Here is a 139,665-nt window from a genome sequence, read left to right on the forward strand (position 1 = left end):
TTTCTCAAGTTTTCCATTGTTTTTCCAAAAACTGAGTTATTCATTAGCTTGTAAAAGTTCTTTTCAAAGACGCTTTTCGCTTCTTTTCGGAATTCTGTGTTCATCCGGATGTACGGCTCCATCCACGCCTCTTGTTCAAACTCTAAGACCCTGTGCACTTTTTTGAGTTTCATTCCCTGTTTTAGATAAAACTGCAAGTTTCGGTAATGCACGACGTAATTGGTTTTGTCTTCAAGAGTTAAAACAAGCTTTTCGGTGTCTGGCGGGTGCAAATCAAGATTTTTTATTGTTTTGTTTTGGTAAGGCGAAAACATTTCTTTGTTTATTTTCTTTTTCTCTGGTGCTAATGGATAGCTGTTGTGGGCGTCATGCAGCTCTTTCGGGTATTCCAAGTCCACCTCTAAAATCCATCCAGCTTTTGCATACTCTTTTTTTGTCGTTATTTCTTTTTCTGTTGGCATAACCTTTTTCCATCTAAATCCACTTTTTGGAAGCGGCTTGCTCATTGCCCACCCGTAAAGGTTATTCGCATCGAGGTACGTTATGTATTTTTTTGGCTGGCTCGGGTCAAATCCCTCAACATAAGGGTTGTTCGCCTTTGCATACCTCTTGCTTACCATCGAAATCCCGCCTCTTATTCCCCTTTCGACAAAAAGATGCATTTCATAGTCTGTAAGTAACTCAAGCTCCACGCCTGTCTTTTTGAAGAGTGCGTCCCAAGAAAGGCCTGGCGTCGTGTAATAATTCGCGGGATCCAACCCGTACTTCTCAAGACCGAGTTTTCGGAAGCTTTCAAAGACGTCGGCTAACAGGGTCACGTCTGTCTTAACGTACAAATCGTGGTAGTCGCCCAGGGTCTGGCAGCCAAAGGTTTTCCACACTTTTTGCGCATGTTCATACTCTTTATCTGTTATGTGCTCGTCGTTAAGTTTGCTGTAAAACTTTTCTTTTTCTGGCAAACTTGTTTCTTTAAATCTTCCCCATGAGTCCATGTATTCGTAAGGATAGATTCCCTTTTTGCAAAGAAGTTCAAAACATTCTTCGCTTTCTTCAAATTCTAAGTTATCCTTTGTTATATTTAATGACTCCTTTGGTATCTCTTCTACAAGTTTTTCAAGCTTCCCAGGTAAAAAGTTCAAGCTGTCAATAAACCTTAAACCCCCCAGTGAAAATGTGATGTATTTTTCCATGTTGTTTGCGACACATTTTACCTCTTTCTGTGCCTCTTTTGAAATCTTTGACATTGCCTGCATTAAATGGTGTTCATCATAACCCCTCAGGTTGTGAAATGCAACTGGTATTTGAACCTTTTTCGGATCTATTCGCATCATAAAGTTACAAATGTTGTGTGCGGCTCCTCGAAACTTGCCTGTTATGTGGCAATGGTCTTTTACCACATCCTTGTAGTTCGGCTGGATAAGCGGCTTGTGGCACGCTAAGCAGTTTTTTTGGTTTTTCGCTGCTAATTTGTGTGTTTCTTTTTCAAGCTTTTTTAGCTTATAGTGGGTTTCGGTATCCAGGTTTTTTTCCTCTTTTTCCTTTCTGTAATAACATTTTTTGTGCATCTGCCCAAAGTAATTAAGCTCCTTTTTGTTTCCAATCCAAACTGGCAAAGAGTCCAAAAAGTTTTGTTTCATTAGCGTTTCTTCGCAAATGTGGCAATTGGTTGCATTTTTGAAGTTTACCCAGTCTTTTGCCGTCATCACAAGAGGTTTTGGCTTTGACAATTCATATCTTATTTTTCTTTCTTCACTTAAAAGACAGTTCAAAAATACTTCAACGGCGTTTTGTCCTCTGTACACAAATGTTTTTTCGTGTTCACCATCACTCCTTACAACTGTGTAAGCAAATCCGCATGCCTCGTGCTGTTCTGTTTTGTCTGTGTAACTCGGCTTCATGTCTTTCACTTCTTCACCAAGGTCTTTTCTTTTCTGGCGCTCCTCGGCCGTTTCGCGTTTACATCCTTGCATCTTTCTTAACAATGCCTCAAAGTCGGCGTAAATTACAAAAGGCGCTTTCATTTGTTTGTGGTAGTTTTTAAAAGAAATAGTGTTTTTCCCCTCTTCCGGCATTTCGATTCTTGTTGGCCTGCCGTTAACTCCATTGCAATATTTTTCGTGCTTTTCGAGCAAGTCTGCTCTTGTAAAACCGGTCAAGCACATCATGCAAAAGTGTTTTTTGTTGTGTGATTTAGTCTGATCGTAAAGCAGAGCGCATACTCTTTTTACAAAACAGTAGTGCTGAATTAATCCTGACTCAATTAACATAAGGTTTATACGGGAAATGCTATTTTCTTTTTTGCTTGTTCTGAGAGGTATCACACAGTCGTCTTCCCATCCAAACACATTTATTGCAAGGTTGTTGTTTTGCGCCTCAAGCCTGTCAATCTGCTTTAGAGGCGTTGGAAAATCGATTCCATTGTAGTTTATTCCGTCGTCAACTGGGTATCTGCTTGTTCTTTGCGGATTTTTCCCATCTCTTGGCGGAAATAATGCAGCTCTCAAAGCCCATTTCAAACATTCGTTATCCCTGTTTTGCACGTTAATAACTGCTTTTTTGTTTGCCAATTTTGGTGGTAAAGGCAGATAACTCCCCCCTCTCAATGGCTGATAACGCGCGACATTGATATACGCCATTTCTATTCTTTCAATTTTCCACCCCGAGCCCTTCTCTGACCAAGCCTCAATTTCTCCCTTTGCTTTTTCGATAAATCTGACAAACTCTTTTTCGATTTCTTCTTTGGTGTTTTTTGAAAACACGTGCGGTTCTCTTTCACTGAAATAGTGGTTCATGTGTTGCGTAACTCCGTCTCTTTGTATCGAAAATTTAACTTCAAGTCCAAAGCTTGCTTTTAAGCTTCGTAAGTCATCAATTTCGCTTTCCAAAAGATCATAAAACTTTTTTTTGTGTTTTTTTGCAAAAATTAAAAGATCTTTGTTGTTAGTGTCAGTTTCGGGTATGTTCATTTTCCATACTCTAAGCCATTCGTTAAAATCGGTGTGGGCGAGTGAAAAAGACAAATTTCTTTGGGGGTTTCTTTGAAATTCACGGAGGTTTTCCTCCATCATAGCTTGCAAAACTTCTGACGAATATCTTGCGGCAGCCATCTGTTGCATATACTTAAGAAAAATATTTGTTCAATTGAAAAATAAATCTAGCACACAGGTGGCGCTCTCTGTTGCTGCGGGCCGTTAGAGGTGCCGCCAACGCCTTTTTTGCAACTCGTTTCGCGAGAGGGGTAAGAAAGGCGTCTTGCGTTCCGCACACACATGTAAATTAGGAGTTGTGGACACAAATTGTGACAAGGAGCGAGGCGAGCCCGGGCGAGCCGAGCGAGTTGTCACAATTTGTGCCACAACTCCTAATTTACATGTGTGTTAAGCGCCTGTAAGCATACCTAATTTGCATAATGTTAACAACGATGGATGGAAGGATGGACGGATGGCTCAACTTCCCCCACTATACTCGTTCATTATGCATTCACGAGTAAAAATCCTGTTCTCCAAATTGTGATGAAGAAACTCTACAAAACTTTCACGGCGCCGAAAGATAAGTTAAATACACATTAAGGTGTCATTTGAGGTGATTTCATCAAGGTCGCGTGTTTGTGTCTCGGTCCATTTAGTATCATCATACAAAAATTACAATTTGAAACATTTTTGCGATTTATTCAAAATCAAACATACAGAATTTTTTATTCCTTTATATTTTATTTGCAGCACACCATAGCTTAAGATGTTGGTATTAGTTTTTCAACAGAAAATCTGACTGCGCGTAAAATTCAGGTTTTGCTGTTTTTGCGGTTTTCTGTTTATCGTTGCCATGGAAATATTGATTACCTTAAAAAACATATTAAATCAAACTTCAATCTTAAACCAATATATGGTGTAATTTTCATATCGATCCGAGTCAGGGAAGGTCGCTAAAAGGCCAACTGCAAATTGTAGGTATGGCCCAGAAAAAACCATGCGATTATTGCCGGCGAACAGACGATCAAAGGGGCCAGGAACTTGCGATTAAAGTACGGGAATGTGAGAGAACAGATGACTAATTTTAATAGATTGTTTGTCAAATGCGCAGAGATTCCTGGTAGTTGTAGTAAATTTCGTGCCAAATAACGTCTAAACAACGCCAATTGTGTGTTGCTTTGCTTGGGGGTTACCGGATTGCTTTAGAAAGGTCTAAAAATGCAAAGAAATTCTTAGGAAAGCTACCTCAGTCTATGCTGTCCGAAGGACGAAACATCGCAGGCTGTGATTGAGGCAGTGGTTTCTACCTTAATATTTCGCGGAATTTTCTAAATCTAAACGAACACCCGCGCTGGTAAAATTTCTCGACCAAATGTCGAATGAACTTGCGCGATCAAGTATAAAAATTGTGTACAATTTTACCACTTGAAAGAGTAACCAAAGGGAATATCGCTCTACATTGAATCGATGCCACAGTTCTATCGTATCTTGCCCAGTTACACTCTCGTTCAATAAGCACTTAATGACTGGCCCCAAGGGGAACAGTGAGATTTGTTTCCCAGAGACCCTTGATGTTCCCCGAGGCGAAACCGAGGGGAACATTGAGGTTCGAGGGGAAAGAAAACTCACTGTTTCTCAAGGCGCCAGTCACTAAATGTTTTGTTATACCCCTCAACTGAAAATAAAGCAACCTACAAACGAGAGTAAATCTAATGCGTACGAGTTTAATTATGAGTCAAGAATCGCAAATACACAGCTGTAACAAGCTATCAGAAAAAATGTAATGTAACAAGTGTCTGACAAGTGTAAAAATTGACAAAAAAACTGGCTTAAATAGCGTTTGTTGATCATAAAATATTTATCGAAACCTCACACTGTTAAAATGTACTTGACGTAGAAATACATACGAGTATGATACGAATTTTATCATAAGGGAAATATCGCAAGTGCACAGGTGTAACAATCTTCATGAAAAACGTAACAATGGTTTGAATTATTTTTGGTTATATTTTAAATTTTTATATCGAAACTTGATAAATTATAAAATGCACCCGAAGCACATTATTCACATTGCCATTTCTAAGACTTGTCTGGTGTGCGAAGTTTTGAACCACAGGAGACCCTGGAAGAGAGCTGTTTGGCAGCCGAGGAGAATTTGTCAGCGCATCAACTGCGTCCTGATACTGACTTGAGGACAGTTCGAGATGTTCATTGCTCATGCTATGAGTCGACAATGGATCCACTGGCATATCAAGTCCGCAAACAGCGCTCAGGGCATTGCAGATTTCACTCCTGATAGTTGACTCGGATTTATGCTCAGATACTCTCATAACGTTCGAGTGGTTCAACAACGATACAGCCGTTGCACGGATGCTGTGGTTTCTGTATTCCTGCGATAAATTGGCATTTTTTCTTAGCGTTTTCTAAAGAATGAATTAACAAGGCCTGCTGCATTTCAGAAGAATAAATTTGATAGAGACCACGTGTACCGCACAGTTCTATTTGAACTGTGGGATTTCCAGTGATGTTCCGCAGAGTATTTACTTCTATTGGAATGAACAATATTTTCGAAAAATATGGTAACCCTGCCTCAGACCCCCGTATATCTCGAAAACTATTACCTTATTCTTACAAATTTTCGCGCGTACTTAATTTTCGCAATTGTAAGAAATATGTTTAAAAAAATTAAATTTCGCGATTTTGTCTGTGTTTCATTATGAAGCAGTCGTCAAAGACTAAAGAACTACTGGAAATGTACAAAGGACTAGCTCAATGTGACAAAAGGAGGTTTTGGGCAATTTACAAAAACAAAAAAGTAATCAGAGGAAGGGTGCTAGTCAAAAACATAACGGAAAGATATTTTCAAAGGTAGATAGTGCAGTTCCAAACAAATTCTTTTGATATATAATTAGATCATGTACTTCTGATATAATATGGTATTAATTTTAGCGTGTTTAAATTTCGCGCAATGTTTTCTTAGCGCGTACTAAATTTCGCGTTTTTTTTTTAAATCGCGAAAATTAGTAAGAATAAGGTACTTCTCGCCTCCTGGATCCTACACCTTTCTGTCAGAGTGGAGAGATGGCTGTTCTTTTGCTGTTGTTGTTTCTTTTATACATACAACAACTTTTTTAACGATGGCTAAAAATTAAAAAAAAAAAATAAGTTCTGTTTTTTTTTAGCCGGCTGCAAAGGTTCGGTGTTAGTTTTTAATATTAAAAGTTACAACACCTGAAAGCTGAGTTTAAAGATTTTTCTAACATCTGCAGGAAAGCAAAAATTGATTGGCATTTAATGGGGTTTTAGTGAACGTTCTCTTAACGAGGTGGTCGCGCGGAGCTGGTCCAACGCCCTCGTCAACAGTGGGGTTATTATAGCTATACTGGCGAGTCTTCTCTAGTGAGATTTTGGTCTACATTAAAACAAGCACCTACACAGCCCCTTCAAATCACATTGCTTTCATTTTAAATGACATTTCTTGATTTTTGGCTACAAATACTTTTAAATGTTTCATAATACATCAATGTTTCAAGATGCTGTTTTGTAAACATGTCATTAACTTGGCATTCGAATTAAAAAAGAAGCCAAGATACTTTCTCTTGTTTTACCAGTTGCTAGTCTCCTTGCTTTGTGATTATAGATAAGGAAAAGTAATTTCACACTGTTCAGTCACTTTGCAGAAACACTGATTGCAATTCGTCATGAAGCTGTACGTTGTTTTTGCCTTGTTGGTCGGGGTGCTGATTAATGAAATCAACGGTGAGAAAAAAGTTACCCGACAATGTTGTACAGTAATATTCCTAAAAGGGCACCAAAAGGCATGGTAAAACTTCAGTTTTTCTAGGAAGTTTCCTCGTCATTTGGTTCTGGTCGCTTTTGAGAGTCGCTTAGAAATTATACCCTTTGCACACGCCCTACGTTTTATACATGAGCCTCTGGCTCGGACATTGAGGGAGACCTCGTCCCACGTATGGACAATAAAATTGCATTGTATTTTATTGCCCGCGGGGCCCGCGGCCGACTATAGACCTTTAGGAGAAATCGATTGTAAAAACAAGCACAGTGGATTCATTAAGTTAAGAGACCAACACAAAGTTTGGGTTTACCTCGGTAAAAGAACCTATGTTTTTTTTTTCTTTGTTTCGAGGTTTATTTTTCCTTCTTTATATTGGTTTGACATTCTTTGTTGTTGTTTTCGTTCTTTGTTTTACGTCGCCGGTGAGTTTCACAGGTTCTTACAGCGAGGATAAGCCCAAATTTTAGCAGCTAGTTTCATCGCACAAGGGCTCAAAATTAGACGCTTTACGTTGTGCTGGTTAACATGTTTTTGAGAAGTCTACGTAAGACCTCCCTCAATCTTCAATAATTAGAAAGGCTTCTTTCTAAAATGCTTTAGCTATCTATCTTGCTAGCGGTTATCATTGCGTGACTAATCTCATGATATCTTCGTTCTTAGCCTGTCGTGATATTTCAAGCCGTTGCGGACGATACGCAACTAAAAAGAAGTGTCAAACAAACTCGTTTATAAGAAAACGATGCCAAAAGAGTTGCGGTTTGTGTGGAGGTAAGAACATTTACTTCGTGAGAAACAATACATCGAGCAGATTTAGCAGATTAAAAGATAAAAACTTGAAAATACACTTTTTTAAGGAAGCCTAGTTTCTCCGTCTCGGCACTCAACTCCAGTTCCTGTAGCATGAAACAGCTAGGAGTATTGCTACTCGACCTGGAAAGAATGCTAGTCCATCGCAGGTTATTCCTCAGCACTGATATGTTGTCAGGCTGTCCCTACAGGTCACAAGTATTCATCTATATTTCTGGGTGGAGAGGGGTACTGTGAAAGTAAAGGGTCTTGTCCCAGACCAATAACAACATAACAACATTTACATTTTGATAAGGAGCATTATCTCAATTCAGTGTACCTCATTTTAAATAACCTTACCTAATTCAACCCTTCTCTTAAAAAAAGTTATCAAAAAAGTATTTAGCTAACTTTTGAAGCAGTCCACAGTCTTTGCTTTTTTCATGTTCTCGGGCGTGGAGTTCCATCATTTCGCTGCAGCAAACGCAAAAGCTCTGCCACCATCTTCAAGGATCGTACATTTCGGTTCGCGTTGGCTAATACAATTATAGTAATAAGAGATTTCAGGTAATCAGCAAACTGGTCGTGAAAAATGTTATCATTTGTAAGTACAATCTTTAAATCGATTCTCTGCAGGTCGTAAACTTTGCCTGAGAGCTTCAGTAGGAAAGACATTGTTTTAAAAATTATATTTTTGTGATCATGATCAATCTTTCCTTATTAATCTTTCCTGGAATTTTCAACTTACAAAATTTGAGATAACTTTTACCGCAAGCGTAAATTGTTGCCACCGTTCGCCAACAGTATTTGATTAACAAAAATGCTCATTGTTCATTCGTAGGACCCCAACCAACAGAACGGCCCCGTCCGCCTGTGAATACAGATGAACCTCCTCCCCCTCCTCCCCCAGGTAAAGTATGACGCTGGTTAAAAAAGCATCTGTTTAGTAATGTTAAAAAAGCTTTTGAACAACTTGATGTTTATTGTTATCGTTGCTTTCGTTGTCATTGTTTTTGTTGTAGACAAAGACATTGACATAGACATAGACAAAACTTTATTTAAACACGGTTAAAAAAACATCGGAATAAAGAGATAAAAAATCTAACAAAGTACTGTTTTACGTTATTTTTGTTGTTTCTAATCAATATCAATAAAATTTATTTTACCTCGGAGCTGACGGGGCTGACTAGGCCCCTAGCAAACATATGCTAATATGCCGAGAGAAAAAATAAATGCAAAATGTGTGTATATACAAAACGAAAAATAAATGAGTCACTGCTGCTGTTGGTGGTGCCTCCCTGTCCTAATTAACAATTAGACGGCGAGCTCGAGGTTTCTATCGGCTGATAGTTGGCGAGAGGCGAAGCCCCGAGCCAACTATCAAAAGCCGGTAGAAACCGAGAGCGAGCCGTCTAATTGTTTTAGCATAACCCAGTGGCTGATCTATTAAACACAAAATATCGCTAGAGTTTATTTTTTGAATGTTTTGTTGATAAAATTCCGCAAAAGAAAACTGAGCGCGCGCACCAAGAACCGTCTTACGATCGATAGACGGCACCTGTGTAACCAATCAGATCACGCGTTTGCCAATAGACGGCAGCCGGGTAGGCATGAATAGATTGTGCTAGTAAATTCAGGAAAAGTTGCTTCACAATATACCTAAAAGTTGCTCTAAAGTTGCTCAAATATCAGAGAAAAGTTGCCACCAAAATTCAGAAAAGTTGCTTGCTCCCTAGAGTCGTTTTGACGTGAGTTTTGCGTTTTCTAGAAATTGAAACGCTTGCAGGTGTTACTAAGACCTTCCCCAGCGTCTATGGCAACCTCAATGGGGTCAATGTCTGAATTATTTCCATTTTCCTCGTCTGAAATTTCATCTGATTGCGATGTCATAAGTGACTCGCACTTCAGCAAATACCAAGATGGCCGGCGGCAGGTTCTATGTTGCAGCGAATAAAACCTGTTTTAATAAAATCCTTCGAAATGAAACGACCTTTTATGGTTTGGATCGGTTCTTAAATCAATTTGTTGCTCAAAAGTTGCCAATGGAGAAGTATAAGTTGGCCCTTGCGAGGTTGGCTGGTACTACAAAAAGTTGCTCAAACAAGCCAAAAGTTGCTCAAAAGTTGCCGAGCACAATCTATTTATGCCTACAGCCGGGTTATGCTAATATGGATTAGTATACCTCTACTGGAAGAAAAGGCGAGTTTTCTCAAGCATGAGACCAAATGAAGTCTTGTATCTTAGGTTTCTCTGGTTAAATAACTGGTCGTTAAAGCTTTTGCAAATAATTATTTACATCGCCAAAATTTTCGCTTCACTCAGTTTTGCTTCTAGCTAACTAAACAACCTTAACTTTACGTTAAACCTCCTGGATTTCTAGCTTCAATCATGTTCTGTGATACCGTGGATAAAAATCAGTTCTTTGATCAGATCACTGTTTTTGTACAGGACAATGCGGCTCGAGACCCAACACTCGTATCGTTGGTGGTACCCAAGCTTCTCCCGGTAGCTGGCCCTGGCAAGCTATGTTGCGTACGCCAAGTGGATTTGGGTTCTGTGGTGGAACCCTAATTCATCCGCAGTGGGTACTAACAGCATCACACTGTGTACATAAAAAAGGCCCATCAAGCCTTAGAGTGCGGTGAGCAGTTACTTTCCTTACAGATTTTTCTTTTTTTACAAACGGCGATAATTACCCACGCTGGGAATTCAGAGAGGCAGCATTGAAACTGGCAAAACTTTGCTCACAGTGCTTTACGTTTTCGAATGTCGCCCTTCCCTTGTTCTTACTTTCAAATATCTTTGTTTTGTTGAAACACTTCATCACCCATAGCACGATGTTTACGTTGATTAGCCCGTACTTACTGTAAAACTTGATCGATGTTAGCCCAAACCATTTTATTTGTCAATTTAATAAAAAAAAATTACAGAATGGGAGCTCACAACAAAAGAGGAAACGACAGGAACGCTCAAGATTTTACCATCCAACGCATTATTATGCACGAGAGCTATAAGAGACCATTTCGCCTAAGCAATGACATTGCTTTGTTAAAGCTCAACAAGCCAGCTCAACTGAATAAGTACGTGGGACTTGCATGTCTCCCGGATGACTCAACACCAAGCTTGCCTATTGATAACATGGCCAAGAAATGCTGGATTACAGGTGAGAAGGTTCCGTTATACGTCTGACTAGCTCTGATTGCCTATTATTTTATTTCATCGATTTAGTTTTCACATTATTAGTGTCCCCAATTAACGCTATTACCGCGCTAGAACGTATGTGACACTATTATAAACTGACTGACTGACTGACTGACTGACTGACTGACTGACTGACTGACTGACTGACTGACTGACTGACTGACTGACTGACTTAGGAAAAGAGCATACGTTGGTTATAAAGTAAAAAGAAAGGAAAAAAAAATGGGGGGGGGGGGATTGTGGTTTGAACCCAGGAGTATCAGTAGTTCGTATAGTGTGATCGTCCGGGTGAGAGTAGTTCTGAGAAGAACTGTTGTTGGTTATGCTCCCTTGGTATTAGATACATAAGTATTTGAGCGTAAAATCAAAGAGCTTATTTAATACATAACAAAATAAACGTAATCACCAAAACATACCAGACTACTTTGGACAACTGGTACGGTGCCTAAGTTGCTTGTATCACTTATTATCAATACATATCCAATATGTTTGTTTTAATTGAATTAAAATTAAAATGCTTTCTTTGTGCATCGTGTTGTTGGCAGGGTGGGGAACTCTTTCCTCTGGCGGCTCATCTCCCAGGGTCCTCATGCAAGCATCAGTACCACTGGTATCCAAGCAACGCTGTCTGCGTGGATATCCAAGGCAGATTCACGACTCCATGCTGTGCGCTGGCTATGACCAGGGGGGAGTAGACTCCTGTCAAGGTGACAGTGGGGGTCCCCTGGTGTGTGAGTTTGGAGGGAGGTGGTATCTAGAAGGTGCCACAAGCTGGGGTCACGGGTGTGCGGCCCGCGGCAAGTACGGTGTTTACGCCAACATAAGATACCTGAAGTCATGGGTGAGCGGCAAGATGAGCAGATATTAAATCTTCTGCTACAATCCTGTGATAACCATGAGTTTAAGGATAATAAAATATTTTACCAAGCAATGAACCTGAGTAGTTTGATGGGATGATTGAGTACGATGTCAAACGCCCGTTCTCGTCCCAAGAGGCAGCGATTCTTTAAGTCAGCACCACCAATAAGACCTCTGCCGTGTTCGATTTGTTTTAAATATGCGCAAGTTATCAGGTTCGATTGTAAGACAACCAGTTTAAACGGAATTCCGTGAATCTTTGCCTTTCAAATAGGAACTAGCCATAGGTCTTTATTTTAGTACTGACGAAAAGAATTACGGTGTCGAGTTAGGCGAATTTTACTTTACATAAATAATTAAACACAACAACTTAACAATATGGCAGTTTTTATGCCTCGTATACCCACGTCTTCCCGGAAAATACATCGGGAAATCCCACGATGACTCAAACGCATGCGCGACTGTTTGCCACATTTCCTGGAGTAGCTTCTCCACGACATACGGCCTGCTTGCATTTTAGTTTTACCTTCTGCTTGCATTTTAGTTTTACCTTCTGCTCGTTTTAGCACCAGAGAAGACCAGCAGCATTAATTTCGTGTTGGGTCACTGGGTGGTTAATGTGACTATCACGCAGCGAAACTATTAAGACCAACTTTATCAAAGCAGTCAAGTCTCTTTACGAATGCTTTGCACAGAGGTGTTATGAAGCCCCTCTTAATTATATTTCTCAATTATATAAAGAAAAGAAACTTGACAACAAAGTTTCAATGCGAACGGCCAAAATGAACAAACCTCCACCATATAGCTAGAAGGATTTCAGTTGGTAGAACGCACACAGTCTATATAACGCCTGGAACTGTCTACATCTTTAACTAATTATAAACCGAAGCTCACCGGACGGATCGAGAAAGCGAGGTTAATTTTTATTTTAAATTAATTTTTATTTATCGATATTCAGAAAGGAACCTTTTCAAGCAGAGAGATCTAATACTGTACCATACAAACCAAAATGTTTACTTCGACTATGATGAGTGAACGTTACAAAGCTAAAAAATATTGAATTTTACACAGGTTTCAAATCAAGCGTCAGAGAAGCTGAGTTCCGTATAATACGGTCCCTAAAACTAACCAATCATGGTGCGCGTATAATAGCTGGAGCGCTCTAATTTGTTGATTGATTGTCACATGACAATGGCTAAATCTAAATGTTGTTCGGCGGCGACAATTAAAAATTTGCAACCCAATTTTATTGTTTGATTTAAAACACTATTGCTGGTGGTTGCTTCCATTAAATTTTGGTCTTGTTATACAGCTTCTTATACAGCTAAGCTTTTTAGTAATAAATAGATCCTGTTATGGGACAGACATAGTTGAAAGTTATAAGTGTGGCTGGATGCCAACAAAAATAGCGATTTTTATACTGCAACCATACCAACAAAAATGCTTAACTTAACCAAGATGAGTGAACATTAAAAATCAGTCAGAGAATTGCCTTAAATATTTAAATCTAATAAGGTTCAAATCTAAGTGTTTTTGGCTCGTTTGACTAGCAACCGTTTTTAAAGGGTTGTTTTGTGCCTTATTTTGATTGACTAACTTTCCCAATTCTGATTCTATAACTAATATCTCCCGCGGGGATTTAGACATGTTTGGCAATTAAGGATGTTCTTCAGTAAAACTATATTAGACGTTGTATTGATGAAGATATAAACCCCCCGAACTGACAAAGCTTTTTTGAACAAATATCTATTTAGCTATGTTTGGCAAAAGAAGCTTTTTTCAAATATGCCGAAATTCTAACATTTTCTAACGCACACGATTTCTGTCCAGTACCATCGATCTCAGACAGAAGTGATTCAACTTTTTTTGAACTAATATCTATACAGCTATGTTTAACATAAGAAAGCTTTAACAAATATGCCGAAATACCAAAACTTTCTAACTCACCGTCCAGTCCGGTAACAACGATCTTAGACAGATTTGACTTATGCCTGTCTTTCCTATCCAACTGTTATCATAAGGGGATACATGTATTTTACCAGTTGTTGAAAGTGATTTTTTCTTATTTATTTTGTTGCGTTTAACACTGGAAATAAAAGAGAAGACTGCTACAATCAGGTTTTGTCAGTGATTCGAATCACAAGAAGCCGCAGCTATGAATCTGTTTGTTCCCCTCACACTGCTCCTGATCGCTTTGCTAACTGATGTTAACGGTAAGAAAAACTTATTTTATTCCTTAATTAATTTGAGCCTTTATCTTTGATTTGTACTCCACTTTTAGAAATGCAATTGATAAAATAAACATTTTTTGGTTACAAATTGAATATAAAAGCTGTACTATTGGACGTGTAAATTTTGGGGGATACAGGAATTTTGGCTGGAACACAGTCCTAGTTTTAAATGACGATACTGCGAAATAATAAATAACCTCGAGTGATGAATCCGCCATCAGCAATGGCTAACTACAAACGTTCTTGCATGCCATGTGCCAAGATTTTCATATTGCTGAAAAAGGAAACGTACCCTGCTCGAGCAGTAACTATTCGGTATTAAGGGCTAGCTTACTCTTGCTCTTAAATTTAGTCAAATTAGGAATTTGAAAAGCGTGTTATTTCCATTAGTGACAGCGTTTTTACAGTCCAGACCGAAAATCAGAAAAGGTAATAATAAAACTACGTGGTTTTTGGCTTGTTGAAACTTTTATTTAAAAGGCATTTGTCTGATATGCAAACGTACACCTAGAACCTTTGTTCTTTGGCAAGAGCCGTTAAAATCTGAAAAACCTAACGGAAAAGGAGGGTGTTATTGCAGAGCCCACAGATTTAGTTGCAAGCTTCTACATATCACTAAGCTATCCGGCCCTACCCCCCCCCGGGGGGGGGGAAAAAGAAGCTATCAGGCTCGAGGTGGAATGTTTTGTGCAGGTGTAAAAGTCGTCCTTCTACAAATGTTTCGTGCTATATAAACTGACATAAACATGCTTATTATCACCAGCCACGTGCGAAGATAAGGTGATGCATTGTGAGTGGCATGCGTCAATTGGCCAATGTAAAGGCCCTCATCAATGGGATTACGTCACTGAAAACTGTAAAAAGAGCTGTGGTTTGTGTGGAGGTATGGAATTGGAAATTGTTTATAAATGATACCATTCTCGTCCCCATAGCCCTTTCTTTTCTCTTAGCCGGGTGGGCCTTGGCACGAGGAAAAAAAATTCGGGGGGCCAAGGTTTTCCTTCTTTTTTCTTCCTTTTTTTTTTTTCCCCCCCATCTTTTAAAAAATATTAGTTTTTTTTTTTTTTTTTTTTTTTTTTTACAAAAAAAAAAAAAAAAAAATTTAAATTTATTAAAAAACTAACCCCCCCCCCCCCCCCCCTTCCCCCCCCCACCCGGAGAAAAAAAAAAAAAAGAAAAAAAGGGAAAAAAAAAATGATACACCAAAAAAAAGCAATGACGAGTTCTTTTCCGTCCCTAACCTAATGCCCAAAGGCTCATGTGCCAGTTTTATGGTCTTAGAAAGCAAACTTCGTTACCGGCGAGCAAAACATATCTCTATTTTTGTATAAAGGCTTTCAATTCGTTATTTTGGGGGATGACAAAAAAGGAGCCATTAGCTTAAAAAACCTAGTGTTTAGTTTCAAGGGCCATTCGGTAAACAAGGCACTGAAAGTGCGAGAGACGTTACAGAAGCAAGTTGCAGACTATTAAAAACGTCAACTTTAAAAATACATTTTGAATAGGAACACTGTTAGAAAAACGTACTGAGTAGGAACAGACATATTTCAAACACTTCTCGATAAAGCATATTGGTTACATTTAAAAAATGGTTTTTATTACGTCTTCCAAAGAATTAATTGATAATTTTTTTTTTACTTTATTTGCTTAGGAGTTACAACCCGCCCGCCAACCACCGAAGGACCACGCCCACCTATCACAACAGCAAGACCCCGGCCTCCTATCACTACAGCAAGACCCCGGCCTCCGTCAGGTAAAGCAGTTTATGTTGTTTTATATGTGTGCTGTATGGTGGTTGTATCACTTGTATGGTCGGGAAATCAGTCATTAAAATTACACCGGATATATTTGCATTTATACAGCTCAGTCGCAAAAATGACTTTTTAACAGAAGGAAAGAAAATGTTCTAGAATAGGTATTCGTGGCAAGTGCAACGAAACAGAAAACATTTACATCAGTATGCCCTGTTTTTTTAGTAGTCTTCAACGATTTACATAGTTTTTTATGACATTATAGCCATAGGAAATATTTGCACAAAACAAATCTGATCCAGGCCGCAGTTGTTCAAAAGATGGATAACGCTATCTACCGGATAAATCACTATCCGGTGGATAGCGCAGTTTTGTGTGTTAACACTTATCCATTGGATAGCGATTTATCCGGTGGATAGTGTTATCCACTCTTTGAACAACTAAGCCCAGAACGATATTTTCATTAAGTCTAGTTCTCGAGTCATTTGTACCAAAAAAGCCTTTCGGCATTTTTTTTTTTGTTACTTGATTGAATTCCATAAACATGTTTATCTTTGCCACAAGAATGTGGCTGTGGTAATTGTTCAGTATTTTATTTCTTATTTGTGATTCCACTTTGAAATATAACGTTTTCTTTAGGTTCTTGTGGCGTAAGGCCGAGAACCCGTATAGTTGGTGGAACCCAGGCCTCTGTCGGTGATTGGCCCTGGCAGGCTATGTTGCGGCGTGGTCAAAAGGGTGGCTCATTCTGTGGTGGAACGTTAATTCATCCACAGTGGGTAGTGACAGCAGCACACTGTGTCGATAAATATAAAAATCGACCTTCTCATCTGGCTGTGAGGTAACAACGTAATCCATTATATATTTCAGTGCATACTTTGTTGGTCAACTCATAAATTGCACTATACCAAATTGATGGTGGTGTAGGTTTCAAGCAGAACGCTATGCCATCATCTAGTCCTTCTTTTGAACAGATTGTATATAAAATAGATAAAAATAAAAATGACCAATTTGAAAGATGATTAGACGTTGAAAATTCCGAATACTACCATTTAGCAATTAATAGGAATTTTCTTAATCCAAATTGGAAAGTGAGTAGTCCACACTCACCATTTTGTGGGAATCTGTCTGCACCTTTGATTTATCAATTTAAAAAAAAAATAAAATGCGTTTCTATTCACAAGATGTATTTCCTAGCGTACCACCACTTTTTGCTGACGTTAAAGAAAACTGATTTTATTTAGATTTCTAAAAGTTGCCTTTAGTGAAAGTGACATGCCGCAAGGCCTCAACTGAGCTTCTCTTACTTAAACACATTTGAACCTCACTGTGTTACTCACACACTAACATGTCCAGGGCGTTCGCAACATTTTTTAGCAAAACAGATCGTTCCATAGCTTTTCGGCGTAAAACTCCGCTTATAGCCCCCCCACCTCTCCGTTTTCTCCAGAGAATTAGATTTGTTCTAATAGAGTTGAAATATTGTATTTCCAAAACCAAAACCAAACCTTGGTTTTGCAATGATCTCTATTCTCGGACTCGCCTTCTTCCTAGTCTATTTTTTGGCTGTCAATCACGTTGTTCAAGAGATCACATGTTGTCCATTTTGGAAATTGATTGTATGGGATTTTGAACTAGAAATATAATAACGGTTGTCAGTAAAAGATGTTATAAACAACCACTAGTTTGCCTCAAATGTCAACAAAATGCTAGTAATTAAGGCTTGTTATTTCGTACCCTCTGCATAGGATGGGAGCTCACAAAAGGGCGGTTCCTAAAGAAAGTCATGCTCAAGATTTTGGCGTCGAAATAATCATCACACATGAAAGTTATAAAAAGCCATTTGGTGTAAGCCATGACATTGCGTTAGTAAAATTGGACAAACCAGCAATACTGAACCGTTATGTTGGAGTAGCATGCCTGCCAGATGGATCCACGCCAAGTCTACCGATTGATGATCTGAGCAAAAAGTGTTGGATAACAGGTAACGACGAATTGAACGGGCTTACAATCATACCACAGTCATTTAATCTGGTAGTTTCTAAACTTCATGTTACTTTCTACTGAGCTATTAACGGACTTACGCCACGCTATATTTTCGAATTTTTTCTGTAAATTCCAAATACAAAAAAATTAAATATTCTTAGAGAGAGAACCTTGTACGCTAAATTCGGAACATGTGATTTGCTTCCAAAGGTGTTTAGGTGTTACCAAATTATATCGAACGAATGCAGTTGATCTGTGTAGGGAACAATCCCGTGGAATATGGCGCATAACCTGTACACTTCTTCTCTTTTGCTTTCCTTATTATAAGAACTTGCTCCAGTTGGACGACAAATTCAATCATGCTCCGATTATTAATAAAAAAGGAAGGAAAGAAAATAGGAAAGGGCGAATTTTTAAGTGTTTGCATCGATGCAAAATTAAAAACATTTACATTATGATAATGCTAAAATCAAGCTTGTATTTCCTTTTTTGCAGGCTGGGGACGTTTGTCATCTGGAGGTGCTAGACCAGCTGTCCTCATGCAAGCCTCCGTGCCACTGGTCTCCAGGCAACGCTGTGAGCGCAGTTACCCAAACAGAATCCATGACTCTATGCTCTGCGCTGGCTTAGATCAGGGGGGTATAGACGCCTGTCAGGGTGATAGTGGGGGTCCCCTGGTTTGTGAGTTTGGTGGTAAGTGGTACGTGGAGGGTGCTACTAGCTGGGGCATTGGATGCGCTGACCCAAAGAAATTCGGCGTGTATGCCAAAGTGAGATATTTGGTAAACTGGGTGAATACAAACATGCAAAAGTTTTAATCCAGTTATCGTCGTATATTTCAAACTGAAATTGTAACGATAAGCAAATAAAAGTGGATATTTAAACCATATAAATGAACTCGTGTCAGTGTTATATGAAAAGAAAATAAGGGTAACATGGTTAAATTTTAGTCATCCCTGGAGACCCTGGTGCAACTTAGCAAGGCGAGATGACAATAGACTAGGGACATTTTCTCCTGTTGTTTCGTTTTGCCCGATTAAATAAACAACCCCTACATCTCTAAAGATAAAATTTAGTCCTTGAACGGGCGACATTTACAGTCCTTTAAACATGTTGGATCATTTATGTGAATAACAATTACACACCCGCCTTCGGCAGATTTTATTCAATATTTTTTGTGAATCTTGGCTTTAACTGATAGGAAGCTCCACATAGCAGACACGAATTCGTTTGCGATGAAATAAAAAGCTGACCGTTGTTATATACACAAACGCAAATACCTGATGGCACGTTTATGGGGATGAGAACGATAAGTAATGGCAAGGACGAAATAAGGATTTATAGCTGTTTACCAGTCACGCAGTATTGGTATTATATTGTTTCCATTCGATGCTTTTCATAAATGCCTAAAAAATCGTAACAACAGCACTGCACTGTACAAGCCCGTTTTATGCCTTTAGTAACACTGAATATGCGCTTTCTAAGCCAAAGTTTTGTTTCTGCAGTAAAGTGTTTTTCTGCAAATATTACACTTTTCACAGTCAGAACAGCTGAACTGTCGAGGTGTTTCTCGTCAAACTTGACAGTGAGAAAAGTTTGTTTTCTGTGCGATCACACAGCTGTCAAGCTGCAAAACTGTCATAATTTTTCGATTCTCAAGATCACATTTGACATTGCTGTCAAGCTGCAAAGCTGAGAATAGTTTGTTTTGTGTGTGATCACACAGCTGATAAGCTCTGCAAAGCTGTCATAAATTTCAATTCTCAAGATCACATTTGACATTGCTGTCAAGCCGCAAAGCCTACATTTGACATTGATGTTATGTGGAAAATGTCATATTTCACCGAATAACCTTCTCTTTACAACGTCACGGGCATAGTCAGAAATTGTTTTCTCAGTTGCAAAGACATTGTCATTATTTAAGTTTACAATGTTAGGTGATTTCTCTGGTGTTTGAAAAAGCGGGACCATAAAGTTCTTTTTTGTTTAAGCAATTTTCTTGGTTGAAATTAAATGTATAAGACTACGTAAAATCTGAAAAGCACAATGAAATTCTCGATCATTATTTCTTTGAAATGCTGAGTAAACGACTTTGCTAGCTCAGCCTTCATACATGGAATGTAGGAAGTGATTCAAAGGGAAAAGCCAAAATGAGGAGGAGGAGAAAGGGAAGGAGGAGGAGGTGGAGAATGAGGAAGAAGAGAAGGAAGAGGGGGTGGTGGTGGAAGTGGACGAGGAGGAGGTGGTAGTGGAGGAGGAGAAGGATGAGGATGAGAAAGAAGGGGAGGAGGTGGTGGTGGTGGAAGAGGAGACGAAGGAGTAGGAGTAGGAGTTGGAGGAGTAGGAGTAGGAGTAGGAGTAGATGGTGGAGAAGGAGGAGGATGAGGAGGAGGAGGAGGAAGAAGGGGAGGAGGTGGTGGTGGTGATGGTGGAGGAAGTGGTGGTGGAGGAGGAGTGGAGGAGGGAGAGGAGCGGGAGGAGGAGGGGGGAAGGTGTAGGGAGGGATGATGAGGGGGAGGTGGTGGTGGTGGAGGAGGAGGAGAAGGACGAGGATGAGAAAGAAGGGGGAGGAGGTGGTGGTCGTGGAAGAGGAGGAGAAGGAGTAGGAGTAGGAGTTGGAGGTGTAGGAGTTGGAGGAGTAGGAGTAGGAGTAGGAGTAAATGGTGGAGAAGAAGGAGGATGAGGAGGAGGAGGAGAAGGAGGAAGATGAGGATGAGGATGAAGGGGAGGAGGTGGTGGTGGTGATGGTGGAGGAAGTGGTGGTGGAGGAGGAATGGAGGAGGGAGAGGAGCGGGAGGAGGAGGGGGAAGGTGTAGGGAGGGATGATGAGGGGGAGGTGGTGGTGGAGGAGGAGGAGAAGGACGAGGATGAGAAAGAAGGGGAAGAGTTGGTGGTGGTAGTGGTGGTGGCGGTGGAGGAGGAGGAGGAGAATATTTATGACATTTTTGACCTTATCATACGTAATGTTAAAACTTCCTTTTGTACAGCCACAGAAAGTTATTACTATATAAACCAAAATACCAACATTTGTTACGAACTGTCCTGTGCAGACAGACAGAGTTGACTAAACATTTGTCTTCAATCCAACTGCTATCAAAACGTGATAGTTTTTTTTTTCAGGTGTTAAAGGTTTGTACTTATTTATTTCTTTGCGTTTAGCACTGGTGATAGAAAGAAGACCGCTTCAATCACGTTTTGTCGATACTAATCAGACAAAGCCACAGCTATGAATTTGCTTTTTCCCTTTACCCTGCTCTTGATCGCTTTAACAACTGGTGTGAACGGTAAGATCCACTTATTTTATTTCTAAATTTATTTGAGCCGTTATTTTTTTGACGGATTTCAGTTTTACCCTTCTTTTAGAAATGCCATTGATACCATATAAACCGTAAGAACTAAATTATAAAAACTGTGCTATTTCACGTGTTTTTCGTAAGTCTTGGCTTGAGAACAGTCCTATAAGATACCGAGTTATTTTACTTTGAGGGAAAGGCAATGGCTAACTCCAAACGCATGCCCGTGTGTTTAAAATAACGTTACTAAACTTGAGCCATACACTCGATTTCTATAAGCACAAAGGCAAGTTAAAACTTATGATTCAAATTGAGGTGTTTCACTATTGTGACGTTACCGTCAGTCAGACAATATTTGCGTATGTGCACTCCTGGCGCCTTTGTTCGTTGGGGAAAGACTTTGAAATTTTGTATTTATTATTTGTTTTTTGTTTAATTCTTTGGTTTGCCTAAAGTTAAAGGAATCAGTGATTGCAAAACACCGGTACTCAAACGACTGAGGAAATTTTCAAAAAACTCCCGAATTTATTGAGTCGGATATAAACAATACAGCTTAAGAAAAGCAAAGACGATTATTTTCCTGTCCATAACTCAGTTGGTGCACAGCCGTTCATTTTGATTCAACCTCATAAATATGTTTAACCCAAAGAGAAAGTGTGGCTGTTGTACATGCAAATTACTTTATTTCTTTTGCAAGGTGCTACTTTAAAATTTAATTATAACGAGTTTTTATTTTTTATTTTTTATCATCTCACAGCTCATGCATATACTGACACTACTTTAAAAACTTGCACTACAATTACGTACACTACTACAGTACACTTATTACCAATTATGCATTACTACGTTACATGGGAACCGAAACGTTTCGCTCACGTTCATCTGCAAACCGTTGCTCTTTCAATTTCCTCTTTCCACACTAATGAAAGGCAATATTTTTTAAAATTCATCACTTGCTGACGTTAAAGACTTGGCAAAAGCCATTAAAGTGGCGCCTTTTAACTAAAGCCTCGCTTTGGTGTTAACAGTGATAACAAACTTGGTAAAGAAAAAAGCAATGTTTGATGAAATTTTCCCTAACAGAAAATATCTAAAAACAGGTGCTGTCGATCGGTTACAGTAGAAAATAAAGTTTGAGATCGCAATTGGTGCTTAAAAATATTCTTGACCAGAACCAAAAACCTCAAAATAAAAACAAAGAAAAAAAAAAAGTTCCCCTAAGATTTTATTATAATTTTTTCTCCTTTTAGTAAGTTGTATATGGACGAGACGACGTCAAGAAATGTTACAAATTCCAAGTAACAAGTTGTCTTTCGCGATTTTAACAAATAAACAAATAATCTGACAAACCAAAGCAAATACGTGTAAGCCTTGAGCCCAAATTTACGGGTTTTTTAGGTTCTTGCAATTGTGGCGAAAGACAGAGAACTCGTCTCCCCATTGGTAATGAGGCCCGTCCTGGTGACTGGCCCTGGCACGCCATGTTGCGGACTAGCTCCAGTGGAATTGGTTTCTGTGGTGGAACTTTAATACATTCACAGTGGGTAGTGACATCATCGCACTGTGTGGATAGATTTAAAAATCATCCCTCCAGACTGACTGTGAGGTAAGTTATACTACATACAAAACATCATTTATTTGAATACTTACTTTCTTGGTCACAGATTTTCCCTCAGATAGCTTAACGTTACCCCGAAGATATGAAACATTTCAGAGTGCACGATGTACACCACCATTTATTCCTTTTAAGACGTTGGGGAATCTATCTGCCCCTTTCATCTATCAATTTACAAAATAACGTTGTTCTTTTATCTTACCAAAAATCTTTTCTATTCAACCTTTTCCACGCGACTGCCATAGGCAACCCAAGTGAATGACGAGGCGCAAGGCTCGACTGGGCGTTCCCCACTTTGTCCCAGTCCTTATGTCAATCACGTTGGTAAAGGGACCAAATATTGTCCAATATGGAAAATGATTGCATGGGATCTTGCATTATAAGTATAATAAAAGTTGTCAGTAGAAAAAAATTGAACAGTCATTAGTTTGCCAAGACGTTTATAATTGTAGACTTTGGTTTTGCCACAAAAACAAACTAAGCAATGCTAGCAATTAAGTTTTGTTATTTCGCACCTTTTACTAAAGATTGGGAGCTCACAAAAAGTTTGGGAAAGACAGACATGTTAAAGACTTCATCATCAAAGCAATCATCATGCATGAAAGTTACAACAAGCCAGCTCGTTTGAGCCATGACATCGCGTTAGTGAAATTAAACAAACCAGCCATACTGAATCGATATGTTGGAGGCCAGTTCCTAGGCCCATCGTCGCGGAACTCGTCGGGACGTGGTGAGCGAAAAAGTGAGGGAAAAAGTCGGTCGCGCCCGGAACGTCACCGAAAGAGAGTGACGAGAAACCGTGAAGGCGGGGAAAAAGCCGTACAGGAACTAGGCAAATGTTGGAGTAGCTTGCCTGCCAGATGAAGCGATCCATGCCAGATTTGCCGATCGATGATTGGAACACAAGATGTTATATTACAGGTAAAAATAGTTGTAGTTATTCCAGTATCATTAAGTCCTTCTGAATCTGGGAAGGTTTAGCGAGGAATATCTACGATTTTTTCCCTCGTGCTCGCTGATCACACAGCTTACAAAATATATTGATCAACAGTTGCTTGCTTTAGGTCCGGAAATGATATGTCCAGATCATTTTTTCAACCGAGGTGAGATTTACTGAAAACAATTATTCCATTTGCGCTTGTTGGATAAAAGATGAACACATCTTATTATGTTAACACCGCACACCGAAGGCGCGCTTATGAATAGTTGGTAAATAAAAACTAATATAGAATAGAATAGAATAGAATATAGAATAGACACTTTGTTAACTTATTAACTTAACCCATAATTTGGGGACACGAAATGAATACATTCTAAAATACAATTAAAATAACAAGTAACAATATAAAAAATTCTAATCCTAATAATACTTATCTACTAATCTAATAAAAACCGGTCTAATAGCATAGGAATTGAAAATGGTAATCGCTAAAAAGATAAAATGATAAGATTCTCTAATTATGATGTGCAGAGGGAACAGCAATTGCAGCCATGATCGAGCAGTAAGCTAATGTCACATTTACGTATCTTATTTTTAAAAATATTCAAAGTTTCTGCCGTTCTAACATCTGGGGATAACTTTCCCCATAAACTAAGCCCAAGGTAACGTAGAGAATGCTTGCTGTATATGTTACAGTGTTATAACTAAAAATGGAGAAGTCTGATTGACCTAATTTAGGAAAGGAAGGAAAGGAATTACTTTCTTTAAGTATTTGCGTCAACTTGGGGTCACTAAAATCAACCTCAAGATTAAAACAATAACCTTATTAAAACACTTATATCAAGTTAGAATTTTAATCACCCATGCTGGCTTATCTCCAGGCTGGGGACGTTTGCGTCCTGGGGGCTCTTCATCAACTGTCCTCAAGCAAGCCTTTGTGCGGCTGGTCTCCAAGAAACACTGTAAGCGCCGTTACCCAGGACAACTCCAGGACTCTATGCTGTGCGCTGACTTTGGTTACTGGAGTTCAGAGTTTTGTCAGGGTGATAGTGGGGGTCCCCTGGTTTGTGCGTTTGGTGACAAGTGGTACCTGGAAGGGGCATTTAGCTGGAGAAATGGCTGCGGAAAATTTGGTGTTTATTCCAAATTGAGATATTTCGTGAAATGGGCGAACGGAAACATGAAAAGGTTTTAAGCCAGTTATTGCCACATGTTTAAAAACTGCAACAGTGAGTAAATAAATAAAAGTTGATCTTGGAATCATGCCCATGAACCTCTGTAAATCATGCAAATCTCGGTAACTTTGCTAAACTTTAGTCATCCTCAAGGACCCTGGGAAGTTTACCAAAGCGAGACGCAGTAAACCAGGAAATGTTTTTAGTTAACACGGCCCCTCAGTGTGCGAGGTCACGACATTTATATAGTCCATAAAACATTTTGCGCAATTCCTGTGAATTACGACTGTTCCTATTTTTTTTAGGATTCTTAGTCAGAAAACTGATAGCATGTTCCTTAGATATCAACTACACCGTACCCGTGATGTATATTAGCTCATTGAACAATTTCTATTTTATTTGGCGGTTTATTTTTTAATAATAAATAATAATAATAATAATAATAATAATAATAATAATAATTTTTAATTTTTTTAAGGCCCAAATTAAAATTTAAATATAACCAAAAGCCCCTAAAAAAAAATAAAAAAAAAAAAAAAATAAAAAAAAAAAAAAAAAAAAAAAAAAAAAAAAAAATTTTTAAAAAAAAAATATTTATAAAAAAATAAATATAAAAAAAAAAAAAAAAAAAAAACATTTATCATTCAGTTACGCATTAGTAAACAGAGAATCGTTTAGTACAATTTTTATTTTACAGTTTAGCAAAGCTTTTACAGATGCCCTACAAAGAGAAATGTACTGTCCTCGCACGCTGAGTTTCCGGGGAGAAATGTCGTGGTTTAAATTTATCTTTGGTTTAAAAGTTTTCGATTTTTCTTTGTCTCATATTATTATCACAATCTGAAGCAAAGAAAAATAAATATTAATTTGGATTGAAAAATTTTAAACCACAACATAAACAATGTATTAGGAGAAATTCAACCAAACAATTTGCAAAGAAAAAAGCTAAATGAAAAATTGCGGCCTCGCCTCTCAACTATGAATACCCGAAATGTCAACTTTAAGAGAGGACCCTAAAGGGACAAATTGGAACAGGGTTTTGCTCGTTTCTTTCGCTGGGAAAATAAAATTATTAATGCACAATAGCTGGGAATTAGACACTTAGACTGGGAAAAATTTCGATAATGGGCTTAAAGTAGCTCACTTAATGAAACTGAAAAGAACATTTTGGTCTCCTTTTTCTGTTCAACAATTAAATTTTCTTCTTCATGCATAAGCGGATCTGGAAGCGTCAATAACACGCAAAGCTAGTGAATTTGTCAATATTCTTCTGTAAGGTGGTTGTTATGGTTTGTGCAGCGAAATAGATGTACTCGGAAAATTTTGTGGTCTCGATACCGGGAATGGCTTTTTGAGTAAAACTTGTGCCGGGAACTGGGATTTGGGCAAAAATCTGGGCTGGAAAAAGGAAATAGTAAAACTCTTTGGTCCCTCTAAAGAGTTTGAGAACAAATAACTCGGTCACCACAATCTCGTCAGTTTCGGTGAGCACTGACAGTTTCCCAGTAAACTAGAAAAAAGGGGGAAATTTTTTTCTATCCGTTGTTTACAATAGTGCCTTTATTTCTGCAAAAATTTAGGTAGCTGTTGTCAACACAGGTTGATGCAGCAGTTTTTCCCAAAAGCAGCTGATCTTTCAATGTGTTTCTTGTCGCATTATACATTGCTAACAGTGAAAGCAGTTTGTTTCCTGTATAATAACACAGCTGACAAGCTGCAAAGCTGTGATATCTTTCAATTCTTTAGCTACACTCAAAAATCCCGCATTTTAAATAACATCAATGCGTGCTTTACAGAAAAACTCTGTTCATGTTATGAATAAATGCAAACATGTGAAATACGTTTCATTTCATGTAATAACCTTCTTTTCACAATGTCGCGAGAATACTTAGAAATATTTCCTCAGTTGCAGAGTCATTGTCCTGCAATGGCTTTAAAGGTTTGTTCAACATTTTCACAATCTCAACTGATATCTCTCGTGTGAGAAAGCGGCACCATGAAGTTGATTGTTGCTCTTGCGGTTTTCGTGGTTGAGATTAACGGTAAGAAATTATGTAAAAGCAGAACGAGTAGCTTTCATGTACTGAGACAAGGAAAGTGATTGAGAGGACAAAGCCAAATTAGAGACCTTTTCCTGCGACTACGACAAAAACATTGGTCAGGTCTCTAAATGTGGAATTAACTTATTACTGTGGGTATTTTAGCATTTTTTTGTACTTATTTTCTAAGAATTTTTTTTGAGCAGACATGCATGTATAATCCAGTGTTTAAAACCAACTACGCTCTAAAGAGCGAGGCTTAACTTGCCAATAATGTGTTGAAAACACACTAGGAATTTGTGTCGTGTGAAAAAATTACAGCACTAAAAATAACCATTACCTTAAAAAAAATTAAAACGTAGCATTCTCGGAATGAATTACATATATGATACTTTTTTAACTGACATGTACATTATCAAACAGCTCTCTGCTACGACAGTTTTCCTTCGAATTCCTGCAAAGATTACGTCAATAGACCAGACAATCCTTGTGAAACAAATGATTTCATCAAATACAAATGTAAAAAGAGCTGTGGCTTATGTGGAGGTAAGAAAGAAGAAAACATTAGCTGAAATAAACCACTTTCCTCTCTACTTCCAGCTCAATTACTTTTTTTTTATCACGATTTGCCCCACTCCCTTCATCCGGTCGATAGAGAATAAAAATTGCATTCACATCACAAGGGAGCGGGATCACTTTCCTTCACAACTGCTTCATAAATATGATCATAAATTTGATCTCGCTATTAACTAGTGATTAGCAAGGGCTTGTGGCAGAAGTTGAAAAATTTACATGGGTTACCATTTTGATTTGTTATTGTTGGGCAGAAAGCATGCACCGAACATGAACTTCAAAAAACGATTTCAAAATTGTTAAATTGTGTTCACTTTCTTTCACTGCTAAGAATATTTCAAGTATTTTTTGACATATTGTCCTGTATATCTACTGACTTTTTGTGTATTATTTAGGTCCCAGGCCTCCTGTTACGCAAAAGCCGCCCGAGCCACCAAAGCCACCAAGACCACCCGTACCACCCCCACCCCCAGGTGAGTGTCAAACAACGAATCAGTATATTCAATTTCTCTTAAGCGTAAATAAACAGATCTCTCTTTTCGTGTGCTCAGGTCTTCCCCCCTTGGGAGACAAAAGATTCCATTCCGATTATGCCTCCACATAAAACCGATGTCTTGTCTCTGGTTTAAAGTTTGCTCGCAAATGACAGCATGCATATCTGTGGAGCCACGTCATCAATACGAAATATTTCAGTTCAATGTCTTGAGTAGACTTCTCTCAAGTTGAGGATGAGTTGATTGTTCTTTCTTTCTTTTTAAACTCAGGCTCGTGTGGCGTGAAGCCACAATCACGAATTGTCGGTGGTACCCAGGCCCGTCCCGGTGACTGGCCATGGCAGGCGATGCTGAGAAGTCCAAGGGGATCTAGTTTTTGTGGAGGAACCTTGATAGCTCCACAGTGGGTTCTTACTGCTTCACACTGTGTGTCTAGAAAGAGACCGAGGGACCTACGGGTGAGGTAAGTTGGGTCCCAACAAGACATTATCCAAGACTATACATAGTAAACTCTGAAGATGATTTCGCTCAGGTTGTCGAAACGTCAGTCACCAACAACAGTTCTTTTCAAAACTTCTCTCACCCGGACGATCACACTATATGAATAAAAGACTGTACAGTTATAAAGAAACGACTCAGTTAGTAAGAGATGAAAATCCTTTATGTAAAATCAACTTGCCGTATATCTAAACAAAATTTCAAACTTTTACAGAATGGGAGCCCATTACAGAAAAGGAAATGATGCGACGGCTCAAGACTTTGAGATTGAACGAATTATAATGCATTACAGTTACAAGAAACCATTTGGTATGAGTCACGACATCGCTCTGTTAAAACTCAGCAGCCCTGCACAGCTTAACAGTGCTGTGGGTCTCGCTTGCCTGCCAGATAAATCAGAAGATCTGCCAATAGACGATGAAAGCAAGAAATGCTGGATTACAGGTGGTTAAAAAACTGGGCGTTAAGCTTTCAATATACAGTTGAACCCCTATTAAGCGGCCACCCTCGGGGAAATGGCAACTGGCCGCTTAATAGAGGTTGGCCGCTTAATAGGGGTTTGTCAGAAATTAGCATAATGTCTCTTGAAAAGGTTACATTATTTCAATACAATAGAAGGTGAAAAGGAATAACGGAATCACAGGAAGACGACAATAAACCTGTGTTTGAATGATTTTATCGGCCGTCACGGTCTGAGCTTGTTGGAAATTAATTTAAATATCGTATATTACATTCTTATTGGCCGCTTAATAGAGGTAAAAACAATAGAAGAACGCTCATCGGTGGCCGCGGCCGCTTAATAGGGGTGGCCGCTTAAAAGGGGTTTTATCTACAGTATTATACTGACAATATTTTCGGGACTTTAGTAACTGGCCGCTTAATAGGGGTTCAACTGTAATAATATTATTAATAACATTATGATATTGAAATTCAATGGAAATCTGTTTCAGTGACACATTGTTTCTCCTAGTTGGAACACTCAAGTAAACCTAACATGTTCCTACCATTTGCGAATATGTGAAATTATTATTAGTATATTATTTTCAATGCTGGGTTACTCAATAATATGTTAAAGGCATAAAAATCTCTTATTTGGTGATTATTTCAAGGTTGGGGAACTCTGTCTTCGGGAGGCTCCTCAGCTAGTGAACTTATGCAAGCTGAAGTACCGCTGGTCTCTAAAGAGCGCTGCCTCAAAAGCTATCCCAGCAGGATTCACGACTCCATGTTGTGCGCAGGTCATGATGAGGGTGGTATAGACACGTGTCAGGGTGACAGTGGAGGACCCCTGGTGTGCAAATATGGTGGCAAATGGCACGTGGAAGGCGCTACAAGCTGGGGCTACAGATGTGCTTCCAAGGGTTACTTTGGTGTTTATGCCAATGTGAGATATCTGTTGGATTGGATTCATGAAAAGATGGCCTCGTACTAAAACTCCGTCTCAGCCAAGACAATAATCTTGTATTAACGTCAATGTCAGTAGAAAATAAATCTGTAACTGATGCATGAAATGACTGTCTGGTTAATATTGAATAGATGCAGCGTACCTGCGCAGATCTTCAATCCAGTCTCCACCACATGCATTTTTGGGACATATTCCCCTTCCATTTTTAATAAACTTGAACTCTTTAGGTAAAATTTAACTTCCGGCATTAAAAACAGCCTTAAACAGATAAAAATACAAATAGTCTTCATAATTTGCTGCCATCAATAAGTCTTGTAGGTCTGCAAATTCCCAAGGCAACTCGGAAATATTGTACCAGTTGTATTACTGTTGTCGCACAATATCTAACATAATACTCTTTTAAGTCTGACACTTATTTAAATAACTTCACTGGTTGATGGAATCCGAACCATAAAGTTCAAAGTTGTTGTCGTGGCGCCCATTTTTGTGGTTAAAATTAACGGTGCTCAGGCGAATCCGAAGCATTTGAAACATGATAAATGGGAAACAGCTCTATTTCCATTATGCTCAAACTTTTATCAAGTCCACGAACAGGAAGCCATTAGCCTCCAATTTCGATCACGTTTCAGCGTGAAATTTCGAGAATCAAGCAGTATCTATTAACATTGATCACGACATCAAAAAATAACTGCATGTCGAAGTTTCCTTCGAGCCACCTCATGGTATCTGTTTATTATTCTATGAACCTTTGCCTCTTTTCCAAGTAAGAACAAGAAACTTAATCAGTTTTGTAACCGTGCGGTTAATGTTTGACCACCTCTTTTAGTTCTTTGGCTAGAGAGGCACGGCACCGCACAGTAAATCAAAGTGGCTACGAGCCACTAAACTCGGAAAATAAATTAGGAAACAAAGAGGAAACTTTTACAAAGATTTGCCACACTGCAGTTAAATCCACTCTCGACACATAACACCCAAAACATTTGAGGTTTTTAAAAATTGTTGATGAGAGCACTCGGAAAATAAATTAGGAAACAAAGAGGAAACTTTTACAAAGATTTGCCACACTGCAGTTAAATCCACTCTCGACACATAACACCCAAAACATTTGAGGTTTTTAAAAATTGTTGATGAGAGCACTCGGAAAATAAATAAGGAGACAAAGAGGAAACTTTTACAAAGATTTGCCACACTGCAGTTAAATCCACTCTCGACACATAACACCCAAAACATTTCAGGTTTTTAAAGGTAAAAGCCTGTTCCGGCAAGTTTGTGGCCAAATATGGAACTTTTTTTTATTATAACGAACACAGAAATGCTTTGTTAACACTTTCGCTTTTATCCCGCTCCGAGAATATAATTTATCACGCGCAATGCGTGACGTGTCAAGTGTCAAATGTCACGTTGAATGTCAAGTTGCGTTCGGGCAACAAGTTTTTAGGAAAATTAAAGGCCCGGTTGCCCGAGAAAAAACTGCCGGACAATCCAGGAGAAAATTGAAGTGTAAGAAATTAATTTTATAAATTTGAGAAACGAAAAAAAAACTCCAAATAGCCCTCTTCTGATCGATGAATTGAAATCCACGACACTAAATCCATTTTCGTGTTGTCTTATAACCCAGACCTAACTTAATTACGCATGCAAATTTGTATGCCTTCGAAATTTTCGATATCTGGAAGCTTTGGAATGCATTTCTTGCTTCTTCTTGAATGAAATTAAATTCTAAGCAAAGTTTAATTTAAGTTTCTTTCATATTTCAATCTAAGTTCGGGAATATTGACTTTTTTTAAGTGAAGAGATTTACGCATCTGTCTGGGAATTATTTGTTTATTTATAGCTGCCCGAGAAAAAACCGCCGGAGAATCCAGGAAAAAATTGAAGTGTAGGACATTAATTTCATAAATTTGAGAAACTAAAAAAACTCCAAATAGCCCTCTTCTGATCGATGAAATCCACGACACCAAATCTGTTTGTGACATTTTTCGAACAGCTTTTAGCAAATTACGAAATATCAAAAGCGCATTTAATTTAAAGATCATACGTCCTGTGAGTTTTTTACAAACTTCAAAATCCAATATAGTAGAAGGTGGGTGGCTTACTTTTTTGGCCCAGACCATGAAGCGTTCATTCCGAATAGTTCGTGTAGTGCAGACTGTGGTGCATTCTTGCTCCGCCTGATCGATACCTCGTCGTCCAAACACATCTTGATGGCCGTGATAAATACATCGCCACTTTTAAGACTTTAAAACCCATTTGTTCACTTGAGCATTCTTGAGCACATTTTCTGATCGTTTGTGAGGTCTTCAAAAGTGTATTTTGAACAAAGGTGTAGCGAAAGGAACAAAATTTTAGCGTCGGACTCCACACGACAGACGCCATTTTCAGCTCCTGTTGTAAACATGTACTGCCGCCTTTGTTCCAACCCTCTCCCCCACATATATCAACAAGAGACAATGGCCCGACTTTGTGGACAAATCAAAACCTAGCAGGGGAGACAGGGGTAAACATGTTTAATTCACTTTTAATGCGGATTTAATGCATAACATTAATTGTTTAACGGGAATGGAGTGACATACAAACCCCCACTATACCTCATGATACCATGAGGTAAAAACTAAGCGAAAAATTGCATTTATCTGTCGTTTTACTCTCCAATCTTGAGGTCACTTCTCCGCTGATTATCGAAACTGAGCTATCTATAGCTTGCTCTGCTATAGGACAGGAATTTATAATTACAACAATGTTTATGGCAAAAGATAGTGATTTTGTGCAACCAATCAGCCAACCAAACGAAATAGGCTAAAACGCCATTGATACTAAAAAAAAGACCAGTAGATACGCATTGAAACTATAAGCATTAACTTATAGCATTTGCGTCATATTTTCAACAGCTCTCTGTAGAGACAAGTTCACCTTCTGCAAGGAATTCGTCAACTCTTTACTCGTCAACTTTATACTCCTTTTACTTGTAAAAGGCCTTTTTGACTATTTCTGCAAACAATTTGAGGAATTGCTGTTTACTTGAACCTTGCTTAATCCCGCAAGAGGTCATCCACACCGGGCATCCACACAGCAAAGCCCATTTAATAATCAAGCGATATCCCTCAGGCGACGCAAAACTTCCTGTGAACAATGAACGAAGATCTGTCGGTATCTTCTCTTTCTGTCTTTCGATATTCGCTTTATATACCCAGGTTGTCAAGTAACATCGTTCTCTTGCAGGAAGACGTGTAAGCTTGTTTTCTCGCTGCCGCTTGCTTTCAGTATTTTTTCCGCGCAGTCTTCAACTTCTTTGTGTCCAACGCCCTTTAACTCTTTTAACTGATCCTACGAAAAAAAACATATTGTCCTAACCTTTACAACTTTGAATAAAAAAACAAAATTAAGCCTTCACTTTCAGCGAAAACAAACATTGAAAACTTCCGAGAAGCAAATAAGAAAAATAAATAGAGAAGTTTCAAGTTCTTAGAAACCCCATACACAATGTACACAGAAAAGTGAGTGGCTTTTTATTAACCTTTCGATTCTAGGGTTTATAGCAACAGAAACATAAATTTATAAATGTTTGCCTAAGTGTTGTAGCAACATACCTCAACCTCTTTTCCACAACACCTTAAGAGAGTAAGCAAGCACTCGGATGTTTTAAATTTCAGTTGCTCATGAGCTGAAATGTAAAAAACAAATGTCAAACAAAACAATGTTAATAGAGATTTCCTATGCTTTACATATTTTAGATACAGTCGAACCTCTCCGTACGGACACCTCTCTAATACGGCCACCTCTATTACAGACATCCTCCGATGTCCCAATGCAACAAAATTCTCATATATTTTCTTTAGAAAAAACCTCTTTAATACGGACAACGGGACACTAAATCTCGGCCCCTGGGAGCAAATTCATATAAACTTAACCTCTTTATTACGGACACTCCGGTGATCAGGCGATGATATTTTGTGTTCGTAATGCAATTTTCTGTTTGTGGTTACAAAAACAACAACGTAACACTTTTTATTCATATTAATTAAACGTTCTCGGATTTGTGCTCAGTGTTAATTTTGTAGCTGCAGCATTGTGTTGCAAAACATTTCGAGTTACTAAATACTTTAAGCTGTCAATAAAGTCAGAAGTGACATTATAGTAGTGACCTCTATAATACGGACACCTCTATAAAACAGACACTTTGCTCTTTCCCCTTCGGTGTCCGTATTAGAGAGGTTCATCTGTATAACAGCTAGAGACCAACACCCGCCGTCTCTTCTACCATTGTCCTAAAAGTTTCGTCGTTTGTCTGTATTTACATTTTGTGACGTTATACTCTGAAAAAGTGTTTTGCAAGTATTTCTAGTCATAGTGTGACGTGTAGAGAACCCCAAGCGCAGTGCGTTCCCGCCAAAAGATGACGGGCGCACCGGAAGTCAAGTCCACTGTACATTCTTTCATAACAGTAACCTCGTTGTCATGACCACATTCTTGGTGAGCGAATTTGCGCGGAAGTCTAGTGACTAATTTAAAGTTCTTAAGTAAACACACCTTTAGTTGTTAAGTGAGCAGAAGAGTCCGTCACATTAACGAGCAGCTTCAAAAGACACTTTAGGATTGTTGAGCTGTGATTAGGAATCCTACAAAACAAATCACACGAGACAGGATGAGCACGAGTATACAACACAAGCTCCAAATGTAACAAGATGTGCGTGTAAATCAGTCTTGCTTCTTACTGCGCACGCTTGACAAATGCACTGCTGTCCAAAAGAAACGTGGCTGTCTGGAAACATTGCGTGTTAAACGATAGTAAATTAATTTTATTTAGAACGTATAACAATGTGCAAATTGCATGTTATTCAATGAAGCTACGATCGCGTTAGCCTCAAGATTATTTAACTATTACTTTAAGATACAAGGCGCGTTATGTTGTTCGTACCTCGGCCATGCGTGTAGCATTGTGGTGTTTAATGAGTCCAAAATGGATAGCCGTGTCTCTTCATCGGGGTAATCACTCACTTCCAAGTACGAGACTAGAACTCTTAAAAGCCGCTAGGAACATAAGAAAATAATGCACAAAAATAACTACACAAGAGTGATGCGCATGCGAATTGATTCAGCCGCCTCATACCGCTCACACCAATAACGGATTTTTACTTCACTTCCATTTTTATTTAATTGTGGAACTTTCTAAACCTGTATTCAAATGCGAACACTGCATCACCCGGGGATGTGAATAAACACTGCAGCGCACTCCCGTCGCCTCTAAATCAGATATTTCTTGCTGTCTCGTAAAATTTGACAAAATGGGGCGTTCATGATGAAGGGAAGCAGTATGTAAATTGCGGAGTTCTTCAATCAAATGCTGTCTTACATTACAGTGTACCTTAAAGTGACGCAGTATTGTTATTCCCATGTGTTCAATAAAATCTCTTAGATGTCTTGCATACGCCTGAAGGAAGAAAAAATAAGAAAATACAATTCGACTAACGCCTGGAAGAGGGCAACAAAACAAGGTTACGAGAAAAGGCAAGGTGTATAAGGCGCCTTGATTTAAACTAATTCTCGCACCCGATGAATTGTCGATGAACTGTTTTTGTAGACCTATTTCCATTTTACTAGAGTTTTTGTTCGGCCTATATAAAACAGTTAGCTCTTATAGTTTTGGCACACGGATGACAACTTTAAGGGCTTCACGACGAGTTTTCTCATAAGAGTCGCCCCATTCTTACACATTTTAATATTTTTAACTTCCATTTTAGGTACACTGTAAGGCTTTTAGCGACTTTTTAATTTTTACTTTTTACTAGGGCCTCTATTGATAACAGTTTTTATTGTAAAAGCTGATGGAGTCACCCTATTGAAATATAGGCTTACTACTTTCTCTTAAACGCTCAAGAAGGATAACTGTCATTTAGTTTTACAGTACAATATTAAAATAACTAACCCTTCTCATCGCAATTTTGCTTTCAAACTCCATAGATGAGAGAATAATCTGAAAAACACTGTCGCACTTGGTTGTCTGTTAAAAAAAAAACTCAAAATGTTACTGCAATGAGCACTGCAGGGGCACAGCCTACAGTAGAACATCAGAATATTCCCATTCAGAGACTGTACTACTGTCAGGAACCTGGAATACGTAAAATTCCGGTTATAAGCCCCCACCCCCGCTTATACGCCTCCCGGGTTATAGGCCCATCCACCTGGAAACAAAAAATACATCCGATAATAAGTCCCCCGGAAATAAGCCCCCCTCTGCCGGATGACAGTACTGAACAGGGCTAAATGTTGGTTGTGTTACTATGCGTTTTCAACTTAAAAACCTTTTCGATCAACACTCCCGTGGATCGTTTCGAAACGTTTTTTTTTTATTATTCCGCTTATACATGTAAGCCCTCCCGGATATAAGCCCCTCTGCTTATAAGCCCACCCAAAACCCCTTACGACGTTGTATAAGCCCAGGGCTTATAATCGGAATTTTACGGTGCACATGTCAAAGAGGACTTACTACTATTTCTTCCTATAAAGTTTTATCAATTTTTCCCCGATTTAGCATTTAAAAACGTAACACTACATGTCTATTGTAATTTTAGGAGAAACAGAGATATATAACTGCAGTTGAATTGGTGCGACTCTAAAAGTAGGCCAACATCGTTCTTGGAATGATCCAAAAGCAATTTAAGCGAATCAGTTGGCAATCAATCGCCAAGAAATGTACACCAGTTTGCTGAAAAGTCCTACAGCTGTAAAGAAATAGAGCAGCAAAAATAACATCGAATCTCACCTTCCTTCCAAACTTGGGTTTGGTTGGAGATGGCTCGACCACTGCCAGGATGCTCAGCAGGCAGGGATGAAGAACACTCACTAGGGAGGGGTCACTAGTGTACACGTGACGCTGTGCTGCCTGGCAAATGACGTTATAAATTATGCGTAAGTCAATAAGAAGTACCGGTAATAAGAATACATTTTGACATCATAAGTTATGTGAAAGTTGCAAAATAAAGAAATATATTTAAAAAAAGAAATTGATCACTCAGAGACCAATGCTAATTAGAAAAAAGAATTCGGAGTTTTTCCCAGATGGGAAACTATGACCCGCTTCCACAAACCATTTGGACACTATACCACTGAACTACAGGAGGCTCGTGGGAGCTAGGCCACATAACTAGGTTCCATGAACTCCATAAACCTATCACCTTCTGCAAACCGGTCGGACGTTCGATCATCGAATGATCTACCAAGTGCTGTGGAAGATAAACTCCTAAGAGCTAGGCTATAGACATTATCTTTTTTTCTTTTTAAATAAAAACAAACATCGTTGCCTGAATTTGTTGGCTTGCACTTAAGCAGCCTGCCAAGACAGTCAGTGTATGAGAGAGAGAAGGGTCCGTTTCGTAGTTGGCTTTGATTTCCAAATTCGTTTTGAGGCTCAATGTTTCAAAATTCAGTGTATGATGCAGTATGTACTGTCAAGAGTGTCCTAAATTTTTGTTAAGAATTTTCTTGCCAAAATTTAGTTCAACTTACGTTCAAGTTTTAACAAAAATAAAGTAAAGAAAAGCTACATGTAGATTTATACATGTAAGCATTATCATTTATACTAAGAAACTCTTGTTTTACAACATTCCTTTGCATGTAACTCGCACGCTCAAAATAAAGGTGGGAGAAAGGTTCTTTTAACTGATCACAGCCATATCCAAATATAACAATATCAATTGAATTAAAGTACAGATGACCTCAAAGAGAACATCAGCTCGTCCATACCACTGTAACTCTGCTGAATTCTAAAAAAGAAAATGAAATACAATAACATCAGAGAAAGTCATTTCAAAAACATCACAAAATCACAAAGAACTATCCTCAAGGTAAGATTTTAACAAGATCCAACATACCATATTATCAACAACATGTTTCAAACACTTAAAACCCAATGTTTTGCTCTCCATCTGTTTGTTAAAAAGAAAAGAAATTAAAAAAGCATTTTTTATCAGCCAGAACTTTCACAACAAGTGCCTAGTCATAATCATATCATTTAAAAACTTCATATTAAATACAACAAAACCACAGCTACACATGAGCAATGTTTCAATCTTATCATGACATCATTGTTAAGTTTGCCAAATGTAACAAAATAGTTAATCAATCTAATGCAAAAATATCAAATATTAATGTCCAACTAATCTAATATTTTTGCATTTATTATATGAACAATGATGTACAAGTAAAACGGAAGACTTGAAATTGCATATATATGAAAAGCCTTTGAACAGCATAGGTCTACAGCATGCTCAGTGAGACTGCAGTGTACCTCATAATCATCAATGAGAAGTAACAGAGGAGACATCAGTTTAGCAAAGTGCTCTCCAATATAAGGATGCTGTAAACAAGGACCATAATCAATGTGATTACATCTTTGCTTTTAATTTGTACTTACGTATACATGAAGATATGAAATATATAACAGTTTTTAGTTACTGGTCAGACACACAAACATCAGGAAACTGGATCATTCTGCGTTGCGTTGACCGATTTGTTGACCCTTTCGCCTCATTCATATGCCCTTCTTAATAAAAGAATATATTTATTATTATTGCATGCTTAACTGTAATAACAGCTATTGTTATATTCCGTGAAGTACAGCAAATTCTATCAAGTTACATACACTCAATGTACACAGTGAGACCTACACATAAGTCACAAGGAAAAGTGAGGTTTGAACCAAAGTGAAATTTACTTCAAACCGAAAACATGTTGCCCTAATAATCTCATTGATTACCTTAACTTGCATTGTACACCACACTAGCACATGGCAGGCAAGTGGGAATTTTTTCCAGGTATCTTTAAGGAGCTGTGGTCTTAAATAGTCAAGTACATGTCTGAACAATCCTAAAGGAAACACTCTGTTCATTGTCTGTCTGTCTTCAAAGTTTTCGTCTTTGGCTGACGCACCAGATTCCGCGTCAACACTGCCACAGAGCAGTTCACACACTGATGAACACTGGCAGTACGTGCAAATCAAAGAAAGTAATTCTGAAAGAACAGAAAAAAACAGAAAAATATTTCACAACATTGCACGCAAATCAGCAAATCAGTAAGAGCAGGGCAGAGTCAATTTTAACCTTGTATATGTTGCAGTATGTTTTAAACGAATTTCAGGTCATAATGATATATCATTTTATTTTACTTGTCCTAGAAATAATTACCAGAAACCTTCATTTTACACATAATTTATACAAGTATCTGGTAGTCCATTTCATAACTTTAACCTTCCTTCTGAACTACTCATAGCCAACATCTCTCAAATATGCATGTCTGCATGAAGTTCAAAGTTACCGGTATGTTAGTTATTATGATTGTTACATGTGTGATAAGCAAATGGTAATCAAATGACAAGTCATATCAAGACAATAATAAAACACATGATATTGTAAGCTAAGCACTTCCCCCAAGTACTGGAATACCAAAGAAAAATTTATAATGCAACATATAATACAAAAACCCAACACTTAAACGCTGATCATAACAACAGGTGCGGCTTATACATGGAACTTTACGGTAATTTAATGTCTGACTAATTTTTGAGCCAAATAATTTATGAGGATATATTCCTATTTATACCATACCATAGAAAATGCAGCAAATCAGAATTCAGGAAAGCTGTTGTATATTTGATGGTATTCAAGTCAACCTTCCCATTGTGCACTGTTATCTTTAATTCTCAACAAAATATACTAAGCGTCAGGGTTGGAAATAACGGCCGGTGATCTGAAATTACCAATCAAATTTACCAGCCAAAATTTAATAAATTTAAAAGATAAATATATATTAAAGTGGTCAAATCTTTATCATTTGCTCCTTCACAAAAGATCACCCATCAATCTGATTTTTCTTATTTCCAACCTTGAGCGTGTTTCTATGGCATGGTAAAACTTTCCCACTTATTCCATAGTATACCACTGAAAGTGTTGCATAACTAGTACCAGTATACATCAAGCACTTACCATGAGCTGAAGTCTTTGATGCTGTACTTGTCCATGGCCGTGACTCTGTATGTGCAGCACATAATGTCACCAGACAGCAGCTGACCTTTTTCATGACAAACCTCCTGCAGCTCTGTGGGTACATAGAAAGAGTAAGAAGTAAGTAAGAAAGTGACAGTAATTTACATGTGATTTATTGTAAGTTAGTGATAAACTTGGGGCCCTCAGTTTCAAATAATAAACAGACACAAATAAACAAACAGAATAAACATTGACTGTTCCAAGGGTAATAATAATGATGATGATGATGATGATGATAATGATGATGATTACTAATACAGTAAAAATAATTAATCTTTAAAACAATGAGGAAAAACCAACTTCACCTAATGGTGGTTTACAGATGGGTCCTCAAATAAAAAATAAAAAAATCCAAAGTCAACAGTTTATATTTTGTTACACCTTTTAAAATTACAAATTAATAAAATTCACTCACTGAATCTAAAGTCATTCTACATTCTGTTTCCAGTTGATTATCATCCTTAAACAATGTCGACAACAAAACTTGACAAATTTTCATAGTAGCACAAGCCTTTGTTTCATACTTCATCATCTCTTCTTTGTACCAACCTAAAAACATGATAACAATTATACCATGAATAATTATTGTGTTAAAAACTAAAAATGCAACTAATTTAATAATTGAAGGGCTCGCTGCAAAAAGGGCGGTAGTGATTTTGGCCGAAAACGAACATGGACAAAACGACTCCAAATTTCGCATGTGAGTTTGTTTACGTGTGCTAAACATTGTCCTGCATTTCATTTCGCTGGTCTTTCCTTCGTTTTCGAAAAATAACACATGCAAAAAGACAAGGTTTTTGCTTGCACGGCGTCTTTTGACTTTTCTTTTACAAACCTTTTGTTTCTCAAGACGATGAAGTCAGCTAAATTTTTAGGGTTACAGTCCTAGCCCTAACGCAAAAGGTAACCCCAAGGCCGTAGGGTCGGGATTAGAGTTTCAGATTAGGGTTACAGACTTAGCCCTAACGCAAAAGCCTAGCCCTAACACACACACACACACACACAACAAAACAAGTTTAACACTAACCCCAAGGGATTAGGGAGTTAAGCCGTTTCAAGTTAAGTTTAGGATCAGAGTCAGCCTCAACCTTTTATAGATCGCGCCTTTAATGCAGTAAGCTTTCACGCCAGTTTGCTTGCAGCTAGCTTTTTCTGCAGTCTGTTTGCACTTATCTAGTTTTTGTTGTTTCGGGCAAGACTATTTTACTCTGTTACCGTTAGCTGTAATTTGCCGAGGTGAAAGTGAAATAAAGACTGATTGCTGATTGAATACGCTTGCTCGTGTTGTCACATTATACTAGTTTTGCTTTCAGTTGAGTGCCGCCGGCTTGCTCTCACTTCTATCTCCACTCTTTACATCATCACACATCTACATAATCACGCGAAAACAAGATAAACTTATGAGGTTTTCGTTCGCACGAATCGATAGATTGATTGATGAATATTTAATGAGACACAGAAAATATTTTGCGAAGGGAAGGCGCCCTGGGGAACATATAAAGAATTTTTTAAAGTCTAAAACCAGGTCACTTCTCGGCAACTTTGTCGCGGCAGCACCCAAGGGGACACTGCGAAACTCACGCTGACATAGTTCCCGACAAGAGATCTGTGTTTTAGACTTTATTACCGCTTGGCTCCGACGGCCTTTGTCAAACAACTTTCTCTCTCGAGCGCTAAAGAGCACTATTGTACAAAACAAAGGCCGAACATCTCTCATTTCTTCGAGAAATGCTGTGGGACTTACGGGTTTTCAGACTTAATGATGTCCTTCAACCGCCAAGCGGACGCACTCGCTCGAACGAACCAGTAGTTTATTTCCCCAAGAAAGGTGCCATTTTTGTTCTCTGTTCTTGAGCCACTAACATGTGACTTAAGACGTCACAATAGAATAGCGAGTCCCAGTCCCTCGCTGCCACCGCCTGGGAGCAAATTAAATATGAGAAAACATGGCGGTCAGCAAAGTTGGTTTCTGAAAAGCTGTTTTTACATCCCGGACGACTGTAATAAAGTGCCTCGAGGCAAGATTTGGACACGCGATGCGTGGAAAAATGTCTAGTGCTGGATTACTGTGGACAATGTAAGTTAAAAATCTTTTTCTTTTTGCATACGTTATTTTTCGAAAACGAAGGAAAGAACAACGAAATGAAACACAGGACAGTGTTAAGCACACGTAAACAAATTTGCATGCGAAATTTGGAGCTGTTTCGATAATGTTCATTTCAAGAGAAAATCACTACCGCCCTTTTTGCACCGAGCCCTTCAATTGATTTACTGACTGATTAAATAGATAGTTAGTTAAAGGTTTGTCGCTAACTGTGTTTTTGATGTTATTTTTCCAAGACGTTTCGGCTATTGCTAAAGTCTTCATCAGTTAAAAAATCAAAGCTTTCACACGCGATTTAAAAAAAGGCAACACATTAGCGCGCACTTTAAAAATAATTAACTGGTCAATCAATTGGTTGATAACAGATTCTGTGAGGGGTATTAAATACAAGAAATTATTAAAAACTAGCAATGGTATATTGCAATTCCTGAGTTTTGATTGGTTAACAGGCAATGATATATGAGCTCATATACCATTGACCACAAATATGGTAGCCAATACGCGTCAACGAAAACAACTGAGGAGCTCAAATATTGCAATTCTTTGGGCGTTTTTAATAAGGCAATTATTCCACTTGCGCTTGTTGGATATGAGATCGTTATAGCCAACTCGGCGCTATGCACCTCGTTGCCTATCTACCATCTCATATCCAACGCACGCTTGTGGAATAATTGTTAAATATTGAATTTGGAAAGCTGGCATAGTTTTGTTTACTGATTGTATTAACAGGAGGAGCAATTCAACAAACAAAACAAGCAACTGCTCAAAGGCAATCACACTCAACTAACTTATCCCATACTATGCAACCTTAACTAATGCACATAGATCATACTGCTTTAAACTGAGATTTACTTTGTACTGTATGTAACTGACCCCCTTCATCAGAGATGGTTGGTTCTCCACACTGAACTAACTTCTCAATAACTGCAGCAATTTTCTCCTTGTCATGGGCATCATCATCTTGGCCATCACATGATTTCACATAACTCTGACTTTTTAACCAGTCACTGTACTTTTTATCCAATAGCAGCTCCAAATTACCCTGTAGATAGCAATATAACACAGCATATATTACATGTCCCAGAATAATGTAATGTTATCCAACATGGGGCTGATGGACCCTGGAATGTATGAAACTGCTGGCAAGAACTGCCTTTTAGAGCAAGACTCTTGTTCCATCGAATAGTACTGTGCAAAATGGGAATACAATTTATTGATTAGTTCCACACATGATGTGTACTTTTTGAGTGACCTATTTTGTTTTATAAAATTTAAACCTACTAGCAGGCCTGTAAACCTGAGAGCTCTTTCCAGCATAACTTCTTTCTTTCCTTGAACACATGCTTCCCCACAAGTTGAAGTGCCTTAGAGGTGTTTTTCTTTCTTAAGTCTAAGCAGACACAGCTTAATTGGTCATATAAGATATTGCATGGCTCAATATGTCATCCCCCCTTCTTCCCCCCCCCCCCAACCCCAAGGCAACCCCCAGAACAACCCCCAAGACAAGTCTGGCCCTTCGTGCCTGGGGGTGGGAAATGGTTGGAAGCAGTCTTGTCCTGAGAGTAAGGAAACTAATACATAAGACCTAACCCTTTCAGTGTGGGATTAGAAGGTTGCATGAGTATTATACTCAACTCATATGGCTAATTTTAAGGGTTCAAGGGGTGGGGAGGGGAGAGTCAGGGACAGACTCGACAGAGTTAAATGTCAGCACCTTGATCTCACTTGAGGAGGGGGTCCTAATGTTGGTCATGACGGATATGTATCAAAGTTACATCTCCCCGTGTTAAATGGCATAACCTGGCCTATATGTATAAGAAGAAGGTGGCACTAGAAATGTTTAAAGTGGTAACTATGGAACACAGACTATCTTCTTATTTTGAGGTTACCAAATCAAGCAGGAGGGGAAATTTGCTTAGAATGAGACAAATGAACACTGAATTTGGCAAACAATCTTTAATTTTTAGAGGGCCAGTAGTCTGGAACAGTCTAAATGAAAATATCAGAAAACCTGTAAATATAAATCAATTTAAAGCTGCCATAAAGAAATGTAAAGCGTTGGACAATGTAAGTTTTATTAAAGGAACATGTACTAACACAAATAAAAACTTAGAAGATTTTGTGTATTTTTAAACTCTATATTATATTTTTAATTTTATTATGCATGTGTATTTGTATTCTAGGTAATTTTTAAATAATCATGTTATGTATATTTCAGTAATGCAGGGATGTAATGCAGGGATCCATATTCCCAGTCGTCCGGTCGTCCGAGACGACTAAAAAATCGTATGGACGACCAAAAGATTGGACAACTTAAGTTTGACTTAATGAAAAAAAAAAAACAATTATTAAATTTTCTTATGAGTTACTTGCGTTCTGACCACTTGTCATCCATTCATAACTTTTCGAAAACAGAACATAATTTGCAACTTTCTGTCGCGATAAAATCATAATTTTGGCCGCCATCTTGGCTGATGCGGGTTTTCCATCAATGAAATCATTGCAGGCTCAATTTTCAAGCTCTCAACCGCTGATATTTTGTACTGCAGCTGCATTGGCGAATACACGAGGCGATCGCATCAGCTGATGTTTTGATCAAAATTTGCCGATATCTTGGTCTGGCGCCGCCAGCAAAGAAAAATCAAAGTCTCTTCGAGATATCGACGTTTTTGCATGAAGTATGAGTCGAAGGTTTATCCTGTGCATTGTTCTTCGAACTTATCATTACAGTTTCTTTGTAGTTTAGTTTTAATTAACAATTTCCTATCTTCGCGGAGGAAATGCAGCCATATAATTTTGTCAAAAATCAGGGAAAAATGGCTCGTCCGCGCCGGGTATTTATACACATATTCCTTAACATTACACAAATAAACAGTGCAAATTTCACCGAGATCTGAAAATTCTATACTTTAAAATTGCAAGGAACTTTCGAGGCAGTCGATTATGGCAGCGAAATTAGAAAATGAAACAGCAAAATATGCGTTCGACGCTTTGTTTTTGCGACGCCATATTTGAATTGTTATAGGTAGACCGCTGTTCAATGTGTAGGCCGTATCGTTATGATTGCTCCACGAAAAAGCACGGAAAAAAAATACGGATATTTCCGACTACTGTCAGAGAAAACATTGCGCATATAATTGCGGCGTAAACAAATCGTTAAACTCAAGCTGCGTTTTGTCTAGGCTCTGCGAGGGTCGGATATCAAGACCCAGGATTAAACAAAAGCCATATATACAGTGAATGCTTTCGAATTATATTTGAAGATGAAATACGAAAGAATTTTGCTGTCTTTGACTGAAATTCCACTCGAACTGCGTAGATACGATCGCATGTTGTAGAGCGGATTCATGCGATATTGCTGTCAACGCGAGGTCTCGTCCCTAACGACCTAGGCTGATGACGAAATAGAATGGCAAGCATGTAGCAACCAAATTTGGCCTAATTTTTAACCGCTCCTAAGCTAAAAGAAGCCCCCATCTCTTGCATTTGTTTTAACTTAAATAATATCTTTGAAAAGAGCGAGTTTTTTGGTATGGTTTATTTCTGACGTTTGTAATTTTTAAACGATGTAAGTGCTAGTGATTATTTATTCGTGTTTTAGTTACGCAATCCATTGTTTGTGCGACGCTTTTTATAGATCGCCTTTCAGACACACGTGCGTTGAGATAAGAAAGCTGACATGTCACTTTTAAAATTGTTATATAACGTTTGTAAATGTGACAAGTCACGTTTTTTCCACGAGATCGCAAGTGATCACCCACAGCGGAAAGTAATCCCTTGTGAAATTAAAAAAATCCCTTGAGAGTTTACAAATATGTGGTTCCAAATTTTGTCCACATAACCCCTATTCTACGTTTTTAGCTTGTAAACAAGCAAAAACGTCGAAAAAAGCAATGTTAACACTTCAGAAAAACAAACTAAATATGAATAAGAAGAGCAAAAGCGTTCTTTTCTTCCGTGGTTGTAGTCGAAGAGGCCCTGGCTTTCATTTGTGCCCGCATCATACGCTTCCGCAACATCACAAGCCGCTTGGGGGCGTGATGTTTTGTGAAATTTGTAAACCGGCAGCCAAGGTAGACAAGTAAAAAGTCTCATTAACAAATACTTGTGAATCAAACTTTATTAAGGTGGCTCAACTGGATTTTCAAGTGTTTGTTTAAGTGTTTGTTTAAAGTTTCATATCCACGTGCACGACTTGAGCAAAAAATTCATTTGTATTAAATAGGACGCTCGACTGCTTTCCGAACAATTTTCCGAAAAATTTTCCGAAAAATGCTTACATTGCTTAAAAAAATGTAACAGCATTTGTCGAGCTATTGATGTCAAGGGCCTCTGTCCAGAAAACGAAAGCTATTATTCTGCAGATATTGTCATTGCTATTCTCACCCCAAGGCAGATTAGCATGCTTCGGAAAATGTTTCGGAAAGCAATCGAGCGTCCTGTTTAATGCAAATGAATTTTTTTACTGGAGTGGTGCACGAAGATATGAAACTTGAAAACAATACCCGTGAATAATGAGGACACTCGCTTGTAAACATGAAATCTGCGAGAAAAAATCAGTACATTGGAGGCCCAATTTTACTGCCTTAAATGTTTTCAATAAGCTTGAAACTTGCAAGCTTTATCAATAGATGACAAACCTCGAGTTTGTCAAATTTTAAAAAAAATTCATCGAGCGGTTTTTGATTTATTATCACTGTTGAAGGCATAGACCAAATTATAAACAAAAATGGCAACAAGAGCACCTGAACGCACGCTAATCAAATTCTTTTTTCTCGCAATCGACCAAAGCAATCCCCACCACTGTTTTACACACGATTTTCAATGAAATCAAACAACTGTAAGATGAAATTGCAATTCACAGGCGCGTCGTTTTCTTTAGATATTACCCCATTTTCACGTTAGTATGTTTTTGACTGTTTTTATAGCCCCGAAAACTTCATCCCCAAATATTTCGAAAACGCTCTCACAGAATTTGTTCAAACTTTGCCAACATCGAGGCAGCTATGTGTGGTACAAGCTCCTTTGAGTGATGTTCGTAAAAATCTCCTGGTGCAGAGTAATACGAGCAAAAGTAAAAGACGTAATGACGTCATTTCGTCGCTATGGCAACTCCGATGTCAATATAAAACTGATCATAAAAAAATTTCATCTTTATCTAATACAACTGTGGTGATCGTTTTTCGATAGCATTGTTAATGGCGACGTAGTTAATTCTCAAACTTGAGCAGTGTTACCCCTAAAAAATCCAGTTGAGCCACCTTAAAACAGATTCGTTGTCTTGAAGATTTCATGTATACACAGTGTTACATACATGTGATAATAACAAAAAAGTCAACTTTTCATTTACTTGTTGTACAGTCGCCATTCTTCACTTTTGAACGGCAAGTAAAATTTTGCCAGGGCAAGTATGTCATCTTGCATACTTGCCCGGCTGACGACTTGGAGAAAAAACGAATATGGATCCCTGGTAATGTCATGAAATTTTAAAGATTATAAAGAACTGTATAAGTTATTTTCTATTTTTTATCTGTAATTAAGTTTAAAGGTCCACATCAGCCCTAGGCTGCCATCTTTATAGACCTTTGTTTTCAAATAAAGTATGTATGTATGTATGTATATGTGTGTTACTAAGGCTCCCCAGTGTGCTAACTTGTCTATCAGGAATGGCTTGCATGACATGCACTTTGTCTGTCAAGACCCGTATGGAAACCAGTTTAAGGGAGGGAGCATTTCATTTACAATTGAGAAAATATAGTAACAACCAAAATAACTGTGATTTTTACCTTTTTCAGTAGAGTTGTAACTTCTCTAAACTTATCTCCAGACAAAAACGTCCTCAAGATTTGAGAGAGCTCTTCTTGTATCGTGTCGTCCGCCATGTTGTCAACAGTAAGGCTTGGCCACTAAGCAGCTATCCCGTGTAGGGACCGGTAGGGAAAAATTGAAAGTCGTTTTCGAAAACCCGCTCTTCATGAGTATGACAAAGAAAATTTTACTCAGAAAAAACGGTAAAAAACAAATTCAGAATTTACATTTAATGTTTCTTCTAATAAAGTAAAAGAGATTTTTTATTAGTGAAGAACAAAACTCTGAAAATGTTCATCCCTGTGTCATCATCCATCACCTTACCCTCCCCTCCCCAATGATATTGAACTCGACCAGAAATCAAAGATGGCGGTAACGCTGGTGAAAGTTGCTGGCAAGTTAACCATCGGAGGTTTTGCTTTGTATGGTTTGTCAGAAGTACTAAGCTCACAAGATAACACGATCAAACAAATTTCAATGCTGGACAGTAAAACTCGTGAAAATATTCCCGTCAATTTACCAGAGGTGAGTTTTCAAGATATTTGCAGTCAATCTCGCCATAATTTGCTTGACTGGTTTGTCGCCCGAGATGACTGGTCTAACCTAAGCAGTGGAAAAATTAACATTATAAGTAAACTGTTTTATTGTCTTACTTTTTGAACGAAATTTAATTACTCAGTATACCTGCCAGCTCTCACGCCTTAGGCGTGAGTCTCACGCCTGCAAGTTAAAAACTTCGATCTCACACTAACTCACGCTTAAGCCTCGATCAAACGGTCATGATAGTTGTTGATAGTTCGCTGCTTCCAACTATCATTCACTATCATATTGACTATCATGTTTGCGATCAAACGCTTCATGATAGTTGACCCGCTCGCGCATTTCATTCTTGCTTTTCTCGTTCTCAACTCCACTATCACTCGGTGCAGAAATGTTTTCATGTTTTTTTCTTGTTTCCGATGCTTTCACGCCACCTCTTGCTTTTGGCAGTGATATTTTCAGTGCTTTCTCAACGCTGTTTTTACTCTTCTTCTTCCCACTTACTTTCTCGTTTTCAGTTTCACTATAGTCCAAATATTAATCTAAATTTCGGTTTTCTTCTTCGACGCACGATATAATTTCCTTTGCGGAAGCCATGAATCTTGGATTGAGCCCGTCTTTGACTGAACCACTGACCGATAAACTATCATCCCCGCGATCAAACGGTAAAAACTATCATCAACTATCATGTCGAATTTGAGCACGTCCAAACTGCATGATAGTTGATGATAGTTGATGATAGTGCATGATAGTTCGTGTTCAAACGCGCGTGATAGTTGGAACTCTCATCAACTATCATCAACTATCATGACCGTTTTACCGGGGCTTAACGAACCAATTTCTCACGCCTCAGGACGCCTAGTCAAAAAATGTGAGTTATTATGACCATAACCGACACACTTTTCAAAAATATGTTTACTCAAACCAATGTGAGAAAAGAAAACTCCATGTAAAATAGTTAAATGACGATACTTTCCCCCGAAATCTCAGAATGACAAGAAAAGCATTGGGTACGAGGTCGTGTTTAGCAAAATGCGTCCACGCACTGAGATCGCGATATGTTCGGAACGTCTTCAGAATACTTCGGACGTCTTCGGAAAACTTTGGAAATGGACGTATCGTCTTCGGAAATCCTGGCACTCTAAGGATAAAAATCTCACGCCTTTGACTCAAAGGCATGAGATTTTTTTCCCGAGAGTGGCAGGATTTTCAACGACATCTGAAGCATTCCGAAGATGTCCGAATTTTTTTCCGAAGACATTCCGAACATAACCCGATCCTAGTGCGTGGACCTTTGGAATGTGTATCGTTTATGGTTGTCATAAGAAATATGTTCGTAAGCGTGATTTGGCGTGAGATTGAACTTTTCAACTCGCAGGCGTGAGTTGCGTGAGAGTTGGCAGGTGTAACATAAGCTTGGCAAACTGTATGTTAAACAGTGAGGATGATAAACACTTAATGACTGGCCCTAAGGGTAACAGTGAGTTTTGTTTCCCAGAGGCCATCAATGTCACCTGCGGCAAAGCCAAGTGGAACATATTTTGAGGATCAAGGGGAAACAAAACTCATTGCTATTGATTTATTGAGTTTTGTTTTAGTGTGTCATGTGATATGGTTCCATCCAATAGAAAGCTGCATTTCATGTGAGGGATACAACAATTTACATTGTCACCTTGGCATTCCCTGTCACTACACAAACTGAATGCTTACCATATTGTAGACTGATAGCAGAAATCAAATGGTGTGGAGATTGTCTAGAATTCTTTCTAAAAATTCTGGATTATCTCCAGATGTACTCCTTTTCTACCGACAAGACTATTTAGCAAGCCAGAGACTTTCTTAGCTTTGACAAGAAATCAAGACTCTGTGACAGCATGACCAAAAATTTGTGACCAAAAACTGTTGCTACAACTGTCCAGCACCTCCTCTCACAATGATAGTGATCTGCCAAATGTCAGCAGGAGTTTCAAAAAAGACACCCAATGACTAGCAAAATAATGAGATAGTTTGAATAATCACACTTAGAAAATGCTTTTAACATTTGGAGAAAGAACCCAAAGAAAATGATGAAATGATGGATAGGTATTTACTCCCAAAATCAACTGACCAGCTGGAGGAGATGGAAAGTACCAACTGAATCATGCTACTAACCACAACTGACATTGTTAAGCCCGCCGATAAGCCAATTTTTTGTTGTAGAACAGAAGATGTTCTATCAGAGTCAACAAATCATCAGGCCCAACAAATCGTTTAGGTCCGCCACACACTAGCGGACAAGGCCCGACAAGACATTCTGAGATCTAGCACTGCCAGATATTGTCCAACAAGGCCCCATCTTGTCATAGACTTATCTGAATTCACCACCCACCAGCTGACAAGACAGTGAAGATATTGTCATGGCTGACGAAATAATTGGCTAGTGTGGGGTGGCCTTATTTCTCAAAAGGAAGCAGTAGAAATTTTCAACCATAAGTATTGTCAACAAAACTACCAAAACAAGTAATATACTCTTAGCCAAGCTCTGTATGTGCTGTAAATCTGTCATCAGGGTGGCTCCAAAAAATTTAAAAAAAAATGCCAACAACATAGAGGGGAAGTAAGGTTATGTTGGCCAGTAAACATCAAATTCTAGGTTCTCTGAGATGCTATTACCTTTCATCCTGGGAGCATTTGACAAGAAAATTAAGGGGACCAAAAAAAGAAAGGTTTTAAAGTTTCCTGATTTGGAGGAGGGGCATGGCACTCTTGGTCCTCCTCTTAAATCAACACGTGTAAATTATTACCTTACTGGGCAGAATGAATGAATGAATGAATGATGTGGGGTTGGGGGCGGTAATTATTAATAAGGTGTCACAATGCCATTGAGTGAAGGTGGAGGGAAGTAAAGGAGCACTCAACTCAGAAATTCAGAGATCTTCAGGTTATTTTTTTCTTTTCACAGATGCCAACTCGAACAAAAATAAAAAATTCCTGGAACAGTGGAGTACAGAGAGTATTCCTTGGACTGGAACAGGCACCACAGACTGCTTGGGAACTGGGCACAAGAGGAGCTTCCAATGCAAAAGATTTTATCAAAGAACAAATCAAATAAAGCTGGAATTCAATTTGACATGCGACATAAAATTGTTGAAACCATACAGATGTACTGAAGCTAAAGATCTGAACAATTTCTCATAGTTGTTTCACTGCGCCTTCATACAGTTGAGAAAATGTGTACTTCTACTAATAAAACTTTGATTACATTTTGGACAATATTTCCTTTTATTATCCATGAAAAATGTTACTAGAAACAATTTGTGAACAAGAACAAATCTTGATTGTTTGTTTATCATTGTATGCTGAATTACCTAAAAGAAATACAGGCAAAGGCAGAGTGCACGTGTAGACTCAGAGCTTTTGCTCAATAAATTGCCATTTCATGCCGTCTTCCATTTTTATATTATTTCTTTTTTTGATAATTCATCAATTTATTTATGGGCTCATCTTTAATGTAACAACTTGTGAAACTTGCCAGTGACATAAAACAAAGAACAACCCAGACAACAAAATAACCTCGAAACAATATAGAATAGGAAAACAATAGCTCCAAAAAAGCAAAGAAAAAAGTTTCTTATACCGAGGGAAACCCTAAATAAGTCTTTCTTTCCAATGACATTCAAAGAAGAGTGATTGGGTAAATTGAGCTCGAAATATGCTAGAAAATCCTTAGAATTGTAATTGAAAAACTCAGAGAAAAGCTTGTCTCAGTTTTACCTTGGCTACAAAATGGAAAGGATTACTAAAGGCACACTTAAGCTTCCATGTTGTAAATGCCATTTTGAAAAGTCTGGATCTAGTTTACTCGTCACTGACCGGAAAAATTAATGTCAAATTTTCTTAAAACAACTCCAGCAGAAGGCAGACGGTTCCTTCATATCCCTTCCTGTACTTGTTTTCGATTTCCTTCGCCTAAAGCTCCTTCTTTGTCGCACGCTGTTTCCGCTCTAAACGAACCCGTCACAGAAGGAAGGTCAAACTCGTAAGACTACACGAAATGTCGGGCCGGCCGAAAAGTCGTGGTAGCGTGCAATGAAGATCCCATAAAGCTGGGTTTTGTTAGCTCGTATACAGTGCAACCTGGATCTGATCTGGGGCGACATTTTTGCTCGGTTCAGTTTCGTATGTTTATATGGGTCAAAGTTTCAGTAGATATGTCATTATTGGTGAAACTGCCGGTCAGGTGGAAAGTTGCCGCTGGACAAGAAACTTTACCCTACATCACACACACAAAAAAGACAATGCTTCATTTTGACAACCACTTTGCATTCTAGATATGCTTAAGTAATACCGAAAAAGCTTGGGTAATCTATAAAAACGATCAGCAATGTTGAAAGCGTCGTGAGTGTGATAAATGATGAAAGATGTTAAGTTTTCAGCTCGGTGAATAAATGATAAAGATGAAATGATCATTTTCGTCACAAGCACTTCATCTTTAACACCGAGCTGAAAATTAACCGTATTTCCTTATTTATAACATTTTGAACATTGCTTATCGTACTCAATTGGTCAAAATATAATTACCGTAATGATTCGATTTAGCGTCCGGGGCGCTTATTTACTTTTGGCACCTTAAGGGAGGGCGCTTGTTCTAGACAGGGCGCTTATTCGGGAAAGGGCGGCTATTTATTTTTTTTGCGAAACAACCAAATGTTCAAAACAAAACTCTAATATATATAAAATATCTAACAATAACATAAACTGTAACATAAACAAATTTTTGAAAGTTCAGTTACTTTTACAAGAATTGTTCATTATAGCTGTAAATATATACATGTACGGTACGGTGAATGCTTATTTTTTTTGACGTCGATGACTTCAGTAGGGGGAGTAAGCGACATTAGGAGCGCTTTTTCGAATAGGGACGCGTATAAGAATGGGGGCGCTTATTAGAATGGGGGCGCTTATTAGAACAGAATGGGGGCGCTTATTGGAATGGGGGCGCTTATAAGAATGGGGGTGCTTATAAGAATGGGGGCGCTTATTAGAATGGGGGCGCTTATTAGAATTGGGGCGCTTATTAGAATGGGGGCGCTTATTGGAATGGGGGCGCTTATAAAAATGGGGGTGCTTATAAGAATGGGGGCGCTTATTAGAATGGGGGCGCTTATTAGAATTGGGGCGCTTATTAGAATGGGGGCGCTTATTAGAATTGGGGCGCTTGGGCGCTTATTGAAATAGGGGCGCTTATAAGAATGGGGGCGCTTACTAGAATGGGGGTGCTTATTAGAGTGGGGGCGCTTATTAGAATGGGGGGCGCTTATTAGAATGGGGGCGCTTATTAGAATGGGGGCGCTTATTGGAATAGGGGCGCTTATTGGAATAGGGGCGCTTATTAACAAAAACACATTCGAAGGGGGGGGCGCTTATTGGAAGGAGGGCGCTAAATCGAATCATTACGATAATTTGATTTGAGATTCGACAACGGTAAACTACTACATAAGGCTTATTTTTGAGAAAACTTTTAACCAAAAAACGTTGTTTGTGATTTGCATTTTTATAAACCAAAGTTAAGATGCTATTTTAAAAATTTCTAACATTCTTTTTATCATGTTGAAATTCATACAATCTCAAAGCCTTTGTAACATTAAGAAAGTCAGGGCTCCTGGAAAGTAGATTGGCAATACTGTCACAGTATTTCAAAGTCAGGAGTGCGTACTTGACCGTCTCACTACACCAACACTTATGTTTTTATACCAACATACACTTATCCTTGAATGACGTTAACGTACAAAGGCCACCATGGCGCATGCCAAGAGCGCGATAACACTGACCACTTGACCCATGGCTCTGCTGTTTGTTCCTGTGCTTTTGAGCAATGCCGCATTATTGCAGAGATCACCGCTACAACAGGACACTATACATTCAAAGCCTTTTCGTTTGCAGTACTTCTCGATATCTGCACATTGTGCTTCCGATATACAACCTTTGGAAAAACTTGAAATGGACATTCCCTCCTTGTGGTAGCTACTAATGGCAAGGAAACAGCGGTCTTGACCAAATACACAATGCTTCACAACCTTGACATGTGCACAGTCATCCCAGCTCTTGGTGCTGATACACTGATAGCATTTCAAGTCATGTCCTATAAAAATAATCAATATTGGTAATTTTCATTCTTGTTCATTCGATAATATCCTCATAAACAGAATCAGTTTTTTCTCAGTTCTGTTCATATCTTGAACAATAAAATCTTATTCTTTACCCAACGTAAAGCAAATGCTTTACGCGTGCTTTTCTTGCTGAACAGGTTAGATAACTAATATCGAGATGGCAATTAAAAAGAGACGACGCGACGTAAGACTAGCAGCCAAGTTCCAATTCTTTAGAAAAACAACATTGATGGTGCGTGGCAAGTTATATGAATTAGCTTTCGAATAAAAGTATGACTGAAATAGCTAGACTCGGAAATTCAACGATTCCCAAAACGCCTCAATCCAGTTACTAGGAGAATTTCTTTTTAATTAGGCCATCTTAATAAAATGTTTCGTTTCCCATCGCCCCGTCTCTTGTGATGGTGGGTCGGTCGGTCGGGCAAAAAAAAAAAGAATAAACACTTGAAGGGTTCTGGGTTCCAGAAAGGCCGGGCTGCTAACTAAGAAAGCCTGATTACAAAGTCAACTCGAAAACGTGGTCTTTTCGTTCGTTATTCCTTAACAGTCTTTAAATAACGTAGTATCGATGTTTATTAAAGACAAAGACATCACATCATACCAATTGTTGTTAATAAAACAAGATCGTGTGCTTGTAAATTGAAGTACTTGCCTCTTTGACTAGTGAATATGGATTTTTTTTTTACTTTTCGAAAAAAATGGGTCGGTCGGGCGATGGGAAACGAAACATTTTATTGGAATGGCCTTATATGACTTCTTACCTATTAAATTCTGCGCCAATATATCAAAGAAAACAAATCGTGTTTGCAGTGACTGTTTTTGTTGTATCTGACTTAGTAAATTGCATCACGGTTGTTTATCGCAAATTTTGGTGTTTACTACATCCGACGATTTAATTTCGCCACGGGTTGAAACGCCTTCAGCGATTGTTGACTGTTTTCGTGGCCTGCGAACGCAGACAGATTTTGAATAAGGCTTGCTTCATGTGTTAGCAAAACTCTAGAAAATGATTGCCTTTTGCGACAGAACTGAACGCCAGATCCTTCCAGCAAGAGCCCTGACTCAGTACTCTGGATATTACTTAGCTTAGCAGACAGAGAAAGGTATCCTATTGACTTACCAGTGGCGGTACAGAAAACAAAGGCAAAAACAAAAACTGTCTTCATAGACTTCAACATCTTGTTCGTCTTCTTTGTTAGTTGGTGGCGCAGTGTCGCCTTTGCATTTCCAGTGAATTGAATAATGGCGGGAAACTGGGTGCGCGGGGCTTGATGGTTCGACGGTGGAACGCCGAGAGAACGAAGTCCAATCAAGAAGGGAGGCCTGGGGACGCGACCAGGACGCGACAGAATCCGGCGGCGGTCGGCTGGGAAGTCTTACAAGTTGTCAAGCATTTTACCGCAAAACAATGAGTAAGTATTATCTTGTTCTAGTATCGAGTATTCATGCCACATATCACAGATTAACAGCCATTTCGCTCAGATGAAAATATGATTATGATACTCTAAAAAAGGTGGTCCTCGCGGTTTCAACTAGCCTCCCACGCAGTCGTTCTTAGAACGACTGCGTGGCAGGCTAGGTCTCAACTTGAGTGCCGAGAATTTCTTATTATCCAAGATTATTTGCGATGCAATGAAACACCCAAACAGCGTGGAACAGCCACGATGGGGTGTTGCAAGTGATTACGCAAGAATAGAACCCTGATAGAACCATACAACAAAGTATGATTGAATCTGCGCTTTAATGCCTCTTACGAAAGTGATATTGGAAAACCGCATAGAGCAACAGGGTGCTGGTGTGGGGAAGACTAGTTTCTGCTATCTTCACGCAAGCACAGTGTTAGAGCCCAAGCACCGTAAACTACTTCATGATTTCACTGGATGTAAATAAAAATTACTACAGTAGTTTTCTTGTTTCTATTTTTGACTTTTATTTTCAAGTTGCACAGTGTTTCGGCAGCTCCTTCACCAAGCGGGATTTTTATTCTGAAAACAAACAAAAAACATATAAAACGTCAGGATTTACAGAAAAATGGATTCAGAGTAGACTACAAGCATTCCCTCTAAGAAAAGAAATAAAGACCAAGAGCCGAGTGCAAGTAAACGGAAATAAGATCAAATGGTCAGCGGTTGGGAATGCTGCTATAACATCTGAAAGACGGATTGTCCACCATCTTCCTTCAGACAATGTTTGTTTTAAAAGGACAAGTCGTTATAATATCAGTAAAAAAAGATCTAACGTAATTCCAATCTTCCGATGTGCTGTTTCCTCTTTTGTCAATCGCTACCTGTGAAAGCACCCAGTGCAGCCAGTGTCTAAAAATACTAAAAGTAATTGACTACCACTGATCTTAAAGTAGGTGGATAAAAAGTCATTCGCCGGTGGAGGACTACGAAATTCACAGGATTGAATTTTTCATTAAAATCAAGTCAAGTTCTACCTAGCACAGTCCGCAGCTCTTCCTGCATTTTTGCTTGACAACGTCCATAGTCTTGCAATCGCCACGAGGAACGTGGTAATTACAATAGCGACCGGTATCCACGCAGTTCTCTAAATAAAAAACAAACATGATTATCACACAAATGCACAAAATATCATGGGATAAATACTGTAGAGAGCAAACGTTTGATTTTGTAAGCAAAATTTGACGAGTGTAACATTCTAAGAAAAAGATACTCTTTTTCTGTCGGAATGCCCTTTCCGAGTTAACTTGCATTGGTGTGCGATTTTATCTAAGAGGTTACTAAGAAATAAAATGAGAATTTCCTTCAAATGGCGCTGTTTTCTTCAAGTTTGGTTTTTGGACTGGACTGAAGGAGCGATGACGTCTTGATAAATGGGAATGGGAAAGAGAGTGTTCTATTATTTACAAGGCTCCAAGTATGGAGTCTTATGGCGCTGTCTAAACAAATAACGGGAAAGGAGGAATCATTGCAGATGTGAAAAAATAGAAGGTGTTGCATGGAAGTCATGGCTAGGGCTTTGCACAAGTTGCTCGGCAACTTTTTGGCAACTTTTCATATTTCGAGCAACTTTTTCCCCTTCGAGCAACTTTTTTCCTTTCGAGCAACTTGCTGCATTTTGAGGAATTTCTGGACCGAAGATCTCCGAAGATTATTCGAGTGTTGGTCAAAAGCAATACGAACGTTTCCGAAGATTTGCGAAGTTTGCCGAAGAATTTCGAAAAACAGGACGTCACAGATATCCGGCTTCACGATTTTTCTCAGTTAAAGAAATAATCCTTGTTATTTAACAACTGTTCCCCTTAATATGTTATTTAGATACTTCTTTTGCTGTAAAATTGCATAAAACTGCTTCGAAATCTTACCCTCAAGGAAAAAATAAGCATATATTTAGAGAAATTCTCTTGATTAAAACCAGCGTTTTTTATATTTTGGAGCAACTTTCGAGCAACTTTTATTATCGGAAGCAAATTTTTTGGATCTTTGGAGCAACTTTTGAGCAACTTTTCTAGAAATTACGGGCAACTTTTTGGGAAATCTCGAGCAACTTGTGGAAAGCCCTAGCCATGGCCTGTGCTATACAGTTTCAAATACACTTGTCAGGCAGTGGTGCAAAGAACATTCAGCGAAAATTACTTAAAAAATTGTACACTAACGAAAAATACGTTGTGATAAATATTCCTTACCCGGTGGGGGTGGGGGTGGATTTCCGCCACCTCCTCCATTACATTTGTACATCAAATTTGCTTGTTGAATGTCTATTTTACTCAAGTAGCTTCGGTTGCCGATCCTTGCCTGTTTTAGAATAGAAAGTTGGTATATTAAAGAATTAAATCATTCAAATGACGCATGTAAATATTAGATACTGCAGTCTCGTCAGCAATACGTTTCCATACGGAACCGAACCATTTTAAGTAATCCTGTTTTTTTTTGTTATCAATTGATTTATCATTTCCAATGCATCTTAAGCTGTTGAAAATTTTTTAAAAGTAAAATACCGTATTTACTCGGATAAGCGCCCCCCCTCCCCCCCCCCACCCCCGAATAAGCGCCGCCGCAAGAGGCGAATAGTGACAATCAAAAAACGTTATTTCAATTAATGTAAAGGATTAGATTCTTGGTGGCGTCGAAATTTTTAATAAGCGCCTCCCTCAAATAAGCGCCGCCCTCGAATAAGCGCAGCACCTGAGGCGCGAAAAATTAAATAAGCGCCGCGGCGCTTATTCGAGTAAATACGGTACAGAGAGTTCTTAAATGTATCAAGTGTTAGTCGATCAGTTCGTGGTACCAAAATCCCAGACGTCTATGAATTATATTGTTACTTTACAAAAAAGAAAAAAATACAAAGGCAAGGCAAAGATCAGTGATCGTACCCCTTGTTTTCTCGGCTGGATGGTATATCTGTTATTGCGGCTGAACTCTTTAGGTGCGTAGTGCATAATGCTGTCATAGTCGTATGGTGTTCCGAGGGAATCGATGGTTGACCGCGGATATTTATTGAAGTTGAACAATTGATCTGAAATGCAAAATAAGTTAGTTAGTTAAGTTAGTTAGTTAATGAGTTAGTTTTTAATGATTCTTAGTTTTTATTTCCATTTTTACAGCTTAGCTATTTTATTTGTTAGTATTTCCGTTTATCACTTATGTAAATTTTTTAAGTAAATTTCACTTTTTAATAATATTTTTACTGTAAAGCGCCATGAGCCATGGATATGGCGCTATATAAATCTTTTATTAATAAAGGTCTGTTAGTAAAAATTACTCATTCAATAAAAAAGGGAATTTGCATTACTGAGAACCCAAAGTTTTCTTGCATCCCAACAATAATAAATAATTTTTGACTCTAGAAACGTTTAACAAAATATATTGAAGCTGGTGCGGTGAAATTGCATTTTGCATTTTGCCATCCAATTCTGAAGAAAAATCTTTTTCCCTAATACAAGAAACGCTCGCTCGTACGCTAGTGACATGGCTACAGTACGAAAGGGGAAAAATATTTTACGAACGGTTTAAGCAAAATCGACTGATAAGGTTTTTTAGGGAAACTTGGGCTATGCCGGCTTGACTGCCCTTGTAAAGGTTTCTTTGAAAGCTAAACCAAAAAACATCCACCAGAAAAAGGGATGGTTACACAGTTACACATGGTTATTTCACATCTTTAATGACAACATTGAATTTATAAATTAAGGTCGCGCAGGACCCTTGCTCATTAATAAATTCATTAGCCAAATTTCCTGACGGGGTGCTATCTTGAAAAGCTTTAATTCGCTAAATTTTGAACATCGATTCCTCTAAAATTTATCAAGGATATTAAGGGATGATGGAATTACATCATGATTTTCTTTTTACTGAGAGATGACCGTTGACTGTGATGTTACAAGCTCCAAAAAGTTTAACTGCAGATAATGCGATTTTGTGTCCAAGTTTTCAGCTAGAACAGCACACCGGATTAAATGATTATAAAACCTAGTGATAAATCATAACCTCTTTTGTGTTCTGACAAGAACGAAATTTTCGATTTCAAAAACTGCTTGGAGTTTATGGCTTTAAAGAGAGTAGAAATGTGTAATCTAAACTTTGAAACGTGCCACCTTGATTTTGAGAAGGAAATTTCAAAATTCGCTCTTATCAGAACACAAAAGAATACACCAAGTTTGTGTTCCTCGAAGATCAACTCCTGAAAGTCTATATCGGCAGAGAAAACTTGGACACAAAATTGCAGGTTTTTAGGCTTCCGAAGACCTTCCGAGTCAATGTTTACAATAACGTGTGCTATATTCAAAGCTTTGAATATAATTATGATAATTCGCTTTGTCCCAGCGCACGAGACACAAAGCTAAGAACAATAGCGCGTAATTACTTGTACAAAGAACCGTAAGAAAATAATATTATGAATATTTCGTTTGTTTTCGGCTTCAGTCGTCGCAGTTCGTGCATACTCTTTAAATCATTACACACATAATGACTGCAAGGGTCCTGCGCGACCTTAATAACATTATAATTCTGATTATCGATGAAGAGGTTAAATTGGCGGGAATACTACTGAAAATGAAGTGTCACTCTCTTACTAGGTATGACGTTTTGCCTGTAAATGACGACGTAATCATCCCTGTCAGGTCGTGACTGCTCGTGATACAAACCAAGGGCGTGACCTACAAAGACACAGCAGACAGCTTGAAACATGCTGCAACTTTAAACTTCAAAGCCATTTCCCTTACTACATGGTCGTGATCGCGCTATATGATTTTTTTTCACCCACCAATCTCATGAGCTACAATTCCTGGAGTCCAGCAGCCCCTGGCCAAGTTAATGTTTTGCGGATTTCCTCTCTGGCCGATCCATGAAGAACATCTGCAACGGTTTAACGTAAGTAGCGATCATTATCAAGACAAAAAACTAGGAATTATAGGGTATAGAAAATTTTGTCGAACTCTCGGATATTGAAATCTGCGTTCGCACTAACGTTATAACAACATAACAAAATTTAAGAAATTCACCTTATGTCAAAATAATATTTTGTTAAATCGTGAATTTTTGCATTGAAGCAGATTCGGCTGTCTTTTGTTCAGCGATCCCTGAGTGTCGCAGCTTTACCTACCCTTGTCCCATTTGAAAATAAGCGTAACTTCTCTCATTCTGCCGTCGTTCTCTGAACTTGATGCATGTTTTTGAGGCCCACATGTTGATCCCTTTGCGGATGACGTCCATGGCGTGGGAATATCGTCCTGAAATCAAATGTGTTCAAACCTTTTAAGTTGAGATACTGATATTCAATACGAATACGGTTCGTGGATATTTTTATTTTTTTTTTAACTTTTTTATTTATTTTCATTTTTATTTTTTTTCTGTAGTTGCCTCTGTAGTTGGCTAAGGTTCAAGCTCCAGATAAAATTTCAAATCTTCTTTAACTTAACTTTATGCTCGTTTTAGAAACATAAAATGAGAATTAGACATAGTCGGTTCTTAAAGATATTGATTATGTGGTTGCTGTGAACTAAGTGGTAATATTTGGGGGAGGGGGATGGCCTTTGCCTCAGTATGAAAATTCAAAATGCGTGGATCGGCGTCCGAAACCAAAAATTCTAGCCTCTAAAGAGAAGGAGCGTAAGATCCTACTGGAGGTTTGCTGTGCTGAAAAGGTGGGTTGCTATCATTAAAAAATTTATTCATGAGAAGAAATCCAGTAGCACATTAGTGTTGTGTCCAAGATACTATACGCTAGTTACGACATACTTACTCAAACTATTGTGGATTGTGTAAACGAAAACCCCTCCTCGCCACAGTCCCCTTCTAGCTGAACCTCGGCTCAAGACTTGATCCACATCCCGCCCTGCCTCAGCTGCCGCTCGCTGCTCTGACGTCAGTAACATGTCACCTTCATACAAGTTTGGGTTGTTAACTCCAAGGTTCTCTGTTGAAGAATTACAAGTGTTGCTTACTTTTAGCCACGTTAAGGTAAATTTTTTTGTTCAAAAATTTCTACCCAGAAAAGTCTTCCATTTACAAAGAAATACGCACTAAAGCATTTTTTCAAACTGCAGGTGTAGAAAAGTTATTCTAGTTCCATGTAGCAAAGAACTGAACCATTTTACATGGTACAACGTATAGACAAAAGGCACTGTCTGTTGTTGATTCAAACTGGATTGATTCAAAGTACCGTAAAATTCGCAATAACGACTAAAAAACGAAAGGGTTAATTTGGGTAGGCGTTATTTATGGGAGAGGTATTATTACGGATATATCAGTAAATAAAATGCCTGTTTCATTTGGAGTTTTTAAGTTGCAAATGAGAAAACCATGTGTAAACTCGAAAAATGTAACTTATATTTTTCGTGAACATGTTAATAACAGCTCTACCATGTTAAAACTTTTGTTTGTATTCCCTGTTTGTATTATCACTTGACAACCTCGCCAATAGTTTGTAGTTTTTTTCAGTTTCTATTCGAAGGCTACTGACGAGTATTCGCAAGGGAGGTAGAGTTCACGTATAACTAGTATCGATTAAGTAAAACACTTTACAATAAAAATTTGCGATAAGACATTATTAACATTATTAACATTATATAATGTTTTTAGCGAATGTCTTATCGCAAATTTTTCGCTAAAGGAGGTAGAGTTATTGTATTATTTTTTTATTATTTTCTTGTTTTGTTTGATTGGGGGGAGGGAGGTCTCATTTTTGGGAGAAGCTTATAATTGATTTGTTTGGCATGTTTTTAATGCAGTAGATGATCTTTTTCACTACTGTCTCAATGAATTCTTTAAAAAAAGTTAAACGGAAGGAGGTTCCTTGGGCTCTTTGGGCTTAAGCCCCTCTTTTGTGATGAAAAATATGCAAGACAGGAATTGCCAAAAAATTTCCTCATCTTTTTTGAGCCAAAGAAGTACTTTAACAACCGGTATATACTAACCTTCTGGACTATGCATACGTGACAGACAAGGAGCCGCTAAGAACACAAGTATCAGAAGAAACTTCATCCTGATCCCCTTGTTGTGTTTTCCTTTTCGCGCTCGATTGTAGACCGTTCCACTAAGAAAGGAAACAGAACTGATCGTTATATTTTTAACTCCTTCTGCTTTTGTGATGTTTTTTTTGTTTCTTCAGCTGAAAAATGTTAAACACAGCTTTTTTTACTATTTCAATATTCCAATCTGTTGTGTTTTTGGAATTCTTCGATGTTATTAAATTCTATCTCAGTTGGAACCGCTGTTTCAATAAAACATAACATGACTCTTTTTGATATTCGTTAACTACTGCTAAGTCATATGGTATTACGAAACTGACACGTTTTTCAGAATTTCATTTTTCACATTTAACACTTAATGACTGGTTCCGAAGAGAACAGTTGATTTCAAACCCCGACGATGTCAAGGTTGAGATTCGAGGGAAACAAGATTATCTGGTTTCTCGAGCGACCAGTCATTAAATGATTTGTTATTTCCCTTGTATAGCACAACAAAAACATTTTAGAAGCTGCAACATGTAATGTCATGAACTTCTGGAAATGTGCGACTTTTGGGGGAAAACAGTTTTACTTTTAAATTTCATATGACATATCGAAGTAGCCACTGAGAACCTCGATAAACATTTGTAAAAACTGAAAGACTTGCTGCAACATTAATTTCTCGAGTAAGGGGGTTTTTGAAATAAGACTTTTTTGATGGTGAACATCTGCTGCGAAGATTTGTTTAATACTGTGCACACATACTTCAGTTTAGTTGTAATTTTCACTTTTGTTAGAATTGTTGTCAGTTAAGCAACTATGTCGAAGTCACGATTGCAAACGTGAAATATGCTCAATATTGCTCAAACTTTACCATCACAGTTTTTATATCTGAACTAACTTCAAAACTCTCAAAGGCTTCGGTTTTTTCAATATCCTTCTGAAAATCCATACAGTCAATTGTTATATTAGAAACCTCGAGCTCGCAATCTAATTTTTAATTTAAGGTTATTTGGCATTATTTAAAAACAAAACTTCAAATTTACGATTGCTAGTATAAAATGGAGAAACTTTCTTAAATTTCCGGTTTCGTCTGCCTTTGGAAGACATTTTACGCTCGTTGTGTCTCTTTCTAGACTACAGACAGAAGTATGAACGATTTGGATAAGGTCACAGAATGGAGGTGACAACCATTCTGTAAGGAAAACCTCACAAAAAGACTACGCACCTCATCAAGGAGTGGTAGCAATAACTTTATGCTAGAGCCAAGACAGCCGGCGATAAAAGTCTGGCTCATCCTTTTACCAAAATCAAACCGATCGATTAAAGTAATAAAAAAGTTATAAAAGGTGTTAGGCTCAACACTAAGATTTTTTAGACTAAACAACAGCACTTATCTTATTACAACAACAAAAAAAAAAACAGGAAGAGATCCTGTGAATTGTGTACTGTAAGAAGTTTTAGATTCGGCTTCTGGCTAATTAGTTGCGTAGTAAGCCCCCATTTAATGCACACCTGCAGGCGAGCACCACCGAGAAGCAAGAAATAATGATATTCACTTACCAAATAATATTAGCGGGTTTTTCTTCATGATTTGTCTTTTACTTGTGAGTCTCATGTTGTAATTCCAAAATGTACCCAGCAAAACCACTTTACGCCAAAGTTGTCATGAACATGTTAATAGCGATTCTAACCTCAGCCTCTGTGCTTGGTAATGGTTTCGTTCTCGCAGTTCTTGTTCGGTTTAAATCATTACGAACAGTTCCGAATATTCTTGTCGGCAATCTCGCTCTGGTGGATCTGTTAAACGCAGTCATGAACTTGCCGTTTCATATGATGTCTATTTCAGAGGTCAGTTGGTTCAGAGGAAAGACTTTAGCAATAATTGCAGTCCTAATTCACCGCGTCTTCATAACCCTGAACCTCACGTCAATGCTTGCCATGTTGGCAAATGTGTACTTGGGCATAGCGTTTGATTTTAAGTACTTAACATGGAAGACGACTAAGAAGGCTTTAGTCGGTGTTATTCTTATCTGGTTTATTAATTTCCTGGTGCTATTTTTGTTTGCAATCCCTTTACTCGACATTTACCTTCATGATGCTCATGTCAATGAATACAGAGCGGAGATATTTAAACAAGGAAAGAGTTTTGCTGCAGCGTTTGTGATATTATTTATTCTGTGTGGTGGAGTACTGGGATTCCTGACAACTCGCGCGATAAAGAAGAAGAAAAAGAAGGTATACATTGTCATATATTTTAATCACTTATATTTCATGTCAGGAAATTATATCGGTGAGCTATATGATTCATATATTAAAAAAACAGACTATGCAATGTATTTTTACAACAGTAGAATTTCGATTTTCGAACCTCCGAGGGAAGTGCCTTCCAAGGGAAACGAAAATTAGTTCGAGAAATCGAGAGTTTTGAGAAACCGTGGCTTTGAGAATTTGGGATTATACTGAATATTCGTGACGTAAATTTTGGTAGCTAATCGAAAAATGCCATACCGTATATCTAAGTTAATATTCAGGTTTTGCTTACTTCCTCGATAAAGCGCGTATGCAGATCTGATGGCCAAAGAAAGTTTCGAATTAATGCAAAAAGAGCTTTAGAGGATATTAAAAAATAACATTAATTGCAATAACATGATTACATATTAATTACATGGAATGCCAAACGTTAGATTCCAAGAAGAAAGAATTGCAAAAAAAAAATCATTTTCGACAGTCTTGGTTCTTTGTAAATGATTATTATTTTAGTATACCTATCTAAAGTATTTTTTAAACCTTTTTTACCCTTAAAATAGTTATTTTAAACTGAAGCAAATATCATGGCCATTATTATTTAGACGGAAATTCATTTTTTTTTTCATCGAAGCTAACTAAAGTCAGTCTGAAGATGTGAAAATTGGAAAGTGATTGATTCAGTTCTCAGTCAAAAACAGTTCCTCTCGCCTTCATTTCCTTTTTTCGCAGTCAGACTCAGTGAAAACCTTTTTGTGAAATAGCAGGCTGTTACTTTTCTTTTCGCGAACATTTCGAGAAGAAAGGAAATTTTCTTTGTAAAAACTGCGTAGGTGGACATTTAATTATCGCTGTAATGTGGATTAGGATCTTTGTAATGTACGTGGAATCAAATCCAAACTTGGATTCACCAAACAAACACAGTTTAAGTGGTGATTGGTTTCTTCTTTTACGGCCTGAAAAAATTTCCGTAATATGATGGGAGATGTGACAATGTTGTTCCTGAGCTACTCGTATACTATCAGCCGTTAGTATACGTGTTAGCGCGAGCCTGGTATGTATTCATGGGCCCGAAATTTTTATGACCTCCTCATAGAAACTTAGCTCATATTGTTAAATAATGAAAACGTTGTCATTTATTATTGCCATGTCGATGTATCAGTATCAAGTTATCCCGATTTATCAGAACATGAAGTCATACTGGGACCAACTTTAGCTATAATATTTTATCAAACGTTATCTTTTATTGCTCAGTTTTTTGTCTAACCACAGTTTTTTACTTTAAACTGTCACGACCAACGAGATACTATCTCTTCGCTTTTTCCTTTTTTTTTATCAGAGAGCAGAAATGAATTTACCTCCTCTTCAAGCCGAGGCTCGGCTGAAATGTGACATCAAAGCTATCACGACTATTGCCATCACCATAGCAACGTACTTCCTCTGTTATGTTCCTTCTATTGTTGTTGCTGTGGTCGGTCTGAAGCACGAAAACCAAGCGGAGCACTGGTTTGGTTTCACTGCCTGGTATTGCCTTTACATCTCAAGCACCGTGAACCCGATTATATACTATCTACGAACCAACCGGTTTCGTTCTGCTTTCAAGCAGTTTTTCAGAGATCCTCTTGGATCAAGCGACTTCAAAGAAAAGCCAAGCGGCCGTGGCACTGGGGTGAAACGAAAAGCTAACATTACTATCTCAAGAAAGAGGGATGGTATAAAAGCTAAAAGCGGCAAAACGCTTGAAGTTCAATTTGATGAAAACCAAAAACATTCAGGCGAAAAAAATAATGAAATGGTGATTTTAGCCATTAACAACCTAAGTACTCGGGATCCTTGCATTTCACTGCTTTCATTTATCTGGCGAAAATAGTGAATAAACGGGAAGCAACAAAACATAAAGCACAGAAGTCATGCGAACGAAAACGGGTGAGGACAAACGTGCGAGGGAATGAAAGAACTGCTCAAGGAATGTAGGCTCACAAATAAGCCCAAAGCACATATAGAGCAAATCTTCGTTCTTTTGAAATTACCGACTTAGTTATCAAGCTCAAGAGAAAAGATAACTTGTCAACAACGAAGACGAAAACAACAACACCAACAACAACAACCTTTATTCCCAGTCAGGTGTTAACTTTGTACCCACTCGGCGTGTTCCATTGGAAATATGCAAATCTGATTGGTTCTCTCATCGCTGTCTATCTGTGCTTGAAAGGAAAAATAGTCCTGGCTTAGTTTTTTGGACTCCGATCCTAGCGTCTACTAAAACAATCAGAATACTGATGAGCAGCAGTCACTCACTTCCTGAAAACTCGGTCTCGCAGTGTACAACTATGCTGAAATTGTTAATTAGCAAACAAAGCAATAAATAATGGTTGTATAACATGAAAATCACAAGGATAAAGACGATCCAGTAAACCAATCAAAACTTTAAGTAAGTATGCATGTGACTCGGCACTTGACATTTTGCACCGTTGGTTGTTGAACAAACTCGTTCCACTGAACTTTGGCGTGAGCTAGGCGACGATAAGATTTATAGGTGATGGCGGCTGCACGCCTTATCAGGACGCTCTACTTCTTCAACGTTTCTATCGTAATTCTCTTGCTCTAAAACAGAGAACAAAGAACAGTAACAACAGTAGTGCAACAATGCAATTGTAACTGTATAGTGTTTTAGATGTATTATGCGTTATCTAGATTTTAGTTTAGATTTTAAACAAGATTATAATTTAAGTATTTGTAGATCAGTGAAGAGCCACCTTGTGGAAATGCTACAAATAAACTTTTATCATCAACAACAACATCATCACAGATCTCTCAAATCTCGCGATTTTGCCGTGAGACTCACGGTGTTCACTTTAATCTCAAAATGACACTCAGAAATCTCATGGAAAACAGGGTCACAAGTCACTTGATTAGCACCTAGATCTAGTTATTTTTTGTCCGTCAGTTGATCAAGACAAAAAAATCTCCCGGTTTTTACTGAATTCTCCAGATTGTTTGACCTCAATCTCCAGATTTCAAGTGCTTTGAGGTTGGAGTAGCGAGTGGAAACAATGTAAGCTATAGGAAAAGAAAACCCTGCCATTTTACACTTAAAGTGGTAAAGTATTCCTAAAGAACTGCCTCATGAAGAATGCTGAAAATAGCATTTTAGACATAAGGCATAAGACGTAACTTTTTCAAGTGGTCATGCACTTAGCCGTCTTAGCTACATGAAGAGTTTACGGTGCAGCTAATTCGCAGGCATGCCACTGGAGCTTCTAGATGTCAAAATGTTAGGGGAAAGCATGCGCTTCTCTCGCGCGGTTTTGTGACCCGCGCGAAAAGCCGCGTTTCGCCGGCCTAGCGTGGGCCTGCCGCAGGCGAGGAAGAAAAGCTCTGATATCCAGGGGTATTGCCTTCGACGCTAGCAAGATTTAGCTCGATTTTGATTTACCAGCAGCTAGAAAACGTGTTTCAAAAATGCGGGGAATTTGTTGGTCTTTGGTCCCTAATAAATGGACATAAATTGGCTCGATGGTACGTGTGAAAAAAAAAAATCCCAAACGGAGCAAATCGAATAAGTCGTTTATATACGAGTGGGGTTTAACATGCATTGATTAAGAACATCGTGCATTCACATTATTAAACAACAAAAAAAGCTTCAAGCCCAGTCAGTTGTATGAACAGTAAACGACTTTTAGCCTATTCATTCTACGAATGTTTGTTTTCAGCGAGTGAAAATACCATTAAAAACCTTTGAATATTGACACCTAAAAGTACGTACTCAACGATCGTACTTTACTCTTTCGTCAGTACATATTCACTTAGTAATTGAAAATTACTTCATAACAAATATTTTATCTTTTGAAGATGCACTTCCGTCCATCTTTCGAAGTATAAAGTCACTATATTTGAAATGCAGTGTATTAGCGGGTTGAAACTTGTCTGAAGACCTTGTGTTTGCTTTCGGAAAGTGCGGTTCGCTGAGCGACTCTGTTGTTTCTTTGCTCTTTGCAGTAACTTTCTTGATATCATTGTCTGTAGTTTTCAGCTTAATAAACGGAAGTTTCACAGCATCACTAACAAACATGTCTCTGTACTTTTCTTTTTTCCTTTTCGAGGGTTTCGCATAAGGATCTCTGCATACAAGTGGCCTATATCTCTGGACGTCGATTTCTGGCAATTTGAAGTGAAAGTTCGCTTTGTTGTAAATGCCGTAATTATCGACCTCGTGTACTGTTGCCAAATTCTCCGCGAAGCAAACTTTTGCTTTGTTAAAATCCGGTTTGTTTCTGTTCTGAAAATACATTGAAGTTCGGCGATACTTTGACTTCATCGCCGTACCGTCTCGAGGCGTCCAGTTCAACAACGTTTGCGAAGTCATCCCGCCATTTTCTGTACAAGTTTGTTGTCAGTTCTTTGGATAGCAACCAACTTCACACTTGACAAATGGTCGTCTTTAGAGTCCTGTTTTGCGGAACCACGCACCATAAATGAAACACCACTACTTTATAACTTGCATCGTTCACTTTTAGACACTCAGCTCGCGCTCAAAAGAACAGGAATTTTAGTCACAGGTACAGCCAAAGCAGTTGCGAGTTGTGAGTGTATAAACTCTTCAAATCCTTTTTTCGCTTTATCACCTTGAACAATAGTGTTAAACATGGATCCTTTCACGTTTTCTCAAAGCAACGAAGCCTCTTGGGAAGGACCCAATTGTTTAGTTCTTTTTCACGAAACGAATTATAAACAACTGTTGTTATTTTTTATGTTTTTAGAGGTGATTGAATTTAAAAAGTCAACTGCGATGACTCTTGTTTGAAAAAATTCTTATGTGCTATTTATCGGGAAAGCTTGTTTTGCTTTCTATCAAAGTATTACGTGTGGAAAGCGGCAACTTAAACACGGATTTGATTATCCGACATTAATTACAAAATGCAAATATTCCTGACGCGACTGAAATACTTAACTTGTCTATCTTTTGTCAAAACAAAGCACTTCAGTTTTCTAAACGGAAGCCGTAAATCTCTTTAACAATAAAGTAATTAAAGTGTCCTTGACTAGAACTTGGTAATTTTAGCGTTATGTTTCGCAAACAATCCACAAAGTTAAAAGATTCCATCAACTAGCAGTGAGTTATTTATTTGAAAAGACAGCGGGATCACCAGGCCATTTGCCTTTTCAGTAACCTATTTTCAAGCTCAAACGTTTTAATTTCAATTTACAATGAAGAAGGCAATTGTATTTTCTAAAGAAGGATACAGCTGTATGCGTTAGAAAGGAATTGTTATAAACATCACGGAAATGTAGTAAATCGGTCAAAATTAAACCACGCTCACAACTAAAATCGTGCCGGTTTGCTCAAGCTGCCTGCTTGTTATTAGAATTGTAATTGGTCGTACTGGCAAGGCTATGACAACACAGTCGTGACGTATCATTGCATTTTAAATGGCTTCACTGTTCGAAATCTGACGCAAACACTCAAGAAAGTTGAAGAGAATAGAATTCAAATTGGATCGTAACCAAATTGGCTCATGCCCTAACTGTTACGTTAAACCTTTTTTATACTCTGACACTGACAGGTTTTCTGTGAGAAAGAAACCCGCATGAGATCTCAGCCGTTTTATAAGAAGGACTAACAGAGCTGCACTCTAGCAGAGCCTGGGTGCCATAGGCAACTTTTTTTTTTTTTTTCATTGGGTGACTTGTTGTATAACAGTGCAATCGCGAAAGCCTTTAAGAGCTGGGCAAGATTTCTTACAAAAGAGCCTTTAGGCACCCCGTAATAGGCCTTATGCATGATAACGTCATAAGTTCAAACTTCACCACCAAGCCTCTTTTTTACGCAAATTATTCGCAACTTTTCGCCACTTTCATGCATTTTTTACGTAGAAATTCTTTTCATCTTTGCTGCTTTGGGAATTCGTAGCCAGGTTGACGTAATCAAGCATAAGGGCTATTATTCTAAGAGCACAGCTTTGACTAAGCATAAACAGAGATGTCCTCTGATTGGTTAAATTTCAGTTGCCTTTGGAGGGGCCTGTTACTGACCCAACGTTGGGCGAGAGAAGGTGAAATTCAAATAAACAAAGACAAAACTAAAACTAAGCTAGTTTGAAGCAGGTAATTGCATGGCTGAAGTAGAATGTAGCTGGTATGTGATTCGGTTTTAGTAAACAGTGACGATACTTGATGTTTAACAGTTTTTCCCTTTATTTATGTAACAGGATACTGTTGTTTTATTTACAAAAGAATACAAAAGAATACAAAAGTGTCAACATAGTTCATATACACCAAACTAAGATAGCATTGAGAAATTCTACTTTGTCCGTCGAATTTCGTTCTCATTTATTTACAACTTTCTGCTACGAAGCGGCTTCATAGGCAAACCTAGAACAGGGAGAGTGAGGGCAAGGAGAGATAAAGAGGAAGCATGTGAAGCGATGGGATTATCTCCTCTCTCCCGCCTGTCCTTCTCTCCAATCTCCGCACGCTTTATCGCTCTAGCGGCACTTGCAAGGCAAGAGAGAATAGTAACAGGTATTTCAAATATTTTTTGCAACTGGCAATTATACAGACTTGTCTGATATATTTTTAAATATAGGAATTGAGTGTTGCCTGGAAGCTTCATTGCTTCGGTGTTATACAAATGAAGTTAATCCCCGGCGGAGGTTGCAGAATACCCCAGGGGTTTAGATCGTCCAACCACTTGGGTAAATCTTGGCCTCTTCTTCAGCTTCTCTTCTGAGCTCAGGAATTTTTGAGCATCGGGCGACCTGACAAAATTAAAAAAAAGGAAATTAAATTCGGAATAATAACAAAACTAGTGAGTCCCCTGCAAAGGCAGTTTCTTTTAACAAGAGATGATGCTAATGTCACTAACATTCAAATTTAAGCTTCGTAAGATCGAATGTAATGAGGCTGGCTATTAACGATTTTTTTAGTCACAAAATTCGCTTCAGGTTTTAAGCCCAACCGTGTTATCTTTTACTCTGACGTGATGAACAAACAAACAATTGAGCATTTGGAAAGGTTTTTTCACTTTTTCAGCCCACTACTCTTTTTAGCTAATAATTGGCCAAATCAAGTGAAACCGATCAAAAAATTGATGTCAAAAATTCACCGCGCATCACTGCAATTGTATGAACACTACTTACATTTTTACACGGCTGATAGCATCTGACATTTCTTTCGTCTTTTTATGATTATTCCCTAATGTCGCACTCAGCATGTTGTAGCCCTGCAACGAGAACATCTGCATTTTAAATTTCCTGAGAAAAGAAAAACTAAACTGGAAAAGTGAAGATCATAAAATATATGGAATGTGGGATTTTCAAGGTAGGCTGGGTGGTATAACCTTTGTCAGCCATTTCAATGCTTGTTCTGTTTTTCCTTGCTTGAGTCTGATGCTACCCAGCATCTGATATGAAGCAGCCGCCTGCTCACTGGGGTCGCCATACAGCTCTACTTTAGCTTCTGCCACTGACCTCTGAAGAGACACCGCATCCTCAAGACTGCCGTCACGGACTAACAGACGGCTTAGCTCATCCTGAGTGGAACAATTGGAAGGACACCAGCATTATTGGTATTATTACTCTAAAACAGAGTAGCCAATACCTGTAGTGCACCATTATTACAGCTGCAGTACCAGATCAATGTGTTTTCACGCGTTTTGTTGAGGCAAAATTCTAATATCAATCTGATTCTATATAAAGTCAGGAACATGTGCTTTATTGGTATCGAGGTAAACTTTCTTCTTTTATAACAGTCGCTCGTTAAATTACAAAATGCTTTACATTTTCTATTCAAAGCACTACCAAACTGACGTTATATCCTACTACAAGGCCAGCCCCAGATTTCAATCTACGATACAGAGGTGTCTATTTATCTACCATAACGTTAAAAACTAGTTGTACCTATCGGTAAGTGCCAACGAGCGAAATACTCATGTTTGTTCATAAGAACAGATATTGAATGGTTTTTGATAGAACTATATTTGAAATGACCAAAATATGGTAAATTGTATTTTATAGGAAAATCCATTACCTGACGAGGGAATTCCACGTTAAATTTCACGCGAAAAACCGATATCGGTTTTTCAAGTGAAATTTAACGTGGAATTCACGAGTCAGGTAATAGATTTTCCTTGAATCGCATAGCCTTTTTAGAGTAAAAAAGAAAACCAAATTTCTTTTTTTGTTTTGGCTGAATGTTGCAATTTTTAACGCGCGCTCAGGAAGCCATTCAAGAAATTCTTAAAAATCAAATCCCAAAATCAAAACTGCTAAGATGCTTTTTTAAAAATAATTTTCAGTAATCAGAGACAGTAATGCACGGGTCAGATTTCAGTCTCGCATGCGAAGTGTCATGTTCAGTTACGCAAAACTTGAAAAATGTGAACAGAAAACAAAACTTGAACGGTCAAGGATTATTTGGAGACAAAATTTTTATTCAAGTTAACATTACATTTGCCGTTTGAAGCAAAAAACTTTTGACTTTCTTGTGTGTATGACATGCAGTAATTTTAGTGAGCGTCGCTTTGTATTGAGGTTATTCCTACGCGGAGCGAAAATGCGTGCCAAATAAAATATAAACGGTATTTGATTCGGAATAAATCATCGGTCAAACAATTACAAAAACACAATCGAGACTAAAAGGAAGCATTTACCCGTCAGCATTCTCAAAAGTCAAGAAACTCTTTTTGAAGTCAACAGTCCGCTTTTGATTTTCATGTCTCTCTTCGATCGTAAATCAAAGGACTCCAAAGTCGAAAGATTATTTCATCGCTTTGAAGACCTTGATGTTCATTTTTTCGGCGGTCGAATATTCTGTAGGGTATTCTCTTTCGATTTATAATTCCCTAAAGGTGTATTTATCGGTAAAGGGATGAATGACCACATTGATAATTTTAACAGCGAGCCGCGTGGACGCCATTTTGGTCATTTGCTCTCTAGCAAGGAGTGAGAGACTGGGAACCAGTTGGGAAGAACAATACAACCCAAATATGGGGTTTACTTACACCCAAATATGGTAAAAAAAAAAGTCCCTTACGCAGAACTTAAGATTTTCTCTGCCTATACACTCATACGCACACGGCTCTATGATTCTGCCGCCTCAACAGCCTCGCCTCTTGGCTCGGCTGTCTCGTTGGCAACAATGACTGTACTTTTTCAGCCAGAAATATGTAACGAACCCAGTATACAGTTTTTTCATTCTATTTTTAATGGGTGGGATAATTTTTTATATTTTTAATAGCATATACTTAAGTGTATTTTAATTTTAGTCCTACGTTTTATACATGAGCCTCTGGCTCGGACATTGAAATTGTATTGTATTGTATTGTAACTAACAACTGTACTATATTGTGGCCCGCAAATCGCAGCGTCTAAATAAAAGAAATATCCGCTGCACAGGGTAAACGCACATTTGGCTCACTTCCTCCCTGCAAAAAGATACCCAACATGAAAAGGCATAGAAGTTAGATTACAACAAACGAGTACTAGCAAACAAACCTGAGCCTTGATAGTTGAGTTGTGATAAGGACCTCTGTGTTTCATGTACAAAGTAATGGCATCTTCAAGGTATTGCTTTGCTTTGTGTTGGTTGTCATCGTCATTCATGTAACCAGAAGCCACAACAAATGATGAATCTGCCACTTCCACTGAATCTTCTCCAAATCTGTCACACAATGCAGAAATATAGTTTTATTAAGGAATTTACCCAGAATTATCGCAGACATGATTCCTTGAACTGGTCATTTCCAAGCAATAAATAAATATACGAATGAAAACCGCGGGAACAATTTTATGAACCTGCAGACTACTTGGACGTTTTGTTTGCAGACATCTTTTACAAATAATATACCTTGCTTTACTGAGATCATGAGCTTGTAATAATAGCTTCGTAGCCCTTTCATGGCTGGATGCATCACCCTGGCTGCTTTCTGCGCGTGCAAGACATTGATAAATTGGAATCAGCTCTTTGCTGTCTTCTCCATAGTATTTCTGAGCAACTTCTAATGCCTGCAATGAAGAAAATGAAAATCAGTGAACTAGAAAAGAAGAAATTGGTCCGGGTAAGAAGGCAAATATTTAGAAATAGAGAAATCATTGTAAGATTTAGGGAGAACAGATAGTTACATGTCACGGTACATACAGAATGCCTTTCCATGATCTTTTGACTCTTGTGATGTTTTTACCTCATACAGCTTTGATGTATGGCGATTGACTTAGTTTTTAATAGGCTGTTCTTAATTTATAGTTACATTTTTTTTTTGATGATGTATGGCGATTGACTTAGTTTTTAATAGGCTGTTCTTAATTTATAGTTACATTTTTTTTGATGATGTATGGCGATTGACTTAGTTTTTAATAGGCTGTTCTTAATTTATAGTTACATTTTTCTTTTCATTTTACTATTTATTCATACCATATTTTTATATCTTAGTGCATTTTAAATACAACTGGAGTACTTGTCGTCATCACCTGTAAATCAACAATACGAATGATTACAAAGTACCTCTTGTTTAATACCTTTTCAAAAGACTCCAGAGCATATCCAGTTTTATGTGCTTTCAGGCTGACACGGCCAAGTGACATCAATATTTGAAGCCTTCTTTCTGGGTCCTGATGTTTGAATCCCAGTTCCTCTCTTTCTTTTGATACTAGTTCTGCTTTCTTTAAACTGTGCTCTGCTTTCTGAGTGCTGTGAAAAATGGAGAGACTTTCTTGAAATAAATTATTTAACAAGCTACATGTACTGTAAAATCAGAGGTCTGGGTGTTAAGAATGGGCACATCATTTATAACCATGCTGGGTTTTGCAGTGCAGGATTTACTTTAATAACAATCTCTTATATTTTACGTTGACAGCAGCTGTGAGTGCTACAGTTGGCATCTAGTTCATACAACTCTCCAAAACACTACAGTAGATTTGTACTTACTTTTTCATGGCAATGTGAGCCTGTCCCATAATGAGATAAATCAACTCCATGACAGGTAACACATCAGATTTATCATAAACCTGTCTTCCTTGCTGTTTGGCTGCATCTGCTGCAAGCAATACATCACGAGCGTTCCCAGCATGAAGTAGAGCTTGTTGAGCTAAACCTTAACAACATGTAAAAAAAATTAATAATCAATTAATTTCATGTACAGGTGCTGTATTATTTCATCATTTAAAACCAACACATGAAACTATTAATATCCTACTGCTGGGCAATCCTATAGAACCTTCTACCGGGAGAGTGCCGCAATGCAATTTCCCTAAGGAGTTTTAAAAAATTACCATGCGCTGGATGCAATTACCGGTAAAGACATTGATTTTTATAAGGCAACCTCTACTACAAGAATTTTTAGCATTTTTTATCTTTCTATCGCTAAAATATCTGTGTAATTTAAGTTTGGTATTTTTACCTTAGTTTTTACTTTATTTATACATGGCCCCATGATTGAGTGATTGATTGAATGATTAATTGAAGTACCTGAAAAAGCTATAAAAGCCCACTGTACCACCGTATGGCAAAGTTATCAATGACAATAGTCACAGTTGCATTACTTTGAAAAGTTTAATTTTACAGCTTTTAACAAAAGTCAGTGATGCAACTGACAACTGCAGTCAAAATTCACTGTTCAATAAACATTAACACTGCAGTTATTGTACCACCAATCAAGGTGTTATTTCAATAGCCACAGTACAACCTTACCTTGTGATGACCCAATATAAAGACCATCTTTTTAACAACCACTTTCCTTTGGTCGCAAAGAAAGCACAGTATGTTGGTACATCTTGAAAAAATTAGCCTAATTTTTTTACAATTATTTTATCCTAACAACCCTTGTTTAGTTCTGTGTTTTACCTTGGAAAACTATTAATACAAATGTATGCTATACATGTATGTCTACACCATTAATGTGCACATCCCTGTAAATTTTGGTAGCCCGTAAGTGGTCTTGAGAGGATTCTACTGTCAGGGCTGCAAATACGGTAACAGTCGGTCATCGGACATTGGCTGACCAAAATTTGCTCATGTCCGACGAAATGTCAAGTGTGGTCGGACATAATGTCCGGACAATTTTTCGATCGTAAATCATTTTAGGGCAACAATGAATAAAATTTAACCTTTTGTTTTTGGTAATGTTCGATCAAAATTTTGTTCTGTCCGACCAAGAAGGTGTCTTAGTAGGAAAAAACGTCCTTTCAAGTGAAAAAAAATATTTGCAGCCCTGTACTGTACATAATAAGAATGCATACTAATCATAACTTGCTTTGCTGTTACTCACCTCTTTGTTCAAGATATGCCTGTGACAGCTTGGAATAAGCTTTGGCCAGCTTCCAGTGATTATCTCCATACATGATTCTAGTCAATGCTACACAACGCACACGATCATACACAGCTCTCTCATCTCCCATACTGGCAAATTCCCGTGCTTGTCTTCTGTAGTTTTTTAACAATACCTCAGGTGGGGCTAAACCTGATTAAAGTGAACATATTACATAACCGATGTAAGTTTTAAGGATAAAAAAAGTTACATGGCTCTTCGGTGCCTGCGTTTTAATATGAATATCTATTTTCTACATCACTCCCATTGAGGCTTGCATCATAGTTTGTAGAGGAACTATGCTTGCATTTGTGACGAGATGGTGCAGACAAAATAACCTGCAATTATAATTGTAAACCAAAAAGGAGGGAACGAAGAAAAATTTGCTATGTTTCAGGCTGGCTATGTTTATTGGGTTTTCAGTGAAATTCGAACTCTGAAATTTAATCCTCAACCAACGGTTTATGCTTTTTGCTGCTGTCAATCATCTTAACGGACCTTTTGGGAAACAGACGTTCACTTCAACTGGGTCAAAAGGTCATGTCTCTTGATTGTGATTGGTAAATTTCGATCCATTTTGTTTGTTCATGTTTTTCATGGTTCATTAGCTGTCGCCATAATTATGATTGACGGCAGCGAAAAGCGCAATCATTAGTTGGATTTTCAAAGTTCACATTTCACTGAAAACCGCAATAAATCAGCCAAATCATGACAATTACAACAGAACCTTCAATTCGTCAAACAGCAGCTTCATGTAAAAACAAAAAACTACTTTTAACAGTTGTTGTTGTTTCACAAGAGATTTTTTTGTTTTTTGCAGGATATCATAACAATAATTTTTAAAAATAATTATAACAATCTTTATTCAGGGCACTCGCACCACAAATGTGGTATTCTGTGATTGGCTGCAACAAAAGTGCTGTCTTATAGCCCAGGGCTAGTTGAATGATTTGCTGTGTTAGCATGTTTTTATCAAGGGTTACCCAACAGACAAGCAACATTGGTTTTTTTTTCTGTTGACAAACCTCAGAAATGAGTGTGTAGCAGACAGTTCAAGAAGGAAAGTGAAGCAATTTTTTCTTTAGGTAACATGACAAAGAAAATCAAAGTGACCTATGTCAAAGTTTTTAAGTAATGTTTAATAAATGAGCAGCAGTGTTTTATCAAGTTTAAAACACGAGGCGCAGTCGAGTGTTTTAGACTTGATAAAACACGAACTGCTAAAAATCTTCTGATGTAGATCAACACATTCTTGCACTAATATTTAGATTTGGGGTTATTTTGGCCTAGAAAATTGGACGTAAAGTTTAGCCGTGCCTTTATCAGATATAAAGACACTCATTAAACATTAATTTCTTTTGTATTTTCTTTATGAATTATTAATGAGTTTTTTAAATGATAAATTATTTGCTGACATTAAAGTTATTAACATGCTCTTTGAAAGCATGACACACTAACCCCGAACATAATCTGCAGAGTTATCGCCATCTTCTCCATGATCAGATTCCTCTGAAGAGGAATATCTGTGGCGCACTGAAATTCCTATCTGTTTGGGACTGCTGTTTGATGCTGATGGAATATGTATAACCTCTGGAATGACATTTCTCTGTTGTCCTGTTCAAAACGTTAACAATTTATCACTGTTACCAATAAATTAGCTCACCTTACTTGTGCAGTGGCTGAAACTTTCAAGAGGCCACAATGGTTGAGCTCAAAACATTATGTTAAAACAGACATTATTACCTAAAACACAATAATTAATAAAAATGCAAAAAGTTATCCCCTCAATAAAATTTAGGTGTAAATCTGCAATCAAACGCGACATCTCAGGGTGAACAGAGAAAAAGTATGACAATATGTGTTGGGATCATGGTGCATGTCCAAAAAAGTTTTAAAGTGCTTCCAATTAAATAACAGAGGTGTTCATTCTCCCATTAGTGTTATCACCTGTTGTATTAGTCCCAGGGGGTACTGGGAATTTCAAATGATGGGGATGATCGAATGGGGGAAAAATTCAAGACCCAAAAAAATCCCGAGGGCTTACAACGTAACCCAAAAAAATCCCTTGATCAAAAATTAACCCCTCAAAAATCAATGTTCAGTAAAACACGTTTGTTTGTATGCGGAGCTCCACAGCGGCCCGAAGGGCCGCAGAGCGGAGCCCCATACCCATAGAAAATTCACAGAAATAGGAAAACCATGAACTTGAGTTTTCATGGTCATCATGGCTAGCGGCATGGCTCGCGGGCGCGTACGTACGGCGTACGTACGGTGTTGCGCACTTCAGAAATAGATAAACCCTCATCTATTTGTTACTGGGCATCCAAGTTATGGTCAATTGACAGCTGTCAATACAAGGTATCCGCTGACCAGTATCACGTGATCATATCGCGGGCTCAGGTGTATAACTCTTCGAGGTAACGCGTTTTTATAAAGTTTACCGCTTACCGAAAAATGGTTTTTTTATTGGATTGCGGGCTCATTAACTATCTTTTATGCCTACAGTCAGTGAATTCAGATATTTTAATAAAGGGCAAAGTAAATTACCGGGGAGCTCCGCTTTTAGGCTTGGCTAAATCTATTTATACTTTATTCGCAGAACTAAGCAGCCAAATTACAACCACAAATCTTTAGATTGTTTTAAATACCCCAAAACATCCTTACTTAAATCTAAAAAATATTTGCCAAATTTTCCTACCTTAAAAAATCCCAGAATCGAAAATTTCGAGCCCAAAATCCTGTCACTAGAAAACCCGAGTACCCCCCCCCCCCTTCCCCTGGGGTATTAGTTAATATGCGTGTTAATAAACCAATCAGATTCAAGAATCTTCAGTTGTTGCACAATTTTATAAGAATTCTTATAATTAATTTATGGGGAATAATATTTACAGTTTTTTTCCGAAAAATGTCATTGAAGCAAAAGAATAATTAAAACCACACCTGAATGATGGAGTTCTTCGCTGTCACTTGCAGTGTCGGTTCTGCTAAGACTCGCGTCGCTTTCTGTACGAACAGCAGCTGAAGGCACTACTAGTTCCATCTATAAATTTGATTGTCATACTTTGAAACGCATTTCATTCTTCACGAAACTTAAAGAGAAGATTGAGATTATCATAATGAACTTATAAGTGTTGAATCTCTGCTAAAATCTCTTCATAACACAGCGAACCTGCAGAAAAAAATGAAGCTAAAACTTTGCAACCTTTAGGGCAGGCTGACCAGCGCCATTTTCAATGTTTTCTGATCGCGCAATGCAAATCGGGAACGTGGCTTGTCGTCGTCATAGTAACTAACATCCGCCATTTTGACGAGCCAAGTCTGTGAAAGAGAAATCTCTAAACTTTGTTTGAAAATCCAGAGATATGCCTCAACCAGAGGAGCCCATTTATTGTTCACAACAAATCAATATTCCTCCAGAATTGCCAGACATTCTTAAACAGTTCACCAAAGCTGCCATTCGTACACAACCCAAGGATGTTTTGCAGTGGGCCTACGCGTAAGTTCATAAAATATTTGCTGTCTTGTTTTCTTACGTTTGTTACCGTTTATCTCAATTGTTGTTTTGACTTGTCATGATTTGGAATAATAAACTGAGAGAGGACGTTTAAAAACAGAAGAGATGATGCGTCTTCTTAAACTCTTGTCGTTAGAAACAGCGCATCTCGGCGATCTTGTGAGTCCTCATTATTTTTTGGTATCAGTTCATTCCACAAGCAGTCGAATTAAATATCGACCTCGGTATCACATTTTTTGCAACGATATGACCGTACACAACGAAGGATGTGGTAGATGGTAACAGTAATGAAGGAGTTATAAATCTCATCCAAGAGGGAGTAGCACAACTGCAGCTCACTTTTTGGTCACCATTTGAAAATGTGCTGCCTCAGAAAAGATACCCCTTACACCCCACACAAGGAGAAGAGAAGGCACCTCCCCTGGAACCCAATGAAATCCATTAGCACTCATTCTCAGAGAGAACTAATACTAATGGCTGGAATCGGGGGGGTGTCCACGATGGAATTACCTGTGAATTTTGATTGGCTGTGAATGCCCTGAGGGACTACCGGTACCTTGTTTTGCCTGTCATCAGAAATTTGAGAGTTGTAATCTGTCTGTCAGATGTCACATCACAAAGTGTTGTAAACATTGAAACATGTGCGTTAGACTTGCTTACAAGTCGAGCTCTGTAGCTTCTTCTTGTAGATGTGATTGAAGAGAAATCGGCGAATTACGGCCACCTCGCCACCAGGGAGACTCGCCACTAACCAACTCGCCACCAAGCAAAGACGCCCGCCACCAAGCCGAAGACGCCTCGCCACCAACGATTGACTAAGAAATAAATTAAGTAAAGAAGTCGAAGTGAACTAGCTTTTTAGTGACGATTATTTAAGTTAAGCATCTTATGGTCGATCGAGGAGAATGAAACTTCTAGCGAACACAATTTCAAAACTAGTCGAGGGAACTGAGCTATCTACCCTATCTACGACGAAACTTACTTTCGTAATTCGACAAACGTGAATTAGTTGGCTCTTCTAGGGCTAGCCGTCCTCTAACAAATAAAAAGCGTAAACCGTTGTTTGAGGATTTAATTTAAGAGTCCTAGAACAGCCACTTCACTTCGAGTCAACAGAAACTTGAATTATTTTGAAGTCGCTAGAACGGGAGTTTATCATTGGCAAGTTTTAAAACTAAACAGCCAATTTTCCTTCACTTATTTACCTTCGAGTCTATTGAGATAATATTTACTATAACAGCTAATTCTCCATGATCAATACTCGACCAATTTGGTTTCATTTTAGTATCGAAATCGTTGTTGGTGGCGAGGCGTCTTTGCTTGGTGGCGAGTTGGTTAGTGGCGAGTCTCCCTGGTGGCAATTATTTGCCGAAAATGCTCAGAGCAAATCGAAACGCTCGGCAAGAAAATTTTTACCGTAAGAGAGAATTTCTCCAAAACGCAAGTAGCCTGAGTATCAGGCTTTTCAACTTGGATAGCTCCATTTCACTGGCATTTGCGTAAAGTGCTAAATAACGAAACCGTCCGATGAACCCGAAGACATGACTGTAGGAGTGAAAAGATTCTTATTGAGGAGAAAAGCTTTATTCGATGCAAGCGAAAGCGCTATTCCAGTAGAAGAAGTTGTTAATGTCATATGCTGTAAATAGTCCAAAACATATGGAACTACTTTGAATTATGATCTTATGTCAAGCTCTTTCCCGATCCCGTAGGCACTATAACTGACACATCTTTTCCGCTGCAGTAAGCATGGATAACTTTTCGCTGATGTTCTCGGGCATCTTTGTAGTTTGCTTTCCGTAAGCCATACCTGATTGCCTTCTCAACTTAACATATGATGACATAATAAAGGAACAAGAACAGAAAAATTAACGAAGCTACCGGTATATTTTTTCATAACATGACAAGAAAGTCTACATGCAACTAACAGATAGCTGGTTTCATCTTTCACGCGTGATTGATCATTATCTTGCGAGGATCTGGTTTGATTGACGTGAACTTGACAATGCTGTTCTCTGATTGGTCAATTCTACTGGAGGAAAATTCCTCCGGTAATTTTGGCATGCTGCAAGTGATAAAAGTTGTTTGCACCGGGGTCTACTACCACCAAACCGGAAACAAGGAGCGAACGACTTTTAGAAAGTCTACATACATGTGCATGTTTGCGGTAGAGCTTTTCAGGTCCTGCTTGTGGGAAGTTTTAACAAACTTGCAGAGCAAGGGTTTCAACGTCGCTTTGAAAAGTGAACAGCGACTAGCATTGCACCACTTTTTTGAAGGAAACAATCCAATGCCAATTTTGCCGACCGGATTTGGCAAAAGTCTGATTTTCTAGCTGTTGGTGCAGATGATGGAGGTGAATAGCAAAAGACAAGGGATAACATTATAACATGCTATGCTAGCTTAATTGTCATTTTGCTGCTTCAAAGCAGGTTCGAAACAGCAGTAAAATATTCACTGAGATTGATCATGGATTTCAGTGGGTTTCTGGGCAGGAACCTTCTCTACTTCTCCCTGCGTGGCCTTCTCGCCCCTTTCAAGTTTGGCATGCCCAAAAATCACATGGGTGCCTGTTATATACGTATATGCAGGTGAGGGGAAGGGATACTCAAGTACGACTCCACCCTTTGCCAAGGTTCAAACCCTTACCCTTTCATATACGTACCATATCTTTTTTGACAGAAAAGGTAACCCTTTCATACACCTTCAGTAAAGAAATGGTACTCCTTTCACATAGCAACAGAAAGGATACTGCATCTTTTTTCTAAATTTTTACTTGCCCCTTGAAATACATGTACTTAGATGAATCAACCATTCGTGGGTCTGTTCAAGATATATTTTGTAAGGCCCTTTTAAATAACCTAAAGGACAGTTTGCCTTACCCATTTCAGTCTATAAATTATCCACTCTTGAAATTCCCATATTTTCCTGGAACCACACAAGTTGCCAATATTTGTTGAAATGTCCCTTTAGTTATAACCATACATTCTGACACTGATTTGGAATTGCAGGTATTTTGATGCACTGTCCAAAGGTGAAACACCCCCAGTTAAAGACCGCCTTGAATTTCAGTTGGGGCAGCCCATGGAAAAACCACTTACTCAAGGACTACTTGCAGTTCTACACAAACAGGTATTGTATTTTTATCCATTTTTATGTGCATGTTTATGTGACATCAAGTAAATAGGCTTATGAATTAAAATAAAAGATGTATATAGCACCATATATATACCGATGGCTCTGAGCGCTCATGGGACTTTACAATAAAATATGGTAGTATTAAAAATGGAATAATAGTATAATTATTTTACATTAAAAATTGACAACAGTGATTATAGTTTGTGTTCAACCTCTGAATATTTTGTTTATTTATTTAAAAAATGTTAAGATTAATTTAATATTTATTTTTCAGCTTGGTGGAAAGCCCATCATAGAGTTGTCATCTTTGGAAGAGAAATGGAAACATCTGTCACTTCCCAAAGGCACCTTGGATGAACTTTTGAGGTAAATAAACCGTGAGCACAGCAGTACAATGTGATTTGTGCATGTATTTTGAATTTTAATGAACAACATTATGCAAATGAAATAGTTTGTTGAACATGAAAATTGATACTATTACCAAGAGATTACATGTAATACCAATATAATTAGATTTTCTTTTGTACTTTGTTGCCTTATCCTACTACATAGATGCTTAAAGTGTGCACTCGGTGAACTTGGTGTGAGCTAAAGACTCAATTTTTTTTCTTAGGATGGGAAGTTTTGCTGAAGAACTCAAGTGGCTTCATTTCCTGGCTCTTGCTTGTAGTGCAATCAGTGAGGTAAACAAGTCCACTTTTGAACACTTGTAGTTCTGAAGGTTTTTTTTTGCTATCATTATCATTGTATGCAGCTTTATAGCCTTGCATTCCTTAGGGTGAATTAGATGCCTTGCACATGACTCAGGTTAGCAGGATGTTTTCTGCTTGAATCTCAGACTTCTGCCTACTGGGGGGTGAGTGAAATGAGTTACAAGGGACAAAGACTATGAATCAATCCATTCCAAATATAAAATGATAAAACTATAAAACAATGACTGTGGTTTAAAGTCAGAATTTTCTGGCCATAAATAAGGGGACAAGCCTGCAAAGATAATTTAAAAGAAAAGGAGACATAAATCAAAATAAAAAATTTGCTCAGGGAACGAAAAGTGGAGCTGATTGAGCTTGAGATCGTAGGCAGTGTCAAAAAATGCAAGTTTTTCTTACAATTTCCTGTGACAGGTTGTGTACAGTTTTGTCAAGTTGCCTTGACAACATCAACATCTTTAACTCTTCTCTCTTTTAGAATCTTACTTTGGCAATGAAGACAGTTTGTGAGATTTTGACAACTGATCTTGAAGGAGGCCCTGCACAGATTCCTTTCTCGCTATTCAAGGAACTGTACACATACCTGGCTGAGATTGATGGTGAAATACCCAAGGAACATGTCGACGCAGTCAATGAACATCTCAGCTATGATGTGTAAGTAGTGTTTGTTTGTTTGCACCACCTTATTTAGCACAGAGTAAGTCAATCATGTCAAAATGCCAGAAGCTAACTGGCATGGAGGCTATTGTCTCTCTCTGAACACCCGAGAAGAGATGTTTGTGTTTGCATTAAAGAGAGGCATCTCTTTAATAATAATAATAATAATAATAATATTTAATACTTATATTGCGTTTTTCTATAAAAATATTAAAAAAAAAATAAAAAAATTTTAAATAAAAAAAAAAAAAAAAAAAAAAAAAAAAAAAAAAAAAAAAAAAATAATAAATATATATAAAAAAAAAAAAAAAAAAAAAAAAAAAAAAAAAAAAAAAAAAAAAAAAAAAAAAAATAAAAAAAAAAAAAAAAATTTGATGGGGAAAAAAACACAACATAACTAGGTGCTCTGCCAAGTACAGCAAAAACAAAAACAATCATCCTCTTAATTACATTGACAAACCAATTATTTTAGGATTTGCTATTACATTTTATATTTTCTTTCAAGGGGAATTGTTTGCTATACTATTGATTCACCTCTATATATAATTCGTGTTTTGGTAGCTGTGAGCACATGGTGGCCGCTTTCATGTAGGAGCTAATGAATGAATGTGTGTCTAAATCATAGTTCGTATTAGACACAATGAAACCATCTATCCCTCTGTGTAAATAAATGTGCAGTATTTAAGTGTTTTTTGCTCTCTTTTTCAGGGAAAAGCAAGAAGGACAAGTTTCTCCTCGCAACTTTATGAGCGACAGTTGTCCACCACTGTCACCAAATGAAAACTCGTGAATCTAGAATATCCTACTGTTCATCGTAAACACATTAACCGGTTTTGTATGTTTCATGTACCATTCAAGAATTCTGTGATATACTTTATGCTGCAGGCCAGGCATCAACTGTACCTAATGTACATATGTTAGAAACAATGGCATAAGTTTTATTAACGTTACTGTCCAAAGTATTGTCGCTACAAAACATAATTTGTATGTATATAGTAAATTCACAGGCAGGCAGCTCTTCAGAATAAGTAGCGTGTTGATAACGCGGTAGTGATTGGCTCTTCTCGATAGAAACCTTGTTAATTGGAAGATTATAGAAAGCGATGGAACAACCTTGTACATATATATTTGTAATCAAGAAACAAATACAATATTTCTGAACTGTTACTGGCATCTGATGATTTATCAGCTTTAAATATGGGGACCTTGTTGGGGTTCCCCCCCCCCCCAACCCTGGGCGAAGCCATTTATTGGTGTTAATTGAGCGGGGCACTGTGACCATGGCATTTATTTAATAAAAACTGTGGCCGCTTGCTAAATATATGCTCTTTACTTCATCACGAGTCCATCTGTGAATAATAAGCTTTTCTCGCGTTCATACCTAGTGTGAGAAAGGAAAGAAGTCCTTATTCCGTTGACGGAAGACCTGCTTGCTGGCTGCTCGTGCGGGCTAGTGAACTATGTCCTGAAATACCCAGCAGCAAGGACTCTCCTCCTTTTCTGTTCCAGTCCTTGTTTAACGTCGTGCCAGCACGCCGCTACCCAAAGCCGGCTTTAGTTTTGTGACTGTTTTATATGAGCACATACACAGCTTCGTCACTTCTGACACAGTTCGCACTCTTACCGTTAGTGTGCTATACGGATAGAGAGGAACACTGATCGAAAACGTAGCCTGTATTAAAGCGCAGACAGTCAAAACCGCCACAGTATCGAAGATTCTGAAACGCAGGCTAGCGTACTTGCAGTGTTGCATGGATCTGAAATCAACGTGGCAGTGACGGATCTAGGGGAGGGGCCCCTGGCCCTCACATTATCTTTAGGCCAAACTAATGGCCGAGAAAAATTATTTTCGAGAGCGCTCCCTCCCCCTGATTTATACAGAATGTGGATGATCGGGCCCAACACTTACCTGAAGGTCTGGATCCGCCACTGCTCAGTGCATTTTTGCATGGCATATTGCAGTACGTATGTGGCCATCAATCCAGACAGCCCTTGGTCCGGACACGCAACTTTATTTATACACGGTTTGTGTTTAAAGCTAGAAGCTTGTGGGGCCGTGTATATGAAACAAATACTGAACAAATATAATATATTAAATAAACATAACATGATTAAAAATCCCAACTGGCAGGAGGCAGACCAGCTGGCTATTTACAAGCATGACCGAGGATTTTAACTCGGGACGACCGAGAACAAATCCAGATAGTGGTCAGAACGGGACTTGAACCCGGGACCTCCAGATTTCAAGTCCGGCGCTCTAACCACTCGGCCACGCTGCCTCCCTGCATTTTTCCGATAGGAAACAAAGTTTTAACAAAACCGAACCTTTCCAAAGATTTCTCGATCTGTTTGATGTCTGAATCTCGCTTGAAGGATTTCCTGCTGGTGGTGAAGTCGAGAATCAAATTATCTAATTTTCTTTACATTCCTGTATATCCGAACTGAGCACGCTAAAAGAGGTAATTTTTGGTAGAATTGATGTATAGGAAATATTCTTTCGACTAGTGCAAAAAATTTGATTGACCGCTTGAGTTTCCGTCCAAAGAAACGAATTAAAATTTCTACGTAATTTTCCTGACTAGGTCCGTGGTCGGGCACTGACAGCAATCAAATATAACTTCAAACTTTTGAAGGTGGCAAGCTAAATAATACTGGAAAAGAAAGAGTCTAACAAAATTAACACCTAAGGCATATTAAACTTCATTTTACAACAATAAAACTAAAACGAGAAGTTTTAATTCAAACTTTGCAAATCACGCTTATCAGTGTAATAAGCGCTATACTGTAGTTTATATTCACTGTACTTGTTGATAAGATGAAATGAAGCTCTCTTCCCTAAAATTTTTATTTCATTTTTCTGAATTTCACTAAAACATATTAAAAATGTGCAAGCTTCTTTAAATAAGATTTTGAACAATTGTTGCGTGAATTTTGCATGCTATCCGGACCAAGGACCGTCAAATCGAACCACCGTTTTCGATATTACAGAGTAATCGAGTAAGCACATCAGCTGTTGTCTTTTCACATGTTAGCTGGATGGCACGGTAACTTACAGGACAAATATCAGCTCACTGCTCTTCTTCTAAGCTGAGAAATACTCGTTCGCGTCTTTTTCGTCCGGACCCAGGGTCACAAACTGTACTGACAAACGAATAATGTCAACTAGATAATAAAAATTGTTTCCAGCTAACTAGCACCTCAAATATTGTAGTTGATAACATCTCCGTCAACAGTTTGCTGCTCATTTTTTTTTTTGCTCATTTCTAACTTTGCTTCGCAAACAGTGAGGATTCTGCGAAGTGCCACTTTTCTTTTCTCGCAATGCAACATCTGACTCGTCCCCAGTCGTCTTTTGAGTCCGTCTGAGTCGACTGCTGAACACGGAGGGAATTATCCTTCGTCTTGCAATTTTCGCATAAGAGACGACTGGGGACGAGTCAGATGCAACATCAGATTTTCGAGTAAAAATTGTAAATCCAAAAATTTTGTGGTGTCATCAACTTTCACCTCATAGAAATCTAAAGCATCACAGTAGACATTGTTTTCTTTAATATTTCGTGCTCAAGGAAGATCGCTAGACCGTGGACTAGACCACAAAGAAACGAGAAAAAAAGATTACTTGCCTTTTCGAAAAGTCCCGCCTGCACAGGAGAAGGGAGAACAGAAATTAGCCAATCAGCGCTTGACAAATATCCGGGAAAATCAATAAATGCCCAGAATGCCATGCGCGCCGAATTTCTTAGTCAATTTTCAAAATGGCTTCCGTAGAAGCTTTGTATGGCATAACATTCTTATTGTTTTTAACTCGTTTATCTTTAGCTTCAGTACCAAGTGAGCGTCATGTTAAATTCCAATATAAACACAGTTTTAAAGGACCACATCTAGTGAATAAAGATGGAGCAATTCCGTTTTGGAATCACGGAGGAAGTAAGTGACCATTGTTTTGTAAAGTGAATTCTTTTGCTTCACCAGTACACGTGTACAGAGTTTTTTTAAAATAGATTTTTTGGTTGATTTAACGAGTTTTTTTTATTTTTTGCTTTAGGTGCCATACCTAGCGATGATCAAATTAGATTGACTCCTTCAATGACAAATAAAAAAGGTTTGTTTCCTGCAGTTTTATTTTTACTGAAAGCAAGCGATCGGTTTTAGAGTTTAAAGCTTATAAATAAATGTAAGCTTCTAAACTGATACGTTTACAATTGCCACAGCTGCTTGCAAAGACGTTTAATTTTGATTGACTTATAGAGTGCTCTTGTCTTTCATGTTAAATCAGAAGTCTGTTATGGATGTTGACTTAAACTGTAATAACAATATTCCTATTTAATGGTCATAAACAAAGTTTTGAAATGTATTTAGAGTTGTAACGTATTTTTATCACTGGAGGTCACGGTGAAGGGGTTCGTTTTCCGGAAGAAAAATTCTCCATTTGTAGCTTACTATCGATCTCTATCTACATTGCTTTTAAAAGTTTAAATATAACTGTCTATAGATAAGGCAATTAACTTTAAATACAGCATTTTTGGGTTTACATCTGAGTGTAAGAACCCGGCTGTGAAATTTTTGCTTGTTTTGAAACTATTGTTTTCCTGCTCTATATTGTTTCTTACTTCTTTGTAGTCTTGGTCGTTCTTTGTTTTGCGCCACTAGAGAGTTACACCAAGGATGAGCCAAATTTTTACTTAAGGCAACAAGACTTTTTGTAAATTTTATTGTGTTGTTCCAGGAAATATCCATACCTTTCCTACAGAAGGTTTTTTGGTTTAAACCTTCACTCCCCTCTAGCTCAGTCCCATACTTCCTTTAAAAATTTTGTCTCTTGAGACCCCCCCCCACCCCTCAGAATTTCCAATGACAAGCCATGGGGTGGGTATGGATATTTTCAGGGACTTTAGAATGTATTTTACTATACTTTGAGTAAGAGATAAATACCAAGATCAAAGGTACCGTAAAGTTCCGTGTATAAGCCGCACCCGTAGATAAGCCGCACCCCCGATTTGGAAGCTCAAATTTTGGAAAAAAAAATATATACGGACCATAAAGTTTGAAGTTCAAGTGAAGTTCTATTGGTAACAAACAAGGGCAAACAAGCACGGTTTCGAAACACTGACACGGCGGTTGTTGCAATGTTTAATATAAATTAAGACCTACGAAAGCGAAATTTCACTTGTCATACCTCCCTTTTAGTTTGAGTTCACAATATCTTAAACTTGGATGCTCTCTTGATATAATTTTTTTCGAGATTATCGCTTCTAAACACTCCTGAATTCGTTCGAATCGTACGCGAATGATGAATGCTTTGAAATGTAGAGAGGAGTCTGGGCACTAAAAACAAACATGGCGGCACTCGGCGGCACTTTCTTCGGAAGAAACCACGTTTTTCTTTCAAGATTCTTGGAAACTGTTTCACGCAACAGGATAAAAACTTCATGCAGAAAATGAGTTTGTTAATCCAACAGATGCATTTGTTGTGAAGGTCAATAAAAAAGTGAAGCGGTCGGCCATTTGCCTTGTGAGTACTTGCGTTTATCTTGGTGCTTTCTCGCATGCGACGGAAAGACATGATTCGAAGTGACTGGCAGGCTTCACTGCAAACAGCTTTGCAGAGGAACTAAAAGGCAGTGAACAACAAAGTTTTAAGGTTGTTATATGTTTATTCAGTGACGTCTTGAGAAGTTTTTTTATGAATATTAATAAGCCTTTTAGAACTCCAACCAGAGATGTTTTCGTAGATAAGCCGCACCCCCGATTTTTGACTTGAATTTAGAGGGAAAAGGTGCGGCTTATACACGGAACTTTACGGTATATGGATTAATGCCAACATTTGAAGTATTTACAAGACTTATTTTAAGATTTTATTCACGAGATATCTTTGTGTAAAGACCTGGGACTGATGGACCCATCAGGAAGGAAGATCTTTATATATATATATTAGTTTCTGTTAGCTTTGTTTCCTTTCAATGTATTTCCACTGAAATGTCAAGGAAAGCGCTCTTTTTTAACTAAAAGTGTCCAGTTAAGATTCTTCAATTTTAAGATGAGAAATAATGTTAATTGCATTAGCCCAATTCATCTCATCATGCCCCTTAAAGGGGCTGTGTCACGGCTGAGAAAAAATTATTTTATTAAGTCTTGCCGAAAACTTGCTATGGAACTTACTTTTGAAAAGAAATTACATCTCTGGATCAAAATGACAAAACCATAGCTTCATTGCAACCAAATTTGTCTCCTAGACATTATAATTTGAAGTTACAAGCAAACGAGATTAACTTTGAAAACTGTTCAACCCAACAACATTTCAAAACCCCATATTGCAATCCGTTTCAATCTTTGTCACTTTTGGCCATCCGTACCTTCTCTTCAAGTTGTGTTATTGAAATGTTATTAAAATCAAATTTGCTGTGTTATTGAAATGGTCCTTCATTGTTTTAAGAAGTTATTTTTATATTTCGCCGAATTTGATGCTTATTTCCCAAGCCTAAATTTTGCTAAAATCTGTGACACAATCCCTTTAAGGCATGCTTTAAAACACCTGGCATGAAAGGTGATGTTGTCAGAACAGGAGAATAATCATACTCCTTCAAAGCCGGTTTGGTTGGTTAAGGAGTCAATGGATTTAAGATCTATTATAACAATCTAATAAGAGAACACGACAGAGACATAAGGCTTGCTCATACACAAACCTCCCCAGTTTCGGAGCACGCAAACGAAACGGGGCATATTCCTTTATGGAATCAAGTCAAGTTTATCGATCGTGACCCTCACCGTACACACGCAGGGTCAAAGAGGCTATGCAAATAAGACTTCATTCTAATAACATCAATAGAGATAGCGGAATTGAAATTCTTGAAGCATGGATACCTACGATCAGATAGCACAACAGCCGTTCAACTACAAAGCGGACCTCCGAGGGAACATCATCTGTTAGTCGGAATAATAATGAGGATCGAAATGCACCAATCACAGCGAACTAACGTGCATGAATAGCGACGCGTAAACAATCGATGAAGACTAGCAGTATTGCAGTCGAAACGTCTCGATCAACATCTCAAAGCGATTCTATCGTGAGACAAACGAATAAACGTTCATTACCTAACAATCTAATATCGATAATTTTGTTTCATCCTTAACATCCTGAGTTGTTCTGTGTTCCTGAGTATATTTTCTCTAACATTCAGAATTTTTAAAAAAAGTGATATTTCCTCTTATCAGGCTATGCATGGACAAAAAGTACATTTCCTCATGATTGGTGGGAAGTGGAAGTAGCCATTAAAGTGACTGGCAGAGGAAGGCTAGGCGGGGACGGTGTGGTAAGATACATGTATATGTTGTGGTTCAATTTCACCCTTGGTAGAATTTGGTATCTTCCTTTGTTTTATACTCATTATCATTTCCACACACCAAAACAAAGGGAAAATACCAAATTATGCCAAGGGTAAAATTGAACCGCAACATATACACTCTGTATATTGTTGCATATTACGGACATAGACCTGCAGCTTATTTGTCCAGGGGGTTCCTTTTGTTTTACACATATAGATTTTTCTTCAGTAACAGTGACTTATCAATTATACTAAGGTATTTTAGTCAGTTGTCAATAGCCCAAAGTTGCCTTGTTCAAAAGCCGATTAACACTAACCATGGTTAAAAGCTGTTGGGAGGGGGAGGAAAGGTTCAATTTCTCTTTCAAGTATAAAAGTGTTTAAATTGTTTATTTTTGTGACTCATCAGGCCATTTGGTATACAGAAACGGCAGGAGTAGAGGGCCCAGCATTTGGAAATAGTAACACATGGAAAGGTCTTGGTGTTTTCTGTGACTCATTTGATAATGATCAACAGGTAGGTAAATGTTGTTTATACCTGTGTAGTGGTCATGAACATAGCTTTATATCTCTTTGAGAAAGCTAGTTTACAGGCATAACACTTGAAACAGTTATGTTTAAAGAAGAGTGCCTATATTTAAACAGGGTTGCTCTTTCAGTAATTATAAATCACAAAATTACTGCTATCAATAGAGGCCCTATAAGAATGAAAACTACATTATTACATTACAATAAGGATAATATTTAAAACGACATTAAAACTAATTGAAAAAAAAACCTTAATTAAAAATTACAAGTTCATTTAATTTAAGTAACTATGTAGTCACATCATAGTATGAAAAATAGTAAGTGACCTTTTACCAAGGTCACTGCTGAGCATTTACTGTGGATTTTACATTATAATAAATTGTAATGAACCACTGTAATTAGTATTTAAAAAAACCCTTGATGTTTAAACAGTATTTAGTTCGACCTACAGGGTGATTGTCTGGGTGAGAGTAGTTCTGAAAAGAATAGTCTGTTGCTGCAGGTGACTCAGATTACAACAACCCTAGTCATCTAAAGAGTCGATGTCCTCAGTCAGTCAATCAATCTGTTGTAAAAGTTTATTGATTGTTATTTCTAATGATTTGTCTTCCATGTTGCCCTATATTTCTCAGTGTTCATGTTCACTGTACTAATTGAGCATCTTTTTTTTTTCAGGGAAACAACCCCTTTATTTCAGTTATGCTGAATGATGGAAATCAGATTTATGATCATAATAAGTATGTACAAATTCAAGTACTTTTTGTTTCCCTTTACCCAAATGAGCTTGTTTTACACTGTTGTTCTGTATTTTACGTAATAACTAAAGTTGCTGCTGCTTTGTCTCAATCTTACAATGTGTGTAAGTACTTTTTGTCAAGAATAATAGCCAGCAGCAGTCTGTCTGCATAGCTCCATTTTGATAATCTTTTTTTTTTTCAGAGATGGCCAAGATCTCCAGCGTGGTGGTTGCTTACGAGATTTCCGTAATCGGCCCAACCCAGTTAGACTGAAGATTCGCTATTATGAAAATGTGCTTACTGTAAGTAAAGCTCCTGTACTGATTATAGTTTATGACACAGACAAGTTTATCCTATATTGACTGTAATTTGTAATATAATATTAAATTTCATAACCCACTGATTTATTTCTGTGTGCTCTCATTGGACAAAACACATCATGACAGGTATCAGACAGTATAGCATGTCCAATTTAAAATCCATCATCCAGTTTTAAGAGGAGTGCTGAACAAGTCACCTTTTCTGGTCTAACTTTTTAATATCAACTTGCAGTTATTTCACCATGATTACTTTTTTCACTTTTCATGTTTTGCAATGAAACTAATAGCCGATTCCCTCTATAGGGCGCGCCTGCAGGGAATCACGGTAGTTGTATTCATCAAACCATGCGCGAGACTTAGCAATGTGCATCGTTGCTGAGTCTCGTGCATGGTTTGATGAATACAACTACCGTGATTCCCTGCAGGCGCTCGCTATAGAGGGAATCGGGTATTGGAGGGTAAAAACGCCTTTCTGGCTTGCTGGTATGTTGGTTAAAAAATGCCGTTGGCTGAAAGATTGTCCCCAGAATTTCACAGTTGCCCTCAAATCTTCACTTCTCGGCGGGCCAACTGTTCATTATTTTTCATCCACAGGCATTATCCTCCAATATAACAGCTGCCTATGTTTGTTTAGATGCAGCAGCAACAAATTTCTCTGACTCTTTCCAGCCTTGTAGTGCCATAGTAATCATTATGGACAATCCGTTGAGAATACACATACTTATTCAACTTTGATGCTGTTCATATCTAGTTATGGGTTCATATGGGTATGAGTACCAGATCTGAAGACTTTGAGCTTTGCACTCGACTGGAAAACATAAGCCTGAATAAAAATGGCTTCTTTGGTGTGTCGGCAGCGACAGGTGGCTTAGCAGGTCAGTAAACCAGTAGCACTGGAATCAAGTTGTTCAAAATGATAGCTATAGAGTTTGCCTGTTACCATCAACTGTGCATCCTACGAAGTATCATATAAGCTTATTGAAGACTGTAGGTGCTTGATTGGAATTTAGGTGATCAGTTAACCACAGTTTATAATAATTTGTTTATGTCTATGAATTCTCATGACAAGCAATATAAGGCATAGGAATATGGTATTCTCATGACAAGCAAAAATGGTTTATAGGAAATGGATTCTTTGAAGGAAAAGTGTGACTGAAATGATGCTGTGGTTTTGATTGGTAAAATAAGAAGTGGCAATTGCCATCACGTCTATAATAGTAACCTTGGGATCTAATAACTTTTTCAGGTACAATAATACTGTGGTTACAAACCTTGTTAAAATTTACAACGTTTTGTTTGTTTGCAGACGACCATGATGTAGTATCATTTATTACTCACTCTCTCACACCACCAAAGGACTCACAGGTAGGATTATTATCAGTAACTCTGGCTACTGCAACTAAGTACACCATCAAGTTTGACAGCAAGTTTACATGGCAGCTCATGTTTGTGTTTTATCACCCAGACCTGAGATGTTTACATGTATATCAGCAAAATTTGTATCAGCTACAGTAGCTATATGTTTTTGTTCTGATGTAATTTTACTTGCTACATTGACTCTGGAAAAAACAAACTCTTACAAAAAAGACTTAACGTTATTTCATAAAACTGCTCCCAAGTCCAGTTACTCACAGTTGATGCAATTGTCTTTGATTTCAGACTGAAACTGGAATGAGTGAAGAGGAACAAAAGAAACTTGCAGAGCAGTATGAAGAATATCAAAAGAAACTGGAGCAACAAAGAGAAGAGTAAGGACATATTATTTGAATTGCTGGTGTATATATGAGTATTGTTGGCTTGTTGGACAGTAGAGTTACTTTGTCATATCTTTACAGGTACAAGACTGCCCACCCTGATAAAGTAAAGACACCTGAAACAGAGGTACATGGAACAATGATTTAACTTAAGATATAATCAGGATTACATGTACAACTGAAAGTAAACTTTCACTGGATGTAAGACAGTTACATGTAAACTAGAAACTAAGAAACTAAGTCTCAGTGTTTGTAGTTGTAAACAGGAACTTTTGTACAGCTAACAGTATCCCCAGTACTCAATTACTGTGCGAATCCAAAAACCATGAACACTTTTGTTAGCCTTTGGAAGTGAAAGAAGAGAAAACAGTAGACAGATTATTTGCAAAACATAACTAATTGGCTCCATCACTGTTCATTTGTTTTTATTGCCAGCAATCTGAACTGTCATTAAATGGCTTTTTACAAACCTTTTGTGCTGTAAAACCCTTTTACTGTAGTTCTGTAAGTTGTGATGTCAACATATAAATTTCTGACTGGTTTTCACACATAATATCAATCCATCTGGTTAATCAGTCAATTGATCATTGTAAAAGGCAACTGTATTTTCCTTTATTTTTTGGCATTATACTAACTTTCAGATTTTTTTTTGTAGTACGAGAACGTGTATGAGCGAGATGTTCGTTTGGTTTATGAAGGACAGAATGCAATCCACCAGATGATTGGGTAAGGTTTCAATGAAAAAAGAAGCCAACGTTTTTACAGCCACAACATCACCCTGATTTACATGAAATACAAATTTATCTTGTCCAGCGCAGAAGTCTTTTCCATTCTACTGACTGACTCTTTTCTGCTCCAAAACATCATGCATGATCCACCTGTGTTTAAATATCGATTTCCTCACCTGGTTGAAATAGCTGTAAGAAAGAAACTTAGTTTGCACTGAGTTCTTAGCACATTCTCCCAATATGGTGGTGGAGTTTTTTTTTGTGTAGTTTTCTATCATATGTACTACATACATTTTAACTATATGAGATTTAGTAAGTAACAACAATTCTTGTCTAATATTTTATTTGGTTTATTTTCCTGTAGCAACCTTCACACCAAAGTTGGTGAATTAACAGTACAAGTGAATACATTGTACACACTGGTGACCTCAGATCACAATCAGATCAGCCAAGTGGTTAAACACGACCAAACAATCAACCGACAAGAAGTAAATACTTTGATCAACATGCAGCAACAGCTCACTTCAAAACTGCAGGAAATGAGGTAAGAACTACTTGCTGGAATTTCCTCACAATCTTTAAAATTGTGTTAAAAAAGGATGTATAAACCTTGTCTGTTGAAAGTTTATTCTCGAGGCATTGACGCAAAATGTGTGATCTCTTTTTTGACAGTAATTTATTGAATCAGAGAGGCAATATAGAGAAAAGAGATGTTGGCGACTCTGCTGGTGTAACGTCTAGACTCAGTGACATGCAGAATGCAATTGAATCTCTGACTCATTCAGTCAACAATGTGGCCACTAAACAACAAGTAAGAACAGAAATCATACGACTTTTTTTAGCTTCTTACACTCTTTCATTTTCTTCCAAAGAAAAATTGCTTTTAGCATGGTGTATTTCCCGTCAGCTATATCGTGTGGACTACAGGTCTAGGTCTAGACATGCGTTTTATCTCCCACCTGCTCCCCTTGCAGCTATCGCAAAAGTCACTCCTAAGACTGAGTAAACAAAAGAAAATAGTACAAACCAACACAACCTAGATCTTTTTCCTCGAACTAGTTGCACCTGCGACGCTATTTTCTTTGCAGTAAAAATGATCAGCTCGTGCTGTGTCGAAACATTAAATTGATTATTTACTGAAAGTTGATAAACACTGGTAAACTAGTAATAGTTCTCACTATAAAGCTGCCCCCGCCTTTTTATAATTTGTTTTACAGCAATAATCTAGGATTAGTGGAATCTTTTTGTGGCCTTTAAAATAAGGCTTCTTTTTTACTGTGCCATGTACGTCAAGACATTGTTTTGTCTTTTTGCTGCGGAATTTCTTGTTGTGTGACACCATTGCGTCCTAAAAATATTCACAAATTCAAGTCGAATATATTACCTAACGCGCGGAAATAACACCTAGCGGAAATAACACATAACACATTATTCGTGGTGACAACACGCAAGATTATTCCCGGGGTTATAACATTCACAATTAACTTACAATAATTGCCAGTTCAAAAAGCCTAAAAATTCCACGAGTGACAAAATATGGCACATTCAAAGATTCGAGAAGACAATTTTTGATCCTTGTTCAAACCACTTTTTGGATCAAATAATCTGACAGTTTTTGTTAGCGAAACGAATTACCCCCGAGAGCAAACCTTAACGCTCGAACCAGCTCTTGGAACACACGTAGCCAAGAACACGAAACCAATTGCTTGAAATCTTTTGACGTATTACTAACAACTGCTTCAAATATCACTTAACACAACCAAAGCAGAGAAACCACTCGAACAAATCTGTGAACACGCGAAAGCCAAATATCGGAGTAATCAACGTGCGAGAAATACCAAAACACGCATCAGTCTTTTAAATACCGTTCTAACCTAAGATAGGGATTTTCATTTACCGCTACCCCCCGTTATCGTGACGTCATAATACCCATAACTCCAAATCGATAATCTTCTGCTTATACGTCATCATTACCCAAAGATGCTTTGCGGCAAAACGTCATCATTACCCTAGATTCCTCGCGGCCTTTTTCGAGCAAATCGAGATTTTTTCTGGTATACATACCGTATATTTCGACTGTAAGTACATTCTCTATATATACGCGCAAGCTACAATGTATGCCTCCTCGGGCTTTCGCCTCTGGGCGAAAGCCCTGCGGGGGCAATTAACCACCGTAGTGAATTTGTAAAGCTGACGTTTTCGAGCGTTCACGCTTAGTTGGAGCAAATTTACGACTTTTTTAAACCTGGTATCAGTTGATGTCTTGAGCACAAGTATCTTTTAGTTTCAATCAAGACTAATTAATTCTTTACTTTTGACTTTGTTTTCAGATGATTGGAGGGCAGGAGAAAAAGGACTGTCCCCCACCCCCTCCGATGCCACAGTGTATAGGTCCCGGATATTTCGTGGTTTTAATCATAGCTCAATTAATAATGCTCATTGGTTACATTGGATACAAGAATCAAAAGGAGGCTGCTGCCAAGAAATTCTTTTAGGATTTTACGTTTAATGAACTTTGTACAAGCCAGTCTGTTTCTGTATCACAGAGACTTGTGGGATGTTTAGAATCAATTGAAATTATTGCGCCAGGGCTCTAAGTGCGCTTGAATTGGTCACTGCGCAGTTGACAATAAACCTGTTACACTACAGATTCATTTTAAAAGCTTTTGTACTGCGTGCACACAAAGCACAAAGTCCGCGGTCCTAAAGACTATTGAGCTGCGTTTACGCTATGCTTTGTTACAATACTTTTACTAAATAGAGAATTTAGCCGTTATATTGAAACGTGCCTTTTTCAAAGAAAAGATTGAACGTATTGTTAGCAAATCGTACCGAACCGAAATTAACAATATGTTATCATTTTATCAAGGTGTGGTCGTTCATGTATAAAAAAATGTTTTAGGAACAAAAATGAATGGGACTTGTTCAGTGTTCAAAGAAGAGCGTTGTCTATTTATCGGTCATTCGTATCAACCTCGCATCTTTTATTGGAATAGAGCTTTCAGAAAAAAAAAACATTTCTGAACCAGTAACTGTCTCGCACAAACTTATTCATTAAACCAGATGTTTACTGCTGGTTCCAGAGTCGACAAACCCAAGAAATTCTGTAATGCTATTCTTTGATATTAATGGGAAGGTCACCCACATTTTGAAATCGATTAGCAGAGAGGGAGCAGCAAGAGTTGTTCCTATTAGCTTCTAAAGCATTGTTATTCCAGCATAATCTCCGATATTTTATAGTTTCTTCACTGGTATTTTGTTTTTACCTTTAATTCCATGTCTCTCTTGACTCAATCTGTATTTTCGTCTAACATTGTGAAAATAAAGTTTAGAATTGAAGTTTGTTAGTGCATTCCGTATTGCATTTCTTTCACGTTCGACAACATTTTTATTAAATACCTCAAGATGGGAAGCGCGGTAAAGGCCCAATGGTTGGCGCGCGGGACTCCAGATCGAGCGGGTAGAGTTTAAGCCCCGGCCGGGGTCACTGCGTTGTGTTTTTGGGTGCGACGACTACTCTCGTAGGGTTAATCTCTACCCAGCTGTATAAATGGGTACCGACGAATTTAATGCTGGGGGCAACCCTGCGTTGACTAACATCCCATCCAGGGGAAACCACCGGGCCACTTGACCCAAACGCTGGACAAATGCTTTTTTAAAGCAGTTGCAATAGACTACCACTTCTTGTCACCAGTTCTTTCAAGTGAGTGCGAAAGGAACACAGAATTCACGAAGAATCGCGTGTGTGGAGAGATGCCGGTGTGGTGATTCTTGCAGCTCTTTTCGCAACCAAGATGCAGAGGAATATACCTTTGCGGTAAACATTTCTAATAAAGATCAGACTTCAGGCCATTGAATTGCTTTATGTATTTTATTGGCTTGCTAAAGTAAATGTACAATGTATTTTGAATAAAATGCATTAAAAAACATTTTGCCGTAGCGACAAGTAACATTAAAGCAGTGGCAAATCCAGTGCTGGAGCTCTGGGGAATCGAACCAAGCCTTTTCGGTGAAAAGCGAGGCCCGAAAGGTAAAACTGAGCATCTCCAATAAGGAATTGGAAATCTGGAGTCCACTGTAGCTAGAATTCTCTACTATACTATCCCCATGGCTAACAACAATTAAGCTGAAACGTAAAGGCTTCTTTTGTTAAGCGTCCCAATAATTATGACACTTTCAGTGATTAACCGACGGTGATGAAATTTACTTTTGCTACTAAGCTGAAATTTTTACTAACATTTTTAAAATAATCCCTGCCTACTGAAGTTATCAGTATACAACTATAATGAAAAAATATTTCTTCATCAAATTTTAAATTTCCTTGTGACACCAGTACATATACAATTTAAAAGTAATATTCTCCAATGCAATACCTGTTTCTGTAAAGTGCTTTTTCATTAGCTCATTAAAAAGTTCATGGAAAGCCTTCTTATCACTTTCACTACCACCAGCTATTATTGAATAAGAAGCAAAATGGTTATAGGCATGATCAAAAGAACTGATCGGGAAGCAATGTTCAAAACCTATACATTCTTCTGGGCTGTTAAATAAACGTCCTGAGAGAAGGTTGAACACTTTTTTCCACTCTTCGCGATGAGGAAAAACAAGAGAATTTTCGTTATCTAAATGATTAAGAAAATCGTTAAGGTGTTTTTGCCATGGTATGGATAAGTCTAATATTTTCCACATCATTCCAAATGAGCCATTTGGAACCAGTACCCGGTAGATCTCCTCCAGAGCTGTGCGGTTTGTGAACCAGTGGAAGCTTTGAGCAGCAATCACAACATCCACACTTGAATCAGGAAGTGCTATCAAAATTGAAACAGAGACATATGATTAATCAAAAAAATACCCATCATAGATGAGCTAGTGAAAGTGTAGCCCCTGTGAAAAAATTATAGAGAAAAACACACAAAAAAACAACAACAATAAAAACAAGGCCACTAACAAGGAGCAACATCACTGCTTAGACAAAAAATTATCCCCATGCACCTCACCCAACCCACCCATCACCCCACCCCACCAAAAGGCACAACTTTATGTCTTGAAAAAGAATTTAGCAGCTGATGTCAATTTGTGCTGATAATTTTTAGGAAATGAAAATAGGGAGGCAAGCATGGCCGAGTGGTTAAATGTTGTAATCTGGAGGTCCCCGGTTCAAGACCTCCCCTTGCCACTATCTGGATTTGTTTCTCGGTTGTCCTGAGTTCAAATCCTCGACCACGCTTTGTATATAGCCAACTGGTTTGCCTCCTGCCAGTTGGGATTTTTAACCTTGTTATGTTTTTTTAAAAAATATTTGTTTCCTCTGTTTCAGTGGCATGCCAGCCCTGTAAACTAGCTATCTTGTTGAGATATGAAGCTAAGTGCATGACCACTATAAACATATATTTATTTATTTTTTTATATGAATGGTGGAGATAAACAAGCATTGACATGCTCCTTACTGTGCGCCCACCAATAGGACATTTCCAAGTTTGATCCCTTTGCATCTGTTTTTCAAATGAGTCTACGTGTGAAACCATTTAAATAAAATGGAGTTTGATTTGCATGAAAATGGATCTGTAGGTAAAACACATTTTCATATGAATGGTTTTGCACGTAGACTCGTTTTGAAATAGAGGCAAAGGGAAACTCGGAAATGGCCTATTGTTTTGGTCTGTAAGTACTTGGTAATTGTTAGGCCCCTACCTTTTTTCCAACCAATATTAAGCCCGAAAATATGCCAAAAATCCCCCCCCCCCCCCACTTTCAAGAAAAGGTCAACTCTCACTCTGTGCTCCTCTTGAGGCCCTGTTAGGGTAAATTCCGACAGGCGACACGGCTCTGAAACGGCGCCATGAAGGAGCTGAAATGACGATGAATGACGAGATGCTACCGTGATATTACGACATCGACAAAGAAAAAAGCAAAATCGACAGCGACATTGGCACTTTTTTAAGCGACTTGTAGGCAAAAATAGCCTTTGCAGCTTTACCCTTTTGTGTTCCCATCTTGCAGTTTGTAAAGACCTCTCTTAGTTCCTTGCCCCCTGGTGGGGGATAGGGCCGGACATCAATGTTCGCCATCTGTCCCTATTCTTGGCCACAGCTGCTGCTGCAGCCCACGATGTTAGTCCCAGCTCAGCGCGTTAAAAAGACCATTCCACTTAAATTGAACGAATGCAATCTTATGCTCTGACAGTTCATTTTTAGGCTGCTTAAGTTAAGTAACTACATAACGATCAATCATCCTGAAAATACTTCACTCCATGTTCTCTTTGTACCCGCTCAGAATAAAGGAAAACATGTCTTAGCAACTACAGTTTTTCAAAATTTTCTGGGGGAGCATGCCCCCACACCCCCCTAGCAAGTTGTCTTATTCAGCGTCACACAAAAACGCTACACTGTCTCAAAACAGAGTCAAAATCTCACTCTGTGCCAACAAATTCAATTGAGAGATCCATGAATAGATAATATTTTGGAGACAGAATTACGAACACGCATTATTTTGTGTTATGCACTCCGAACTCAAACATTTCCAGTGGCTATGGACGAATTGAAATTCTGACAGCGACATGCGAACCGTTTGAAATTGCGATGTGAAAAGGTTTGAAATTCAGACGGGGGACATAAAGACCCCCCCCCCTAACAGGGCCTCCCTCTTCTCCCCCTACCGTCCAACATAAAGGGGAAGAAACGGCCCCTCTACCTTCTCTCCCCCCCCCCCCCCCCTCCTTTGAGCACCTTCTAATCAACAGCGTAGCTCAGTGGTTACGGCACCCGGAGTGTTGGAGGATTATGGGTTCTGCTACCGCAGGGACTCTAAATATTATTGCCTCTAAAGTCTCATGAAAAAAAAAAAACTACCCTGGGTGCCAGAGGCTTTTCATTCGCGGTTTCCGGTTTCGGTTAAGTCCTCTGGTGCACAGGGTGAATGAAAACAATTTTACTTACGTATTTGCTCGGCAGCGCATTGGATAATTTCCGTATCAGGTACCACCAGTTTAAATTGGTCGCACATGCTCTGCATAGGATCGCTCGCTATCACTCGAACATTCTTGCCCGTCAACACTTCTACCATTACTCGAGTGAATTTCCCCGTTCCACAACCGAGTTCCAAGATCGTGAATGGCCGATCTCTTGTACTGTTCGACGAGTCATTGTCCTTTACACCAAGTTTCTGTAACAGAAACTCCACTGCCTCTACAGCATATCCTGATCGAACATGCTCGTAGTTTGTAGCTGAAGCAAAAGCTCTTTGCGCGACAATAGAAACTGTTTCGCTCATAATGATTAGAGAGAGAGTCACGAGATCACCGAAACATTTCATTGCAGCTTACATGACGGTCACAGTGAAAAAGCATCGTTCCCAGTCTTTCTTACCGAGTTTGGCGTCGTTCAAGCTTCTCTTTCTTGAAATCTTCTTTGTTGGACAGGTTAAGTTTACTAATCCTGCTTCATCGAGCGCTGTGTCCTCGGATTTGTACCTCAGACGTAACTATAACCTTCATTATTGTTCTTTTTATGTTTTTATATTGCATTTTAGGAGGATGAGCAGTTCTCCCAAGCATAAATATGTCTTATGTCAAAGACAGTTTTGCTTACATCATGAAAAGCTGTTTGTTAGTTGAGCCTCTCTATGGGTATTTTCGAAGAAATCGAAGACGCGAAGATCACTGCGGCAAATCGAAGATCTCAAGATTGAAGCGAAGATCTGAAATTGACCAAAATTCGCGTGATCAAATTGAACACTCAGATATAAAACTGTCAAAGCTAGTAAACACCACAGAAAATATCTGCAATTCCTGATTTTTTAATTTGACCACATTTCACGAAAAAAAAACGAACGAATATAAAACGAAGATCTGCTTTAAAAAGAACGAAGATTTGCAAAAAAAATTGCGAAGAAAACGAAGACCGTGGGTACCCATAGAGAGGCTCTTAGTTAGTCTCTGTGACTTGTAGGCTCTGAAAGCTTCTTGTTTGCTGGGTTTTAGTGCATATGATCGACTTAAGCAAACTTATTTCACGAAGATATTTTGTCAGCGTTTCACGCCAGTACCAACTTTTGGCACCACTTTCGACTTAAATTGGAAAGTCGCTTTCAAATTTTACTTTCCATTTCAAAACATGACTCTCTAAAAACAGATTAATATTCGTGGTGAAAAAATGCGGTATATGATACCCAGACTTGCTTGAGTAATCTTTCACAGTATTCCACTTTTTAACACAAAGCCATACATATCAAGGTAAAACTTGCTTCCCACTAGACCAGATTAGGCTAGTATTTTGGTTATTTTTTTTTAAGTTTTTACTTAAGGAAAAAATGTTATGACAAGTGGTTGAGTGTTAGGGTCGAGCTCCCTTTATTTTCTCATCAGAGCTTCATTTGATCATACAAATGTCCCTGGCAAACAGCTTAGTAAGCTTCACAAAAAGGAGCTTTGCTGCGTAGCACTCGATAGTTTCAATAAGTGTTTAATAGACTGTGTTTTTGGAGTGCATGGAGAGTTTTAAAAACAAACGTTTCAGGGAAACCCCTTCATCAGTGTTGGAACGGTTGAGCTTAGTGTACGTTAAACGTCTTGACACGCAAAAAAGATTCTGTTTAGATGCTTTCATTTAATGTGTTAACATAAATATAATTAATGCCAATTTTTGAAATTCACAAAATAACAATATGTAACGTTAACTTTTCTATAATAAGGTATGATTTTTTTGCAGATAAAAAATTGTCTGAAAAAGTATATTAATATTATTATAAAAGTAAAATTATTATTTCATAACTTCTGGTAAGCAATAATAAAATCGCAAATTTAAAAAATACGAAAACACTTTTTAAGAACATGTTTCGGCATGACTTATACCATCTTCAGTTTATTGAGATAAATGCTACCTACATATATACCGTATTTACCCGTATATTAGTCGATCCCGTGTATAAGTCGACCCCCTATTTTTGAGGCCATAAACTAAGATTTTTTCATTTCTGGGTAACAATTTTTTGGAAAACTAAACTTGTGTTTCTTAGAATTTCGTTTCAGGTAAAGATACTTAATGAAAAAAACACAGCAAGTTTCAAATATGTGAAGTTTATTATCATGCTTACGCGAGCATTTTAGCAACACATGTTTATGCAGGCGTTTTGTCCATTATTTTTTGAAACAGCCTTATAAAATCAAACACACTAATTTCAAACGAACCTTTCTAATTGTGGAGATATAGTAGCGGCTTTAGAAGACAAGCAAAACACCAAGGAACATCAGAAAACTTTGAAACCCACTTGATAAACAAAGTCAAAGCTTGCTTGGGGAACTTGGTAACCAAGCTACAAAATCGGTGAGGTACTGGTAACTGATAACTACACGTGCTTGCATCATGCCAGGTTACTAAGTAGTGAAGTTCGAAGCAAGAAAGATCATGCATGAAGATGTTTTTCTCGAGTGGATTTACCAGCTTTATTAGTGTCATCATCATTAAAAACGTTTGTATATAAAGGTGATGAACCTTTTTACATGCACGATGAGATAAAAGTAATTTTAAATGGACAAAGCGTTTTAATCAAAACAGTGGTTTCCAAATCTGTCTATAAGGAACTTCGGGATAGAATCATCACCCCACCAACTGCTCAAATGAATTTTAATGCGCGATTTATAAATGATGTCTTAGAATGGAAAGAAATCTACGCCTTGCCTTTTCGCGTTGCATTGGATACAAAACTGCGTGAATTTCAGACAATATACTTAATAGATGTCTTGTGACAAATATCCTTTTATACAAAATCAACGTCGTACAATCTCAAGCCTGCTCCCTTTGCGGTGAAATTACTCAAAGAATTTCTGGGCTGAGGTTATCAAATGGCTTGAAAATCTTGACGTAAAGATTAAACAGCTTTCTGACAAAGATATAATGTTTGTCATTCTAAAGTGCGAGGATGAGTTATTTGTTAACCACATTTTATTAGTCTCCAAACAATATTTATATTCTTGTAGACAAAGTAAATCTTTACCTTCAATAAGAGTATTAAACTCGAAGATTACATTGATTTACCAAATAGAGGCAATGATATCAAAATCAAACAATAAGTTGTCAGCTCACAATAAGAAATGGAGCAAATATAAAAATAAATTAGTATGCAATCCTGCACCGTTTGCCGCAAATTAATAATAGCATTGTAGAATAACATTTAAAACTGATAAATGAAGTGAGGACTCTGTGTCAACTCCGATTAATTTTGTAGTATTTGTAGTGTCTGTTATAATTTAGTAATTAAAAGCAGTTTATAGTGTGGTAATTAAAATATTGTATTTTACTATATTTTTTGTAGTGTTTGTAAAAGTGTTGTAACTTAAACATTGTATGTATTTTTTAGAAACTAATAAAAATAATTAAAATACAAAAAAAAGCTTTATTAGTGGAAAATGTCAACTCTTTATTCAAACCTTGTGCCAGTGAGTCTCTACAACATTCAGGTTAATATTAAGCGGATAAATCGCAATGAATTTCGATGTGAACTGCCAATTTAACGACACAGATAGCAAAGTGAAAGGACACCGTAACCTGTACTGTTGTTTATTTGATGTTTGTTGACATCTAAAACAATTGTTATGCTAATTGCGCAGGATTTATTTAACTGGTGCTTGGGACAAAAATTTTGACCCGTGTATAAGTCGAGGGCGATTTTTTGGACCGATTTTTAGGTGGAAAAAGGTCAACTTATACACGGGTAAATACGGTAAGGTTCTCTGCATTTATCTCAATAAACTGAAGATGGCATAAGTCATGCCGAAACATGTTTTTAAAAAAGTGTTTTCGTATTTTTTAAATTTAAAATTATTATTATAATTGCTAACTTATTTGCTTACAAAAGTTGCAGGAAGTTGAATTAAAGATGTCTCATATACCAGCAAAGATTGTGCTCAAGAGCACTACAAGCAAGACGCTAAATGATCGGTGAGCAATCCATCATGTACCTTGCTGTACATGGCGTTATAGTACCTTATATCTGGCTTCATGCATGCAGTCTTGTTATGGCTACTAGATAAGAGCTTTATAAGCCTCATATAAGTGTCATTAATGACCTTAATACAAGCCATAGAATATCATGGCTACAATCCAAGCCATAGAAAAATATTGCTGAGGCATTATGTAGAAATGTTATGGCTAAAAAGTTGGTTAGAATTTGTTTGTTGAGTGAAATGAAATGCATACTTGTGCAGTGAGTGTGCAATTGCATTGAAGCCAGTCATATAATACAAGGTACAAATTCCTCCTCTCCATCCATCTTCTGAAGCTTCACTGAAATGGCCAAAAAGCAAATCCGTTCGCCGCCACAAGTTACCATCACTGGAGTCCGAAGCAATCAGTTCCAGATGTCACAAGCCAGCATGAAGAATCGTCGCCTTGCAGCACAGATGGCCAACAGACCAGGTGTTCAAGCAGCCCTTGGAGGAAACACATCCAGCCTCAAAAGCCGACTTGGCTCACCGACCAGAGGAAGGGGCATAAATGCTAAAGGACAGTTGAAAAACCGACTGGGCACTAGTCCAACAGGTGTTGTAGGAAGGACTCGTGGTAGAGGACGTGGTAGTAGTTTTGGTGGTGGGTTTAGACAAGGAAGAGGTCTTGGTAGTAATATGCGTGGTGGTGTCCGTGGGAAAAGAGGAGGAAGTGGAGTTGTTCGGGGTGGTCGTGGAATGCAAGGTGCTGGTAGAGGGGCTCGGGGTGGTCGTGGAATGCAAGGTGCTGGTAGAGGGGCTCGTGGTGGTAGAGGGGCAGCTAGGGGTCGTGGTCGGGGACGTGGCAGAGGTGATAAGCCAGTGTCCAGAGACAAATTGGATGAAGAACTTGATAAATACATGTCCAAAACAAAAAGCCATCTTGATGCTGAACTTGATGAATATATGCAGCATGCAGAGGAAGACAACGAATAAGGCCTTAGCAAGAAAAAAACACTTGTGAAATTATTGACAGGATTGTATGGCTGTTACGAACTGGACAGATCAGGAGTTATCATTTGAGACTTCTGTGTTTTATTACTTCCTCCTGAAGAACTTTGCGCTCGTGGAATTCTTTGTTGCTAAGAACAGACATTTTAGTTGCGTAACAATGCCTCGTGAAATATTGTTAGTAATGCTTAGTTTGTGTAGCTTGGAGTATTTGAAGTTATTGCTTCGCCAATCACTTTTGTATTTGACATAATTATTTTTAGTCTGCTGAAGTGCAGTAGAAGTCATGTGGCATCAATCTGTGTATATAATATGTAACATAGGTAATATAACATTTTATGATTACTGTGGTCTTTTTAAAGTGGGACCTGCACTATTTAAGACATTTTAAGCAGTGGTAGGTTTTATTAAATAACATGCCTGAGTAACATCACTTAACTTGAGGCAGGAAGTCATTTTTCTTCCATTTGACAAATCCACACCTCTTTTATCCTGCTTAGTTTTCATAATACAGTATACCTGTGATAATTGGACCTATTTCTGTCTGAAGGAGCAATACAATAAGAGTAGAATTATTTACTATAAAACAAAAAAAAACTAAAAAATGTTGCGAACAGTGTCATTTTGTGTTGTTTTTCACACTAAAGGAGGGCTATGCCCAAAACGTTTGTGTAAACAACACAAAATGACACTGTACGCAACATTTTTTTAGTTTTTTGTTTTATAGTACTAATTCAGTTGAAAGTGTCACGCATCAACTGGGAATTTTTTAACCCGCATTTGTCGTAGAATTATTTACCCTATGAAAGAACCATTTAACTAAATGCATTGAATAGTGTAGGTCCCAGTTACAGCAAGTTAATTTTTTTCTTATATTTATCAGACTTTGAAAGAATGTTTTATCAACATCACTGATTATGTATACGGATCCCAACAGCGGAACAAAAAAAAGTAATTGCATTGCATGCAAATAGTGCTATATTAAGTGGAAGCAAAACAATGTTATCAAAGTTACCAACAAAATGTTAATTGCATTGTTCGTTACAAGATTTTTTTTTATAAGTCTCAAGATTGTACATCATTGAGTATTTAACCTCTTCAAATAAGTGCATTAGTCAGATGTATTAAAATTAATATGTTTATTGCAACATTCTTTGTGTCTTGGTACAATGATGTGGATGAAAGCATACAGCTCTTGACCCAAACTTTGGTGAATGGTTGTTACGGAAACCAGAATTTGCGAGAGTCTATTTCAAAATCAGTTAGACGTTTTGAATTAAACAAAATCACTACACCTTTAAAAAAAAATGCAGACTGCCCAAGTCAATGGTTACATTAATTTTTTTTGCTGCCATCAATCATCTTTGAGGACCTTTTAGAGAATTGAAGTTCACTTTAACCAGTTCAAAATGTCACCTCTGTCAGTCGTGATTTGTAGATTTTGATTTAAGGTTCGTTGGCTGTCATGGCTGCCATAATTATGATTGACGGCAACGAAAAACACAAAGCGTTGGTTGGGTTTTGAACTTCAGGGGTCGCATGTTATTGAAAGGTGCAATAAAAAACAAAAACGATGGAGGAAACTTGTTTTCAACAAATTATCATTTGATGCTAGGCTTATCAGTTAAGAATGCAACGAGGGAATTTTCCCGCCCAAGTTTTAACATTAAAACTGCTGTTGGTCTTGTGCTATTGACATCAGCAGACTGTCGCACTTTTCAGTGATTCAACTTTTGCACTAACAGGACTTCGAACGTCAATAGCATGAGATGTTGGTCGCCCCTTACAACAGCAGAGTTTTAATGGTAAAACTTTGGTGTGAAACTTGCTTTGTTGCATACTCAACTGATAAGCATAGTATGTATACCAGATATGTGTCTGAGAATTTATGGTGATCAGAGCCATTGGTAAAACTCTGAGGAGAATGTTTGCGAACTGAACATATGCATCACAACCTGCATCAAGGCTTTTTGACTGGGCATAAGTATAAGTGCATAAGACAAACAAACCCCTTATGCTGTCGTCACAAGGAATAGGCACAAGAACAAGAAGACGATCTATTTTTTTGTACCACATTTATAAGGACAGCATATAAAAAAGCATGACTGCTTTGGTGCTCAAAATACATATGATTGTGGTATATAGGTTTTAAAAGTATTTCAACGCAAACTTCTGTTAAAATTCTTCCCACTGGTTCACATAAATTCATAATTTTCATTTTCAGAGTTGGGCAATATTTTATATTGGCCAACCCTCCCCTCCCTTTAGCATGAAGCCTACCAACCCCTTCCCTGGTGCATTCTCATACCTCCCTCCAAGTGCTTTGAGGTTGGGTAAAAAAAAATGCAAGGCTGGTACTACGGCAAAGGGCTGGTATTTGGACTAGTACCACAAGACTGCTTCAAGGCCAGTGCTATTATGAATGATAAAAGGGTTCTTTTTTTAATTTAAAATTACAACAAAAACGAAAGTTGTTTTTGTTTCTCTCCCTTAGTGCATAGCCCCGCCGGGAACGGTGTTGCCAGGGATTTACAACCATAAGACATGAATTATGTTCTCACATCTCTAAGGTTGATGTAAGGTACATATATTTAAGTGAGAACGAGAGGATTAAGTACCTACTTAGAGCTGACAATGAACATACATCAAAAGTAGTAGGTAAATATATACATTCAATGTTTCAAAAAAGGAAAGAGCTTCTTAACTTACAAGCACAATGAACATTATAATTTATTTAATTTTTACATATATTGACATTATGAATTGTATAAGATTCAAATTTTTGTTATTTCTTAAATGTATTAGTAAATGTTAAAACCTTTGTTGTAAACAGACCAATACCTCCCTTTGGAGAGTAAGGCGCAATAAAGATATACTATTACTATTACTATTACATTGTTTCATTCTTATATTATGCGCTTTTGCTTATACTCAATGAAAACCATCCAAAACAGTAGATCTTAGGTTGAGTAGGCCACGTGGCTTGTAGCCTGCGATCAGGCGTTTTAATTTATTTTTTGATGATCTCAGGTTACATTGTGGGAAGTGTACACGTGGGAGGTGTGATCGTCTCATGCAATGTGGTCGATCAATTGAACCTGAAACATTAAGCCTGTTCACTGTAAATCAGTTGTTGGTAACAGTTTTCATGTTGCAAGGGGTGGGAAAGGGGTAAGGAAGTCTGTTGGAGGCCAGGAAAGCGAGGGTAGGAAGTATGGTGCGCAAGAGAAAATGAAAAAGTTACCTTGCATTAATAGAAAAGCGAAAAGTTGCGAGAACCACTAAGGAACGGCCAGAACCCAGTAAAAGGAACGGGAGGCGGGAAGTTCGGACCCCCTGGCACCCCTCCCAGTCTAAGGCAGTGTCACAGAACAGAGAAGACATCAGATTGGCTGGCATCCCGAGCTAACAATAAGAGCCAAGTACCCTAAGAAGAAGGTTTTGTATGGGAACGAAATAATTTTGTTTTGGGATGTTTCATGAATAAAGTTGACTTGCACTGTTGCTGTGTTATGTTCTTCATTGTTTACCAGCTCCTCAGGTCGATCTGAAGCGATTTCGCTAAGTTACTGCTTTGCGAAGTTGGCGCCTACAGAGTTTTTTGAAAAAAGTGATTTTAAAGACATTTTTGACAGGTTTTTCGTCAGTTACAAGCTAAATTAGATCCCCATTGACTCAACAAGCCCTTCTTCGTGCTTCGACCTTTAATTGGTGACGGACCATTATTTTTGGAGGGGGGTATGAAAAAAATATTGAAAAAGTTGTTTGCAACTAAAAAAGGTGCATAAACTAAAACAATAGTTTGCAGAGGAAAATTTTTCATACCTCCCCCCCCCCCTCCAAGAAAATAATGGTCCGTCCGTTACACTTAAATTAGCCAATCAGATTGCTCCATTGTCGGTTCAATATACATGAATATATTTTTTGGACCGTGTATTCTCCAAGTTATCTCGCGCAAATCCCGAACGGCTGAAAAAAATAAGCTTGACTCGCATGAAAAATCTTCTCGTACTTTGGTTTGTGAAACAACGTTATGGAACTCTTTATCGACCAAAACACCCGTTGGGTTCTCGGTCAGAATCGCGTTCTTTTGAACCTTTCCGCTTTGAAATCCGCTTATATGTAGAGAAATTTTTTGCCGTCGTTTAATAAAGCTCCTATTTACCAAGCTTGCTAGAATCCTCCACGCAAAACACAGGATCCGATTGGTGGCAAATCATTAATAGATCTGATAGAATATCGGCCCTCGGTCTTTTCTGTACAGACTCCGTCCGTGCCGACTGGACCTAAGGCCCATATTATTTTATATTCTCCCAGTAGGTCCCTCACGCTTGCCGGCTTATAACGGATGTGTATATTCAATAGCATTTATTAGATCGTGGTTCTTTTTCATGCATTGCACTTACTCTGGGTACAGTATATCGTTGGTTATACCCCCGGGGGGTACTCCCATAAATTTCGGATAGGGGTGTGCCGCCAAGGTTCTTAAACCCTGACCCTATTAAGGATAAAGAAAGCGAAAATTGATACCCTTTTTAAGGCCTAAAACCGAAAAATGACACCCTATTCAAGGGGAGGAGAAGCGTTCCATGCGACCCAAATAACGGCTAACCGCGCACGGCAAGACACAAATCTCTATAAAATCGCTTTACTAATACCTGAACAGAAAATTCAGTTTTAAGATACCTTTTTTGGTTGAGCTGGGCATTTATTTTAGCTTATAGAATTTAGGTACCCTATCTAAGGATCACACCGGGAGCTCATTGCCAAAAGGAGCAAAAATGATACCCTATTTAAGGACCGAGAACCACAAAAACCATACCCTATCGGGCGGCACATACCTATATAGGCCACATATGGGAGTACCCCCCCCCCGGGGGGGGGTTATACCAGAGTTGTTATATCGGGTTCCACTGAACCGAGGATCAACTTGAAGTTTACCCTATCCCCCTCCCCGTAGTCAATTTAGAAAGCCGGCATTTGCAAGCGTTACCCCTTCATCGTAGCAAAGTGAAGGATTACAAATTGTGTGCCGCATTTGTTTATTGAAGTTATAACAAACACATTTCCCCACCACCTTGTAGGCCTTTCAGGATTATGCTAGCATTTTTTTCGGCATTTTTTGGGAAAACGAGAATTTTTTTTTCGTTTTTTCTTAAAAAAGAATTGCTAGCATTTTCTGTCTTTTTTCATTACTGTGATCCAGATTTCAGAACTCAGAAGGATAAATAATCCTAAAGTTTCACAATTTTGATTACTTAACTTGATTGTTTTTGTCTGTTTCGACTGTTTGTGCGTTGTGTTACTTGTTTACTTGTGTTGTGTTACATGTGTGTGTGTTTTTTAATTTTTTTAAAAGTATTTTTTTTTAATTTTTTTTTTAATTTTTTTTTATAAACAAACAATTATTAAGTATCACCTGTTGTTGACTGATATGATCATATAATGTAAGAGTTTGTACGTTTTGTTTGAAATAAAACAAAGCATTCTTTGGAATTCAAGTGGCATTTTTTAAAGAAATCAGGCATTATTTTAGCATTTTTTTTGGCTTTATGCGAGAATTTCTAGTAGCATTAAATGCCAGTTTTACTAGCATTTAATCGAGAAAGGCCTACCACCTTGACAATTTGTTACATTAGGGTTCTCCTATAAACTCATTGCTTCTTCCTATAGACGCGAGCAAGCCCCGTAGGCGGACTGACCCTTTTAGCCGAGACGAATCTTCTCATATGGAAGAATTTCGTTCGGTTCCTGAGTGTTTTTTAAAATTGCATTGCGAACGTTAGATTATGCAATTGCGCGGTGGCACATGTACACTTGAAATTCTTCACTTCGGCAGGCAGGACAAGTCAACTGACAAGTCGTTCACATGGAAAACTTGTTATACCTCCCAAACGTTTCGTGGTATGCGCAATGGCTGCCGAGATCTCGCGAACCCTATCAGCTCTTTTTCTCCTCCGGCGTCCACCCTTTGGATGGCGGTGCGCGTGGATCTTTCTTCCCGCCCGGTTATGGGCCTGTTGCATTTCCCTAACCATCAACCCACGCGCCCCCTGTTTCCCGCCCTTCACCAAAGAAATGCAAAGGTGTCTCGTTGGATACGAGATGGTAGATAGCCAGTTGGCTATAACGATCTCATATCCAACAAGCGCGAGTGGAATATTAAATTTAAAAAAAACAACGCTTAAAAATTGCAATATTTGAGCTCCCCAGGTGTTTCCGTTGACGTATATCGGCGGTCATAACGCCCCCGAGACATAACGCCCCCTCTAAGACATGACGCCCCCTATTGCGATATTTATATATTCAGAGAAAGATGAGAGAAGAGCATGATCTGAGGATATAATAAAATCAATAAATGATATGAACTACTGTAGTTTACTGGTCTGTTTGCGTTGCGATTCATCCGTAAATGGCAATTGCGATTCTTCTGTTTTTGTTGCTCGATCGGTTTCGCTCGATCCATGTGAGCAACGAGTAGTAAAGATGAAAAACTATGGAAAGATACTTACCTGTTTGAACACGGTGCGATTTATGGCGATTTAGAATTGGTATCTAATATGGCGAACACTTATGGCACAGTGAATACCGATCACAATCCAAACAACCCAACAAAGAGCAAATAACAAAAATAGGAAAGTATAAGAACCTTGGATCGGTAGAACCCGCTCACTATAAACTCGGTTTTTACGATCGAAAACTGAAAAATTATCTTTCTGCTATCGTCATCATAAAATCACAAATTAAAATTCCCTTTCTTACATTAGGGGGCGTCATGTCTTATAGGGGGGGCGTTGACTTATAGGGGGCGTTATGTCTCGGGGGCGTGATGACCGCAATACATATCGGCTACCCTGATTTGTGGTCAATGGAAGCCTCTCTATTATATGGGTATTTCCGAAGAAATCGAAGACGCGGAAAAAACGAAGATCTCAAGACTCTCTCAAGACTGAAGCAAAGATCTGAAATTGACCAAAATTCACGTGATCAAATTGAACACTTAGATATAAAACTGTCAAAAATCTCATTACAGTGGAACCTCGATTTAACGAACCTCTATACAACGAAGCCCTCGGTATAACGAACGATATTCTTCAGCCCGGCCAAAGTTACAGTGAAATGTATGGAACAGGACCTCGATATAACGAACCTCGATATAACGAAATCCTCGTTATAACGAACACAATCCGGAAGCCCAAACGTAAAATGTACCTCGATATAACGAATTTCAGTAAACACACGACAAAAAGTCTACAAAAGATGAACGTAGATCAGACCAACAAAGATGAAAATACTTTAATCCTAACAGGAAAACAACTCCAAAGACATATTTCTATACCTATGTGGATATTGAACATAAAAGTACAAATGTTATTTTTGACAGTCGTTCAGATCATTAAATGCTGGGTAGTGCAACGTAACAGCGTGAAAAACAATTATTAACTATACCTCGATATAACGATCACTTTGGTTGTTTTTCCACAAATTCGTTATATCGAGGTTTTCGATATAACGAACCCTCGATATAACGAACAAATTTCCCCAGTCCCTTAGCACTTCGTTAAATCGAGGTTCCACTGTAACATTACAGAAAATATCTTTAATTTCTGAATTTTGGCATTTGATCACATTTTAAGAAAAAAAAAGAACGAAGATAAAACGAGGATCTGCTTAAAAACACGAAGATTTGCAAAAAAAATTGTGAAGAAAACAAAGACCGTGGGTACCCATAGAGATGAGCTGATGTACCATTGCCTGTTAACCAATCAAAACTCAGGAATAGCAATATACCATTGCTAGTTTTTAATTAAAAGAGGTGTTACCTGGAAACGAGATTAGAAGAAGACCATAAAAGCTATTTTTGGAGGGAGATAACTTCTGTAAGAGGACACGAGGGAGCGCATTTGTACCGAGGGTGGAGGAGGGTGGCTTACTAAAAGTAATCATCCCACGCCTCACAACGTTACTCCAGTATATAGAGGGTACTGGTAAAGAGGTTATTGCTGTAATTAATTACAAACACAAAAGATGCAACGAAGGCTTTTCAGTTTAATCTGACAAAAACAACCTTGTTGCCGTTTCTATTTGAACCAATAAATCTTGCCATACACTAAATATATGTATACTATTTATCTTGAAACATTACAGGCATACATGATCCTGTTACAGCTGAGAAGCATATCAAAATTTCTCAAAACAAAAACACTAACACGCTCAAAAAATAACTTACCAATGGCAACTCTTTACAAAAATGTTCAGCAGAGAACATTATAAATACTTAATTACACTAATATTAGCTCTCACGCTTTGCAACCAATAAAAAGTTCACCTTCTTTATAACAACTACAAAATTAAATACGTGGCAATCTTTCTAAATACGTTTTTTGTTTCTGTTTTTTTTTTTAAGTTAAAAACGACTATCACGCTATACTCAACAAAGATGAAACCTTTTGGCTCTAAATAAGTGCAACCTTAATAACTTAAAGATATTGAAACGTGTTCAAGTGTAATTCATTACAACACTAAACTTTTTTCTCTTTTTTTTTCAATCATATATAAAAACAGCTTTTTTTCTTTTACCTTTTTATACAATTACAGTTAAAAGATGCTATATCAACTTACAAGACTGAGAAAGGTATTGCTTGCATTTCAAAAATTGAAAAATTAGAAACACTCTTGACAGCAAAACTATATACAAATATTTTGTGCCGTTTGTGGTGCCCAATAAATTAGACTCCAGTTTAATAAAAAGACAAGTAGAAAAAAGTTAATCATTGAAGTAGAAGTCCTTGTGTGCAAATGACACAAATAGTATGTTTATAAAAAATCAAGGTCAAATTGGAAAAACCAGGAAAAACAGATAAAAAGAATTTTTCTCCTACTGTCCGAGGACCAGCCTTTGAGAGAGCAGACTTTCTCTGATGTTTTTAAATAAAACATGTAGTGTAGAAGACACAAAATGTAAAGTTCAAAAGATGTAGTCATTTGCGCAAAAGTCTGTGGCAATAGCCAGTGAAAGCACATGAATTTTATAACAATCAAAAAGCCCTAAATAAACTAAGAAACTAAAATAATTCAAAACAAAGATACTGTCAAAAACTGAATGATCATCCGTATAAGCAAACCATGTCGGTGATGGAAATGAGAATGTAACAAATAAAAGAACAGTATGCATTTAAATAAATATGTATGTTGGAAAATATAAAATGAGTCCATACTGTGGAGTTTGAACTAGAACTTTGTCAAGGACATGAATTCTTTATGTCTCACTACATATTCCGCTGCATGTTCAGCTAAAACAAAGCTATTAATTATACTTGCATGATGATCAAAACATAATACACTGTTTTTCAAACATCTCTGTCATGGTTGCTTAAACTTGCAAATCACTCAATACAAATGTGCAGTAAATGCTAAAACTGGAAGTCAGTGACAGTCAAGCAAAAGCAAATATTACCTTTTTGTTGAATTAACAATAAGATTACATCAAAAATATTGTTGAGTAACATTGTAATCCCCAGCTCAACCATTAGCATGACTAACTTACGATGAAAACCATTGCAAGAAAATATTTTGTATTACATGTGAATTTTTACCTAAAGACTGTCTATAAAATAATCAAATAGAAGAAATAGAACACTCTAAACATTCAACAGATGCACTTCAAATTACCAAATTCATGTGATACGACTGCACCCAAAGAAAAAACAACCAAACATAAGCACAGACAATTGCCTGTGAGTCAGGCACAATGCAGTCTGGTTACTCATTTGCATAAAGTGTTGCTGCTTGCCACTGGAGAATCACTGAGTAGTTCCACTCTTGCTTGTTCGTGTCAGTGGTCTGAAACAAATTATAAAAGAGTGTTTATGAACAGCTGTCTGATCTCACAGCCAAACACTTGTGTTTTTTTCAACCCTTTTTAACCCATTGACACCTGTGCACTTCTGATGTCATCACTACTGCCCAAAAAAGGCATCACTCATACTCAATCTCTGCAGAGGAAAAGATCTTTCCAGTGATACCCAAAGCAGAGCTTGAACTGCGTTTTAAAATGCTTACAAATTTGAGTGAAAAACTCAGAGGAAAATTTTCCTCTTCTTTCCTTGGTTACTCCATGGTAAAAATTTCCCATCTTGTTTATGCTTTCTCAGGAGTTCTTGAACTCAAAGCAAGCCTGGTATAAGGCTGGCCAACAACAACTGCAGCAAAAAAGATTAGAAATTGGGGAAAGGGAAGTGCAAGTGGAAAGAGGTACATGAAGGGCCGTAGGCAGGGTATGATGGGTGTGTCCGCACCCACCCACGGGCCACAAAGGTCTGCCTAACTGGGGAGTGAGGGTAAAAATTACTCTCAGAATGCAGGGAATGTGGACTTAAACAACTTGATTTTTCAAAATTTCCTGTGGGATAATAACCCTGGACCCCCAAAGACGCTTGCGCCTCTGGCCCTTGTACCCACCTATGCAAGATCCTGCCAAAGGCCTTGACATGTAGGTCAAAATCTCAAAATTTTGACTTGTGCATATGCCAGAACAAAAAATTAATGTCATAAAATGCAATGCCAGTGGAAGGCAAGGCATGCTTTAATATTGCAAATAGAGGTGGCTGTTTTGAATGGCTTGGATCTAATTTAGCTCATAACTGACCAGAAAATCTCAAAAATTCCTTATATGCAGTTCTTTCCCACAAAAACTTCAGGCATCAATGGGTACATATAATACAAACAGAGTTGCTGAGGCATTTGGTGTGCTTAAGAGTCATTAAACTCATCAACAATAGATGAGCTTGGGGATGGTGCCTGGAAAGATGGTGAAGCCTCGAGCACAAAGCCGAGAGCGTAGGGTAACCATGACAACCCTGTGAGCGGCAACCACCAGGCACCATCACACTGCATACACAGTGGAACCATGATACTTACCTCATACTAACCAGAGAGGGAGGGAGGGCAGGGAGAAGACGCCAAAGACAGTCGAACGGCAAAGGCGCACGTGAAAATGAGCTGACCACAGAAGCCGAGCTGTAAAACCACGCGACCCCCAGCAGATCCCCCCCTCCCACTACACATGACCAAAACACGGGTAGGCTGCTGACCAGCATTGTTTCGCGTTTAACTTAGCTTAAATTACATTCAACCACATTAAAAGGGCCAGCAGTGACAAAGAAAAGACATACTGCAAGCCACCTTTAAAAAAACAAAATTTGCACATAAAACTTGCTTAGAAAAATATAAAAAGTTTCACTACCTGTGCTGACGATAACCCTCAATTGAGTGATGCCACAACCAACATGAATGACAGTAATACTTGAAACAGGATTCTTCACGACAGAAGAAAGGACCAGATGTAGTATGGCAAATGTCACACATGGAGTCCTCTAAATATGGGTCAACTTGGACCTGAATTCCAGGAAAGAATCAAATGAGCAATTAAAAAAATCCACCGTCTTTTTCAAGATGGTGACTTAATAAAATTTGACATGTGCATGTCACAAGGCTTAATCCAGCCAGGACTGGTTCAATTACTTTTGTATAGTAATAATTTTTTGTAGCAACTGCCAATATTACATTTATAATTAATGTAATATATTGGCAATTATTATTGACAAGCATAATTTCTGTTTCAACTCTACAATAAAAAGTTTGAAACACAGCAAAAAAATGAGCACAGAAATAGTAAAAAAGATTGCTTCTAGCTCACCTTTTTAACAAATTTTGGTGTCTCTATTTCAATGAATCCTGAACGTACAGCTTCCAGGAAGCTCTTCTGGTTGTTAAATGTAATGCGACCAGAACCTGGGATGACGAAACATTTAAAATTATGGTTTTTGTTTGTTTAATACGGCCTTATGTGCCCAAGGCACAAAGAGGATTTAGTGAGTGATGTTTAATGTTACTTGCTTACATATTCAGCAGTTAACTCACCTATAGGATAGCGGTGTTTATCAGTGTCAATACCAGCATAGACAACTCCTCCAAACAGGTCGTTCATAATATAGGCCAGACCCTCTGAAATATGAAAAATTAACAAATCAACCATATTCCAATAAACAGGGTTTACAAGTGTTAAGCTGTGTGTACATTACACAGCTATTATTAATTGTTGCATATTTTCAAAACCACAACCTCAATCTGTGGCATTTTATGGTACAGTAACTATACATGAACAAAACACAACAGTACAGTAACTACACATGAACAAAACACAATGACCCTGACCGATGCTGGAGCCAGGAATGAGGATGATAACTATTTTTCATCAGAAATCCATGGTTTGTCAAAGCTTATTACTTTAATAACATACCTGCATTCAGCATGCCATGCAGTCCACCCACAAACACAGTCCAACTTGTGTCCAATCTTTGATGAGGACCACGCACATAGTTGGTATCTGACAGGACCCATGGAATCACCTGCACCTAACAATGTGAACAGACCGGACAGAACTGCTAGTAACATCATGTACTGGGTGTTTTGTCGGAAATGATAAGACAAGAATCAAATAATAACTTATTGTGAGATCACATCACTTATGACGTAACAAACCTGTAATTTCTCTAATAAAGAAGATCTGATCTACATTTCGCCTAGCCGCAAATGCAACAGAGACGCCAATGGGTAAATATTACTTCTCTCTTACTTCAATGTTAATTTTTGATGGATTTATCACTAACTGATACTTATTTTCATACAGACTTCGAATTTTACTTGTACAAGAATTAAACATTGTGACAATAAACGAAAGTGAACAATTTGAAGCCTTGGTGAAACACGCGACTGGGCGAAACACTGGGTACTTGTTCTTTTCCTGACAAGTTGTAAATTCATTAAACAACTCTAATGTTATACATTTCTGGGATAACAGATGTATGAAGTTTTTACTAACACAATCAAGTAAGACTTCCCATGACAGCAGACAATTAACTGGTTCACATTCAAGGTTCAGTCTTTTTTTCTGGGTATTATCAAGTTGCTTCTCCATAGACCCTTTCTGTTTCACAGACCCTTTCTGTTTCACTGCCTTTCTTAAGTTTTTGAAAAACAAGCTCGGGATAGACAAACAGAAGATTCGAGACCTAGTTACTTTATAGTTTATTTTACCTAGTTACTTTATCTCTGTAAGTTGTCTTTTTTTGTATTCTGTTTTATTTTATTGTTTGTAAAAAAATTGTCTATTGTAAAATATTTTGTCAATTATTAAATAAAAAAATGCATTAAAAAAAAAAAAAGTTGCTTCTCCATTCTCCAATATCAACAATATTGAATGTTTATACACTGATTTCACAAATGGCGGACGCGCAGAAAAGAACTGGAACTGAAGCATGAAAACGAGGCGTTTTAGGATAAACAACTTTCGTGTTACAAGGGAAAAAGTGAAAATTTGCAGGAGTTTTGATGCTTTCCTCCGTTAAATGGGGGTATTAGATCGTTTTCTAGGTTGATTTCGAGATAACCGAGTTCGAAATAAGTTCGCGGCCTAATATTTGTCATTTTGTTTCGGGTTGTAAGCAAAACCCTGGGCTGGACATGGCTTGAAATATTGAAATACGGCGGGTCGCCAAAGACTTTAACTGCTTGGAACATCAAGAAAGCTCCAGTATTCAGTCGAGTGTACACATTTTCTTGAGGATTTTGGTGAGTCATTAATGGTCTGCCATTTGTGAAATCGGTGTATTTATGCTGCTCAAGGCTAGGAAAAATGTGTCTAGTTGTCCAGGACAAGTAGATTTTTCTGCCAGACAAGTAACTTTTAATGTTGACAACTACTCCCCACCCAGATGGGATGCTAGTACATTGCAGTGTTACCCTCCCCCCCCCCCAGCATAAGTTCGCCAGTACCCATTTATACACCTGGGTGGAGAGAGGCACTATGAGAGTAATGTGTCTTGCCCAAGAACACAATCCAATGACCGAGGCCAGGCTCAAAGAGTCCCGCGTGCTAACCAATAGGCCACCGCGCCTCCCATGTATACCTTTACTTTTATTTTACTTGAGCTAGTTACCTCTTTGCATCTCATACGTCTGCTGGAGATCTTGAAGTACCAGTCTCCACCATTACAGAAATCATGAGTGCAGGAAGCCAGTAAGGCTTTGACTGATTTCTCAGAATCAAAGATCAGATAAACATATCCTGAAATGTTAATTACACATCAAAAAATAGAACTTTAGTGTTTGCAAAGTGTCAAAGATAAATAATTGAAACCTCAACCAGCACAAGATGGTTCAAACTCTAATAAAAAAACGGAAAAAAAATGGAAGAGAAATATCTCAAGTTACCTTTAGGAGGGTGATGCAAATGCCGGCCATCAGCCTTTCCAGGCCATTCCACTTTGACTGTGCCAAAAGGTTTAAAGGACATGACAAGAGATGCTAAGGGTTTAAGAAAGTACAATGTTTTCAAACTATTGACAACAAAATGCTTGAATAAGAAGATGGAACTATAATATGACTGTAATCAGTTAAAATTTGAAAATCAATATATAATAATTATGTACATGATTGCAATATTAGTTAAGTTACCTTCTGTTATATCCCAAGGAACACCTCCAAGAAAAACTTTAGTTGAGTAGCTTGGATTCTTGTAGTTACGGCGAGGTAGCTGTCCTGACCACTTTTTCATATTCCCTTTATTGTAATCTGCACCTTGTCACAATCAAAGAAAGTTAAGCCTGCAGCTACAAGGCTATTTATTTTGAGTTAGCTTCATTAAATTCTCAGCTGTTTGACATACAAATGAGGCAATAAGGGTCATTCTGCATCGATTTAATCAATGTGTTGACCCTTTTGTCTCTAAACGAAAGAAAATATTGTCACAGGCTCAACTGTGTAAATAACAGCTACTACACAAATTTAAAGTTCAAGTTTATAGGTTGTTCACAGTACGATTACACTAGTCTGTGATTAGCAAGAATTTTGATTCAGTGGTTTTCTGTTTATAATTTCTTACGTCCAGTTTTGACGTCAACTCACATCAATGGCAATGAAAGGCACAGTTTGCACCAATAGGTACGAAGTACACAGAAGCCACAAGATGAATCATCTTTTCACACTAAAATAGCTTGTCAACTGATGTAATGAGTTACATATAATTTTGGTTCCCCAGGTGTTCTTGATCAACATCTAATCCTGGCTCAGTGTAAGTGAACATTTTAAAACCCAGAGCTCCAGTGATGGTATCAACAAGCAATGGCTACAACACCACCAAACTGCAAAAGGTTTCTAAGAGCCATTATTTTACATTATAAACTAAGTTACCTGGTAATAGCTGTGCAAGCCCTGGTGGCTGCATGTAATCTAGTCCTGTTGGATCATTCCACATTCCAAACAAGGGATTAACACCAGTCCACCGAGGATCAGTAAACAGGCTTCCCATTGTCGGCATCTCAGCTGGCTGCAGCGCTGCAGGAGGTATCCCAATCTGTCTTGGCTGACAACGAGGGAACACAGAGCTGCGGTATGAAGGCCTCATAGGACTAATGCCAGATTCTGAGTCCACTGGGGAAACAGGAGAAAAAGGGAATGCTCCAAATGGGGAGAATGCACCAATAGGAGAAGAGGGAATACTGTCAGGAGGAGTATGTATTCCAAAATGAGCACCGCTAGCCATGAAATTACCCTGAAATAAACAAAACCAAACCTTTCTCATTAGCTTTGCAAGTATATAAAGTTTCAGAGCTTTAAGGTGCAATTAACTGGTTCATGCTAATTGTTAAAAAATTTAAGGGGGCTTTGAACCCCTTCTGGAAATTTTTTCAACTTTGCAAAATAGTATCAACATGCTAATCACAATTCAGAAATAAAAAATAAGGGTCACAAAGATAATTTTTGTGTTATTGTTGCTATGGTGACATGTAATGTCATGAAGATAACCACAACTTGGTCAAAAAAACATCTGGCCAAGTGATTTTAAGAACTGCAAAAAAAAAAGACAGTTGTCATTATTATTTTTGTTCTTTGCAAAAAGGACTGCGAGTCACCTTGGGTGAGTGGGTGAGTGCTTATTTCCAATTTTTATTATTGTGGGGAGATCGAAGTATAAGTGCCAAAAACTGTTGCCAGCCACCCTAAGTCTGTGAGGGGAAATTTATCTTTCTTCTCCTTGGTAAGGAAACTGCTTTACAGAATTATTTTGGACAACAACTTTTATTTTAATGTACATTAATTAACAATAAGGCAAGATTTCCGCACAGGACCCTACATTAATTATGCATACAATTTTCTGACTGATTCGTTCTTTTCATGATTGCTGTTTTTGTATAGTGATAGTATGAAATAGTTGCATACATAATTAATGTAGGGTCCTGTGCGGAAATCTTTCCAACAATAATATAAAATTATGAATAAGACCCCTGTGTCATCAAAAAATTAACCGGAGACACTTGCCCTAAATCTGTACTACAAGTCTATCATGTCTGCCTGTAAATTGTTATTGCATTAGTTATCCAATAAAAACAGCAGATCCATTCTTGTCCTCTTAAACATGGAAAGAAAGTTTTTGCAATGTTTGCAGAACGTTTTTGGCAAATTGTCAGCGAATCGATGAGCGCATGACGAATAAATTGGAGATAAACTTACAGCATAGAATAACCGTTCTGACGTTGGTGACTTGTTTTAAGGCAAGTATTAAACTCAATCAACTACAATAGAAAATTAATTTTAGATGGCATCGCCACAATTATAATACTGCTCACATTATTTATTCCCACATAGATCGAAGTACTGCATAAAAGGGTTTTCCATTGACATACCGAAACGAAACAAAGCAGACAACAAACAGACGCAAGGTCGAAAAACAGGGCACAAAAGTGATTAAGATCGGATTCACCTAACGCTTTCAATTAGTACAAAATGCTTACCATAAAAAGTTCGCCAGCCCTTTCATCCATATGCAGGGGGCTTGGAGATCTTGAGTCCGGCGGTGTAGGCTGAAAACCTGGATAGCCGAGAAAGGGTCCACAGGCTGGTTGTGGAACTGGCTGAGGGGAAAAGAGACTTTTCCCAGCCGAGTCTGCAAAACAACAAAACGAGAAAACAGCTTCGCGTCACGCCTTTCCGTTAATTGCCATGATTTTGCAGCTTTGTACTAATTTGTACTCGAAGAACTCGAATGAGCTCTGGAAAAATTACTTACTGGGATCCAGAGCTGAGTCCAGCAACGCATTGATTCGAGTCATGATGGAAGTTTTGTCCTCTGGTGCATTCTGCAAGGAAAGAAAATACGTTGACGATGCATTGAGCGCGAGTGAAAAAAAAATTCTTGAAATAACTAGACCACAATTGTTGACCTCAGCGTCTGACACACGGCGATTGTTACCTTTGTAAATTTATTTATCTCGACCAACGTGCACAAAAACAACTTAAAAACATTGAGCTTATTCAGTCGAAGTTCATTTCTGCACTTGATATTTGGGATGACGACAAGCTATAAGACAGTGATTTTGTGTTGAAAGTAAAATGCTGGCGTTCTGCTTTTCACTGGTCTAAGAAAAACAACTTCATCGACAACACTTTGAGCCGGAAAAATATTCCTTCCTTCGGCACCTGGACCGATGACAATTGCCTAGGCAATTCTTGACAAACAGCTAGGAAGCGTCTCCTTTAGCTGCGTCCAAAATTCAACAATGAAAAAATAATAACATTTCAAGATTCAAGCTCACCTCCTTACTCATGGCTGAAAGTGAAAGCGTCCCGAACTTGCAAAGCTCCTCATTCTCGTCTCTCATGGCCGCTGTATTTGTATCATTTCGGTTTAGAAGCTTGATGCACGTGGAATCTGTGGATTCTCGTGCAAATCACCTCATTGGTCAGTCAATATTGCCATTGTTTTATGACCAATCGGATCGTCGTACACAAGTAAGCGCTAACTTCCTCTTATTATCACTTCCGGTTAATTTTTCTCGTGTGATCGTTCAATAACAGCAATTCGGCGGTATTTGCTGTTGTGGAATAATTGGAACTTCGCACCCGATTTAATGCTTTTAGTTCTTGCAACATCTGCGGTAATATAATTATGAAAAGGCGCATGTACCACCACGAAGAAAAAATTCAGTCTATTTTCGCTGCGAGAATACATTCCAAGGTGTCTATGATAATTTTTTTTATTCTCTTTTTGTATTGTATGCGATGTGAGTGCGAACGAACTGTACATCATCACGAGACTACAAAACAACAACGTTGTTGATACTTTTACAACAGGCAGTAGAAATAAAATAAAGGAAATTTTTTATACAGAATGCGTGGACGCAATGAAAAACTAGAAATACATGTACAGACTTGTCGAATTTTAAAATCTTGACTCGCTCAAGTTTATTTGAGGGATGCGGTTTTCCATACAGTGTCCATACAATTGTTGTCTCCGATGAATTTTGCGGAGTCGTTGTTTATAAAGACAAATGCATGGAAATATAAAACCGCCATTACACGGTTCCTAGCCCAGCTACACATCTCAGATTTGATCAATTAAAGCTTTAAAGCTTTCGTCATATATCACAGCCAGGGAATATCACATAAATCAAACTTTACGACTGAAATTGTTTCACTTTGTGTTCACTGTATTTCACGCCATATTTGCAAAACAAAACGGGAATTGGACATCAGTGGGTGTGTTGTTTGTTCATATACCGACTGACAACTATGAACTTTCTCACGACGGAATTGATCAATAGCCTGCTATGACAGGTAATTGTAATGACCGGTTATTCGAATTATTTCACTGCAGTTCAACAACATATAGGTGGCGGAAATAACAGCATGCACACCTGTTACAAACAGTACAGGAGACACACAAGTATCCCTGACCACGAGAAATGAAATAACGTACCACAAATATTGAACTTTTTATTTACAGACTTATAAGCAGGTCACCCGCACATGCTATTTTCTCCACGTCAAAGTGGGCTCCAAAACCAAAATGGCGGCGCTAGGTACACTGTAAAGGCCACAGACAGGCAGAATCACTTCCCGGAATAAGAGGAAGTGAAAAATTGGCCAAAATTTTCTAAACTTTTTTCTTTTCAAGCCATCCCAATAAAATGTTTCGTTTCCCATTGCCCCGTCTCTTGTGATGGTGGGTCGGTCGGTCAGGCAAAAAAAAAAAAGAATGAACACTTTAAAGGGTCTGGTTTCATTTAAGAAGCGAGGAGATGCAGAACCGATAGATTTTGTTTCAGTCGATCTCGCTGAAAATGTTGGAACAATCGTTAATGCCCTTGGCGCGAAACAGCCATTGAAAACTTTTATATCGATGTTAATTAAAGACAAGGACATCACATTATACCAATTGCTGTTGATAAAACAAGATCGTGTGCTTGTAAATTAAAGTACTTGCCTCTTTGACTAGTGAATCTGGAACTTTTTTTTATTTCTCGAAAAATATGGGTCGGTCGGGCGATGGGAAACGAAACATTTTATTGGGATGGCCTAAATAGTTTGAAATTTAAAAAAATGCCAGTATCATAAGTAAGTTAAACAATAGATGTTTCCCCAACGGCTTTCTATTATTTTGGCTACTGTTTTCTCTAATTAAACATGCATAGAACTGAATGCATATCGGAGAGATATCGGAGACAGGGTGCCCACCATTTGAGTTTTGTTGTACGAACGCCCAGTTCGATAGCTTAGAAGTAAAAAAGACATGTCATGATGACGAATCGAAGAATTTCGATTCATCAATGTACATGTGTGCGCTATTTAGTATTTGGCTGTTTAGTGGCGAGGCGCGCTGGTTAGCGGCGCGTTGACCATAAACCGAAACAAAATATATTCCTTCTGTACCATATTACGTAATTTTCTATTGACAACGTCCTCTAACGCAGCTTTGAAAGACCTCTCAGGAGATTTGCAGCTGCCATTATTTATTACCGCACATCCTTGTTTTTCGCGCGCCAACCTTCAGGGTTCATATTATTCCCGCGTAACAGGTTCACAGAAACGTTTTCAATGTTTCGACCGAAACTAATTAGAGCACCGAGTTTCTTAGAGCTCTTCTCTCCGTGATACGCAAATAGTAACAGCAGCTTGGGTATCGATAATACTCTTTGTGAACTGTAGGCAAGTCTAGGTCCATAAAAAAGCAAAGATTCCAATGACGGACAATAATCGCAATTGCCAACGACCAATCACAGCAAATACAATTATAACGGAATGAACCAATCAGAACACGAGGAAAAATATACAGTCTGTGCCCAGCGCGGGAAAATGCGCGTGTGAACCAATCAGAACACGAGAAAAAATATGCAGTCTGTGCCCAGCGCGGGAAAACACACGTGTGAACCAATCAGAACACGAGAAAAAATATGCAGACTGTGCCCAGCGCGGGAAAACACACGTGAACCAATCAGAACACGAGAAAAAATATGCAGTCTGTGCCCAGCGCGGGAAAATGCGCGTGCGAACCAATCAGAACACGAGAAAAAATATGCAGTCTGTGCCCAGCGCGGGAAAACACACGTGTGAACCAATCAGAACACGAGAAAAAATATGCAGTCTGTGCCCAGCGCGGGAAAACGCATGTGATAAGATATTCTATTCTAAGGTTGGTGATCCCACATATAAACTTGAGTTACAACATTTGTCTTGTTCAATGGTGAGAAAACTCCAGTTTAAATCACAAGGTGATCAGAAGGTGTCCGGTTGAAAAATAAAACATCATGCGACTACAAGCTCAAAACTCCACCAATCTTTTAACCATTATTTGAAGCAAACAAACTAACAAAAACTTGTACATTAGTGGTCCTAGACCAGCAACAGGACTGATGTTAAGGATAAGCACGGCTGGGTAGAGTTTGTAGAGCTTAAACCAGCTTCGATAAAACAAAGCGGTTACTGCTCTACAGTTTTTCCTAGATTAGATGCTGGTGCATCCCAAGTAACCTACCACATCGCCGCTACCCATGTATTCCCCTGGGTGGAGAGAGGCATTGTGAAAGTGAAGTATCTAGCCCAAGAACACAACACAAATAGAACATAAAAACTTTCTTTGTTTTAGGAAGTCAATCAACAGGAGGAGTCCACAACTGTTTGATTGTCATCAATATTGTTTTTTTTTTTCATTGAAGGTGATATGGTGTGAGGCATAACCCGTAAATCAAAATCTTTTGGAATGATCAAATACGATTAACATCCAACATATAATAGGTTCAGATCGGAATATTTCAATGTTTATTCACAGCATAATCAACCAGATAATTAACAAGGCTACAGTATTGCTAGATATGGGGAAGAGATAGTGGTATGTATGTACATAAGGGGCATCATTACTCATTCCTTCGTTACTTGTAAACTGCACCATAAGCAGTCTGGCAAAAGTCCCCTAACCAGTGTTGTAAATTATCCCTAAAAAGCCCTGAGGGGAGTGGATGATTACATATATTACAGTTTATCCTAAGCTTGTGTGATGGATGGCTACGTAACGTGATGGATGGTTATCACATTTACTGGTATTAAAACATGGGTTTTCGTGTATTACACACACTTACTCCGACCAACCAAAATAAAAATGTTTTGAGCCAGTCATATTGAACGTAATATCCAAACTGTACTGTAAATACAATTAACATAGAGAGAGAGAGCATGGAATTAGTGCTTTATAATAAGCTTACTTTTTTGGCAGGTCAATTTTTAAAACTGTTATAAAATACAGTGTATGTTGTCTAAATACTTTTCCTTAAAGACCTCAAAATATGCTTGAAAAATGACGATATACGTGTGACAGCGCTTTTAACTTGTAACTCAATAATAAATGTGCACTGTTACAAAGATAAAACTCTTGGATTCCTTTTTTCTTTTTTTTAAGAGGCAGACATAATACGTAGCAGTAACCCATAGGTTTCTGTTAGTAGTAAAGACTGACTCAGAGGTACAGAAGTTATATGTAATTTTCTATGGATACTTAGCTTGTACGTAAAACAATAGTACAATTAGTTTATATGTGAGGCTGATGATTCAGCATAAGGGTCAGGGTTGGTGGATCTTATTTAAATTTGCTGGCTGTTAAGTCATTCCTTTACACACAACTGCATTCATAAGCTGAGGAAATTTTGTTGTTTTCTTACACACAACTACATTCATCGGCCGAGGATATTTGTCTGGCTTCTCAGACAGCAATGATTACTGTTCATTACTTCATACCACTGAATGAAAGCCACAGCCCACTGAAGTTATTGAATAACTGACCTACCCATGCCATAGAGGCTTACATTTCTCCATCACAGTGTTAGTTGGGCTTTCACTTTGTTCTTTTGATGGCAACTGCAGCCAAGTCAGTTAAGCAAGGCTATATGTATTGTGTGTGCTTCATATAGATTTTACTGACTTTTCTTTGTTGCTGTTGTGTTGTTTTCATTTCTTGCTATCCACCTGGGAAACTCTTGTTCAACCATTTTCCAGTAACTCTCCTGGAATGTGACAAAAGTAACATGAGTTCTTTAACAAGTCTGGCTATAATATTATAATCTCCTTGAGAAGGAGAATCATGCATTATTTTCTGCCTTCCCCTGTATGATTAGGCAAGATGTCTGGGTATGATGCTGCCTTCCTTGGCTTATGCTTTTTACCCAGATCATTAATTGGGGATAAAATTGTGAGAAAAAAAGATGCTTAGTTCTAACTAGACCCACCTGAAGACCGATAAACTCAGCATCCTTAGAAGCCCTATGTGCTTTCTTTTCTAATCCACTTTGAAGTGCTTCCAACTCCTGGTGAGCAAAATTTAAAAATACATTGAATAACACATTTATCCCGATTTTATCTGTCCAAAGAAGAAATTTCATCAACTCTTTGGATGTTAACGAATCAAACGTTCATCAAAAGTCTTGGTCGTTTCTGCCCTGAGGAATGGTAAAAAGTACAAGTAATAATAATAAAAATGCAGTTTAAGCAGTTATTACTGTGAAAAATATATACCAGTCCCTATAATCACTTTGTGAAATAGAACTTTTAAGAGTATTATTAATATTAATCATAATTTATAACGATGCCCTCTTAAAAATTTTTGTTAGAGTTGGGATAGAAGTAAATCACAAATGTAGCTAAGATTTCTGACAGGTGAGAACTACAGGCAACAGGACATAAAGCTAACAGCCAGGCATTTTTAGCCAGAATGTCTCAGCTTTTAAAATTAGGATCTGGATGCCTGTTGGACTTGTAAAGATTTTGCTCTAAATTGTTCTCATCAGCCTAATATATCTTGAACTAAAACTCTAACTTTTCAAAACTGTAAGTATACTTCTCATGATTTTTTTACCAATGAGGGGAATATCGGTAAGACAAAGACCTTTAATTGGTAGCATCAATGCATTTTAGCATGTTTGGCTTTCTACAAGGGAAGGACTAAGTTGTGACATCCCAGACAAAGGTTGAAAAGGTAACCATCTATCTATCTACCGCACACTGTACCTTGACCAACTGATCATTCCTTGCTTTAGTTCTCTGAAAATCCTCTGCTGTGATCTGGAGTTTTTTCTGTTGTGTACCCACAAGTGACTCATTTGCAGCTAGTAACATTTCACGTTTTCCAAGACTGTAAAGCAATGCATTAATTTAATACTTAAAAGTGGAGCTCCCAGAGGCCCGAAGGGTCGCAGAGCAGAGCCCCATACCCATAGAAAATTAACAGACCTATGCTTTTAGTTTTTCATGGTCATCATGGCTAGCGGCATGGCTCGCGGGCGCGTGTGATGAAGTTGCCCCAACATGTCGGCCATACTCCAGAAATAGGTTTAGGTTATGATTAACGTCAGCTTACATCTTTGATATTGGACATCCATGTCATGGTCAATTGACAGCTGTCAAAACAAGGTATCCGCTGACCAGTATCACATGACCATATTGTGGGCTCGCATATAGAGCTCATCGAGGTCGAATGTTTTTTTTGAAGTTAACCGCTGACCAAGTGATAGATTCCATTGGATCGCGGACTCAAGGGCTATATTTTCCCCTCTTATCAGTCAGTAAATTCAGATTAATAAAAAGGGCGAAGTAAATAATTGGGGAGCTTCACTTTTAGGCTTGGCTAAATCTATTCAATACAATTTTAAATTTTCAGTAATATTGCACCATACAATAAAATTTTCTAAATATAGTATCCACTAAATTATAAATTTATCCTTCAATTTAGTACCCTATAATTATAAGGACAAAGAAGTTTTTTGAGGAACTAATTTTTGTTTCTTAGACCAGTTAGGCCCAGACTAAGTTCATGATAAGTTTTGACCTTTGACTCAGTTGAGTTTGTCTGACTATATTAAGATTGACCAACACATTCTGTCCATCTGCTTCAGACGGATAGAATGTTTGCAGATCGACTGTAGGACAGACAAATCTTGTTGCGATTACGTAAGTTAATTAAAATTACAATATAGATAAAAAATCCCAGTCCCAGTTCCATTGTTTATTTTTTGTGATTCGCAGTCCCAGTAACCCTAACCCAAATCCAAATCCCAATTTCCCAGTGAAAATTTGCTCAAATCTTAGTTCCCATTTTACCCCTTCGGGCACATCTTCTATAGGAGAAACCACTAAATAAGCTTATTAATAAAGCTTACATGAAAATATCCACACCGTCTGTTTGAAAATGGCGCGCATGTTTATTAAATTATGCGCACCCGTGAGGCGAGAAATCCGCTGCCTCGTTAATTAAGGTCTTAAAATATGAAACGTCACTTACATTTCTTCATGTTTCTGGCTCAGCTGAGCTTCTCGAGCTAACCATTTGGTATATTTAGTTGAATCTTTCATTGACATGAAAACTCCTCAACCGCACCAGTTCAAACTTTACTTCATTTAATATGCAATGTATTGTCCTTTGAGAGGATCTGGAAGCTACTAATGACGTAATTATTGACCAGTCCTTCTCGACAACAAAAAGCGAGAGGATAAGTTTTCGAAGCAAGATGGCGGAAGTTAGCCGCCTTGTATTTCTCTTGGTTTTCATCTCTTTTGTGAACCAGGTGTGTATAAATGAGCAGCTGATAATTTGGAATGTTTGAATATTAGATCTTTTCAACAAAGAATCTAAATTGTTGTGCTCGTTTGCTCAGGGAAATGGACAAGATGCCGGCAATTTGGGAGTTCTTCACGTCGAAGGAACGAAAGAGACACAAGACTTCTGCATCGCTTACAATGCCAAGTGGGCGTCAATTCCAGCTGAACTTGACAAGACGGTAAATACCAGTTTGTTAAAGATTCTGTTTAATCGAACATATGTTTTCTCTCGCACAAACATGGATATCTTTTCAGAATTTTTTCACGAGTGCTTGGGTTGCGAGGTAACAAAAATCAAAAATATTAATATTTTTATTAAGCTTGTTTTGTTCTTTATTTGATTGATAACTTATCGGGGAACACTACTTGGTTTGTTTGTTTACGTAGAGAGACGTATTTTATTGTTCTAATTATCCAATATCTTCCATAAGCTTACCGGGGGTTTTACCGATTTTTGTGGATCCCTAGCGCGAAAGCCACAATCAACGCATTATTTTGATTGTTTTGAATCATAACAAGAAAAACCAAACTTTCCCTTCAGATGTCATAGGGGTCTAGCTATAGTTAGACTGAGCATAAAAAATATTGTAAAATGCCTTGCGAAAGGTAACCTGGGTGGGGTGCATTTTATAATTCTTCCAGAAAGAGGAGCGCTTTTATTCTCGTTATGGATTGGCTTTCACAGTGCCGTAGCAAGGGTAAAATAAGTGGGGGGCACGTGAGCCGCTAGGGAGGTCGGGGCATGCCCCCCCCCCCCCCAGAAAATTTTGAAATCTAGAGGCTTGGAAGTGCTATTTCCAGCGTTCTCCAAGAGCTATTTGTGATTTACACATATCGCGAATTATTTACTTCCTGCACTGTCTCAGCAAACCAATGCACATTGAAGAGAGTATAACACTTGCAACGTCAATTACAATATAGAAAACCAACTGTCTCTGTATCTAGAAACCAGCAAATGTTTCACCTTTCAGGGTCATCATAGTATGTAGTTATTAAACTGTCTGAGTTGCCTCAGAGGCAAACGTAGACTTCATCTGCAGGTCGGTTTAGTTTTTGGCTGTTTAATATTGTTGTGTGTCACCCTACGTACGTTAAAAACATAAAAGGAAGTACAAATGTTATTGTTTTAAACCTCTCAGGAGATAAAATTTTATTTTCAACATTTTATACAGGTCTGTTTTTACTTTTTGGGAAAAAAACTGCCCCCCCCCCCCCCGGCCCCTCCCCTTGCTACGGCACTGTTTCCTGCACTATTTGATTTCACTTTAGTTGTAGCTTGTCAGAGACAATCTATGTGCATAGAGGAGCCGCCATTTTCTTAATACAGTAAAACCTCTCCACATTGACAACTCTCTAATATGGCCACCTCTCTATTACGTAAAATCTCTGCTGTCCTAACAAAATTCTCATGTATTTTCTTTAGAAAAAAAACCCTCTCTTATTTGGATTCTCTCTAATACAGACAACAGACACTTAATCTCGGCCACATGGAACAAATTCTTATAAACTGACCTCATTATTACAGACAATCTGATCATCAGGCGATGATACTTTGTGTTTGCAATGAAATTTCCTGTTTGTGGTTACAAAAACAACAATGTAACGCTTTATTCATCTTAGACGTTTTTGAATTTGTGCTTAGTGTTCCTTTTTTACCTGCAGCATTGCGTTGCAAAACATTTCGAGTTACTAAATACTTCAAGCCATCAATGAAGTAAAAAATGACGTCATATGGGACACCTCTATAATACGGACACCTCTATAATACAGACACTTTGCTGTGTCCGTATTAGAGAGGTTCAACTGTAGTAGAATTGTGTCTATTTTCTGAGAAATCTGCCAAAACATCTGGATAAAAATCAATCGTTAGACTCAAGACAAGTGCTGTTATCCAACGACAACAACAACCATTTTATTCTGCCTGGAGAAGAAAACAGAACTAATTACAATATAAAAAAAACTTAGATATTCTATATATAGGCAAGAATAGTAATGACTAAACAAACTGAGTAGTTTTAGTAATGAGTGGGCAATTAGATTTCAGTATTTTTGAACAGAAGTTAATTTACAAATAAAAATGCTTTTATTCATGTCCTTGTAAAATGCTTATTTCAACTGAACACAAAGTATTCTCTTCAGCTTGTTGTTTTAAAGTATGCCTTCATTTCTGAACATGCTCTGTATGGATATTATCAATAAGTTTGTTTTTTAATCGAAAGTTTTATACTTGCAAACTGTTGTATCATATAATTAATATACATGTATGTTACTTTTTTTTCTGTAAGCCCAAGTATCCATTAGTAGAAGCCAGGCCCTCTAAATTGTGCCAGTCACCTGAAAATCCCAGTGAAATGCAAGGTGCTGCTGTAGCAGTGCAGAGGGGAAACTGCACATTATTTAAAAAGGCATTGTTTGCAAAAGATGCTGGAGCAAAGGAAGTAATCATTGCCAGTAATGATACTTTGGTAAGTAGCCTGAACATATGTAGTGCCAAATTGTGAATTCAAACTGTAAAAAATTTAATGCTAAATAGCATGCACATTTGTACTGTAATCTGTACTGTATATGAACAAGGAATGATATTACCAAGGTTATCTAAACAAGGAAGAAGAGTTTGATAATAGCCAAGTTTAGCCTACATACAGATAGTAGAGTAGAAAGCTTATAATTTATACTGAGTATAATATATTATACATTGATGGCAGCTCATTCTGAGTAAGACCATGAGAATATTATTTTGTAAAGTTTTGTCATAAAAATACAGAACAGCTGATGTATGCTGAGCATACATGAAAAGTAAGACCACGAAATTATTATTTTGTAAAGTTATGCCAGTACTAAGTAAAAGAACTTTTAAGATGATACATCATTTCCTTGATCCTTTAGTTTACTCCAGATGCAAATTCATCGGATGAGTATTCCAAAGCAAACATTCCTGTGGCAGTGATCAGTTACGGGGATTGGATCAAACTCAAGCACAAGGTTAGTCAGAGTCACAGCAACTACAACTTATAAGTGGCAAGCGCAAGCAAGATTCACAATTTTGATAATTATTAGTGGGGAACTTACCAAATCAGTACTTAGTACATTCTATATTGTTGGTCAAGAGTGGTTACCGTAGTACTGATCTATTAAGATCAGTCATGTAAAGTTGGAAGGCAAGACAACAAACCAGTGCAACTTACACTTCAATTGATACAACATGTGAGAACCAGTTAAGGATATCTAAAAAGAATCATACCCCCGTTGTGCCTGCAACCCTTTGTAAGTCCTGTCGTGACTAAAGGGAAATGAAGAGTACTTTAACATTCAAGTATAAAACAACTATCTTTGCCATCCACAGGTCATCCCTTGAGAATGACTTTACCTAAAAAATATAATATTCATTTGTACAGGATTTTGGTAGTGATGTTAAAGTACAGCTGTATGCTCCACCTACTGGAAACATTGATGGAAATTTGGTTGTGTTATGGATACTGGCTGTAGGAACAGTGACTGTTGGAGCATATTGGTGTGGAATCACTACCAAGAAAAGGATGTAAGTTGTATGCATGTATATATGCATAAGTATTTATTTACTTATTCAAGGGGGTGGAGGTTAATAGCCAAGGTAAAAAACACTAATGAATGTAGATAATTTATGGTCATATTTAATATTATAATCATGAAATTGTGATTAATGCAACTTGTGCCAAATGTAATACAATACAATACTGAAATTATTTATACTTAAAAATTAAGGATTGTTAGACCCCTGGCTCTACAGCTAATGAATCAGGCTACATTTACATTTATTTACACTGTACGCGAATTGATATTTTTCAGGATGGGCTTGATACAAAGGAATCCTTCAGCCAATGGAGAGCAAAGTGAAGGCGACAGACAAAACCAGCCTGAGGATGGATCTGTGGAAGTGACGCCCATCATGGTTGTGGTTTTTGTTGTTCTCATTTGTGGAACTCTGTTGTTGCTGTACTATTTCTATGATTACCTGGTGTATGTGGTAATAGTGCTCTTTTGCCTGGCTGCCTGTAATGGATTGTATGAGTGCCTACGTCCCATTGTCCTCAAGCTTCCTCTTGGTATGTGTTAATTATGGTAGCATAACATTGATATACAGTCTTGAAGACTATTCAGTTGCCCTATAGTTGACTACTATTTATATATTAGACTAGTATATGTTGTGGTTTAATTTTATCTCTGGTTTAAATTTTTTCAAACCAGTTTGATTTTTATTTTCCTTTGTTTCAGATTATGACAATAGAAAATCAAAATCAAACTGGTTTGAAAAATTTTAAACCAGGGATAAAATTAAACCGCAACATATACATTGTAAATAATGCAATGGAACCCTGATATAACGAAACGCCAAGGGAGCAGTAAAATGATATCATTATATTGAGGAATTATTACATGTATATTGAAATTCCCGACATAAAGAAATGGCCGTAAAATGACCAAAAATATTGCTACATCGGGGTAAATCTGACATATACTTTTTACTGGACAAAGAGGCTTAGAATACCATTTTTGTATATCATCATACAAAGTTGTTGTCAGAAACATTAGAGATTACTCGATTACTGTTATGTTATTGGATTAAATTCAATATTTTACTTAGTTGTGACTGTGTACTGATAACACCGTTATATTGGGGAAGATTTTACGTCCGGTCCTCTTAATTGTCATCGCTATATCAGGAATATCATTACATCAAAGATCAATATAACAGGGTTTTGTCCCATACATTCTACTGTTAAGTAGTTTTTGCTGGGACATTACATATATTCTTAGTTATACCTGATCAAGCTGATCAACTGCTTAACAATGACATGTAATACAGTGTAGGTAATTCTTTTTACAGCAGTTACATGTACAGTGAAAATAGTTATGTAGTGTTGTTTTTGTGTTCTTTAGGAGACTGTAAAGTTCCACCCAACCGAATTCCATTGCTGAAGGGAGAGCCACAGATCCGAATTGTTATGTTGATTGCATTTTGCATGGCTATTTCAATCTGGTGGGGTATTGAAAGAAATAAAAGGTATGTACATGGAGTTCCCGGGGAGTTCCCGGGTTCAAGTCCCGCCCTACCCGCTAGCTGAATTTGTTCTTGGTAGTCCCAAGTTCAGATTCTCGACCACGCTTGTAAATAGCCAGCTGGTTTGCCTCCGGCCATCTGGGATTCTTAACGTTGTTATGTTTATTTGATTTATTTGTTTCTTTCATTTGCTCGGCCCCACTAGCCTTTGTGCTATAAATACTGCCGAGGGTAAATAAAGGTTATTATTATTATTTATTATTACATAATTATTGATCAATTATTAAATGTTATCATCATGGTAATCAACGTGCTGTGCCAATAAGGTACAAGTCATGTAGAATAATAATGCCCGTTTCCATATTCTGCCTACGCTGTTTTAACTACCGGTAGTTGTCCATTGTGCTTCATGATCAAACAATAAGTATGACGTTGGTAATATTACATTGTACTTTAATTGTCATTCTTCAGCAGCAAAGCATTCTTCTTTTTGTTTGGCACTATTTATTTAATAAATTATAAACTTCTCACGTGTATCCTCATAATTTTCATTCCTGTCTTGTTTATTTTTTTCCAAGCTATGCCTGGGTGCTCCAAGACATCCTAGGTATTTCATTCTCCATTAGTCTGATCAGGAACATCAGATTACCAAGCCTAAAGGTCTGCACCATGCTGCTAGTCCTGCTTCTTATTTATGACATATTCTTTGTGTTCATCACACCTCTCTTCTCGGCTGGCAAGAGTATTATGGTGGAAGTTGCCACAGGTAAGTCCTCATGCTTCCGTTGTGGTTGTAGAAAGTACCTATGTGAGGCTTTGGTCTGCATAAGGGCTTTTTTGCATATGATGTGGTTTAAAATTTATTTTTTTAATGTTGTTGTGGTTTAAATTTATTTTTTGATTCAAATTTTTTTAAACCAGTTTGATTTTGATTTTTCATTGTCTCATATTCATTATCATAATCTAAAACAAAGGGAAGTAAAAATCAAACTGGTTTGAAAACTTTTTAACCAAAAAAACATACATGTGAGAGGGGATACATGTATGTAACAGTGTGTTAGTGGCATTTCTCTCCAGTCGACCTGTGGAAACCTTGTCTTTGTTATGAT

The 139,665-nt window shown here is 37.9% G+C and overlaps 15 protein-coding genes across 19 annotated transcripts in view; 8 read left to right on the forward strand and 7 right to left on the reverse strand.

Annotated features, from left to right (window-relative positions):
- Window positions 1–6,615: 6,615 nt before the first annotated feature.
- On the forward strand, window positions 6,616–29,716 carry LOC144642418 (transmembrane protease serine 9-like). The gene is made up of 20 exons (XM_078501375.1): window positions 6,616–6,728; window positions 7,426–7,533; window positions 8,393–8,461; window positions 10,000–10,192; window positions 10,482–10,714; window positions 11,298–11,615; window positions 13,758–13,823; window positions 14,605–14,725; window positions 15,491–15,594; window positions 16,232–16,433; window positions 17,341–17,576; window positions 18,074–18,394; window positions 19,717–19,897; window positions 20,303–20,538; window positions 26,587–26,643; window positions 27,064–27,186; window positions 27,609–27,686; window positions 27,978–28,170; window positions 28,420–28,649; window positions 29,315–29,716. The coding sequence occupies exons 1-20, from the start codon at window positions 6,671–6,673 to the stop codon at window positions 29,635–29,637; spliced, it is 3,450 nt and encodes a 1,149-aa protein (XP_078357501.1). The 5' UTR covers window positions 6,616–6,670; the 3' UTR covers window positions 29,638–29,716.
- Window positions 23,323–25,012, forward strand: LOC144644943 (kallikrein-6-like). Of its 2 annotated transcripts, XM_078504522.1 has the most exons (3): window positions 23,323–23,407; window positions 23,551–23,589; window positions 24,308–25,012. In XM_078504522.1, exons 1-3 carry the CDS (start codon window positions 23,347–23,349, stop codon window positions 24,619–24,621), a joined length of 414 nt encoding a protein of 137 aa, XP_078360648.1. In that variant the 5' UTR covers window positions 23,323–23,346; the 3' UTR covers window positions 24,622–25,012. The 2 variants fall into 2 exon arrangements, with proteins under 2 accessions (XP_078360648.1, XP_078360649.1); XM_078504523.1 differs by lacking the exon at window positions 23,551–23,589.
- Window positions 29,717–29,784: 68 nt separating the features above from the next.
- Window positions 29,785–47,636, reverse strand: LOC144644933 (TELO2-interacting protein 2-like). Its single transcript, XM_078504507.1, has 16 exons — window positions 47,538–47,636; window positions 42,625–42,793; window positions 40,063–40,196; window positions 39,588–39,699; window positions 38,363–38,616; window positions 37,895–37,963; window positions 37,479–37,532; window positions 37,323–37,370; window positions 36,371–36,490; window positions 35,534–35,608; window positions 34,973–35,038; window positions 34,526–34,638; window positions 34,138–34,226; window positions 33,198–33,271; window positions 32,223–32,934; window positions 29,785–30,298 (listed from the first exon to the last, which is right to left on the reverse strand). The coding sequence occupies exons 1-15, from the start codon at window positions 47,631–47,633 to the stop codon at window positions 32,806–32,808; spliced, it is 1,602 nt and encodes a 533-aa protein (XP_078360633.1). The 5' UTR covers window positions 47,634–47,636; the 3' UTR covers window positions 29,785–30,298; window positions 32,223–32,805.
- A 271-nt stretch (window positions 47,637–47,907) lies between these two features.
- LOC144642110 (uncharacterized) lies at window positions 47,908–51,530 on the forward strand. Its single transcript, XM_078501101.1, has 2 exons — window positions 47,908–48,084; window positions 51,041–51,530. The coding sequence occupies exons 1-2, from the start codon at window positions 47,926–47,928 to the stop codon at window positions 51,188–51,190; spliced, it is 309 nt and encodes a 102-aa protein (XP_078357227.1). The 5' UTR covers window positions 47,908–47,925; the 3' UTR covers window positions 51,191–51,530.
- A 2,103-nt stretch (window positions 51,531–53,633) lies between these two features.
- Window positions 53,634–55,497, reverse strand: LOC144644942 (uncharacterized). Its single transcript, XM_078504521.1, has 2 exons — window positions 55,369–55,497; window positions 53,634–54,220 (listed from the first exon to the last, which is right to left on the reverse strand). Exons 1-2 carry the CDS (start codon window positions 55,424–55,426, stop codon window positions 53,859–53,861), a joined length of 420 nt encoding a protein of 139 aa, XP_078360647.1. The 5' UTR covers window positions 55,427–55,497; the 3' UTR covers window positions 53,634–53,858.
- Window positions 55,498–56,153: 656 nt separating this feature from the next.
- Window positions 56,154–62,854, reverse strand: LOC144644919 (astacin-like metalloprotease toxin 1). The gene is made up of 9 exons (XM_078504487.1): window positions 62,623–62,854; window positions 61,449–61,622; window positions 60,810–60,936; window positions 60,471–60,562; window positions 60,280–60,363; window positions 58,585–58,727; window positions 57,898–58,006; window positions 56,689–56,798; window positions 56,154–56,233 (listed from the first exon to the last, which is right to left on the reverse strand). The coding sequence occupies exons 1-8, from the start codon at window positions 62,687–62,689 to the stop codon at window positions 56,689–56,691; spliced, it is 906 nt and encodes a 301-aa protein (XP_078360613.1). The 5' UTR covers window positions 62,690–62,854; the 3' UTR covers window positions 56,154–56,233.
- Window positions 62,855–63,601: 747 nt separating this feature from the next.
- Window positions 63,602–67,519, forward strand: LOC144644918 (beta-2 adrenergic receptor-like). The gene is made up of 2 exons (XM_078504486.1): window positions 63,602–64,893; window positions 66,242–67,519. The coding sequence occupies exons 1-2, from the start codon at window positions 64,288–64,290 to the stop codon at window positions 66,770–66,772; spliced, it is 1,137 nt and encodes a 378-aa protein (XP_078360612.1). The 5' UTR covers window positions 63,602–64,287; the 3' UTR covers window positions 66,773–67,519.
- Window positions 67,520–71,073: 3,554 nt separating this feature from the next.
- On the reverse strand, window positions 71,074–80,428 carry LOC144644920 (tetratricopeptide repeat protein 23-like). Of its 2 annotated transcripts, XM_078504489.1 has the most exons (11): window positions 80,328–80,428; window positions 80,144–80,241; window positions 78,662–78,817; window positions 77,165–77,356; window positions 75,826–75,991; window positions 75,417–75,588; window positions 74,749–74,906; window positions 74,397–74,562; window positions 72,242–72,433; window positions 72,042–72,124; window positions 71,074–71,660 (listed from the first exon to the last, which is right to left on the reverse strand). In XM_078504489.1, coding segments are annotated over exons 1-11 (1,506 nt in total). In that variant the 5' UTR covers window positions 80,330–80,428; the 3' UTR covers window positions 71,074–71,539. The 2 variants fall into 2 exon arrangements, with proteins under 2 accessions (XP_078360615.1, XP_078360614.1); XM_078504488.1 differs by having other exon boundaries at window positions 80,144–80,415.
- Window positions 80,429–80,487: 59 nt separating this feature from the next.
- On the forward strand, window positions 80,488–86,389 carry LOC144644921 (ropporin-1-like protein). Its single transcript, XM_078504490.1, has 6 exons — window positions 80,488–80,699; window positions 83,729–83,849; window positions 84,130–84,221; window positions 84,469–84,538; window positions 85,044–85,219; window positions 85,931–86,389. The coding sequence occupies exons 1-6, from the start codon at window positions 80,566–80,568 to the stop codon at window positions 86,010–86,012; spliced, it is 675 nt and encodes a 224-aa protein (XP_078360616.1). The 5' UTR covers window positions 80,488–80,565; the 3' UTR covers window positions 86,013–86,389.
- A 2,563-nt stretch (window positions 86,390–88,952) lies between these two features.
- LOC144644935 (protein ERGIC-53-like) lies at window positions 88,953–99,955 on the forward strand. Its single transcript, XM_078504511.1, has 14 exons — window positions 88,953–89,149; window positions 89,268–89,324; window positions 92,435–92,532; window positions 92,954–93,061; window positions 93,748–93,809; window positions 94,012–94,111; window positions 94,881–95,004; window positions 95,436–95,494; window positions 95,789–95,877; window positions 95,965–96,010; window positions 96,539–96,609; window positions 96,976–97,155; window positions 97,284–97,422; window positions 98,942–99,955. Exons 1-14 carry the CDS (start codon window positions 88,978–88,980, stop codon window positions 99,104–99,106), a joined length of 1,470 nt encoding a protein of 489 aa, XP_078360637.1. The 5' UTR covers window positions 88,953–88,977; the 3' UTR covers window positions 99,107–99,955.
- A 512-nt stretch (window positions 99,956–100,467) lies between these two features.
- Window positions 100,468–103,922, reverse strand: LOC144644936 (uncharacterized). The gene is made up of 2 exons (XM_078504512.1): window positions 103,547–103,922; window positions 100,468–101,419 (listed from the first exon to the last, which is right to left on the reverse strand). Exons 1-2 carry the CDS (start codon window positions 103,920–103,922, stop codon window positions 100,923–100,925), a joined length of 873 nt encoding a protein of 290 aa, XP_078360638.1. The 3' UTR covers window positions 100,468–100,922.
- Window positions 103,923–103,981: 59 nt separating this feature from the next.
- On the forward strand, window positions 103,982–110,108 carry LOC144644937 (uncharacterized). 2 transcript variants are annotated; one of them, XM_078504514.1, is made up of 4 exons: window positions 103,982–104,086; window positions 107,463–107,545; window positions 107,886–108,295; window positions 108,335–110,108. In XM_078504514.1, the coding sequence occupies exons 2-4, from the start codon at window positions 107,484–107,486 to the stop codon at window positions 108,523–108,525; spliced, it is 663 nt and encodes a 220-aa protein (XP_078360640.1). In that variant the 5' UTR covers window positions 103,982–104,086; window positions 107,463–107,483; the 3' UTR covers window positions 108,526–110,108. The 2 variants fall into 2 exon arrangements, with proteins under 2 accessions (XP_078360640.1, XP_078360639.1); XM_078504513.1 differs by having other exon boundaries at window positions 107,886–110,108.
- A 6,461-nt stretch (window positions 110,109–116,569) lies between these two features.
- Window positions 116,570–127,766, reverse strand: LOC144644934 (cytoplasmic polyadenylation element-binding protein 1-like). 2 transcript variants are annotated; one of them, XM_078504510.1, is made up of 12 exons: window positions 126,195–127,766; window positions 125,669–125,738; window positions 125,394–125,545; window positions 123,793–124,153; window positions 123,058–123,174; window positions 122,815–122,907; window positions 122,541–122,668; window positions 120,842–120,956; window positions 120,463–120,546; window positions 120,239–120,333; window positions 119,786–119,937; window positions 116,570–118,383 (listed from the first exon to the last, which is right to left on the reverse strand). In XM_078504510.1, exons 1-12 carry the CDS (start codon window positions 126,258–126,260, stop codon window positions 118,344–118,346), a joined length of 1,473 nt encoding a protein of 490 aa, XP_078360636.1. In that variant the 5' UTR covers window positions 126,261–127,766; the 3' UTR covers window positions 116,570–118,343. The 2 variants fall into 2 exon arrangements, with proteins under 2 accessions (XP_078360636.1, XP_078360635.1); XM_078504509.1 differs by having other exon boundaries at window positions 123,058–123,180; window positions 126,195–127,757.
- A 299-nt stretch (window positions 127,767–128,065) lies between these two features.
- Window positions 128,066–133,333, reverse strand: LOC144644946 (centrosomal protein 15-like). Its single transcript, XM_078504528.1, has 4 exons — window positions 133,202–133,333; window positions 131,932–132,055; window positions 131,154–131,231; window positions 128,066–130,931 (listed from the first exon to the last, which is right to left on the reverse strand). The coding sequence occupies exons 1-4, from the start codon at window positions 133,276–133,278 to the stop codon at window positions 130,842–130,844; spliced, it is 369 nt and encodes a 122-aa protein (XP_078360654.1). The 5' UTR covers window positions 133,279–133,333; the 3' UTR covers window positions 128,066–130,841.
- Window positions 133,334–133,413: 80 nt separating this feature from the next.
- The window catches only part of LOC144644932 (signal peptide peptidase-like 2B), a 13,335-nt gene continuing 7,083 nt past the window's right edge, over window positions 133,414–139,665 (forward strand). The window contains exons 1-8 of the mRNA XM_078504506.1: window positions 133,414–133,484; window positions 133,575–133,697; window positions 135,804–135,983; window positions 136,405–136,500; window positions 136,914–137,056; window positions 137,344–137,600; window positions 138,436–138,559; window positions 139,135–139,322. Coding sequence (XP_078360632.1) covers window positions 133,428–133,484; window positions 133,575–133,697; window positions 135,804–135,983; window positions 136,405–136,500; window positions 136,914–137,056; window positions 137,344–137,600; window positions 138,436–138,559; window positions 139,135–139,322 — 1,168 coding nt within the window. The 5' untranslated portion in view covers window positions 133,414–133,427. The remainder of the gene's footprint in view (window positions 133,485–133,574; window positions 133,698–135,803; window positions 135,984–136,404; window positions 136,501–136,913; window positions 137,057–137,343; window positions 137,601–138,435; window positions 138,560–139,134; window positions 139,323–139,665) is intronic.

The sequence above is a fragment of the Oculina patagonica genome, chromosome 2 (genome assembly GCF_052425735.1).
Source record: "Oculina patagonica isolate OP01 chromosome 2, crgOcupat, whole genome shotgun sequence".
Taxonomy (NCBI): domain Eukaryota; kingdom Metazoa; phylum Cnidaria; class Anthozoa; order Scleractinia; family Oculinidae; genus Oculina; species Oculina patagonica.

What these genes read in the sequence shown, in the direction of transcription:
- LOC144644937 (XM_078504513.1), top strand. Translation starts at nt 107,484, where the DNA reads ATGTCTCATATACCAGCAAAGATTGTGCTCAAGAGCACTACAAGCAAG. An exon ending in AGCAAGACGCTAAATGATCG is followed by an intron (nt 107,546 to 107,885) that starts GTGAGCAATCCA and finishes CATCTTCTGAAG; the next exon opens with CTTCACTGAAATGGCCAAAA.
- LOC144644918 (XM_078504486.1), top strand. Translation starts at nt 64,288, where the DNA reads ATGTACCCAGCAAAACCACTTTACGCCAAAGTTGTCATGAACATGTTA. An exon ending in TAAAGAAGAAGAAAAAGAAG is followed by an intron (nt 64,894 to 66,241) that starts GTATACATTGTC and finishes TTTTTTTATCAG; the next exon opens with AGAGCAGAAATGAATTTACC.
- LOC144644933 (XM_078504507.1), bottom strand. Translation starts at nt 47,633, where the DNA reads ATGGCGGACGACACGATACAAGAAGAGCTCTCTCAAATCTTGAGGACG. An exon ending in AACATGTTGTTGATAATATG is followed by an intron (nt 37,371 to 37,478) that starts GTATGTTGGATC and finishes TTTCTTTTTTAG; the next exon opens with AATTCAGCAGAGTTACAGTG. An exon ending in AACCCAAGTTTGGAAGGAAG is followed by an intron (nt 35,609 to 36,370) that starts GTGAGATTCGAT and finishes TTTTTTTAACAG; the next exon opens with ACAACCAAGTGCGACAGTGT.
- LOC144644946 (XM_078504528.1), bottom strand. Translation starts at nt 133,278, where the DNA reads ATGTCAATGAAAGATTCAACTAAATATACCAAATGGTTAGCTCGAGAA. An exon ending in AGCCAGAAACATGAAGAAAT is followed by an intron (nt 132,056 to 133,201) that starts GTAAGTGACGTT and finishes ATTGCTTTACAG; the next exon opens with TCTTGGAAAACGTGAAATGT. An exon ending in CTGAGTTTATCGGTCTTCAG is followed by an intron (nt 130,932 to 131,153) that starts GTGGGTCTAGTT and finishes GTCACATTCCAG; the next exon opens with GAGAGTTACTGGAAAATGGT.
- LOC144644936 (XM_078504512.1), bottom strand. Translation starts at nt 103,922, where the DNA reads ATGAAATGTTTCGGTGATCTCGTGACTCTCTCTCTAATCATTATGAGC. An exon ending in ATGCGCTGCCGAGCAAATAC is followed by an intron (nt 101,420 to 103,546) that starts GTAAGTAAAATT and finishes CAATTTTGATAG; the next exon opens with CACTTCCTGATTCAAGTGTG.
- LOC144644943 (XM_078504522.1), top strand. Translation starts at nt 23,347, where the DNA reads ATGAAGCGATCCATGCCAGATTTGCCGATCGATGATTGGAACACAAGA. An exon ending in CACAAGATGTTATATTACAG is followed by an intron (nt 23,408 to 23,550) that starts GTAAAAATAGTT and finishes TGCTTGCTTTAG; the next exon opens with GTCCGGAAATGATATGTCCA. An exon ending in AGATCATTTTTTCAACCGAG is followed by an intron (nt 23,590 to 24,307) that starts GTGAGATTTACT and finishes GCTTATCTCCAG; the next exon opens with GCTGGGGACGTTTGCGTCCT.
- LOC144644921 (XM_078504490.1), top strand. Translation starts at nt 80,566, where the DNA reads ATGCCTCAACCAGAGGAGCCCATTTATTGTTCACAACAAATCAATATT. An exon ending in TTGCAGTTCTACACAAACAG is followed by an intron (nt 83,850 to 84,129) that starts GTATTGTATTTT and finishes TTTATTTTTCAG; the next exon opens with CTTGGTGGAAAGCCCATCAT. An exon ending in GAACATCTCAGCTATGATGT is followed by an intron (nt 85,220 to 85,930) that starts GTAAGTAGTGTT and finishes TCTCTTTTTCAG; the next exon opens with GGAAAAGCAAGAAGGACAAG.
- LOC144642418 (XM_078501375.1), top strand. Translation starts at nt 6,671, where the DNA reads ATGAAGCTGTACGTTGTTTTTGCCTTGTTGGTCGGGGTGCTGATTAAT. An exon ending in AGCTGTGGTTTGTGTGGAGG is followed by an intron (nt 14,726 to 15,490) that starts TATGGAATTGGA and finishes CTTTATTTGCTT; the next exon opens with AGGAGTTACAACCCGCCCGC. An exon ending in TACAAACATGCAAAAGTTTT is followed by an intron (nt 18,395 to 19,716) that starts AATCCAGTTATC and finishes AGTGATTCAAAG; the next exon opens with GGAAAAGCCAAAATGAGGAG.
- LOC144644919 (XM_078504487.1), bottom strand. Translation starts at nt 62,689, where the DNA reads ATGAAGTTTCTTCTGATACTTGTGTTCTTAGCGGCTCCTTGTCTGTCA. An exon ending in ACGTATGCATAGTCCAGAAG is followed by an intron (nt 61,623 to 62,622) that starts GTTAGTATATAC and finishes ATTCTTCAACAG; the next exon opens with AGAACCTTGGAGTTAACAAC. An exon ending in CACAATCCACAATAGTTTGA is followed by an intron (nt 60,937 to 61,448) that starts GTAAGTATGTCG and finishes ATTTGATTTCAG; the next exon opens with GACGATATTCCCACGCCATG.
- LOC144644942 (XM_078504521.1), bottom strand. Translation starts at nt 55,426, where the DNA reads ATGTTGAAGTCTATGAAGACAGTTTTTGTTTTTGCCTTTGTTTTCTGT. An exon ending in TGTTTTCTGTACCGCCACTG is followed by an intron (nt 54,221 to 55,368) that starts GTAAGTCAATAG and finishes TTATTTTTATAG; the next exon opens with GACATGACTTGAAATGCTAT.
- LOC144642110 (XM_078501101.1), top strand. Translation starts at nt 47,926, where the DNA reads ATGGCGGTAACGCTGGTGAAAGTTGCTGGCAAGTTAACCATCGGAGGT. An exon ending in TTCCCGTCAATTTACCAGAG is followed by an intron (nt 48,085 to 51,040) that starts GTGAGTTTTCAA and finishes TTCTTTTCACAG; the next exon opens with ATGCCAACTCGAACAAAAAT.
- LOC144644935 (XM_078504511.1), top strand. Translation starts at nt 88,978, where the DNA reads ATGGCTTCCGTAGAAGCTTTGTATGGCATAACATTCTTATTGTTTTTA. An exon ending in TTCAATGACAAATAAAAAAG is followed by an intron (nt 89,325 to 92,434) that starts GTTTGTTTCCTG and finishes TCCTCTTATCAG; the next exon opens with GCTATGCATGGACAAAAAGT. An exon ending in CATTTGATAATGATCAACAG is followed by an intron (nt 93,062 to 93,747) that starts GTAGGTAAATGT and finishes TTTTTTTTTCAG; the next exon opens with GGAAACAACCCCTTTATTTC.
- LOC144644934 (XM_078504509.1), bottom strand. Translation starts at nt 126,260, where the DNA reads ATGAGAGACGAGAATGAGGAGCTTTGCAAGTTCGGGACGCTTTCACTT. An exon ending in TTTGCATCACCCTCCTAAAG is followed by an intron (nt 122,669 to 122,814) that starts GTAACTTGAGAT and finishes TTAACATTTCAG; the next exon opens with GATATGTTTATCTGATCTTT. An exon ending in CACCAAAATTTGTTAAAAAG is followed by an intron (nt 119,938 to 120,238) that starts GTGAGCTAGAAG and finishes CCTGGAATTCAG; the next exon opens with GTCCAAGTTGACCCATATTT.
- LOC144644920 (XM_078504489.1), bottom strand. An exon ending in GGCATATCTTGAACAAAGAG is followed by an intron (nt 75,992 to 77,164) that starts GTGAGTAACAGC and finishes CATGTTGTTAAG; the next exon opens with GTTTAGCTCAACAAGCTCTA. An exon ending in CATGATCTCAGTAAAGCAAG is followed by an intron (nt 74,563 to 74,748) that starts GTATATTATTTG and finishes ATTGTGTGACAG; the next exon opens with ATTTGGAGAAGATTCAGTGG.